This window comes from Loxodonta africana, chromosome 11 (assembly GCF_030014295.1).
Source record: "Loxodonta africana isolate mLoxAfr1 chromosome 11, mLoxAfr1.hap2, whole genome shotgun sequence".
Taxonomy (NCBI): Eukaryota; Metazoa; Chordata; class Mammalia; order Proboscidea; family Elephantidae; genus Loxodonta; species Loxodonta africana.
In genome coordinates, this window is record NC_087352.1 from 28,006,247 (window position 1) to 28,150,425 (window position 144,179).

At 42.4% G+C, this 144,179-nt stretch overlaps 2 protein-coding genes, 1 long non-coding RNA gene and 1 pseudogene across 8 annotated transcripts; 2 read left to right on the plus strand and 2 right to left on the minus strand.

The window, feature by feature from the left end:
- Nucleotides 1–31,616: 31,616 nt before the first annotated feature.
- ZNF606 (zinc finger protein 606) lies at nucleotides 31,617–52,649 on the minus strand. 5 transcript variants are annotated; one of them, XM_064294315.1, is made up of 7 exons: nucleotides 52,524–52,636; nucleotides 51,155–51,243; nucleotides 50,270–50,419; nucleotides 49,788–49,876; nucleotides 39,009–39,135; nucleotides 38,635–38,730; nucleotides 31,617–35,974 (listed from the first exon to the last, which is right to left on the minus strand). In XM_064294315.1, the coding sequence occupies exons 2-7, from the start codon at nucleotides 51,183–51,185 to the stop codon at nucleotides 33,987–33,989; spliced, it is 2,481 nt and encodes an 826-aa protein (XP_064150385.1). In that variant the 5' UTR covers nucleotides 51,186–51,243; nucleotides 52,524–52,636; the 3' UTR covers nucleotides 31,617–33,986. The 5 variants fall into 5 exon arrangements, with proteins under 5 accessions (XP_064150385.1, XP_064150384.1, XP_064150388.1 ...); XM_064294314.1 differs by having other exon boundaries at nucleotides 31,618–35,974; nucleotides 52,537–52,649; XM_064294316.1 differs by lacking the exons at nucleotides 31,617–35,974; nucleotides 38,635–38,730; nucleotides 39,009–39,135 and adding exons at nucleotides 43,774–48,668; nucleotides 49,294–49,344 and having other exon boundaries at nucleotides 52,537–52,649.
- Nucleotides 51,748–54,599, plus strand: LOC135232693 (uncharacterized; annotated as a pseudogene).
- Nucleotides 54,600–64,536: 9,937 nt separating this feature from the next.
- Nucleotides 64,537–74,092, minus strand: LOC111749582 (uncharacterized). Of its 2 annotated transcripts, none has more exons than XR_010323425.1 (5): nucleotides 73,886–74,092; nucleotides 73,558–73,628; nucleotides 71,975–72,069; nucleotides 67,343–68,086; nucleotides 64,537–66,554 (listed from the first exon to the last, which is right to left on the minus strand). It is a non-coding gene; the product is annotated as an uncharacterized LOC111749582 (long non-coding RNA). The 2 variants fall into 2 exon arrangements; XR_010323426.1 differs by having other exon boundaries at nucleotides 74,028–74,064.
- Nucleotides 74,093–123,254: 49,162 nt separating this feature from the next.
- On the plus strand, nucleotides 123,255–138,100 carry LOC100671066 (extracellular calcium-sensing receptor-like). The gene is given in 7 exon segments (XM_064293202.1): nucleotides 123,255–123,523; nucleotides 125,327–125,484; nucleotides 125,487–125,610; nucleotides 128,786–129,611; nucleotides 133,101–133,343; nucleotides 134,676–134,799; nucleotides 137,184–138,100. Coding segments are annotated over 7 exon segments (2,661 nt in total).
- The last annotated feature ends 6,079 nt before the right edge of the window (nucleotides 138,101–144,179 follow it).

Genomic DNA, 144,179 nt, shown 5'->3' on the forward strand with positions numbered 1-144,179 from the left:
AAATATCATCTGAAAACAGGAGAAAGTAAAAGTCCAGGCATAGATTGCAAGGTGGTCATTTCTAAATCCACAAGTCAAACTTGAGAACTAAGGGCTGATGCTCAGTCAGGAAAAGAAGATGTTCCCAAAAGATCCATAAACCAGGGGTGAAATGCAGATGCTGAGGATTGCTTATCCTAGCCCACGGAGAACAGATTCCTGAATTCTCCAACATCACATCTCTAATACATCCAGGAATTTGCACTCTTACTGAGAGAATTCTACAACTACATTCCTGAATGTAATCCATCTATGATATGGCAAATAGGTCCCACCAAGTGGCCATGAGGAGAGTCCATAATTTAGGTGCAGTGTGAAAGATGGAGAAGGGTATACAGACTTGTCCCAGCAATGACCAGCGTAATGACTGATTCAGGCAAAATCATTCCTGAGCAAATCATGGATTCCTAATTTTGACTTTTACTGTTTATTTTCCGTTGTAAAGAAAATACAACAGAGACTTAATCATTGGAGATTTTAGTTTTGTAGATGAGAAAATAGTAATGCAACTAAAACTCAATATGGAGCTATATATAACCAAATAGTATACATTATGTTATACATAGTAAGTGCTAACAATTTTCTCAGACAGGAGAGATCCAAGAGGGCTAGAACACTGAGGAAAGGGATGTGAGTAAGCAAACTTTAAAACTGGGGTGGCCAGCGTGATTAAAATGACAGATCTCAAACCGAAATTAAAACTCCATTTTGAATTAAGCTGAAATCTTCACTTCTACTGTTTTGAAGAGACAATGTAGCTTCTTGTGGAAGTTTAGCTGCTAGTAGAACAGAAAAGAGAAAAGGTTAAGATTTTAGCTTATACAAAGAATTCTTTGTTAAAAGATGTCTGTTAAGAATGTTTCCACAGCTTGGTCTGAAAAGAATGCCTCGTTGAAACACGTTCCCAGAGGTTAAGAAATAGAATTGAGAAGTAAAGATGAGGCCTGCTATTGTTTTTTAACTCTGTAACCAATATGTAGCCTTATAGTCCCTAATTTTTTACTATGGCTCCCTCAAATTTGAGCATTTTAAATTAGGTTTCATCCTAAATCACTCATCTAGACTATGGCTCCATTTCTGCTGGCTCCTTGTAAATCTATAACTAAGGTACACTTTAAGATAAGAGGAAGAAACCAACCTGCAGCTATGACAGAACATTGACTCAATTATTACTGACAGAATGCTTGTTAAACAAATCGTAGGATGTTAATAGGCTTACTGATATTAAGAACATGCTTAAGATTATAGTTTGACAAACCCTTTGTAACTTTTTGACATGTTACTCCTTCCCCGACTACTGCCTGCCTGTGAGCACACAGGCCTTTGTTTGCTTCAGTTGATAAATTCTCTCTCTTTCTTCTTACAAGGGGGAACACTGAAGCATCCTGGCTGGATGCTGGTATGTCTTCCATCTCAAGGAATGTTTTATACTTCAATAAAACTCCTTGTTTCTATTTTTTAACAGTAAAAGTCTGGTGTTTCACCATGCAGAGGATAAAGAATCAAAATGGGCTTTAAAGAACTGGCGAGACCTTAAAAATGAAGAAGAGGAAGATGATAATGATAACAACAACAAATGAAGTTTATTGAGCACTTACTCTATGAACCTACTCTTTAAAATCTTAAAAAGCAAAGATGTCACTTTGATGACTAAGGTACCCCTGACCCAAACCATTGTCTTTTCAATTGCCACATATACATGTGAAAGCTGGACAATGAAAAAGGAAGACAGAAGAAGAATTTACGTATTTGAATTGTGGTGTTGGTGAAGAATATTGAACATGGACTTCCAGAAGAATAAACAAATTTGTCTTGGAAGAAGTGCAGTCAGAATGCTCCTTAAAAGCGTGGATAGCAAGACTCAGGAGAGACCAATTCCTGGAGAAAGACATCAAGCTTGGTAAAATAAAGGGTCAGAGAAAAAGAGCAAGATCCTCAATGAGATGGGTTGACACAGTGGCTGCAGCAATGTGCTTAAACATAGCAACAATTGTGAGAATGGCACAGGCCTGGGCAACATTTTGTTCTGTTGTACATAGGGTCACTGTGGGGTGGAACCAACTCAGCTACACCTAACAACAAAATGACAGTGATAAGCCCTACTCTAAAAGTTTTAAAAGTATTAATTCACATAACTTAAAAATTCATACCACCAAGAAAGTAGTGCTGGGAGCTGAGCGTGTCCTTTAGACCTGAGGTTCCTGTGCTGGGATACTCCTAGACCAAGGGAAGACTGATGACAAAGACCTTCCTCCAGAGCCGACGGAGAGAGAAAGCTTTCCCCTGAGCTGGCACCCTGAATTCGGACTTCTGGCCTACTGGACTGTAAGAGAATGAACTTCTTTTTGTTAAAGCCATCCATTTGTGGTACTTCTCTCAGTTTGTCGTACTGTGTGGGCTTGTGTGTTGCTGTGATGCTGGAAGCTATGCCACCGGTATTCAGATACCAGTAGGGTCACCCATGGAGGACAGGTTTCAGCTGAGCTTCCAGACTAAGACAGACTAGGAAGAAGGAATCAGCAGTCTACTTCTGAAAAGCATTAGCCAGTGAAAAACTCATGAATAGCAGCAGAACATTGTCTGATATAGTGCTGGAAGGTGAGCCCCCTAGGTTGGAAGGCACTCAAAAGATGACTGGGGAAGAGCTGCCTCCTCAAAATAGAGTCAGTCTTAATGACGTGGATGGAGTAAAGCTTTCAGGACCTTCATATGCTGATGTGGCATGACTCAAAATGAGAAGAAAGAGCTGCAAACACCCATTAATAATCAGAACCTGGAATGTAGGAAGTATGAACCTAGGAAAATTGGAAATCATCAAAAATGAAATGGAATGCAAAAACATTGATATCCTAGCTATTAGTGAGCTGAAAGGGACTGGTATTGGCCATTTTGAATCAGACAATCACATGGTCTACTATGCTGGCAATGACAACTCGAAGAGGAATGGTGTTGCATTCATAGTCAAAAAGAGCGTATCAAGATCTATCCTGAAGTATAACGCTGTCAGTGATAGGATAATATCCATACCCCTACAAGGAAGACCAGTTAATACAACTATTATTCAAATTTACGCACCAACCACTAGGGCCAAAGGTGAAGAAATAGAAGATTTTTATCAGCTGCTGCAGTCTGAAATTGATCGAACATGCAATCAAGGTGCATTGATAATTACTGGCGATTGGAATGCAAAAATTGAAAACAAAGAAGAAGGACCAGTAGTTGGAAAATATGGCCTTGGTGATAGAAACAATGCTGGAGATCGAATGATAGAATTTTGCAAGACCAACGACTTCTTCATTGCAAATACCTTCTTTCACCAACATAGACGGCTGCTATACACATGGACCTCGCCAGATGGAACACACAGAAATCAAATTGACTACATCTGTGGAAAGAGATGATGGAAAAGCTCAATATCATCAGTCAGAACAAAGCCGGGGCCAACTGTGGAACTGACCATCAATTGCTTATATGCAAGTTCAAGCTGAAACTGAAGAAAATCAGAGCAAGTCCACGAGAGCCAAAATATGACCTTGAGTATATCCCACCTGGATTTAGAGACCATCTGAAGAATAGGTTTGATGCATTGAACACTAGTGACCGAAGACCAGATGAGTTGTGGAATGACATCAAGGACATCATCCATGAAGAAAGCAAGAGGTCACTGAAAAGACAGAAAAGAAAGAAAAGACCAAGATGGATGTCAGAGGAGACTCTGAAACTTCCTCTTGAACATCGATCAGCTAAAGCAAAAGGAAGAATTGATGAAGTAAAAGAACTGAACAGAAGATTTCAAAGGGCCTCTCAAGAAGACAAAGTAAAGTATAATGACATCTGCAAAGAGCTGGAGATGGAAAACCAAACGGGAAGAACACTCTCGGCGTTTCTCAAGCTGAAAGAACAGAACAAAAAATTCAGGCCTCGAGTTGCAATAGTGAAGGATTTCATGGGGAAAATATTAAATGACCCAGGAAGCATCAAAAGAAGATGGAAGGAATACACAGAGTCATTATACCAAAAAGAATTAGTTGATATTCAACCATTTCAAGAGGTGGCATATGATCCGGAACCAATGGTACTGAAGGAAGAAGTCCGAGCTGCTCTGAAGGCATTGGCGAAAAACAAGGCTCCAGGAATTGATGGAATATCAATTGAGATGTTTCAACAAACAGATGCAGCGCTGGAGGTTCTCACTCGTCTCTGCCAAGATATATGGAAGACAGCTTCCTGCCAACTGATTGGAAGAGATCCATATTTATGCCTATTCCCAAGACAGATGATCCAACCGAATGTGGAAATTATAGAACAATATCATTAATATCACACACAAGCAAAATTTTGCTGAAGATCATTCAGAAACAGCTGCAGCAATATATCGACAGGGAACTGCCAGAAATTCAGGCCGATTTCAGAAGAGGACGTGGAACCAGGGATATCATTGCTGATGTCAGATGGATCCTGGCTGAAAGCAGAGAATACCAGAAGGATGTTTACCTGGGTTTTATTGACTATGCAAAGGCATTCAACTGTGTGGATCATAACAAACCATGGATAACACTGCGAAGAATGGGAATTCCAGGACACTTAATTGTGCTCATGAGGAACCTTTACATAGATCAAGAGGCAGTTGTTTGGACAGAACAAGGGAATACTGACTGGTTTAACGTCAGGAAAGGTGTGCGTCAGGGTTGTATTCTTTCACCATACCTATTTAATCTGTATACTGAACAAATAATCCGAGAAGCTGGACTATATGAAGAAGAATGGGGCATCAGGATTGGAGGAAGACTCATTAACAGCCTGTGTTATGCAGATGACACAACCTTGCTTGCTGAAAGTGAAAAGGACTTGAAGCACTTACTAATGAAGATCAAAGACCACAGCCTTCAGTATGGATTGCACCTCAACATAAAGAAAACAAAAATGCTCACAACTGGACCAATGAGCAACATCATGATAAACGGAGAAAAGATTGAAGTTGTCAAGGATTTCATTTTACTTGGATCCACAATCAACAGCCATGCAAGCAGCAGTCAAGAAATCAAAAGATACGTTGCATTGGGTAAATCTGCTGCAAAGGACCTCTTCAAAGTGTTGAAGAGCAAAGATGTCACCCTGAAGACTAAGGTGTGCACCGACCCAAGCAATGGTATTTTCAATCACATCATATGCATGTGAAAGCTGGACAATGAATAAGGAAGACCAAAGAAGAGTTGACGCCTTTGAATTGTGGTGCTGGCGAAGAATATTTAATATACCATGGACTGCCAAAAGAACAAACAAATCTGTCTATGATGAAGTACGGCCAGAATGCTCCTTAGAGGCAAGGATGGTGAGACTGCATCTTACATGCTTTGGACATGTTGTCAGGAAGGATCAATCCCTGGAGAAGAACATCATGCTTGGCAGAGTACAGGGTCAGCAGAAAAGAGGAAGACCCTCATCAAGGTGGTTTGACACAGTGGCTGCAACAATGAGCTCAAGCATAACAACGATTTTAAGGATGGCACAGGACTGGGCAGTGTTTCGTTCTGTTGTGCATGGGGTCGCTAAGAGTCAGAACTGACTCGACGGCACCTAACAACAACAACAACAAAGTTAAACAACAGCTGTCTATATACCCTCTTGTCACTTATCAACTTGGTTAGGATCCAAAGAGCAGTTTGTTGTGTGAAATCAGTGTTATGAAAAATGGAGGGTGACCACATCAGATCACAAAACAGAGGATGACTGCATCATTACGTAACTGCCAAATTACATCATCACATGGCTGCCAAACTATGAGAATCATGGTCCAGTGTTACTCTCACCTCATACCTCGGTGTCTGTTACTGCCAGACATATGTCGTTAATGTGCAAAATACCTGGATAGCAGATTTTTTACTGTTATTATAAATGCTAAACGTCAGATAATGAGATAGTAAGTGAGGAGGAGGCGTATTTGCTTTTCATTGCCCCCTACATTTTCTCGTTTCTGTTTTGAATGATTTTCCTCAGCCTGAAGAACTACCTTTAGTATTTCTTTTTGTGCAAGTCCACTGACACAAATTTCCTCATTTTTTGTTCAGCTGAATATCTTTATTTCATCTTTATTTTTGAAGAACAAGCAAAACATTCAGTTTCTCATAAATTGATCCTAATGCTACATCCCACAACTGGAAAATTTTATTTTCACCTTGTAAGAATTATAGCATAGTGCTGCACTACTGTCTACTGTTGTAATCAGGGTGTCAGAATGTTACGGCTTCACAAGAAAAGGAATATGAAGTGATACAAAAAAGGAGAATTCGGTTTTTTAAATAGCCTGTTCCTGTAATTTAACATTTCTGTGAAATATCTATAACATACAATTTCTATAAATCACACATTTTTATAAATTATTCTCTCAAGTGGAAATGAATTCAGAGTCCTTTTTTTTAAAAAAAAAAAAACCTGAAAATAAAGCATCAGTTCCCCAGTTTTACTTGAAGTAACTGTGATTTTGTTCTTTATGTTTACTGGCATGTTGAGAAACAGGTGTTGCTGTGGAGGAAGGTTGCCTGAGTCTCTAGTTGGGTTTATGGCATGGCTACAAACTGGTTAGAACCACTTCAGTCATTTATGGCTGACAAAGGGAAACCAGAAGAGACCTGAAATTTTACTGTTTGGGTAATCCAGAACCATAACCGGATCGGGAAAAATTACGGGTTGAAGCCTTCCAGTGGGAGACTCGGACGAGCCGTAGTGAGCCCTTTCAGAGTCTGATGCAAGAGACTGGATTATTGCCAGGACTGTGGACTTATTGTTGTTAGGTGCCATCAAGCTTATTCCGACTCATAGTCCCAACCTTTCTTTTCAGACATAATAGGTCTGGAGTGAAGTCCTTGAGTGGTTCAAATGATTCATGACCATGGGCTGCTAACTGACAGGTTGGAGGTTCCAGTCCACCAGAGGCCATTGAAAATCTATCATTGAAAACCCTGTGGAGCCACAACTTGAAGAATGTAATCAATGTCACTTAATTGTATATGTAGAAATTGTTGAATTGTTGCGTTCTGCCGTGTCTATCGGTAGTCCCTTACTTAGGACATATTCCAGTTACTAAAACCACACTTAAAACTGTCTTTTTTTTTTTGTACATCTTGTCATTAACAATATGCACAATGTTAAAAAATATATCTGCAAGCCTATACGTAGTGTTTCCAACTCTCAAAGACAAATAAAGATTGGATTTATAAAGGTACTGATAATAAGACAATAATAATGAAAACTGAAAAGTGAGGTGTTCGATTTTTGTCAGAACCAACTTATGTCAGAGTTGTTGGAACAGAACCTATTGTAAGTTGCGGACTACCTATTATTCTCAACAACAACAACAACAAAAATAAAATAAAATATTTTAAAAAGAAGAAGAAAGAAAGCCCTATGGAACACCGTTCTACTCAGACAAATGTAAAGATGAATACAAATAGAAAATAAGAGGTTTTAATTCTCCTTGTTGAAAATAAAGGAAGAGTCTCTCTTCCTCCCCTGTTCTTTCAGAATTCACTTTAGATAACATGCATTGTAAAATCTTTCTCTGTCTCTTTGAAAAGTATACAAATCTAACGTGTTAACTCAAGGACCTGGCAGCCACCTCTTTAAAGAGTAACTTCAGGTCATCCTCCTCCACCTCCCAGTTTCCTGGAAAGAGATAAGCATAACCTCATGTAGCCCAAATTGCAAATCTACCTCTGGCTATAAAGATCCTAGAAAATTAACAATTTTATCTTGAACATGTGAATGTAATGGGTTGTATTCATTTAGCTCTTTAATGGGTCAGATACCCATCCTTCTGTCTCTACAATCTCTAGCTGATTGCTTGTGATACTTCCTGGTTTCATGCCTACTTAATCATAAAACCTTTCTTTCTCTTCTATTTGTGTGAAGAAGGTTTCTGGGCTGGGAGTAGTTTTTTGTTTTCTTTTAAGTTTTCTTCTGCTTGAAATACATACTTTTTTGGTGGTGTGTATTAAATATATAGGTAACAAAACATTTGTTACTTCTACAATCTTCACATGTACTGTTCAGTGAAACTGATTACATTCATCATGTTGTTCAACCATTGCCATTAAGCATTCCCAAGATTTTGGTTTTAATCCTATTACACACTGTCATGTTGAATTGTGTCCCCCCAAAATATGTGTCAATTTGGTTAGGCCGTGATTCCAAGTATTGTGTGGTTGTTCTCCACTTGTAATCTGATGTAATTATCCTGTGTGTTGTAAATCTTAACCTCTGTGATTTTAATGAGGGCGATGTTAATGAGGCAGCATTAGAGGCAATTACGTTAATGAGGCAGGACATAATCTACAGGATTAGGTTGTATCTTGAGTCAACCTCTTTTGAGATATAAAAGAGAAGCAAGCAGAGAGGAGAGGGACCTCCTACCACCAAAAAAGAAGAGCCAGGAGCAGAGTGTGTCCTTTGGACCTGGAGTCCCTGTGCTGAGAAGCTCCTAGACCATGGGAAGATTGATGACAAGGACTTTCCCCCAGAGCCAACACAGACAGAATGCTTTCTCCTGGAGCTGGTGCCCTGAATTCAGACGTCTAGCCTCCTAGATTGTGAGAGAATAAATTTCTGTTTTGTTTAAGTCATCCACTTGTGGTATTTCTGTAATAGCAGCACTAGGTAACTAAGGGATCCCTAGTGGTATAGTGGTTAAGAGCCTTGGCTGCTAACCAAAAGGTTGACAGTTCAAATCCACCAGCCACCCCTTGGAAGCCCTATGGGGCGGTTCTACTCTGTCCTATAGGGTTGCTATGAGTTGGAATGAACTCGACAGCAATGGGTTTGGGTTTTTTGTTTAGATAACTAAGACACACACACACACACACACACAGGGTCTCTGTGAGTTGTAATCAACTCTATGGCAACTGGTTCAGGTCTGGAGTAGGGACCCGAGAATTTGCATTTCTAACATGTCCATGTCAGGACTCCACTTTTAGAACCATTGCTGTAGAACGAAGGTCAGCAAACTTTTTCTCTAGAGGGTCAAAGAATTGTTCAAACAAAAAATCATATTAAACCAATAATAGAAATTGATTGAAGTTTATTAGATATACAATTTGCAAATCGGGGTAACATTTCTACTAGAGTGTCAGCAATGTTCGGAAGGTGAGAAAAACTTTCAAAATTCTTATACCAAATCTTTCCAGCATTGCCGTGGAAAAAAGGGTGGGAACAAAACTGATAAATTTGTGATCAGCAAGAATTTTCATACAACATTGTCTTGAAGAACAATTAAAATAATTGCTGATTTACTGTAAACATAGCTCCCAGTCCAACCTTTGCAATCTATTTCCAGAAAATGACTGAATTCTTCAAAAGCACACAGTGCCCAAAGCTAAACAGTCTTTTAGGAAAGAGTTTTTTCAAGGCTCAAGTTTCAAAAAGATACCTAAGGACAATGGCCTGTGTGGGTTACTCCAACGTCCATGAAAGCCAAAAATCTGGATTCCAGGAGAATTAAGATGATTTTGTCAGAGTAAATATCTTAGATTTGTGGACCATACTTAGCTCTGCTGTTGTAGCAGGAAAGCAGCCACAGACAATAAGTAAACAAAAGGCCGTGGCTGTGTGCCAATAAAATTGTTTACGGACACAGAAATTTGAATTGTATTTAATTTTTACATGTCATGAAATACTCTTCTCCTTTAGATCTTTTTCAACCACGTACAAATGCAAACATTTCTAACGTGCAGACTTTACAACCTGTAGGCCAGGTTTGGCCCATGGGTTGTAGTTTGCTGCCCCCTGCTGGATAGAGTGAAATAAAAAAAGAAAAATGCAAATAAACGTGCAATTAAAATGACCAAAAAAAAAAAAAATTTTTTTTTTTAAAGGTTAAGCGCTTGGCTGCTAACTGAAAGGTTGGCGGTCCAAATCCACCCAGTGGATTCACGAGAGAAAAACCTGGTGATGTACTCTCTTAAAAATTACAGCCCAGAAAACCCTATGGAGCAGTTCTTCTCTGTCACATAGGGTCGCTCTAAGTCAAAATTGACTCAACAGCACCTAACAACAACAAATTTTGCCTGGTTGGCAAATCCATAGAAAGAGAAAGCAAGTTGATGAGTAGTTGCCAGTGGCTGAGTGGGGAAGGGGATGGGAAGTGACAGTTTAATAGGCACAGAGTTTCCTTCTGGGGTGATGAAAACATTCTGGTACTGGAGAGTGATTGGTGACGGTTGTCCAAAGATGTGAATGTAATCAATGTTACTGAATTTTACAGGTAGAAATTGTATTGAGATGGCATATGTATTGTCATGTATATTTTCACAATAAAGTTAAAAAAAAAAACAAAAACAGGAACTAGTGTTCATTACTGGCAATTCAGCAAAAAAAAAGTGTAGAGGACTGTGGTAACAGTTTGATGTTCTTGAATTAAGTAAGTAACATTGGATTACCCGATGTTGTATTGTTGTTGTTGGGTGCTGTTGAGTCAGTTCCAATTCATAGCAACCCCATGTGACAGAAGAGAACTGCTGCATAGGGTTTCCTGGGCTGTAATCTTTACAGCCTGACACAAGCATGGTATTTTCAGTTGCTTCATATGCATGGACAATGAATAAAGAGGACAGAAGAAGAATTGATGCATTTTAATTATGTTATTGGCAAAGACAGCAACAACCTAAAGGAGAACCCAAGAGTTGGAGTAGGTCTGAAAGGGTAGTGAAGTGCTCATTTTTGTGGTCCGTGAGGTTTGTGGGGTGGGCCAAGAGATTGTTTGCAGTTAGTGGAATACTAAGGTCTAGGGCTCTGGGGTAGACATCCCAACTTGTCAGCACTATCTAGAAGGGTTGTTGTTATTGTTGTTTTTGGCAGATGAGTTGGCTTTGACTCATGGTGACCTTGTGTATAACAGAAGGAAACATTGCCCTGTCCTGTGCCATCTTCACAATTTTTGGTATGTTTGAGTCCATCATTCCAGCCACTGTGTCAATCTATCTCATGGATGTTTTCTCTTACCCTGTACTTTACCACTGTTGCTGTCGTACGCTGTCAAGTTGCTTCTGACTCACAATGACTCCATGTGACACAGTAGAACTGCCCCACAGGGTTTCCTAGGCTATAATCTTTGCAGAAACAGATCACCAGGTCTTTCTCCCAAGGAGCTGCTCAGTGGGCCTAAACCACCAACCTTTGGGTTAGCAACCGAGCACTTAATTGTTGTGCCATTAGGGCTCCTTTACTTTACCACTAGAAAGCTTAATTAGCCCCAAATAATTCAGAGAGACAGTGTGTGGAGGGAGAAGAGCTATGTATTAGTGTTAGCTACTAGGGGACTAGGAGCATTCGTGGTGCAGTGGTTAAGCACTTGGCTGCTAATTAAAAGGTCAGTGGTTCAAACCCACCCAGCGATTCCACAGGAGAGAAAACCTGGCGATCTGCTCCCATGAAGATTATAACCTAGGAACCCCTATGGGACAGTTTTACTCTGTTGCATGGGGTTACCATGAGTCAGAATTGACTCCATGGCACCTAACAACTAGGGGACTAAGGGAGAAGAAACAGGACAGACAGGAACCATGGCGGGGAGACTGAGGACAGGAACAGTGTGAATGGGGCTGAAAGAAGAGGTTTGAGTGATATTTAGAAGTTAGAATCCCTGGAACCAGGTGGGTGATCAGGGCAAGAAAAGAACAAAGGGGCCACCTGACCATGACCCCAAGGGGTAGGCTCTGTGTTCTCAAGAGAAGACATGATGGGGAGGACAGAGAACACTTATCCCCTGGGGTACAGACTGCAGGTTGCTTCCTTAGGAAACACATCACTGACATCCAGAAACTAGACACCCACACTTCTCACCTGGCTGATGAGCTGGCCCTCTTCCACCCTGCCTGTCCCAGCACCAAGGTCTGATCTTCTCAGACATGGGCCCAGGGAGACTCTGAAACCTTGGGCAGCCTTCCAGAATGTTGCCCCTACCCGCCCCTTAGTGATATCCCCTGGGAGATATAGGGGTGCAGTTTCAAGGTAATAAGCCCCACTTTCTCTGTAGTCTTCTTTGGAGCACCTATATCACCTTCAGTAAATACTGAGCACCTACTGTGTTCTGTGGGGGCAGTGGTGGTTCAGTGGTAGAATTCTCACCTTCCACGTGGGAGACCTAGGTTCGATTTCTAGCCAGTGCGGCTCATACGCAGCCACCACCCATTCGTCAGTGGAGGCTTGCATGTTGCTATGGTGCTGAACAGGTTTCAGCTGAGCTTCCAGACTAAGACAGACTAGAAAGACAGGCCTGGCAATCTACTACCGAAAATCAGCCAATAAAAACTCTATGCCCTCAAAACTATTGCCCTGAGATAATCTTTAAACTTTAAACCAAAAATATTCCTGACGTCTTCTCAAAACCAAACAACAGTAAAGAATGTCTGCCTTGAGCATTATGCCCTTTTAAGATCTATCTATATGGGATCAAATTGACAACAGTAACTCAAAAGATTAGATAAGAAATATAGGGGGTAGTGAGTTTATGTTAATGGGGGAGGAACAACTCAGAGAACCAGGGTAAAAATCTTGGCACAACTCGAACAATGTAATCGGTCACTGAATCATACTTGTAGAAATGGTTGAGTTGGTGGAGCCCTGGCAGCACAGTGGTTAAGTGCTCAGCTGCTAACTGAAATGCTGGCAGTTACAACCCACCAGCTGCTCTGGGAGAGAGTCTGCTTCCATAAAGATTACAGCCTTGGAAATCCTGTGGGGCAGTTCTAGGGCTGACTCAGTGGCAATGGGTTTTTGGTTGTGCATATTCTCAACAAAATAAGTAAAATTAAAAAAAAAATTCTGTGGATCAGAGTGGTCCCATCCCCAACAAATCATGGGGTTGGTGCAGGACCGGGCAGCATTTGATTCTGCTGTGCATGGTGGACAGATTTCAGCAGAGCTCCCAGACTAAAACAGATTAGGAAGAGAGGCCTGGCAATCTACTTCCAAAACCTGCCAACGAAAATCCTGTGGATCACAATGGTCCAATCCTATTGTGCATGGAGTTGTCACACATCAGCGGGCTGACTCGAAGGCAGCTAACAACAATACTTTTTAAAGCATTTACTTACTGTATGACAGATACTCTTCTAAGTGCCTTTGCATATAGTAACTCATACAGCCCTATGAGAGAGGAAAAACAAGGCAGTCCTGTTGAGTTCCAGCTCTCCCAGGTTTCACTGTAATATCCTCCATTTTACTCCACAGAAAACTGAGGTCTAGAAAGAAGAAATTATTTGTCCAAGTTCACAGAGTCAGGAGGCAGAGGAGCTGAGGTTTGAGCCCACACCATTCTGATTTCATGTCTTGGTCCATTCCCCTAACCATTGGCCAGTCCCTTAAACCTATGATTCACTGCTCTCTCAACTGTTTGATGGCGGACAGGAGACTCCAGTGGATCCCCCATCCAGGAGGAGTGTGAGCTTAACCATAGTGCTTAACCATTTGCATTACCCAAGGACTCCTAGAACTACCGTGTATGTTGTTGTAGTTGTTATGTGTCATCGAGTCATTTTCAACACATAGTGACCCCATGTGACAAGAGTAGAATTGCCCCATAGCATTTCCTAGGCTGTAATCTTTACAGAAGCAGATTGCCAGGTCTTTCTCTCACGAAGCCACTGAGTGAATTCGAGCCACCAACCTTTAGGTTGGCAGCCAAGTGCTTAATCTTTGCACCACTAGAGCTCCTCAGAACTACGGTAACCAATATAACTCAGCAATTCCATTTCTAGGTATATATCCTGCTTTAGTTATCTAGTGCTGCCATAACAGAAATACCACAAGTGGATGGCTTTTACAGAGAGAAATTTATTTTCTCACAGTCTAATAGGTTACAAGTCCAAATTCAGGGTGTCACCTCTAGGGGATGGCCCTCTCTCTGTGTCAGCTCTGGAGGAAGGTCCTTGTCATCAGTCTTCCCATGGTCAGGGAGCTTCTCAGGCGCAGGGACCCCAGGTCCAAAGGATACACTCTGCTCCTGGGACTGCTTTCTTGGTGGTATGATGTCCCCAACTCTCTGCTTGCTTCCCTGGCCTTTTATCTCTTGAGGGATAAAAGGTGGTGCAGGCCATACCCCAGGGAAACTCTCTTTACATTAGGTCAAGGAGGTGACCTGAGGAAGGGCGGTGTTACAATCCCACCCTAATCCTTTTAACATAAAATTACAATTACAAAATGGAGGACAGCCACTCAATACTGGGAATCATGGCCTAACAAAGTTGATACACACATTTGGCGGGGTGGGGCGGGGGGGAGACAAAATTCAATCCATGAAATACCCAAAAGCATCAAAAGCAGTGACTCAGACAGACACATGTTCACCAATGTTCATTACACACTTTACACAATAGCCAAAAGGTGGAAATAACCCAAGTGTTCAGGATGAACGGATAAACACAATGTGGTCTATCCATACAATGGAATACTATTCAGCCATAAAGAGAAATGAAGTCCTGATACATGCTACCACATGGGTGAACCTTGAAAACATCATGCACAATGAAATAAGTCAGGCAAAAAAGAACAAATATTGTATAACCCCACTTATATGAAATATCTAGAATAGGTAAATCCATCAAGACAAAAGAAGATTGGTGGTTACGAGGGGCTGCTGGAAGGGGAAAAATTATTATAGAATCCAGTTAAAATTGGTGAGTTGTGTTTTATCTGAATTGTTCCTCAAATGAAGTTTGTTTTTTGGGTGCTTATCGCTACATAGTGGGATTATGGGTGACTTGCATAGTCTCCAATATTCTTTATTCTTTTTCTGTATTTTCCAAATTTGTTATATATATTTATAGTAATACGATAAATACAGTAAATAATTATATTTATTATAAAATATAATTAAGTTAATCTACTATATATAATAATATTATATATAAAACTATTGCAGTAGAGTCGATTCTATCTCATGGCGACCCCATGTGACAAAGTAGAACTGCTCCAGAGAGTTTCCTAGGCTGTAAACTACAGGGGAAGACTGCCAGGTCTTTCTCCTGTGGAGCTGCTGGGTAGGTTCAAACTCCCAATCTTTCAGTTATCAGCTGAGCACTTAACCACTAGGCATACCAATTCAAAAACCCATTGTTGTAGAGTCAATTCTGACTCATAGTGACCATACAGGACAGAGTAAAACTGCACCATAGGGTTTCCAAGGCTGTAATCTTTACAGAAGCAGACTGCCAAATCTTTCTCCCTCAAAGCGGCTAGGCGGGTTCAAGCCACCAACCTTTTTGTTAGCAGCAGAGCACATAACCATTGAGCCGTTAGGACTCATCACTACACCACCAGGGCTCCTTATTATATATACGTAATATAATATTTTAATAATATAACAGTATAATACATAGTAATATTACATATCATATTATATATGATATTTCATGATTATTTCATATATTGAAGTAATTAATATATTGCATATATTATTACATTATATATATTATGTAATATTATATGTATAAACACAATTTTCATGATCAGAAACTGGCAGTAAAACTGTTTATAAAATAAGCACTGAAGAAACCAGCCACCCTCAAGCAGGGACTTGACAAATCTTGTTTTGCAATTGCTCCAAGTTAACTTTCCGATTCCAATTTAGCATCTCACCTGGCAGAAACTGAGCCACGCGCTCTGGGGCTCATTAAACCCCCTAACTGCCCTCTCCAGGACTCTGAAAGCAGATGGTATCCTTACTTTCATCTCTCCTAGCGCCTGTGTAATTAGGATCAATTATTCCACCGTCTAGGGCAGGCCAGAAAAACAGCTTCTTCTCCGGGGAAAAGATACCAGAGAGAAAAATTACATCAGGTGACAGGTGAGAGATGTTTGGGGATACACAAATTTTGAAAACGTCAGAGGGAATTAAAACTTTGAAATGGCAAGAGGGGAGTTAGATCAGGGCTGTAATGAGGCAGCCGCCACCTGTGAACGTTGGGTTGTTTTTGTCTGATTAAGCAATGGCAGGAGTTGCTGAAGTGATTCTTCTTCTTAGTGATACTGGGAAACCTCTCCCCCAGCCCCAGGCTGCCATTTTACCCCCTGTCAAATTCATCATTTTCCTTATCTCCTCCCCACCTCATGTTCTCATCTCTCTTGTCCACAGGAAGGGTCAATATTTACAATCTTCGAGTTATACATTAGATACAACTGTGAACTTTTTCACTCTTGTAAATATTCATTAAGAAGCTCTTTCTCAAAATGAGTCTAAAGGGACACACCAGTCCAGGGACCAAGGACTAGAAGCCAGGAGGGGACCAGAAAGCTGGTAATAGTGAACCCAAGGTCAATAAGGGAGTGTTGACATGTCGTGGGGTTGGTAACCAATGTCACAAAACAATATGTACTAATTGTTTAATAAGAATCTAGTTTGTTCTATAAATCTTTATCTAAAGTACAATAATAAAAGTAAAATAAAGCTCCTTCTCAATTAGATAGAAACCTTAGGGGGCACTGAGTTTATGTTAAAGGGACAACTCAGAAAAAGGAGATGAGAATGGTTGCACAACTTGAAGAATGTAATCAACGTTACTGAATTGTACATGTAGAACTTGTTGAATGGGTTATGTTTTGCTGTGTATATTCTCAACAACAACAAAATAATTTTTTTTTTTCCTTAAAAAAGCCCTATGGATCAATGGAACAACCAGAACGGAAATAATTGAGAATGTTCACACATTGTGAAGAATGAAACCAATGTCACTGAAAAATTTGTGCAGAAGTTGCTGAAAGGGAACTTAAACTGCTGTGTAAACCTTCACTGAAAACACAATATTACTAAAGAAAAAAAAGCTATTTCTTAGCATAGCACTCTTATTAGAATTATCTGTATGAGTTTAAACTGATGACAGTCTAATGGACAGATGAGAACTTTTAAGGGGCAAAGAGCGTAAAGAAATGGTGATGAAACAGTAAGGGTGGGGATAGAATGGTGACGCAATGAGAAGTAAGTGACCAACGTTATTGAACTGTTCGTGTAGAAATTGTGAATGGATGTACGTTTGGTTGTGTATGTTGCTAACAAAAAATAAAATATATTTTTTAAAAAGCTCTTTCTAAGGCCTCTTAGATCATTTTTGTGCTTTGGGATTTTTTGCTTTTGTTCGATTATTTCAAAAGAATATTCTTAATACTTACTAATGATTGGATTTGTGTAGAGAACCCACCAGGAGGGACGATTCCTAGCCCCTTGTAGGTTGTGCATAGTAGGCGTGCCCATGGGTCGGGGCCCCACTCGACAGCAGCTCACAACAACTGTGAGTCAAGCATGTGCCAAGTGCTTTTAATACATTAACTAGGTGACTCTCTACCATGACTATTGGAAGTAGGCACTCTTATCACGTTATATATGAGGATACTGAGGTGCAGAGTGGGTAGGTAATTGCACAAGGTCACCCAGCAAGTGAGGTGCGCTGGTAGTCTCTAAACCAGGAGATCAACCCTGGAGCCCATGCTCTTAACCACTACTCTACACTGCCTCACACAATAAGGCATGGGGGATGTGATGCGTTTAGTCTCCTGGCTGTTTCTGCAGCCACAACCAGCTACATATATATATATATATATATATATATACATACACATATATATACACACACACACATCAAAACAAAACCTGCTACCATCGAGTCAATTCTAACTCATAGGTGACCCTATAGGATGGAATAGAACTGCCCCATAGGGTTTTCTAAGTTGTAACGTTTACGGGAACAGATCACTATGTCTTTCTCCCTCAGAGAGGCTGGGTATGTTCGAATCGCTGGCCTTTCGTTTAACGGCCAAGTGCTTAACTGTTGCACCACCAGAGCTCCATATATAAAAATATATATATATAGTTGTTAGTTGACATTGAGTTGATTCCAAACCCATAGAGTTTTAAAGCCTGTGACCTTTCAGAAACAGATCGCCAGGTCTGCCTTCTGCACCTCTGAGTGGATTCGAAGCACCAAACTTTTGGCCAGTAGTCGAGCACTTAACTGATTACACCACAAAGAGACACTTCTGTGTATGTATATATACACATACATACACAGAAGTGTCCTTTTGTGGTGCTATGGGTCGGAGTCCACTCGAGGACAGTGTTTTGTTTTATGTATATATATATATATACGTATATATATATGGAAACCCTGGTGGCATAGTGGTTAAGAGCTACAGCTGCTATCCAAAAGGCTGGCAGTTGAAATCTACCAGGCGCTCCTTGGAAACTCTGTGGGGCAGTTCTACTCTGTCCTGTAGGGTCGCTATGAGTTGGAATCGATTTGACGGCAGTGGGTTTATATATATATATATATATGGTTGCTGTTGTTGCTAGTTGCAGGTGAGTGGATGCCAACTCAAGACAACCCTGTAGGACAGGGTAGAACTGCCCCATGGGATTTCCTAGGCTGTAATCTTTACACGAAAGGAGCCCTGTTGGCACAGTGGTTAAACCACTCAACTGCTAATGGGACAGGTTAGTAGTTTGAACCCAGTTCAATAGCAATGGGTTGGGTCATTGGTATTTGTCTTAGGCTGGGTATACATATATGTATGTTGTTCAAACCACCAATTACAAAGATTACAGCCTTGGAAACTCCATGGGGCAGTTCTACCCTGTCCTATAGGGTTGCTATGAGTTGCAATTGACTTGACAGATATGGGATTTTGGTTTGCAGGCTATAAAATAGGATCCCCTGGTAAACCACGGTGGCATAGTGGTTAAGAGCTATGGCTGCTAACCATAAAGGTCACCAGTTCGAATCCACCAGGCTGTCCTTGAAAACCCTATGGGGCAGTTCTACTCTGTCCTATAGGGTTGCTATGAGTCAGAATTGACTTGATGGCAATGGGTTTGGGTTTGGCTTTTTGGGTGGTGCTAAAGGACCCCTAGCGGTGCAATGGTTAAGCTTTCGGCTGTTAACTAAAGTTGGCAGTTCAAACCCAAGAAGGATGTGGCATATACTCCCATAAAGATTACAGCCTTGGAAACCCTATGAGGCAGTTCTACTCTGTCCTATAGGGTCGCTATGAGTTGAAATCGACTTGACAGCAATGGGTTTGGTTTTGGGGGTTGTACTAGGTGTAGATTTGTTTAATCTTTAAGAGCTCTGCCAATCTGAGTTCTTTCACCTTTAATCCTATGAAGTTTATCTTTACTATTTCTTCAAATATTTTCTCCTCTTATTTTTATTTTCTCTTCTTTTTCTTTTTTTTAACTTTTATTGAGCTTCAAGTGAACGTTTACAAATCAAGTCAGACTGTCACATATAAGTTTATATACACCTTACTCTGTACTCCCACTTGCTCTCCCCCTAATGAGTCAGCCCTTCCAGTCTCTCCTTTCGTGACAATTTTGCCAGCTTCCAACTCTCTCTATCTTCCCATTCCCCCTCCAGACAGGAGATGCCAACAGTCTCAAGTGTCCACCTGATATAATTAGCTCACTCTTCATCAGCATCTCTCTCCTACCCACTGTCCAGTCCCTTTCATGTCTGATGAGTTGTCTTCGGGAATGGTTTCTGTCCTGTGCCAACAAAAGGTTTGGGGACCATGACCACCGGATTCCTCTAGTCACAGCCAGACCATTAAGTATGGTCTTTTTATGCGAATTTGGGGTCTGCATCCCACTGATCTCCTGCTCCCTCAGGGGTTCTCCCTTCTTTTTTGAGGGAATTCTATTATTTGATGTTTGCTCTTATGTATTTATGCTTTCTCTGCTTCCTTCTGGGGGAGTTCTCCAACATTCTCTTCCAACCCTCTAATTTGTTCTTCTATGTTCGTTGTACCGTATGCCCCGTCTTTGTTCTAGCTACATGTTTTTCTTAATATTTCAACTTGCGTTCATTTTTGTGATTTTTTTTTTTTACTGAATCTTGCTAATTTTTTTCTTATATTTATTATGTTTATTTACATTTCTTTGACTAAGATTCCAATACTGTTTCATAAGGTCTCTGTAAGCCAGTTTTAGTATTCTTTTATTTGGTTTTCTTTTTGAACTAGTTGTCTCTGTTGAAGAGAAAAAAATTAATAACAGACACTTTTCTTTGATTTTAAGGCTTTTCTTACCCATGAAACCAAATGTTAACCGTAAAACAAACAAAAATCCTGACCAAAAATTAATCCTGCCAGCGGTCTTTTTCACTCAAAGTTTCTAATCTTTTCTTTCCTGTTGGAAGCCAAGCTGGCTAAAATTATGTTTGAAAAAATATCATGGCTGCGGGTGGTTGGAGGGCTGGAGACCACCTTGTGACAGGATATCAATTGATCTCAGTTAAAGGGGGAGGGCAAGATCAATCAATCATGCTAAGATTAGCCAATGGTTAGTCTTCTGTTCTTCTCCTCTTCTCTTTATGAGCCTCACTGTAACCAGCCTACTTTGAGCCATTTGCATTTTTTTTTTTTTTTGGAATCAGAATGATCTGCCTATATGCATATAGAATAACTGCTCAGAATAAACCTTAGGTTTCAATTTCTTTGAGTTTTGATTATTTTTAACATCTCCTAACACATGGAGTCATTATGAGCTGGAATTGACTCTAGGGCAACAGGTTTGCTTTGAGTTTGGTTGTATTTGACCTGTGAGCTCATATTTCTTAGGACAGAAGTTGTCAACATAGGATGATTTTGCCCCCAGGGGACATTTGGCAATATCTGGAGAAAGGGATTGTTGTTAGTTGAGTTGATTACGACTCCTGCTGACCCCATGTACAACAGAGTGGAACACTGCCCAGTCCTGCATCTTTGAGCCCATGGTTGCAGCCACTGTGTCAATCCATCTTGTTGAGAATTTTCCGCTTTTTTCGATGACCCTCTACTTTCCCAAGCATGATGTCTTTCTCCAGGGACTGGTCCTTCCTGATAACATGTCCAAAGTATTTGAGACAAAGTCTTACCATTCTCACTTCTAAGGATCATTCCGGCTGTACTTCTTCCAAGACAGACCTGTTCGTTCTTCTGGCAGTCTACAATATATTCAATATTCTTCACCAACACTATAATTCAAACGCATCAAAGGACAGAGGAAGTCTTTGCTCCTGGCATCTAGTAGGTAGAGTTCAGGGATGCTGCTAAACACTATACAATGCACAGGATGGTCCCACAACAAAGAATTGTCCAGCCCCAAACGACGATAGTGCCAAAGTGGAGAAACCCTAGATAACGGGTATTAACTGTAGTTGATAAACCTGGCAAAGTGTACTGAGCTAAAAACTAATCTGTTTTAGCTCCTGTCTTAGTTGTCTAATGCTGCTATAATAGGAATACTACAAGTGGATGGCTTTAACAAACAGAAAGTTATTCTCTCACAGTCTAGGAGGCTAGAAGCCCGAATTCAGGGCACCAGCTCCAGGGGAAGCTTTTTCTCTCTGTCAGCTCTGGGGAAAGGTCCTTGTTGTCAATCTTCCCCTGGTCTAGGAGCTTCTCAGCCCAGGGACTCCAGATCCAAAGGACATGCTCCACTCTGGGCTCTTCTTTCTTGGAGGTGTGAGATCCCTCTCCTCTCTGCTCACTTCTTTTATAACTCAAAAGAGATTGGCTCAAGGTACAACCTAATCCTGTAGTTTGTGTCCTGCCTCATTAACATAACTGCCTCTAGTCCTGCCTCATTAACATAACTGCCTCTAATCCTGCCTCACTAACATAGTAGAGGTTAGGATTTATAACACATAGGATAAATATATCAGATCACAAAATGGAGGACAACCACACAAGTTGATACACATTTTGGGGGGACACGATTGTTGTAGGGGAAAAAAAGTCACAAAGTTTAGTAAAGCAAAAAGAAAGTTTTATTTGGCATATATTCAAAAGGACAGAAGTGGGAAGCAGACAAGCATGCTGCCAGAGCTAATGCCTGCCCAAATCCAAGGGAGGTTACGGAATCATCAGTATATATCAGCACCACAAAAATGGGTGAAAGCTTCACCTTTTCACAGATTGGCTGGAAACTGTGGTCCTATACTTTGAATTTCCTTTCTTAACAATCATTGGTATGGGTTTCAGTAACCTGACAGGAGGGTCTTCATTTGTCCAACAAATTTTCTATTCACTAAATGTTAATAGAAAAAGATAGGGGTGAAAAGTCTTTTGTGTCCTGTTTGATTGGCTTTATATGAGAAGTTCTCTAAAAATATTTTTTCTTCCCTAAAAGATAATTTCTAAGATTTTCCCATCTATTGTCTTTATCTCAGGGCCCAGTCGATGTGTCCTTATGAGTCTTTGTGGGTCCAGCTTCACCTGGGCCGTGTTTTCTTTGCTCCAGGACAGGCAATAATAATTCCAATATTATTTTCTGAATCACAATTCAATCCATAACAGCTTCAGTGCCCTCAGAAGAAGGGAGGAGCTAACTCCACCTTTACCAAAGACCTTGCATAGGGTTACTCGCTGTACAACTGTGCCTCCTTGTGCAAATGTGTCATACAGCTTTTAGTAAATAAATTTTGTACACTGACTTGAAATGCAAATTTGTCACTTTTTCAAGTGTATTTACAAGTTTTCTAAAGGCATTTTTTAAATTATTTTTGCCAATAATCTGAAAGCATTATATGAAAGGAGTTATTTTTAAAGGCATTTTTAATCTTTTCCAAAAGAAGAATCTGCTCAGGCGTATTTGGTTAGCAGCAGGGCACTTAGCCACTGAGCGACCAGTGCTCCTCCCGAGTGTATAAAGCCCATTGCCATCTAGTTGACTTCAACTCATAGCGACCCCACAGGACAGAGTAGAACTACCCCATAGGGTTCTCAAGGATGTCATTTTTATGGAAGCAGACTGCCACATCTTCCTCTATCAGGGCAGCTGGTGGGTTTGAACCACTGACTTTTTGGTTAGCATCTGAGTGCTTAACCACTGCACCAGCAGGGCTCCTTCCCAGGTGTATACCCATTGAAACCCGTTGCCATCAAGTCGATTCCAACTCATAGCAGCCCTACAGGACAGAGTAGAACTGCCCCATAGAGTTTCCAAGGAACACCTGGTGGATTCGAACTGCCAACCTTTTGGTTAGCAGTCATAGCACTTAATCACTCAGGTGTATAGGGAGTTTTAATCTTTTATCTGATTGATCAAAGAAAATTTGCAAACCATTTTTTAAAAAATTTTTATTCTGCTTTAAGTGAAAGTTTACAAACCAAGTTAGTCTCTCACACAAAAATTTATAGACATCTTGCTATGTACTCCTAATTGCTCTTCCCCTAATGAGACAACACGCTCCTTCCCTCCACTCTCTCTTTTCATGTCCATTCCGCCAGCTTCTGACCCCCTCTGCCCTCTCATCTCCCCTCCAGATAGGAGATGCCAACATAGTCTCATTTGTCTACCTGACCCAAGAAGCTCATTCTTCACCAGCATCATTTTCTATCCCATTGTCCAGTCCAATCCGTCTGAAGAGTTGGCTTTGAGAATGGTTCCTGCCTTGGGCTAACAAAAGGTCTGGGGGCCATGACCATCGGGGTCCTTCTACTCTCAGTCGGAGTCTGCATCCCACTGCTCTCCTGCTCCCTCAGGGGTTCTCTGTTGTGTTCCCTGTCAGGGCAGTCATTGGTTGTAGCTGGGCACTTTCTAGTTCTTCTGGTCTCAGGCTGGTGTAGTCTCTGGTTTATGTGGTCCTTTCTGTCTCTTGGGCTCATAATTACCTTGTGTCTTTGGTGTTCTTCATTCTCCTTTGCTCCAGATGGGTTGAGACCAATTGATGCATCTTAGATGGCCTCTTGCTAGTGTTTAAGACCCCAGATGCCACTCTCCAAAGTGGAATGCAGAATGTTTTCTTAATAGATTTTATTTTGCCAATTGACTTAGAAGTCCCCTGAAACCATGGTCCACAAACCTCGACCCCTGCTACGCTGGCCTTCGAAGCATTCAGTTTATTCAGGAAACTTCTTTGCTTTTGGTTTAGTCCAGTTGTGCTGATCTCTCCTGTACTGTGTGTTGTCTTTCCCTTCACCTAAAGTAGTTCTTATCTACTATCTAATTAGTGAATGCCCCTCTCCCTCCCTCCCCCCTCTCATAACCATCAAAGAATATTTTCTTCTCTGTTTAAACTATTTCTTGAGTTCTTATAATAGCGGTCTTATATTTGTCCTTTTGCAACTGACTAATTTCACTCAGCATAATGCCTTCCAGATTCATCCATGTTATGAATTGTTTAAAAGATTCATCACTGTTATTTAGTGATGCATAGTATTCCATTGTGTGACTATACTGTAATTTATTTATCCATTCATCTGTTGATGGGCACCTTGGTTGCTTCCATCTTTTTGGCTATTGTAAACAGTGCTGCAATGAGCATGCATGTTCATATATCTGTTTGTGTAAAGGCTCTTGTTTCTCTAGGGTATATGCCAAGGAGTGGGACTGCTGGATCATATGGTAGTTCTATTTCTAGCTTTTTAAGAAAGCACCAAATCGATTTCTAAAGTGGTTGTACCATTTTACATTCCCACCAGCAGTGTATAAGTGTTCCAATCTCTCCACAACCTCTCCAACATTTATTATTTTGTGATTTTTGGATTAATGCCAGTCTTGTTGGAGTGAGATGGAATCTCATTGTACTTTTGTTTTGCATTTCTCTAATGGCTAATGATTGTGAGCATTTCCTCATGTACCTGTTAGCTACCTGAATGTCTTCTTTAGTGAAGTGTCTGTTCATATCTTTTGCCCATTTTTTAGTTAGGTTATTTGTCTTTTGTAGTTGAGTTTTTGCAGTATCATGTAGATTTTAGAGATTAGGCACTGATCAGAAATGTCATAGCTAAAAAGTTTTTCCCAGTCTGTAGGTAATCTTTTTACTCTTTTGGTAAAGTCTTTGGATGAGCATAGGTGTCTGATTTTTAGGAGCTCCCAGTTATCTAGTTTTTCTTCTGGGTTGTTAGTAATGTTTTGTATACTGTTTATGCTGTGTATTAGGGCTCCTAACGTTGTTCCTATTTTTTCTTCCATGATCTTTATCGTATATTTAGGTCTTTGGTCCATTTTGAGTTAGTTTTTGTGCATGGTGTGAGGTATGGGTCTTGTTTCATTTTTTTGCAGATGGATATCCAGTTATGCCAGCACCATTTGTTAAAAAGACTGTCTTTTCCCCCATTTAACTGACCTCGGGCCTTTGTCAAGTATCAGCCGCTCATATGTGGATGGATTTGTCTGGATTCTCAGTTCTCTTCCTTTGGTCTATGTATCTGTTGTTGTACCAGTACTAGGCTGTTTTGACTACTGTGGTGTTATAATCAGGTAGAGCAAGGCCTCCCACTTTGTTCTTCTTTTTCAGTAATGCTTTACTTATCCGGGGCCTCTTTCCCTTCCATATGAATTTGTTGATCTGTTTCTCCATCTCTTTAAAAAATGCCACTGGAATTTATCAATATTGCATTGTATCTATAGATCGTTTTTGGTAGAATAGACATTTTTACAATGTTAAGTCTTCCTATCCACGAGCAAGGTATGCTTTTTCCACTTATGCAGGTCTTTTTTGGTTTCTTGCTGAAGTGTTTTGTAATTTTCTTTGTATAAGTCTTTTACATCTCCTGTAAGATTTATTCCTAACTATTTTATCTTCTTGGGGGCTACTGTTTGATTTGGTGATTTCCTCTTTGATGTTCGTTTTGTTGGTGTAGAAGAATCCAACTGATTTTTGTATGTTTATCTTGTATCCTGATCGTCTGCTGAACTCTTCTATTAGTTTCAGTAGTTTTCTGGAGGATTTCTTCGGGTTTTCTGTGTATAAGATCATGTCATCTGCAAATAGAGATACTTTGACTTCTTTCTTGCCAATCTGGATGCCTTTTGTTTCTTTATCTAGCCTAATTGCTTTGGGTAAGACCTACAGCACAATATTGAATAAGAGTGGTGATAAAGGGCATCCTTGTCTGGTTCCTGATCTCAAGGGGAATGCTTTCAGACTCTCTCCATTTAGCATGATGTTGGCTGTTGGCTCTGTATAAATGCCCTTTATTATGTTAAGGAGTTTTCTTGTATTCCTATTTTGCTGAGAGTTTTTATCATGAATGAGTGTTGAACTTTGTCAAATGCCTTTTCTGCATCGATCGATAAAATCATGTTGTTCTTGTTTTTTGTTTTATTTATATGATGGATTACATTGTTTTTCTAATGTTGAACCAACCCTGCATAAAACCATCCCTGCGTACCTGGTATGAATCCCACTTGGTCATGGTGAATTATTTTTTTATATGTTGTTGAATTCTATTGGCTAGAATTTTGTTGAGGATTTTTGCATCCAAGTTCATGAGGGATATAGGTCTGTAATTTTCTTTATTTGTGATGTCTTTACTGGTTTTGGTATCAGGGATATGGTGGCTTCATAGAATGAGTTTGGGAGTATTCCATCCTTTTCTATGCTCTGAAATACCTTTAGTAGTAGTGGTGTTAACTCTTCTCTGAAAGTTTGGTAGAACTCTGCAGTGAAGCCATCTGGGCCAGGGCTTTTTTTTTTTGTTGGGAGTTTTTTGATTACCTTTTCAATCTCTTCTTTTGTTATGGGTCTATTTAGTTGTTCTACCTCTGTTTGTGTTAGTTTAGGTAGGTAGTGTGTTTCTAGGAATTCATCCATTTCTTCTAGGTTTTCAAATTTGTTAGAGTACAATTTTTCATAGTAAGCCGATATGATTCTTTTTATTTCAGATGGGTCTGTTGTAATATCACCCGTTTCATTTCTTATTTGGGTTATTTGCTTCCTCTCCAGCTTTTTGTCAGTTTGGCCAATGGTTTATCAATTTTGTTAATTTTTTCAAAGAACCAGCTTTTGGTCTTGTTAATTCTTTCAATTGTTTTTCTGTACTCTATTTAATTCTGCTCTAATTTTTATTATTTGCTTTCTTCTGGTGCTGAGGGTTTCTTCTGTTGCTCTCTTTCTATTTGTTCAAGTTGTAGGGCTAATTCTTTGATTTTGGCCCTTTCTTCTTTTTGGATGTGTGCATTTATTGATATAATTTGACCCCTGAGCACTGCTTTCACTGTGTCCCAAAGGTTCTGATAGGAAGTGTTTTCATTCTCAAAGGATTCTATGAATTTCTTTATTCCATCCCTAACGTCTTCTATAACCCAGTCATTTTTGAGCAGGGTATTGTTCAGTTTCCAAGTGTTTGATTTCTTTTCCCTGCTTTTCCTGTTGTTGATTTCTACTTTTATGGTCTTATGTTCAGAGAAGATGCTTTGTAATATTTCAGTGTTTTGGATTCTGCTAAGGCTTGCTTTATGACCTAATATGTGGTCTATTACTAGAGAATGTTCCATGTGCACTAGAAAAGAAAGTGTACTTGGTTGCTGTTGGGTGGAGTGTTCTGAATATGTCTATAAGGTCAAGTTGGCTGATTGTGGCATTTAGATCTTCTGTGTCTTTATTAAGCTTCTTTCTGGATGTCCTGTCCTTCACAGAAAGTGGTGTGTTGAAGTCTCCTACTATTATTGTGGAACTATCTATCTCACTTTTCAATGCTGTTAGAGTTTGTTTTATTTATCTTACAGCCCTGTCATTGGGTGCATAAATATTTAATATGGTTATATCCTCCTGGTATATTATCCCTTTAGCCATTATATGGTGTCCTTCCTTATCCTTTGTGGTGGATTTAATTTTAAACTCTATTTTGTCAGAAATTACTATTGCCACTCCTGCTTTTTTCTGATTGTTGTTTGCTTGATATATTTTTTTTCCATCCTTTGAGTTTTAGTTTGTGTCTCTAAGTCTAAGGTGTGTCTCATGTAGGCAGCATATAGATGGATCATGTTTTTTAATCCATTCTGCCACTCTCTCTTTATTGGTGCATTTAGTCCATTTACATTCAGCATAATTATGGATAGGTATGTATTTTAGTGCTGTCATTCTGATGTCTTTTTTTGTGTTGTTGACAGTTTCTTTTTCCTAGTTAATTTTTTGTGCTAAGTAGTTATGTATTGTCTTTTCCTCATATTTGTTTTGTTGATTTTGTTTCTGCTGAATCTCTATTTTTTTCTCGTATTTTATTTTGATGTGTAGGATAGTTTGTCTCCTTTGTGGTTACCTTAATATTTATCCCTATTTTTTCTAAATTTAAACCTAACTTTTCTTTCTTTACATTGCCTTGTCTTCCTCTCCATGTGAAAGAACTATGACTACATTTCTTAGTCCCTCTTTATTTTTTTAATGTTGTCCTCTTTTACATAGTAACATTGCTGTTTCCCTGTTTTGAGTGTTTTTTTAATCTTGATTTATTTTTGTGATTTCCCTGTCTGGGTTGAAATCTGATTGCTCTGTCCAGTGTTCTAGTCTTGGGTTGATACCTAATACTATTGATTTTCTAACCAAAGAACTCCCTTTAGTATTTCTTGTAGTTTTGGTTTGGTTTTTACAAATTCCCTAAACTTCTGTTTATCTGGAAATGTCCTAATTTCAGCTTCATATCTGAGAGACAGTTTTGCTGGATATATGAGTCTTCGCTGGCAATTTTTTTCCTTCAATGCTTTATATAAATCATCCCATTGCATTCTTGCCTGCATGGTTTCTGCTGAGTAGTCCGGGCTTATTCTTATTGGCTCTCTTTTGTAAGTGACTTCTTTTATTCCTAGCTGCTCTTAAAATTCTCTCTTTATCTTTGGTTTTGGCAAGTTTGATTATAATATGTCTTGGTGACTTTCTTTTAAAATCTACTTCATGTGGAGTTCAATAAGCATCTTGGATAGATATCTTCTCATCTTTCACAATATCAGGGAGGTTTTCTGCCAAAAAATCTTCAACAATTCTCTCTGTATTCTCCCTGTTCTGGTACTCCAATCACTTGTAGGTTATTTCTCTTGATAGAGTCCCACATGATTCTTACGGTTTCTTCATTTTTTTAAATTCTTTTATCTGATTTTTCTTCAACTATATTGGTGCCAAGTGTTTTATCTTCAAGTTCACCAATTCTGCCTTCCACTTGCTCAGTTCTCCCCCTCTGACTTGCAATTGAGTTGTTTAATTCTGTGATTTTATTGTTAATCTTCTGAATTTGATTGCTTTCTCTACGGATTCTTGCAGCTTATTAAATTTTTCACTATGTTCTTGAATAACCTTCTTAATTTCTTCAGCTACTTTATCTGTGTGTTCCTTGGCTTGTTCTGCGTATTTCCTGATCTGCTTCGTAGCTTTGTTCCTGATGTCTTGAAGAGTTCTGTATATTAATCTTTTGAATTCTGCATCCAGTAATTCCAGGAAGGCACCTTTATCCAGAAGATTCATTGTTTCTTTGTTTTTAAGAGCTTTTTGAGGCAATCATGGTCTGTTTCTTTATGTAACTTGATATTGACTATTGTCTCTGAGCTATCTATGTTATTGTATTAGTTTATTTTATGTTTGCTTACTGTATCATAGCTTCTTGCTTTGTTTTGATATGCCCAAATGGGTTGCTTGAGTGAGCTAGTTTGATCATTTTCACCTTTGGAGCTTTGAGGTCCTGTCACCAGATGGCTAGAGCTGCTATCTGGTATATCAGTCTAGGAGTCCATTCACTTTTCTTGTATGAATTCAGCTCAGGTGTCCAGGTAGCTGATCATCAAGTGTGTGGTACATGCTTTGTCCTACAGTCTTAGAGGGCAGGGGTGATTGGTGTAGGTACCAGTATCTGGTTGCAGCAGGGGGTCACATTCTGAACAAGGTAGGGGGCTGAGAATCATCCCTCAAGTGTCTCTGAGGAAAACACATCACTCTTCCCTAGAGCATATAGGTGGATGTGTACTGCAGACAGACCATGGGCACACACTGTTTTTGGTTGTAAGGACTGGCAGGTACCAGTTATCCTTGGACCCCTGTCACAGGTGTCTGAGTGGCCTGAGTGGAGATACCAGTCCTTAGGCCCCTGATCCGGGTAGGTGAGGACCCTGTTGAATAGGCAAAGCGGTGTCAAACATCCACCTCTCCACTGTACAGCTGAAACAGCTGTAGTCTGCCAACAAGGGCCTATTCTCCTGAAATAGGCCCACACATGTCCATGCAGTGGGGAAAGGTATTCAAAGTCCACGGACCGTTTATGCCTGGACAGGAGCCACTTCTGTCCTTAGCTCCCCAAGTTAGTGGAGCTGGCAAATTATCTTTTTCCCCAATTCTGAATTTATTCCTTCTCCAAGGTCTGGGGGATGGCTCCAGGTGCTCAACAGGGCCTATCTCAGGCCCAGGGAAATCAACAGCCACTGAAGTCAGCTTGCGGGTGGGAGACACGGTAAAATATACAAGTACTTAGCTTTTGCTGAGAGCGCCATTCTTCTCTGGTTCCAGAGGTGTGAGTAGGCTGTGTGGCTGGCTGCTTCTCCCTGCAGAAACTGTGGCCAAATGCTACTATCAGCCACCTGCAGCCACTCCCGGGAATGGTGCCTGAGGGATCCCAGCGATTCAGGTCCGGCAACTCCTCTCCACTTCTGAACTGTCTCTCACCCTGCTGCTCAGTCCATTTTCTAACTTTGCCTTTGATGTTCAGGGCTCCTAGGTTGTCATAAGTATAATTGTTTCACTTGTTTTTTCTGGTCTTTGTAGTAACAGCATTTGCAGGAAGCGTCTGGCTATTCCATCTCGGCCCCACCTCCTTACAGACCATTTTTATCTTTCATTATTACAATCATTTATGTCTCCCTTTTTTATGACTAACTACACTGTTTACTTTTTACATGCTACTATTCACAGTTTCTTTTTTTAATTCAAAGTTCATATTTTGTTCCTTGAATGTTTTGAACATTTTTTTGGCTTGCACTGTAAAACTGAAATCTTAAGCTGATCTTAGCAGACTTACCTCTGTAGTGTAAGGAAGTGTAAGAAGGCATTTCTTAAAAATTAGTTTGCATACTCAAGCCAAGCATACTGTAAGTAATATGCCATGTGTTGAATGTTTTCCCATTTGTATGCATAAAGATTCCCGGTATTTTTTAAATGTCATTGTGTTGCAATAATTTAACTTTTTTGATTTAGTTAATAAAATATTTCTTCTTTTAAGAAGCAGTCTTCAATACCCACTGAAAATCCTGTCAAATGTACCAACAGGTAAGTTTTGTGCAGATATATACCTTATAAGTTCTGATTTATCACTCATTAATCTAACTGTGCTGTGTTCTAAGTTAATCATCAGTGAGAAAAGTTATTACTTGTGCAATTATTTAAAACTGTCTTTAGAAGGGAAAGAAACTATAAACGTAAGCTAATGTAGTTGCCAAGTGAGAATTCATTAATTTACCTCCTGTGCAATGATTAATGCTGCGAAGTTTGTGGTCATATTATTTTCACAAAATAAAAATTAGTACATCTTCCCTGTGGAACCGTGGTCCCTGGATAGCCTAACATGGAGTCCCACATACAGGAGATCCTTCACGAGGGAATGCATACATGAATGAATGAATGAACAAACAAGCTTAGTTCTGTAAACTGTTGTCCTCTCGCGATGGACCAAACTTGGATGTTCACACCTCACAATTCACCTGTTTCTGTTCTGTATTTGCACCTGTCCCCAAGTTGCAGCTGTGATGAAACCACCACCTTTTGAGTCAGAGCATCAGCATCCTCAGAGCTGGTTTTTGTGTCTGAATTTCACCACCCTTCCCTACCCTCCACACACCCCCTCTGCTATTTCTAATACCAGTGGGTTATGCATTCTCTAACAGCTAGAATACAGTCAACTTATGTTGAGTGAACTAATTCCCACATGTATGAAAACAAAGATGTTCTGAGTTAGAATGATTTTTAACTAGAATGGTTATAGCATGACCTATTTACATACTATGTTATTTGTGGACAACCTCCTCTCTGCTCACTACTTGGGGCATTCTCAAGCCACGGCAGTGGTGAGACAAGGAAGACTCACTGAGGCAGCAGGGAGATAAGTTTCTAATAGCAAAAGCAATGAAATCATCTTAGAAACGCCTACGCACAACAAACACTGCACGGTCCTGCAACATGCCCATGATGGGGCTCAGGTTGTTGTGATGCACTAGGTTTTCATTGATTTTTCGGAAGTAGATTGCCAGACCTTTCTTCTTAGCTCATCCTAGTCTGTAAGTGCTAGTGAAACCTGTTCTGCATCATAGCAACACACAAGTCACCACTGACAGACAAGCCGTGACTGTGCGTGAGGTGTACTGGCTGGAATTGAACCTGGTCTCCTTCATCTAAGGCAAAGATTCTACCACTGACCCACCACTGACCCTCAAAAATCAGATGAACATTATGTACTCTGGAATTATAATACCCTGGAAGTCTATGCAGGAAGGATCCTTGGCCTTTAGTTATAGCCCTATTTTAAAAAATATTTGTGAACTGAAAATATGCCACCCAAGCCCTGTGGCCCATCTGGCCCCTATGAGCACTGAGACTTTCTCACTCCAGGTGGTGAACTAGTTAGTTCCCTTCCCTTCTGAATTCTATCAGACAACCTCTCACCTGAAGATGATAAAGGAAAAAAAAAAAAAAAAAAAACACTGCATTCAACGGAGATCTTAATGGTTCCCCGTACTCAGTGTTTGTGTGAAAAGACAAACAAAAAAACCCTTGCATTCTACTCCACAAGGCGCATTCTAAAGCCAAAAAGGGGCATTCCTAAGGTCCAAACCTCCAGTGAGTCCACCAGTCCCTCCTCCCCCATAATCCTCAAGGTTGTGGGTGATAAAATTTTAGGAAGCCCAGGTCCCAGAAAATGCAGTGATTCTGAATGTCCAATTCAGTGTTCTTCAAATTCCAGAGGGAGCTTACTCTCATATTACCACAAATCCTTTGAGATGCAGGAACCAGGTAACTTTATTTCCCCTTGCTTAGGGTTTTATTGATTTTTATTATCAAATCTCTACTACAGAAACACTGAACAAAAGGAAAAAAAAAATCACTGGAGAGGCAACGTAACAGTGATTAAGAACATGAACTCTGGAGCCAAACTGAATCCCAGCTCTACTGCTTATTACCTGTGTCCTTGGGTGGGTTCTTTAACATCTCTACTTCTATCTCCCCACTTGTAAAATTGGGATAATAATAGTAACTATCTCATAGGATTAAGGGGAGTGAATAAGTTAATATTTGTGAAGCATTTAAAACAATGCCTGGCACGGGTTAAGTGCTATATATGTTTGTACAACTGAAACAAAAACATAACTGGGTTAATTTCTCATTGGGCCTTTCCAGTCCTTATCCACATATACTTTTTAGATTTGCTATAGCAGATACGTATATACAACTGTGTTCTTTTCATTTCTTCACATGATGTACTTTTCATAACTGTAATTTATAGTGAAATTACAAACTAATCACCCAACAAGGTAGGTATGAACAAACAATGGACACTGACACTCCAGGTTATTACCACTTTTTGTTCCAACAACACAAAATAGTCTCTTATACTTCCAGGCAATAACCATTAGTAATCTCATTTACTAAGCTTTTCTAAGGAGGTTAATCTTGATCAACAGTAAACACCCCATTCAACTTTTTTTCATAAACTCAAATTTAGTATTCCATATTCTGTGCCTTTTATTCTATGCCTTAAAGGGAACCAAGACCATCCCCTTATAATAGCAAAATCTGTTATTTCTATAATTATGCACAAATTGTTATTGTAAAGCTTTCCATCCAGTCCTCCAGTTTGATGCAAAACAGTGTATTTCCAGTTGAAACACTTTTCCTAAGATTTTTCCCATAACATTGCACATTGATCCAGAAATAGGTGAGGTCTTTCTCAAAAATGCCTCATTTCCTACTGTCATATTCCTCAAGTATGGACTTCTGGTGGACAATACGGCAAGTTTTCTTCACTCTAATTTATTAATTGCTTAATAAAGATGAAAACTGCTGAAAGCTTTCACTTATTCTTTTCATTCACAGGGTTTCTTCTAAGATTATTTTCTGCTAGCTAATAAAGGGAGAACTCTTACCAAATTCTTACTGAAAAAAATTTCCCTCTGACTATACATGCACATTTTTTCCCTCAATGTGTTATCAAAGGTAGAATAAAAGAAAAATCTCCCATCAATTCAATTCACAGAGTTTCTCTTCACTGTGATTTCTCTGGTGTTGAATTAGGGCTGAGTGACCATTAAAGGCTTTCCCACATTCATTGCATATAAAGCGTTTCTCTCCACTATGCATTCTCTGATGGATAATAAGGGATGAATTCTTACAGAAAGCTTTCTCACAATGATTACATTTGTACGGTTTTTCTCCAGTATGGTTTCTCAGATGTACAATAAGTGAAGAACTCTCATTGAATGCTTTCCCACATTCATTACACCTGTACGGTTTTTCTCCAGTATGAGTTCTCCGGTGTGCAATAAGGTGAGAGCTACAATTAAAGGACCTTTCACATTGATTACATTTATAGGGTTTCTCGCCAGTGTGAATTCTCCGATGAGCAACAAGGTGACAGCTCTGGCTGAAGGATTTCCCACATTTATTGCATTCATAGGGCTTCTCTCCAGTATGCGTCCTTTGATGCCTAACAAGGTGAGCCATCTGACTGCAGCATTTTCCACATTTATTACATTCATAAGGCTTAATTCCAGAATGAATGATCTCATGTTTTGTGAGGGCTGAGCGTTCTCTGAATGCTTTTCCACATTCCTGGCAGTTATAGGGTTTCTCTCCTGTATGAGTTCTCTGATGGGCAATAAGATGGGAACTCCAGCTGAAGGATTTTCCACATTCAGTACATTTATATGGTTTTGCTCCAGAATGAGTTCTTTCATGTTTACTAAGGGCAGAATAATCTCTAAAAGCTTTTTCACATTCATCACATTTAAAGGGCTTCTCTCCAGTATGCATTCTCATATGGGCAATAAGATGGGAGCTCCAGCTGAAAGACTTCCCACATTCAGTACATTCAAAAGGCTTCTCTCCAGTATGAGTTCTCTGATGTCCAATAAGGTGAGAGTTCCAGTTGAAAGATTTGCCACATTCATTACATACATAAGGTTTCTCTCCTGTATGAATTCTCTTATGGACAATAAGATGAGAATTCCAGCTAAAGGCTTTTCCACATTTATTACATTCATACGGTTTTATTCCAGTGTGAGTTCGTTCATGTTTAGTAAGGGCTGAACGATTCCTGAAAACTTTTCCACATTTATCACATTCATAGGGTTTCTCTCCAGTATGAGTTTTCTTATGTTGGATAAGGTAAGAGCTCCAGATGAAAGATGTCCCACATTCATTATACTCATAGGGTTTATCTGCAGTGTAAGTGCTTGTATGTTGAGTAAGGAATGTATCGTACCCAAAGACTTTCTCCCACTCATTGTATTTATATGCTTTCTCTACAGTATCAATTTTTTGATGTTCCATGATAGATGAGAAGTAAAAGATATTCTCATACTCTTTATAATCATATTGGTTTTCTCCAATGTGGAATCTTGGATGTTCATTAAATGATGGGCTCTGATTAAAGATTTGATGACATTCCTTATATTCATAGAGTTTCTCTCCAGTATGAATTCTCTTATGATCACCAAAATGTATTATTTGATTGAAAGATTTAACAGCATCAGTACATTTGAAGAGATTATCTCCAGTTTGTATTCTTGCAGGGTGGACAGGCTGAATGGATTGGTAGAAGGCTTTTCCATAATCATTATTTTCACAAGTAATCTTATCTGCATACATTATGGATGAATTATATCTCCAACTTTCAGCACGAGTATCAGGTTTATAGATATGTTCTATTTGAGAAACTCTCTGAGATGGAACAATGTTTAAGCTCTGGCTACAGTCTGACTCAAGTTCACAGAATTCAGAGCCTCTTTGTGACAGTACCTGCTTTTGCATGAAGACCATTTGCCTCATAGCTCTACTCTGGTTTACGTGGTACATTTCTAATTGATCTTCGCATCCCAAGACTTCTACCCTGGAGAAACAAGGATCACCCCATATGTATCTTTCCAACTTCATGCCATGGGATTGTTCTTCCTCAAAAATGCTTTGTGTTGGGATCAAAGCTTTCCTTTCAATACTTCTTATCCATTCTGAAATAATAAACAAGAATAGTAATTTTTAAAAGCTATGAGAACACAGAGAAATAAATTCTAAGAAAAGAGTAGGAATGGTGAGATTTACTGTCCACAATATCAAAGGGGCAAGTCTGAATTTGTTTTCAAATACAAACTTGTAACCCAAGAAAAGATCATAAAAGGGAAGAGGAGAGTACTGAATAGGGAACAAAAGTAGCTAACCAGAATACATAGTGTGTAATAAAATAATAAAACCCGTCTAGGTTTTATTAGTTTTTATTATGCACTTGAATAGGAGGTCAGAATAACGGTGTTCAGGAGGTAACTCAGCTTGCTTGATCTGCTCAAACACTGTATATTTCCAAGCAGGCCTATTTCAGGACTTTTACTTGGTCATCTCCTAGGAACTGAGGTCTTGGAATGTTCTAAGAGATAAAAGTATTATGCACGCTCAAGAATTTGAAGCACATTGTACTAATTTCACCTGACAGTCCACATAAACAATGTCGTTTATGGTGAACACTTGACTTACTTCTGATAGTCTGGAGCTTCAGTGACTGAAGCGGTCACATAGGCATTGTGTACCTTCCTGACTGACTTCCAGGCTCAGGTGAGCTTCCCTGGTAGATGACACTATACATCTATTGTGACAACTCATTGCTAGAGGAATTAAGTGTTTCCTATGTGACGCCGCTGGGAGAGGACTCTTGGAAATGTGCATCTGGTTTCCTCTGAAACTACTCCATGTGCTTTTTCCCATTGCTAATGTTGCTTTCTAGCCTTTCATTGTAATAAACTGTAACTATGACTATAGCAACTTTTGAGTCTTCGTGAGTTCTTCTAAGAAATCACCAAACCTCGGGGTGGTCTTGGGGACTCCTGATACAAAGGTAACACTGAATGCTATTAAGGTAAAAAAGGTCCCTGGTGGTGCAAATGGTTAAATACTCAGCTACTAGCCAGAAGGTGAGCAGTTTAAACCAACCCAGAGGGACCTCAGAAGACAGGCCTGGCAATCTGCTTCTGAAAGGACACAGCTTTAAAAACCCTATGGAGCACAGTTCTACTCTGTACACACTTCAGGCTGCCGTGACTTGGAACTGACTTGATGGTAACTAACAACGAGGTAAAAAAAAATTAAAAAATAACAGGTTTAACAAAAGGTAGGTGAACACACAGGCCCTTGGCAACCTGTGTTTAAATTATTAAATAGGATCCTAGTTCATTTCTATGTAATAATATCCCTACTACCCCCATAGTTTGACATCACATTCGCCTACCAAAAAAAAGGAAGGGATGGCATAAAGAGAAAGCATCACCAAGCCAGGCTTCAAACAAGGGTATTATCTACGTAAGTATGTGATTCCATAGACTCCAATCAATGATGGAAAATTCATCAGCCCAAAAGACAAATACCATCATATTTTAAATACCGCCCCCCCCCCAAAGTTACAGCTCTTCTAACCACTACAAAAAAAAAATCTTAAGACAATGACACAGAGATAGACTTGAAAGAGAGCATATTGTGATGAAACAGACACAAGAGTGATAGTCTGGTAATCAGTATTTAAATAATGTCTCTGCTACTATCATTACTGGACTTTTCTGATGATAAAATGAAATAATGAATCTAGTGAAACGCCTGTCAAATGGCAGACTTTCAATATCCGCAAGCTACTATCATCACTGTTGAAGTATCAGTGTTCCAATGACTGAAGCAGTCTGTATTCATTTCCTATTGCTGCTATAACAAATTCCTACAAACTCTGTGGCTTAAAACAATACAAATTTATTATCTTTCAGTTCTGAAGTCAGAAGTCCAAAACTGCCTTCACTGGGCTAAGTGAAGGGCCATCAACAGGGCCACGCCCCCTTTCGAGGCTCCAGGGGAGAATCTGTTTCCTTGCCTTTTTCAGCGTCTTTTGGCCGCCTGCTTCCCTTCCTTTATCTTCAAAAAGCATCACTCCTATCTCTGTTTCTGTTGTCCCATCTCTTCTTTGTGTCTCTAACCCTCCTACCTCGCTCTTTATAAGTACCCTGGATAACCCAGGATACTCTCCCCATTGCAAGATCTTAATCACATTTAAAAAGTCCCCTTTCCCAAAAAGGTGCTGTATTCACAGCTTCTGGGGATTAGGATGCAGACATCTTTGAGGGGCGTACACAAACAGGGGAAAATAGAGGTCATGTGAAAATCACCAAGGAACTGAGAAATGCTGAGGCTACAGAAGCTGAAAGAAACAAGGATCTTTCCCTAGAGCCAACACAGTCTTTCCCTATAGTCGGTGCCCTGAATTCAGACTTCCAGCCTCCTGAACTGTGAGAAAATAAATTTCTGCCCTTTAAAGCCACCCAGTGTTGTATTTCTGTTACAGCGGCACTAGGAGACTAAGATAGTCATCTTAGAGAAAGAGACAGCAGAGAATATGAGAGGCATCAGGAAAGCAGATGGTGAGGGGAAGAACTACAGCCTAGGGGAAAGGTACCTTATCAATGAGGTGGGGTGTCTTTGCTCTGAATCAACAAGAAGTCAATACAGGAAGGGAGAGGGATGCAAAGGGAATTTTGAATGTATCTGAGACAGATAATTCCTCACACCCTTGTCCTGTTTCTGAAATAAAGAGGGCTTGGTGCAAAGTTCCTTGGTTACACTTGAGGCCACAGCCTGCTCTCACCTGAACAAGTGCTTTGAGGAAATCCTCTCTCCACAGTCCATGGCTCTTCTCCTTGCTCCAACAGGGAGATAACCTCAGGCTTGGTGATTTCATTCCCTACACATACAGGAAAAACACAGGACTTGTGTTATGTGGCTTTAGGACAGCCAAAGGAAGCTTCCTTTGCCTACTCCTCTACTGCGACTTTTCACTTTGGCAGAAGCAGCACAGTCTGTCCCACGTCGTGCTTCAAAAGCATTAGGAATTTCACTCCTGAATCCCAGTGCCCAAGACCATTTCAGCCCTCCAGAGGCCCCTGCGGGCTTTTAACCATGGAGGAGCTGAAAGCATTGCAGTAGGAACAGCCTCCTTTACATGGGCAGCACCTGCCTTACCCACAGAGAGCAGATGCCCGAAGGTCTCCAGCATCACATCGCGGTACAGGGTCCTCTGAACAGGGTCCAGCTGCCCCCACTCCTCTTGGGAGAAGTCCACAGCCACATCCTTGAAGGTCACTGGTTCCTAAAAGGACATACATGTTCCTCCTCAACCTGGGACCACCCCCTCCAGTGTTTACTAGGTTGGAGTGAGGCTTACAGGAGAGAAGAGAGAGCAGACCAGCTGTAGAGAGACTGCACTGGCTATGCTCAAGGTTCTGACCAATACAGGTCAGGTTTCATTAGGAGCCACCCAAGACCCCATGTTTGGGATCCATGCACTCCCACTGCTGTTGACTTCATTCCGGCTCATAGTGTAGAACGGCCCCATAGGGTTTCCAAGGCTGTAATCTTCATGGGAGCAGACTGCCACATCTTTCTCCCATGGAGTAGTTGGTGATTTGAACCCCCAACCTTTCCATTAGCAGCCGAGCACTTAGCCACTGCACCACGAGGGCTCCCTTAGGGAATTAGGAACCTAAAACAACCACTTTGAAGATGAGCAGGTCTCTCTGAAGACTCCTGCCCAAGTCATATAACAGCTGGTATAGACGGAACTCTCACGGGGCAACACCCCTTCCTTTGCTGGAAACCCAGACACTTAGTAAAGTAGAGCAATCTCTGGGTGGCACAAACAGTTAAGCACTCAATTACAAGCTGAATGGTTGGTGGTTCAAACCCATCCAAAGGTACTGCAGAAGAAAGGCCTGGTGATATGCTTCTGAAAGGTCACAGCCTTGAAAACTCTATGGAGCAGTTCTGCTCTGCAACTCGTGGATCTGCCCTGAGATGGAATTGACTGCATGGCAACAACAATAACAAAGCCTTGGCCCTTGGTAAAAACAGGTGTACAGGCCTGAAGCTATGAGCCCCAGTTGTTAGCCAGAGACTCTAGGGCTGGAGTCTTTGCTGTTCAACATATGGATCTAGAGTCTGGAAGGATAATTTGAATTCTGATGGGCTGTCTTCCTAGCCAGAGAGGGAAAGATTCCATTCCAAGAGCTGGAGCCGAGGGTGAGATGGGACCACACAGAACAGCCTGGGTCCAAGACAATCAGTTACAGTTGTTCTCAGAAGTACTTGAGTTCTAACAGCCCAAAGAGAAGCTGTTAGGAAGAACCAGGAACAGTCCACTAGGGTACTAGAAGGGAAGTTGAATTACAGCGTAAGTATGACTTTTGTAATGAATGTGCCCCTCACTGGAGCTGCGGTGTCGCAGTGGTTAATAACTCGGCTGCTAACCAAAAGGTCGGAAGTTCGAATCCACCAGATGCTCCTTAGAAACCTTATCAGACAGTTCTACTCTGTCCCATAGAGTTGCTATGAGTCAGAATCAACTCCATAGTAACAGGGTTTTCTGGGTACCCCTTACCATCCTGATAAGCAGTCAGCATGAGCCTCAGCTACCTTGGCATTCTGGGGTGGGGAGGGGCGAGTGCTTTTCCTCGTGGTGGGGGTGAGCTGTGACACAAACCCTGCAGCTCACTTGTAAGCAAATATAGCCTGTCTGGCACATCCCAGTCCTCCCTTCAGTCTGGAAACTGCTTTCTAGTCCATCTTAGTGTCACTGCAGAATCAATACGCTGAATGTTGCACCTGCAAAGTGCATGGTTTCCACTGCTCTGCTGTGCAGGCCCTCTCTCCCTCCCCTCCCAGCCTACCCTACCACTTCTACCTGCACAAGGTCTCTCTCATGGGCTCCTTTTCTGTCCCTGCTGGTCCTGGCTTGTAAATTGAGCTCATCATCTGATCTGGGTAAACACATAGCCCACACTGCTGGGTCTTCAAGGAGCACTGGTACTCTGTCACATGGGGTCACTATGAGTTGGAAATGACTCGGTGGCACACAATAGCTGGATCTTCAATGTATCAGGTTTTACTCCATAGTCCAAACTGTTCCCCTTCCACCTTTACAGGGAGATAGGGATAAAAGGCTCCACTGATCCCTTAACGCAGAATCAACTCTGCTGATACCCAACAAGATTAGCCTCCTGGAGCCCAGAGAAAGATGAGCCATTCTCTTGTCCAAGGCTAAACCTCCCATCTCTGTATCCCACCTCTTCAGAAAGCACATGGGATCAGAAGTCATCTCTCTCCTGTATCTTCCCATCCCCTTTTTGAACAGCCTATACAAATGTCTGTTTCTTCTACCCACATCAGCAGTCCAGACACTCCGGACAGATAGTCAAGCTCCTTCAAGGTGGTGTCCACCCTCACTCTCTCCCCTTCCTCGTCTTTCAGCCTTCACCCAGCTACAGTCCCTTCTCCACCCTCATTACCCCCGTGTTTCTGTTTCTTGACATTTGAAAATTTTTCTTTTTATTCATCATTTTTTGCTGATCTATACTGAAGCATTCTGGGGCAATGAGCATGCATTAATTATGACTCTTACATTCTCCAGGTTCTCACCAAGATCGCTGATGACATGTGACTACTAAGCCCAAGGTCAATACCCATCTTCCCTTTCTTCGACCTCCTGCAGCATTTAAAACTACTGACCACACCTCCCCTCTGTGAAACCCTCCCCAGCATTGAACTCATCACTGCCAGTGTCTTGGTCTGCCTCTTACAGAACTGCCCTCACCTCAAATTTCTTGATGGCTGCTGCTTCTTCATGTTTTGGTAAACTTTTAATTTCAGTGTAACATAAGGGCAGACAAGTATACAAAGCGTAAGTGTGCACACGGCTTGATGTATTTCACAGATACGGAATCAGGTGGGAGGTCGTGTTTACTTGCCAGGCGCTTCTGGCCCTGTGTTCCTTTCATGCTACCTAACCTCATCCTGGGGAATGGCATCTACTTAGACAGCTTCAAAGTTCACCTAACCCTAACAAGGCCCAAACCCACACCCTGGCTTTTCTGTCAAGCTGGTGAACAGAGCCACAAATTCACTTCCCACTGTTCATAAGACACGAATGGAATAACCATGTTGTTGTTGCTGCTCGGTGCTGTTGAGTCGACTCCAATTCATGATGACCCCATTTGACAGAATATAACTGCTCCATACAGTTGCCATGGCTGTGACATTTTGGAAGCAGTCTTCCAGGCCTATCTTCCAAGGTGCCTCTGGGTGGGTTCAAACCGCTAACCTCTCAACTAGTAGTCAGCGCTTAACCATTTGCTCCACCCAGATACTCCTGGGATATCCATTTTCACATTTAAAAAGGAACAGATGGAAGAATCATATCTAATAGATACCAAAAAACTCAAACACCCACAGCCATCAAGTTGATTTGGACTCATAGCGACCCTACAGAACAGAGCAGAACTGTCCCATAGGGTTTCTACGGCTTTAAGTCTTTACAGAAACAGATTGCCATATTTTTCTCCCATAAAGCAACTGGTGGTTGGAATCGCCGACCTTTCAGTTCGCAGCCAAGCGCTTTAACCACTTCACCACCAAGGCTCCTCTCTAATAGATGCAGGAGGAACGAAATCCTTAGAGAATGATTCTGCGACCCTTAATAGACTAATGGACATTGGCAGTCAATGGCTGCTAAACCACAGGCGAAAAGCAGGGAACTTCGTAACGGAGGAGTCAGGCTAACAAGACCTACACCCACTAACCCATCTGATGATCTAAAAACAGGACAACCAGGCAACATGTGCCTCCTGATGCAAGGCAGTCCAAAGGACCCAGTACCACCTATGACATGCTCTTGCCGAAACACTGAACCTGACTCTAATCAGTGCCCACCCCCTCAGGTTACAGGAGATGAGGGGAACGGAGGAACTTATTCAATGACCTCACAACAGTAAAATGAGGCAGACGCACAAGACATATGGCTTAGTTTCTTCAGCATATGAAGCACATGCAACATGTAGGCCTTGTATGGATCCTGATTTGGACAAGCCAACTGAAAAAAGACATTTTGGGGACAATCAGGCAAAATTCAACATGGACTGTGTATTATATGATATTAAGAAATTACTGTTAATTTTGTTGAGTGTGATAAAGGTATTGTGGGTATGTTTTTCAAAACACTTAAGCCTCTTAGATATATACACTTAAGTACAGGTGAAATGATATGACATCTACGATCTGCTTTAAAATATTCTACTTTAAACAAAAAAGGTTGCAAAGGGATAGATGAAAAGGCAGAAAGGTGAAAGATGGAGGTTGTTGAAGCTGGTGAATGTGGGGGTTGTGGGAGGCTGAAGAGTGGACCCTCAAAGATGTCCATCCTAATCCCTGAAACCTGTGAACTCAGTGCCATCAAGTTGATTCCAATTCATAGCGACCCTATAAGACAGAGTGGAACTGCCCCATAGGGTTTCCAAGGCTGTCATCTTTATGGAGGCAGACTGCCACATCTTTCTCCCTCAGAGCAGCTAGTCAGTTCGAACCACCGTTTTGGTTACCAGCCAAGCACTTAAACACTCTGCCACCACGGCTCCTGTGAAACCCGTGACTGTCACCTGATGTTACAAAGGACTTTATAGATGCCATTAACGATCTTCAGATGCGGAGATTTTCCTGGATTGTCCAGGTGGACCCAATGTCATCACACTGCCACCATCAACTGCTGTCTCGTTGACCCTGACTCATAGTGACCCCATGTGTGTCAGCGTAGAACTTGGCTCCATAGTCACTGGCTGATTTTTCAGAAGTAGACTGCCAGGGCTTTCTTCTGAGGTACCTCTAAGTAGACTCAAACCTCCAACCTTTTGTTTACCAGCCAAGTGTTTTCACCATCCAGGAACTTCTGTGAAACGACATGCATTCTTGTAAGTGAAGACAGGGAGGCAGGAGCGCCAGAATCAGAGAGGGAGCTTTGACAACAGAAACAGAGGTTGGAGTGATGCACTTTGCAGGTGGAAGAAGGGGCTGGGGAATACAGGTGGCCTCTGGAAGCTGAGAAAGTCAAGGAAGTGGATTCTCCCCTTGAACCTCCAGCAGGATCACATCCCCACTCACCCATTTTAGACTTCTGGCCTCCAGAACGTTAAGAGAACAAATTCATGCTGTTTTAAGCCACTCCATTTGTGATAACTTGTTACAGTGACAACAGGAAACTAATATGGGGTTCATGTTCTACTTTTGTGTTTGTAGGGGAGACAGGCATTTAGAAAGACCAAACTCAGTGGCCAAGACACTGAATCCAGGTAGCAGCTGAATCCAACTTTCAAAGAGCTGTAATTCTTGTTCTTCGAATCTCAGACTGGAGAAGGGGTTTCAGGATAAAATGGGCAGGATGCTACCAGAGCAGCTCTCTGAGAGAACATGGAAGAGCTCTCAGAATACACGGATTGGATAAAAGACACAGCAGTCAGTTCAGGAGGGTCACCATCTAACAGAAGGCCCCAAAAAGAGCTCCATGGTGGTTAAGGATACACCTGCCAGACCTCAACCCACCACCACCAACAAATACAAAAGACATAGACTATGAAGAGCTAGAAGGCACAAGAGTCAATTCAAGAGGCACACTGTCTAACAGAAACCAAACCCACTGTCCTTGAGTCAATTCTGACTTACAGTAACCCTGTAATAGAAGGCCCCAGAAAAAGAATGTAAAGGAAAAGGACAGGAAGAAACGATTTTTAAAAAGACTTAACTCAAGAAGTAGTGCAAACACAGAAGAAAATATTCTTTCATGGTTACGGGGTGGGGGAGGGAGGGAGAGGGGTATTCACTAATTAGACAGTAGACAAAAACTATTTTAGGTGAAGGGAAAGACAACACACAATACAGGAGAGGTCAGCAAAACTGGAGTAAACCAAAAGCAAAGAAGTTTCCTGAATAAACCAAACGTTTCAAAGGCCATAGTAGTGGGGGCCTGGGGACCATGGTTTCAGGGGACATCTGTGTCATCGTTCTGCATCCCACTTTGGTGAGTGGCATCTGGGGTCTTAAATGCTAGCAAGCGGCCATCTAAATGCATCAATTGGTCTCAGCCCACCTGGAACAAAGGAGAATGAAGAACACCAAAGATACAAGGTAATTATGAGCCCAAGAGACAGAAAAGACCACATAAATCAGAGACTATATGAGCCTGAGACTGAAAGAACTAGATGGTACCTGGCTACAACCCATGACTGTCCTGACACGGAACACAATAGAGAATCCCTGGTGGAGCTGGAGAGCAGTGGGATGCAGACCTCAAATTCTAGTAAAAAGACCAGACTTAATGGTCTGACTGAGACTAGAAGGACTCCAGAGGTCATGGTCCCCAGACCTTCTGTTAGTCCAAAACTGGGGACCATCCCCAAAGCCAACTCTTCAGACAGAGATTGGACTGGACTATAAGATAAAAAATGATACTAGTGAGGAGTGAGCTTCTTGACTCAAGTAGACATTTGAGACTCTGTGGGTAGCTCCTGTCTGGAGGGGAGATGAGAAGGCAATGGAGGACAGAAGCTGGCTGAATGGACACAGGGAATACAGGGTGGAGAAGAGTGTGCTATCTCATGAAGGGAAGAGCAACTAGGAGTACACAGCAAGGTGTAATAAATTTTTGTATGAGACGCTGACTTGATTGGTAAACTTTCACTTAAAACACAATAAAAATTAGAAAAAAAAAAATAAAGACTTCTTTTAAAAAACTCAAAAAATACCAGTCATTAACAAAGATGGACACACGTGACAGAAACTTACTGAGAAACAATTTGACCAATAAAAGACACCACAAAGTTAAGACAAGCCCTGGGCCGGGAGAAGGTAATTTACTGATGGCAAAAAATCCAGACCCAGGATGCATGTGAATGCACAGACATCTATGGAATGAGAGAGACACTTGGTGTTGGGGGAGGGGAGACAGAGAAATAGATGGCCAATAAACATATGAAAAAATGTTCACTTCACCAGCAATCAGAAAGATGTGAATTAAAATAATAAGGCAATTCAACTCTTTAGTCTTGATATAAGCGAAAACTAAAAGGCATGATGCCCAGGGTCAGCAAGGATGCAGGGAGATGAGAACTCTCCGAACAGGGCGAGAGCCAGCTTTGCCCCTTCAGGGGGCCAGAGGGCAGCATTAGCAATGTTGAAAACACATGCCCTAAGATCCAGCAAAACTCTATTTCTAGGGGTATGCCTATATAAACTCTTATACATGTGCACAAAGTGATACACACACAACTGTTCATGAAACTTCAGCTAGAATAGCAAAAAAATTAGGGTGGGGGAGGGGATAACAAGCTCATCCATAGAAACTATGAATACAAGAGTTACACTTCTCAGATGGATACTACCTGGCAGTGCAAAGGGAATGAACTTGACCTATATCGGTCACCACAGATGGATCTCAAAGTTGACCCTGAATGAACAAAGAAAGCTGTAGAAAAGCTACATGTAGAACAAGTTGTTTTTTAGAAAATAGAATACTGTATATCTAAATTATACCTATAATTTATTATGTACAGAAGAGTATAAAAATGGATTAGCCGTGTCACCAAATCTACCAGAGCAGCTGTTCTGGGGTGGCAAGAGAATATGAGTGGGGACTATTTTAAAAATGAAAACAAAGCAAAATATATGATAAAAAATTAACTGTTAATTCCAAGGGATTGGGACAGTGTTTGACCATTTTTTTGTACTTTTGAAATTTGTCAAAATAAAAATTTAACAAAAAGAAACATTTCTAGCATTGAAAAAATCATAGAGGTCTTAGAGATGACAAGAGGGACACTATGAATGCTCTCAACCTAGAATTGCAAAGGAAAATGCAAAGCCAAAAGGCTGGGAAACAAAACGGCAGGAAGATGTGGGGGAGACGGACATTTACTCTAACAGCCATACAGAGAAGAGGGGCTCTCTGTGGCAGCGTGGACAGTAATGCAGGTTTCAGTATGTAATTTGGTTTTAGGGTGACCAGTGGCAGGCCACTGCTGGCGGGGGATGCTCTTCCACCCCTCAGGCAGCTCTCATTAGCAGAACTCCCACTTTCCAATATCATCTGCTACAACGAATTGCAGATGTTCTTATGCACATTCTTGAACGTACGACTTTGCACAGACGTGGAAGCGTCATCTAGGGCTCTGAGAGTACTTGATGGAATCTGCTAACACGTCAGTGCAGGTTTACACCATGTGAAAGGTGAGAGAGGAAGGCAGGTCTCCTAGAAAGGCTCCCATGGGATCTTGTCCCCTTATTCCTGCCAATCCTCCAGGGCTGACCCCTTCATGGAACCTGGGTTTCCCTTTTAACAGGGGCTAGGGGCAGTTCAGATGGCCTTTAAGGTAGTATTTGTTGTTTGTTAATATTTCCATGCAAGCCGTTTGCAGAGCAGAAGGAAAACATAACTAGACTGTACACACCCGAGCACTACCAGGGATGAGTGCATAGTACTCCATACTGGTATGTTAGAGAGGGGTCAAGATATTTGGGGAGGCTAGCTGGGGTTTTTAGATGGGCGGGGAACACATTATTTTCCCTATTCCCCAAAATAATCGATCTAGGCTCCCACTAGCTGAAAAACCATCCGACATGTTTTAAAGAACAGACAAGATTCAGATAGTGATGGATAAACAGCATTTGACGTTTCACCAGGCAATTATTTTGGTAAATGTTTAACTTGGAGGAAACAAGAAAGAGACTCCGGGCTTTCATTTGTGTTACTGAAGGCCTAATTCAAAACTCACATGATTCAAGTCTGGGTTTATCACAGGGAAAAATCCAAAGTGAGTGTAAGGAGGGGGCCAGGAGCAGGTTCTCAGAAATCACAACTCTTCAGACAATGGAAGGTATTGTTACTTTAATTCTTTTTATTTTCTCAGCATTTATGTTCTCAGGAGTTAGTAGGGGGTATTCATAGCATTTGATTACTGCTAACTTCTGTTCCCAACTGACTGACTCAGGGGACCATCTTTCAGCCTAGCCTAGCTTCCCTGAAGATTGTTAGAGGATCTAAAAATGATCGTACAGTTTAAAAGTAGGAAACGTTACAGCACGAAGTTCTGATGCCAGACAACCACCACCCTTATCATGTTCTGGCCCTTGTGCTTGCTGGGGACAACAGCTCTGCCACAAGGTGATGGCATACTGACACTGCATGACACCTGTGAGCTTTAAAACGGTGGGTTTTTTTTTTTTTAATCTTGGAGGGGAGGCATAAAGTTAGGAAGAGACTTGATTACTATTTTTATATCACAGTACTTCACATTTGGATGATTCATTATTTTAACATACCAGTAAAACATCTAAAATAGTAATGAAAGGATTTTTCTTCATCACTCAGAGCTGGGTAATTACTTAGTAGAGTATATGTAAATTTGATGAAGGTAAATTTGATGAATTAAGTAGATTCAGTAGATTCTAAGTAGATTTCTCTCACTTAGAAATACGGAGGTAACCCTAAGAAACTGAAAACAAAGTTAAAAGTGGCTGTCTCTCCGCCATAAAAAGAAATGAAGTGTTGATACATGTTACAACGTAGATGACCCTTGAAAACATTATGCTAAGTGAAGGAAGCCAGACACAAAGAACCACATATTATGGGATTCCTCTCATATGAAGTGTCACAAGAGGCAAATCCAGAGAGACAAAGGGTAGATTAGTGGTTACCAGGGGCTGGGGGAGAGAGAATGGGAGATGACTGCTTAATGGGCATGAGGTTTCTTTTCTTTCAGGGATGATGAAAATGTTCTGGAAAATGGTCATGTTGATGGTTGCATGACTCTGTGAATACACAAAAAACCACTGAATCGTGTATTTTAAATGGATGAATTTTTTTTAAATATGTGAATTATATCTCAACAAAGCTATTATAAGAAAAAAAAATTTTTTAAAGTGGTTCTCTCTGGCGAGGAAGCCTGGGGAGGAGGAGAGCTACTCTCCCCGCCCCCATTATGACTTCCTCATACCTCTCAGGTCTTCCTCCCTTCCCATGCCCCCAAGGCCCTGGGCAGCCTGAAGCCTGAAACATAGACCTGCTTCCCACAGCCCTCTTCTCCCCACAACCCCCTGCCAGAGGGAGCTTTCCAACTACTTTCTGGACCCTGGGCACCAGTCACCACCAGGATGGAGCCGAGCTCCGGAGCAGGCCGGGCTCTTCCTGGCCTTTGTAACCTAACTCTGAGTTCAGTCTTTGTTGGGCACTGGTCATGCGGTGCACACCCTGCCCCTCTAAATACACTCCATGGTGCTACAGAAGACCAGGACCTCAGTCACCATGCCATGCCCACCTGCTGGCACTCCCCTTCAGCTCCTGGCTCAATGCTTTGTCTCCCGCCACCCTTCCCATCCACAGTGACATGGCCCCACCTGCTCTTTGCCTCTGCTGAACTCCACAGATTCTACCTACCTCCCTAGGCACCACAGGTCCAGGACTCAGGCCTCCCTTATGGGTCTCCGGCTATGTCACACAAGGCCACAGAGTTGAGTGAGCAAGCCAGGAAAGGGGCCTGGGAGCTGTTCAGCACAAGGGCTCCAACCTGTCCCTGCCCCTCCCAGCACGGAGCTCACAGCACAGGCTCAGCCCAGATCAGGAACTGAACACAGGAGTGAAGACGGGAGGAGGCTGCCCCTCATTCCCAGAAACAACCCCAAGGCACAGCATGGGTGCAGGACCGTGACGGGCCTGGCTGATAGAGATATTTCAGGTCCTGGGAAATAATTACAGGAATTCCATGCTACAGATAGATTCTGATAAACTTTTGGCTGACTTCCTCGCTGCCCCAAGTTTAGTTCTTATAAACAGAGGAATCACATTGACTGGGATGGCTGGGGAACCTGAACACTCACCCTTTGGGAACGGGAAGGAAGGCCCTTCACAAAAAATCAAAAGCCCTGTCTCACCTGGACCTGGTATGTTGGGAGCCAGCCAGTCCTCCTCTCCTCCTCGGGGGTCCCCTCCACAGGCCAGGCAGGGTCCCTCGGATACAGAGCTGAGGGAAAAGAGAGAAGTCATAGGGGCAGCTATTCCTGCTGGAAAGGCACCCATGAGCCCTTCTTCCTGGGGCGGAGGAGGGGGCACCCATAGAAGGACAGCTGTCTTTCTCCCTTGGGCAAGGGAAAAGCCCACTTTCCTGTACTGTGGTTGAAGGGAAGGGGGCTCAGAGAAGATAAGGAGTTTATCTAAGCACCTGAGCCATTCACCATCCCGCTACAGTGTGAGAAGTAGGCCTGGGACTGTTTGCAGTCTTTCCATTCATTCTTGTGCATCCTGTCCTGGAAATGTCCCCTGCACTTTATCCTCCAGCAAAGCTTCTCAATCGCCCCTGTTCCAATTCTGCTCTGAGACAGATCTCAACCAGACTCCTTTGCCCTGAAGTCCTCACCCGGCTCCCTGACTCTGGCCTCTGGCTGCAGCAGGTCACTGCTGGTAGAGGCCACACCACGGCAGGCAATGGGGATGCAGGATGTGGACTCGGCCCAGGAGGCCCACGGGCTGATGGCTGCCATTCCCCAGGACTGGTCCATAAGGGCACCTGCACAAGACGATCAGGTTAGGACAAGGTAAGACACCATAACAGCAAACCTAGTAACTAAAGGCAAGGAAATAGAAAATTGGTATGACAAAGTCCCATAAACAGAGCCGAGGGCACATTAAATACATCCAATATAATAAAACTGGATTTATACCAGAAACACACAGCTGGGTCACATAGCAATATAATATAGCCACAGGGCAATGAAGAACAGAAACTTTCAATAGCTGAAGAGATATCTGATAAATGATAACATTCACTTAATTTTTTAAAAATGTAAGTAGTAAGAGAAGGGCACTTTCTTACTGTCTTTAACAAATCAATACCCAAAACTTCACTGTAACTGTTTTTGAGTTAGACAATGCTATAAAACTGAAATTTAAAAAAAGGTAAGAAACACGACAGTGGCGGAGAAAACATTTTGATTACACGTTCTAGTTGTCTTCCAAGAAACTACACAAAGTAATGGATAATATCTTAAGAGCTGGCAAAACTTCTCAGGAGACAACTACAAAATATACAGAAATTTTATGCTTTCTTTTACATCAATTTTCACCTTTCACCAGCAACCAAGTTTTTCGATCTCCCTCAGTTCCAACACTGCAACAAGACAGAAAGACCCTCTTCTTCCCCCAAAGCCCTCCATCCATCCTCAGCTCTGACCCTTAGCCGAAGCAGAGCACCGCTGGCAGAGGCCAACCTCAGGGTCCTAGAACACACAAGATGTGGACTCACCCCAGGAGGCCCATGGGTTGATGGCCGCCATCCACACGACTGGTTAACAAAGCGCTTGCCCAAGAGAATGGGATTCAGGTGATACCAACCTAATGACAAAAAGGAAAAATTAATAAAGTTGTCTTTTCTTACAGATGACTCAGTCAGGACAAAGAAGGGACCCCAACCACAGAAGCAACAAAACACACCTAGAGAACATTATAAGAAAATATAATTTATACATCAAAGACATAACAGATTTCCTAGAGGGAATGAAGGGTAACTTGAATGAGGTAAAAAAGAGCAAAATCTTGCAAGAGAGGATAGAAATTTGTCAACTGCTCTCAAGTTGATTTATAGGCTTAAGAGACAGCCGTCATGGCACTTTTTAGTTGATTTGACAAAAATCATTGTAAATCCACCTGTACCCCTCATATAATGCTGGTAGAAATATAAAATAGTCATGGAGGAAAAGATTGACAGTTCCTCAAAAAGTTAAACATAGAGTACCATATGACCTAGCAATTTCAATTCTGTGTATTTGTGTGTGTGTGCACGTGCATAGAGAAACCTGTGACAGCCAGGGTGTGATGGGCGTGTACGTGTACGTGTGTGTGTGTGTGTGTGTGTGTGTGTGTGTGTGTAGAAACCTGTGAGAGCCAGGTCTCAAAAGTTGGGTGTGATGGGCATGCGTGTGCGCGTGCATATGTATAGAAACCTGTGAGAGCCAGGTCTCAGAAGTTTTCCACCTCTGACAGGGTGCAGTCCTACCACTATTCTGTTGCTCACTTTAGTGGAAAACATTTGAGTTTTCTTTCTCTGACAGGTTTGCACCTTACACAGGTTCTGGCTTTTACAGGTTTTATTGTATATATCCAAGAGAAATGCAACCATATGTTCAAACAAAAACTTATACATGAACGTTCATGGCAACATTATTCATAATAGCCGAAAAGTGGAAACAAACTAAACGTCCACCAGCTGATGAATACACAAAACGGGGTATTATCTACACAATGGAATATTATTCAGACACAAAAAGGAATGAAGTACTGATGCTGAACACACTGTGCTAAGTGAAAGAAACCAGACACAAAAGATCATATATTGTGTGAGTCTGTTTATGTGGAACATCTGGACTAGGCAAATCTATCATAGAGACAGAAAGCAGATTAGTGATTGCCAGGGGCTGGGGGCAGGGGGAAATAGGGAGTGACTACTTATTGAGTACCCGGTTTCTTCTTTTTGGAGTGATAAAAACGTTCTGCATTAGATAGCAATGATGGTTACACAAACATACTAAAACCTCTAAACTGTACACGCTACAATGGTTAAAATGGTGAATTTTATGTTACATGAATGTTATCTTTAGAAAAAAAAAAAAATCTACCTGCAAAACCTACCAGGTCCAAGCCTGTCTTCTTCTGCAAGCCGAAAATTCACCTCTCACTGGAAGCTATGGAAGCCACAGCGCGACACAAAACGCAGAGTCCGAAGAGTCAGAAAGCCGGGCGCACTGAGCCCCAGAGGTCGGGGGTTTGCACCAAAGCCCAGAGAAGGCGAACAGTATTATTCTGCACAGTTGCTTGCAGCCTGACAAAATCGTCCGGTCACTGCTTGGTTAACGTCACCAGCGGCTGTTCCCATCCCACGTTTGACGTCCGTCAGCACTTTATGTTAACGGGCTCGGATGAGAAACGCCTGCCCGGAACAAAAGGTAGTTATGCTCGTTAACTGTCTGAAAGGCGTCCTCATCACCTGCTTATTGGGCGCTCGGCCATTTATTTTTCCCGGGAACCCCTGGCCTCCCGCCCCAGGTTTCCTCCGCCATCCCGACAGACCTGATGCTCATAATAGCAAAGGGCCGACCCTACCTGGTTCGCAGGGGACCTGTCCCTCTGCAGGGTCCCTTCTCCGGGGCCGTTTGGATTTTGTCCCGCGCCGAGGTCCGACCCAGTGTGCTCGGGTCCCCAGCGCGCGGGCTGGGGAACAAAGGCGCTAGGGGCCGATGGCCCTGAACAAACGCCAGGCCCGGTGTGCGCGGCTCACCGGGGTCCGCCCTGCCGGGCGAGGCTGCGAGTCCGGGGAAGGGGCGCGGGCAGGTGGCGGGACGATCTGAGGGCCGAAGGGGGCCGAGGGACACGGGAGGGCGCTGGCGAGGAAGGGGCAGGCGCAAGGGGTGTGCGACCTGCCCTTGCGGGGCGCCAGCCCGGATCGCAGGCGCCTGCCTCTATCCGCCCGCTCTCGCAAGCCTCCAAACCTTCAGTGGCGGCGGCTGCCCCTCCGCCGCAGCAGCGGCCTCACCCCGGCCCCGGACAATGGCGACCGCTCCCCCGGCATCGACCAGGACGCGCCGCGGGAGCTGCTGGAAGTTGTAGTTCCGGGCGGCGGCGCGCGCGGGCTCACTTCCTGTCTCAGACGGAAGCGCCCCCAAGGAAGGCGCTCCTGACGCGGGGTGATCTCCGTCCCCCTACCCGCAACCGCCATTTCCCGGTCCACGACATTGGGGACCGGCCATAGCCGCTCCTCTCCGAGGCCGCGGCAAGGCGGGCGGTACCGTCGGGCCCCCGGCCAACCCTTCCCCACCACCGCTACCTAGGCTGATCCCAGAACCAAACCCAAACCCATTGCCTTGGAGTCAATTTCCACTCATAGCGACTCTAATGAACAGAGTAGAAACGCCCGTAGGATTTCAGGAGGGGCTGGTGGATTCTAACTGCCCACCTTTTGGTTATCAGCTGAACTCTTAACCACTGGGCCTGGGTAAGCTGTGGCATCGCGAACCTCAGTTTGCCTTTCTATACAATGGTAGATCATGGTAGCTGCGATTAGCAGTAGGCGCTTCCTGAGGTCGGTGCTCTGTGTCTGTCTCAGAGCTGAGCGCTCTCGAGGTATCATTTCAGTTCATATTTATGGCACAAATGGTTAGGCGCTCAGCTGCTAGGAAAGGTTGGTGGTGCGAACCCACTCAGCAGCTCCTTAGGAGAAAGACCTGGCGATCTGCTCTTTTAAAGATTAAAAAACCCTTTGCTATCAAGTCGATTCCAACTCATAGCGACCCTATAGAACAGAGCAGAACTGTCCCATAAGGCTTCTAAGGAGCTGCTGGTGGATTCGAACTAACCTTTTGTTTAGCAGCCAAGCTCTTAAAAGAGTAGAGCCTAGAGAACCCTATGGGGCAGGTCTACTGTCACATGGGGTCACTGTGAGTCAGAATCCACTTGATAGCACCTAACAAGATTGTAAGAAATTATTATTATATTATTATAATAATAATATAATTTATATTATTTTTTACAGACAAGAGACCTAATGCTTAGCTTCCCTGGTATATGAAGCTCCACTGCTAATAATATCAGGTATTGTTCCCAAATCTCTTACCAGATAGCAAAGCTTAATAGGCACAGAAATTATCGACTCCCACCCCCTCTGTGATTTCCTTAAGTCAGTATTTATCAAGCTGTAATGGGGAATCAGGGAAGGCGAACAAAGCCTCTGCCTTGGCGGCTGCCACTCAAAACCACTATTCAAGAGCACTGGCAGGTGGAATGAAAAGGTGCCTCACCCAGCACAGAGCTCACTGCCCCCCCCCCGCCCCCAACCCACACACAGCCTCCTGGTCCCTGAAGGGTCCCTGGCAACAGAGGCTCATTAATATCCCTTGGAGGCCCTGTCTGAGCCACCTTCCAGCCTGTGGTGGGGGTGCCCTTTGTCTAGAGCTCCCCTGGTCCCCCAGCCCCTTCCCCTTTGCTCCTCCTCACTGTCCTTCCTGCCCATTCATTTGCCTACCTTCGTTTCATCTATTTGTAGGGTCTGATCAGGGCTGGGTATCTTCCAAAGGCTGGGGGCTCTGGGCAGAGATCAACTTTTCATGCACCACCTCACATCTTCACATTTATCAAATGCCTTCCGTGAGCCAGCTTGAGGCAACTAAGGCAGGTCAGACCTGTTCGTTTTGGGTAAAGATCCAGTGTATGGAGAAGACAGACAAGTGAAGAGAGATACAGAAAAGTGGCCCAGGCTGGCACTGGGTGCTTCCGTGGAGCACAGAAAACCAAAGGATCGGCTATGTTTGGCAGGGGAGAGGTGGCCCAGAAAAGGCACTGACTGATGGAAGACACTCAGGCCAAGTTGTGGAAGAAGGGTGGGTGCCTGATAGGTGGAAGAGATTGTTGAGGCAAAGGGAGCAGCATGTTAGGAGAAAAATAAGTCACTTAAATTCACTGGAGTGGAGAGTTTCAGAGATTTACAAGAGTATGACAGGAAAAATAAGGGGTGGGAGGAGTGGGATGCACCTTTTATGCTGGAAATTACAAAGAACAGTTGGAGGGTTTTAAGAAAGGAAGTCATAAGATTATGTATGAGTTTGTATAGATTCACCTGGCGGCAGATGTAGAGAAGGGACTGTAGGAGGTGAGAATGAAGGCAGTGAAGCAATTTAGAAGCCTAGATGCAAGTGGTCAGTAGATGGAGAGATTTCCACTAGAGATGGAGGGTTGATTCAAGATCAAAGCCTCAGGTCTGGGCTTGTGTAGGTGGTGGTGGCCCACACTGTGGGCAGGCAGAGAGGAGGAGCAGTTTCAGAGGGAGGCTGAAGAGTTCAGTTGGGGCAGGCTGAATTTGAGGAAGAGGCCAAGGTAGGAGGTGCAAAGTGCTAGGAGGGGCCACTGGTAGCAGGGAGGTGGACTTGGGCAGAGAAGGGACACTGGGGAGGGAAGTGATCTATGGATGGTACCCCCACAGTACCCATCTTTCAGGATTGAGCAGAGAAAGATGCTGGTAAAGGAGCAGTGGCAGGGGTTAGAGGAAAGTATCCCTACTTCCACTCCTGTCCTCTAAAGCCCATCCTCCAGCCAGCAGCCAGGTGACCATTTAGAATCCCAGATCAGGTCCCAGCCTCACATTCTGCACTGGCTTCCCATTGTAGTTAGATTGAAATCCAATCTCTTGGCCCTTGGCTTAAGAAACTGCACAGCTGGCCTCTGTTCCCCCCAGCCAACCTGCCAAGATTTTCTCCTGTCACTCTATGCTTACTCCAGGGATCTAGCCATTCGATCATTCAGCAAACATTTATAGAGCATCCACTGTCGCAGTCGACTCGACAGCAGTGGGTTTGGTTTTTTGGTTTAACTGTGTGGACTGACACAGTGGCTGCAGCTATGGGCTCAAGCATGACAACGATTGTAAGGATGGCGCAGGACCAGGCAGTGTTTTGTTCTGTTGTACATGGAGTCGCTATGAGTCGGAACTGACTCGACAGCACCTAACAACAGCTGTGTGCCAGACCGTGCTCCAGATGTTGGGATACTAAAGTGAACAAAACAGACACTTTTGTACTTACGGAGGGAGACAGACAATAAACATAATGAGTTAAAGAGTAGTTGAATGCTTTGTAAAAAAGAAAAGGCAGAGCAGAGTCGGGGGAGGGTGGTTGCATGCAGGGATGGGGAGTTGCAGTGTTACACTGAGTAGTTGTTGGGGGCCACGTTAAGGAAATGGCATATGGGCAAAGACTGGAAGGAATTGAGGGATGGAGCAATAGAGATACCACAGGGAAGAGCCTTCCAGGGAGAGCGAGGAGCTAAAACAGAGGCACTGGCGGTAGGGCCTGCCTAGTGGGTTGGGGGAACACTGTGGTAGTCAGAGAGGCAATGAGGGGCCAGATCACAAAGGTGAGGGCTATGAGTGAAATGGGGAGCCCTGGCAGGGTTCTCAGAGCAGTGAGGGGCTCTGGCCCCATCCAAGGATCACGCTGGCCTCTATAGAGGATAGACTAAGGGGGCAAGGAAAGGAGCAGAGTGACTTATAAGGAGACCAATCCAGTAACCAAGGTGCTAAGCAGTGGTCAGATTGTGTTAATATTTTAAAAGTGGGCAGTGGGTTCAAGAATTTGGATCATGGAGTGCAGTCCAGCCATAATACCCAGAAGGAGACGGGCCACATTTTGTTCATCCAGTCATCTGTGGATGAGCATTTCAGTTGCTTCTAGTTTTGGAAATCAGTCAGAATCAACTCGACAGCACGTAACAGCAACAACAACACAAAGAATGGTACACTAATGTTTGTAAAAACAGTGCCGTCGAGTCAATTCTGACTCGTAGTGACACTACAGGACAGAGTAGAACTCCAAGGAATGACTGGTGGATTCAAACTGCCAACCTTTTGGTTAGCAGCTGAGCTCTTAATCACTGCGCCACCAGGGCCCCACCATTCTTTGTAGGGACATATATTGCCTTTTCTCTTGGGTAAATGCCTGAGTGGAATGGCCGGATCATATGGCAGGTATATGTCTAATATTTTAATAAACTGCTAGATTATTCTCCAAATTAGTTGTACCATTTTACATTCCCACCAGAAATGTATGAAAAGTTCCAGTTCCTCCACATCCTTGCCAGCACTTGGTATGGTCAGTCTTTTAAAGTTTTGTCATTGTAATTGCAATAGATGTGTATCAGTATGTCATTGTAGTTTAACTTACATTTTCCTAATCAGTCGGTCAGTTTGTTGTACTTCAGGGGCTTGTGTGTTGCTGTAATGTCCTCAGGGTCACCCATGAGGACAGGTTTTAGCTGAGATTCCAGACTAAGACAGACTAGGAAGAAGGACCCAGCAGTCTACTTCTGAAAAGCATCAGCCAGTGAAAACCTTATGAATAGCAGCAGAACACTGATATAGTGCAGCAAGCAGAACAATGTCTGATATAGTGCAGGAAGATGAGCCTTTCACGTTGGAAAGCACTCAAAATACAACTAAGAAAGAGCTGCTTCCTCAAAGTACAGTTGACTTTAATGACGTGGAAGGAGTCAAGCTTTCGGGACCTTCGTTTGCTGATGTGGCACAACTCAAAATGAGAAGAAACAGCTGCAAACATCCATTAATAATTAGAACATGGAAAGCAGGAAGTATGAATCTAGGAAAACTGGAAATAGTCAAAAATGAAATGGAATGTGTAAACATTGATATCCTAGGCATTAGTGAGCTGAAATGGACTGGTATTGGCCATTTTGAATCAGACAGTCATATAGTCTGCTATGCTGGGAATGAGAAAGAGGAATGGCATTGCATTCATCGCCAAAAAAGAACATTTCAACATCTATCCTGAAGTACAATGCTGTCAGTGATAGGATAATATGCATATGACTACAAGGAAGACCAGTTAATACGACTATTATTCAAATTTATGCACCAACCACTAAGGCCAAAGATGAAAAAACTGAAGATTTTTACTGACTTCTGCAGTCTGAAATTGACCAAACATGCAATCAGGATGCATAGATAACTAGTGGTGACTGGAATGCGAAAGTTGGAAACAAAGGATTGGTAGTTGGAAAATACAGCCTTGGTGACAGAAACAATGCTGGAGATCACATGATAGAATTTTACAAGACAAACAACTTCTTCATTGCAAATACCTTTTTTCACCAACATAAAAAGGTGGCTATGAAGTTGTCAAGGATTTCATTTTACTTCAATCCACAGTCAACACCCATGGAAGTAGTAATCAAGAAATCAAAAGACTCAAAGATTCGGCAAATCTGCTGCAAAAGACCTCTTGAAATCAAAGATGTCACCTTGCAAATTAAGGTCAGCCAGACCCAAGCCATGGTGTTTTCGATCACCTCCTATGCATGTGAAAGCTGGACAATGAATAAGGAAGACCAAAGAAGAATTGACGCCTTTGAAATGTGGTGTTGGAGAAGAATATTGAATATACTACGGACTGCCAAAAGAAGGAATAAATCTATCTTGGAGGAAGTACAGCCAGAATGCTCCTTAGAAGCAAGGATGGCGAGACTATGTCTCACATACTTTGGACATGTTATTGGAAGGGATCAGTCCCTGGAGAAGGACATCATGCTTGATAGAAGGTTGGTGAGACAGAGGAAGACCCTCAAAGAAGATAGATTGACACAGTGGCTGCAACAATGAGCTAAAGCATAACAATGACTGTGAGGATGGCGCAGGACCGGGCAGTGTTTTGTTCTGTTGTACACAGGGTCGCTATAGTTGGAGCTGACTTGACGGCCCTTAAGGACAACAACAATCACAAATGATGTTGGATATATTTTCATGTGCTCATCTGCCATTTGTATTATGTTCTTTGGTAAAGTGTCTTTTCAAGCATTTAGCCAATGTTTTTAAATTTAAGTTGTGTTCTTATTGTTGAGTCTTGAGGGTATATATGGATGTGTGTGTGTGTGTATGTGTGTGTATATATATATATTCTGGACATGAGTCCTTTATGAGACATATGCTTTGCAAATATTTTCTCCCAGTCTGTGGCTATCTTTTCATTCCCTTAGCAGTGTCTTTGGAAGAAAAGAAGTTTTTAATTTTGATGAGGTCCAATTTATAAATTTGTTCTTTTACATATTATGTTTTTGGTGTTGTATCTCAGATATCTTTGCTTAACCTAAGGCCACAATGATTTTCCTGTCTTTTTTTTTCTTTTGAAGTTGTATAGTTTTAGATTTTGCATTTAGATCTAAGATCTAGTTTTAGTTAATTTTTGTATATGGTATGAGGTAAAGGTTGTATCCTTTCACCATACTTACTCAATCTGTATACTGAGCAAATATCTTAGTCATCTAGTGCTGCTATAACAGAAATACCACAAGTGGATGGCTTTAACAAAGAGAAGTTTATTCTCTCACAGTCCAGTAGGTTAGGAGTCCAAATTCAGGGCACCAGCTCCGAAGGAAAGCTTTCTCTCTCTGTCAGCTCTGGAGGAAGGTCCTTGTCATCAGTCTCCCCTTGGTCTGGGAGCATCTCAGCACAGGAACCTCAGGTCCAAAGGACATCCTCTGCTACCGGCACCACTTTCTTGGTGGTTGCCCACGTCTCTCTGCTTGCTTCTTTCTTTTATATCTCAAAAGGGATTGGCTTAAGACATTATCTAATCTTGTAGATCTCAACAATGTAACTGCCACTAATCCACCTTATTACATCACAGTGATAGGATTTACAACACATAGGGAAATCACATCAGAAGATAAATGTTAAACATACAAGGGAATCATGACCTAGCCAAGTTGACAGATATTTTTGGGGGACACAATTCAATCCATGACAGCATGAAAAGCTGGACTATATGAAGAAGAAAGGGCATCAGGACTGGAGGAAGACTCATCAATAACCTGCGTTATGCAGATGCCACAACCTTGCTCGCTGAAAGCAAAGAGCACTTGAAGCATTTACTGATGAGGATTAAAGACTACAGCCATCAGTATGGATTGCGCGTTAACACATGAAGTTGGTAATCTGTTTCTCCCTCTCATTAAAAACTGTCTTTGGAATTTGGATCGGAATTGCATTCTATCTATAGATCTCATTGGGTAGAATGGACATTTTTTACAATGTTGAGTCTTCCTATCCACGAGCAAGGTATGTTTTTCTCCTCATGTAGGTCTTTTTTTGTATCTTATGGTAATGTCCTGTAGTTTTCTTTGCATAGGTCTTTTACATCTCTGGAAAGATTTATGCCTAAGTATTTCATCTTCTTGGGGGCTACTGTAAATGGTATTGATTTGATGATTTCCTCTTCGATGTTCTTTTTGTTGGTGTAGAGGAATCCAACTGATTTTTGTATGTTTATCTTGTATCCTGATCATCTGCTGAACTCTACTATTAGTTTCAGTAGTTTTCTTGAGGATTTTTCAGGATTTTCTGTGTATACGATCATGTCATCTGCAAATAGCAATTATCTAGCCTAATTGCTCTGGCTAGGACCTCCAGATACTGATTGGTTTAAAGTCAGGAAAGGTGTGCGTCAGGGTTGTATTCTTTCACCATACCTATTCAATCTGTATGCTGAGCAAATAATCCAAGAAGCTGGACTATGTGAACAAGAACGGGGCATCAGGATTGGAGGAAGACTCATTAACAACCTGCTTGACACAATCTTGCTTGCTGAAAGTGAAGTGGCCTTGAAGCACTTAGTAATGATGATCAAAGACCACAGCCTTCATTATGGATTGCACCTCAACATAAAGAAAACAAAAATGCTCACAACTGGACCAATGAGCAACATCATGATAAACAGAGAAAAGATTGAAGTTGTCAAGGATTTCATTTTACTTGGATCCACAATCAACAGCCACGGAAGCAGCAGTCAAGAAATCAAAAGATGCACTGCACTGGGTAAATCTGCTGCAAAGGACCTCTTTAAGGTGTTGAAGAGCAAAGATGTCACCTTGAAGACTAAGGTGCGCCTGACCCAAGCCACGGTATTTTCAATCACATCGTATGCATGTGAAAGCTGGACAATGAATAAGGAAGACCAAAGAATTGACGCCTTTGAATTGTGGTGTTGGCGAAGAATATTGAATACACCATGGACTGCCAAAAGAACAAACAAATCTGTCTTAGAAGTACAGCCAGAATGTTTCTTAGAGGCAAGGATGGCGAGACTGCGTCTTACATACTTTGGACATGTTGTCAGGAGGGATCAGTCCCTGGAGAAGGACATCATGCTTGGCAGAGTACAGGGTCAGCAGAGAAGATGAAGACCCTCAGTGAGGTGGATTGACACAGTGGCTGCAACAATGAGCTCAAGCATAACAACAATTGTAAGGATGGCTCAGGACCGGACAGTGTTTCGTTCTGTTGTGCGTAGGGTCGCTATGAGTCGGAACCGACTCGACGGCACCTAAGAACAACAACAACAGGACCTCCAGCACAACCCTGAATAAGAGTGGTGATAAAGGGCATCCTTGTCTGGTTTCCGTTCTCAAGGGGAAAGCTTTCATACTCTCTCCATTTAGGATGATGTTGGCTGTTGGCTTTGTATAAATGCCCTTTATCATGTTGAGGAATTTTCCTTCTATTCCTATTTTGCTGGGAGTTTTTATCATGAATGGGTGTTGAACTTTCTCAAATGCCTTTTCTGCATCAATTGATAAGATCATGTGGTTCTTGTCTTTTATTTATATGATGCATTACATTAATTGTTTTTCTAATTTTGAACCATCCCTGCATACCTGTTATGAATCCCACTTCGTCATGATAAAATTTTTTTTTTTTTTGATACGTTGTTGAATTCTACTGGCTAGCATTTTGTGAGGATTTTTGCATCTACGTTCATGAGGGATATAGGTCTATAAATTTCTTTTTTTGTGGTGTCTTTACCTGGTTTTGGTATCAGGGATATGGTGGCTTCATAGAATGAGTTTGGGAGTATGCCATCCTTTTCTATGTTCTGAAATACCTTTAGTAGTAGTGGTGTTAACTCATCTCTGAAAGTTTGGTAGAACTCTGCAGTGAAGCCACCCAGGCCAGGGCTTTTTTTTTGTTGTTGGAAGTTTTCTAATTACCTTTTCAATCTCTTCTTTTGTTATGGTTTAGTTGTTCTACCTCTGTTTGTGTTAGTTTAGGTAGGTAGTGTGTTTCTAGGAATTCATCCATTTCTTCTAGGTTTTCAAATTTGTTAGAGTATAATTTTCATAGTAACCTGATATGATTCTTTTAATTTTCAGTTGGGTCTGTTGGGATATCACCCATCTCATTTCTTATTCAGGTTATTTGCTTCCTCTTCTGTTTTTCTTTTGTCAGTTTGGCCAATGGTTTGTCAATTTTGTTAATTTTTTCAAAGAACCAGCTTTTGGTCTTGTTAACTCAATTGTTTTTCTGTACTCTATTTCATTTAATTCTGCTCTAATTTTTATTATTTGCTTTCTTCTGGTGCTGAGGGTTTCTTTTGTTGCTATTTGTTCAAGTTGTAAGGCTAATTCTTTGATTTTGGCCCTTTCTTCTTTTTGTTATGTGTGCATTTATTGATATAAATTGACCTCTGAGCACTGCTTTCACTATGTCCCAAAGGTTCTGATGGGAAGTGTTTTCATTCTCATTGGATTCTATGAATTTCTTTATTCCATCCTTAATGTCTTCTATAATCCAGTCTTTTTTGAGCAGGGTATTGTTCAGTTCCCAAATGTTTGATTTCTTTTCCCTGCTTTTTCTGTTATTGATTTTTACTTTTATGGCCTTATGTTCAGAGAAGATGCTTTGTAATATTTCGATGTTTTGGATTCTGCTAAGACTTGCTTTATGACCTAATATGTGGTCTATTCTAGAGAATGTTCCATGTGCACTGGAAAAGAAAGTATACTTGGCTGTTGCTGGGTGGAGTGTTCTGTATATGTCTATGAGGTCAGGTTGGTTGATTGTGGCATTTAGACCTTTCGTGTCTTTATTGAGCTTCTTTCTGGATGTTCTGTCCTTCACTGAAAGTGGTATGTTTAAGTCTCCTAGTATTGTGGAGCTATCTCACTTTTGAATGCTGTGAAGAGTTTCCACCTCAATATAAAGAAAACAAAATCCTCAAAACTGGTCCAATAAGTAACATCATGATAAATGGAGAAAAGATTGAAATTGTTAAGGATTTCATTTTACTTGAATCCACAGTCAACACCCACGGCAGCAGCAGTCAGGAAATCAAATGACACATTGCATTGGACAAATCTGCTGCAAAAGACCTCTTTAAAGTATTGAGAAGCAAAAATGTCATTTGGAGTACTAAGATGTGCCTGACCCAAACCCTAATGTTTTCAGTTGCCTCATATGCATGCAAAAGCTGGACAATGAATAAGGAAGACTGAAGAAGAATTGACACTTTTGAATTGTGGTGTTGGCAAAGAATATTGAATATACCATGGACTGCCAAAAGAACAAACAAATTTGTCTTGGAAGAAGTACAGCCAGAAAGCTCCTTAGAAGCAAGGATGGCGAGACTGTGTCTCACATGCTTTGGATACATTATCAGGAGAGATTAGTCCCTGGAGAAGGACATCATGCTTGGTAGAGGGTCAGTGAAAAAGAGAAAGCCCTTCAGTGAGATGGATTGACACAGTGCCTGCAACAATGGGCTCAAAGATAACAATTGTGAGGATGGCGCAGGACCGGGCAGTGTTTTGTTCTGTTGTACATAGGGTCACTATGGGTCTGAACTGACTCGACGGCACCTAATAACAAAGATCAGAGTTCATTTTTTTTGCATATGGGCATCCAGTGGTTTCAGCACTATTTGGTGAAAAGGCCATCCTTTCTGTACTGCACTGCCTTTTGTGCCTATCGAAAATGAGTTATCCAGTGAATTGTACATATAGAATTTTCTGAAATTGTGTATCCATTGCTGTGTATATTTTCACCAAAAAAATTAAGTAAAATTTTTTTAAAAGTCAGTTACCCATATACATATGAGTTTATTTCTAGACTTTATATTCTGTTCTATTGATGTATCTGTCTGTATTTATGCCAACACCACGCTGTTTTGATTACTGTTGTCGTTCATTGCCATTGAGACAGCTCTAACTCATGGTGACCTTATGTGTAACACAATGAAATGATGCCCGGTCCTGTGCTATCCTCATGATTGTTGGTGTCGTAGTTATCTACTGCTGCTATAATAGAAATACCACAAGTGGATGGCTTTAACAAAGAGAAAGTTATTCTCTCATAGCCTAGGAGGCTCGAAGTCCAAATTCAAGGTTCCGGCTCCAGAGAATGCTTTCTGTTTCTGTCAGCTCTGGGGAAAGGTCCTGGTCATCAATCTTCCCCTGGCTGAGGAGCTTCTCAGTGCAGGGACCCCACGTCCAAGGGACGCACTATTCTCCTAGCTCTTGTTTCTTGCTGGTATGAGGTTCCCCTGTCTCTCTGCTTGCTTCTGTCTTTTATATCAAAAGAGATTGGCTTAAGACACAATCGAATCTTGTAGATTGAGTCCTGTCTCACTAACATAACTGCCACTATTCTCAACCCATCAACATCATATAGGATTTACAACACATAGGAAAATCACATCAGATGACAAAATGGTGAACAATCACACAATACTAGGAATCATGGCCTAGCCAAATTGATACACATATTTTTGGGGGACACGATTCAATCCATGACAATTGGTGTGTTTGAGTCCCTTAGTGTGCTGTGTCAATCCATCTCATTGACAGTTTCCATAGTTCTCGCTGCCCCTCTACCAATGTTTGCAGAGATCCTGAGGTGGGAACAACTTCAAAGCGTTCAAGAAACTAGAACAGGGCCAGTGTAAGCAGACAGAAGTGAGCACCTTGAACAATGTTGTGAACGGAGCTTGGAGAGGCGGGGGGCGGGGGGAGGACAGACGCACAGGTCTTATGGGCCACAGTGAAAAGTTATTCTAGAACAGTGGTGAGTCTTCGAAGGGCCCTAAGATTCAGGAGAGAAACATGATCTTATTTGTGTTTTTAAAAGTTCACTGTGGCTCCTGTGGGTATAGAGGATTATAGAGGCAAAGGGTGGGCATGGAGAGACCAGTAAGAGACTACTGCGGTGGCCCTGGAGAAAAAATGTCAGCTTGGTTCTGGAGGGAGAAGGCAGTGGAGGTAAGGATAATTGAGCTGATGGAAGATGTGTTTGTAGTTAGAATTCCCAGGACATGTGGATAGACTGAATGTGAGTGGTGATCGTGTGCCACTGTATCCAGGTGGATATTTATGAAAGTCTTGTGAAGGGATTGAGGATCAGCATCTCCCTGGAATGGAAATTTTATTCAGGAAGTTGGGAAAACTGAGTAGTGGATCTGAGGAGCTCTTTAAAGGCAATTTTTTGTTTTGTTTTGAATTCACATCAGCTGAATCCTGGTCTTGAATATGTATTGACAGGGGCCTTTCTCACCCAGGTTTTCCAGTCTTTTTAACACAGAAATGTACAAACCTTTTAATATTATATGCTCTACGATTATTTCCCTTTCATTTCCAATGTTGCAAATTGTGTTGTTTTTCTTGATCACACTGGTTTGCAATCTATCCAGTTTTTCTGTCACCTTTTACAGTATTTCTTGCTTTTCAATGTATTACATACTTCCTCCTACTTTTAAGGAGCCCTGGTGGTGCAGTAGTTAAATGCTCGGCTGCTAACTGAAGGGTCTACTGTTTGAATCCACTAGAGCCACTCCATGGGAGAAAGATGTGGCAGTCTACTCCTATAAAGATTAAAGCCTTGGAAACCCTATGGGGCAGTTCTACTCTGTCCTATAGGGTTGCTATGAGTTGGAATCGACTCAACAGCAATGGGTTTCCTTCTATTTTATTAGGAATAACTTATAACTTCTTGCGTTGACTGCTAAATTTATTTCTATTTGTTATTGTTTCTTTGCTACTTCAAGGCACACCAACACACTTCCCCCTGACAGTTCAGACATTCGATCAACTTCTTTTTGTTTTTTATTTATTATAAAATTAAGCAATTTTAAAAGAAATATTAAAAAAGAAAGTCACAATATATCTAAGATGCTTACCTGTGTTCATTTCTGTGCTTCCTTGAAGCCCTTGTCCAAATGCACATGTACGGTAACACAGATGCAACAGTTTCTGTACATTTCACTGCACATTATATGCATTTTCCATGTTTTTACACATTGTTCCTAATTAGGGTTTATAGTGACTTCCTGAAACAAATTAGAAGAGGCTTAATTTTCCAGTAATGGTGCCAACAACTAAGTAAATAATGGCACTCCAGCTTTTTCGAATAGTACATTCAGTTGTTTAATCAAATGTCATTGGCCTGTTATAACTTCTTAGCACCAGCCCTTCTCACACTGCTTGACTGACTAGTATTACCAAAGGAAGTTGATCATCACACACTGAAAACTTTCCTAGGAATCAAATGCCACCCAGACTCAGCCCTTCTCAGGGAATAGGTCAAATGAAAATGAAATGTGTAGGTTTCTTGCTTTGGTATGAGTTCTCTGATGCCCAATAAAGTTAGAACCTTGATTGAAAGCTTCCCACTCTGATGACATTTATATGGTTTTTCTCCAGTGTGAGTTCTTTTATTCTGAGTGAAGGATAAGTGAAAACTAAAAGTTTTCCTATATTCATTACATTTATAGGGTTTCTCACCAGTATGGATTCTCCTGTGAACTGCAAGGTGAGAGCTGTGGCTGAAGGCTTTTCCACATTGGTTGCATCTGTAAGGTTTCTCTCCAGTGTGTGCCCTTTCATGTTGCATATACCATGAGCGATCACTAAAGGCTTTCCCACATTCATTAGTTGTAGGGTTTTTCACCAGTATGTGTTCTCTTACGCATGTTAAGGTTAGACCTTCCACTGAAGGATTTTCCACATGATCACCATTTATAGGGTTTCTCTCCAGTATGAGTTCTCTGATGTACATTAACATGAGAATTTAGACTGAAGGATTTCCCACATTTATTACATTCATAAGGTTTCTCACCTGTGTGAGTTCTCTGGTGCAAAATGAGGTGATGGCTCTACCAGAAAGATTTCCCACATTCATTACATTCATAGGCTTTCTTTCTACTGTGATTTCTCAGATGGTGAGAAAGAGGTGAAACCTTCTTAAAGGCTTTGCCACATTCATTACATTCATAGGCTTTCTCTCCAATATGAGTCTCATGACCTGAGAGACCTGTGAGCTATGGTGAAAAAAATTCTCACTTACTTTACATTCACAGAATTTCTCTCTTATATTAACTGACTCATGTGTAGAAATGTGTACACTCTGGTTGGTATATTCACCCTGATTATACAGTATTTCCAAGGCCTTTCCACATACGTTGCCTTTAAAAGGTTTCTTTCCTACCTTGATTTCCTGATGGTTTTTTAAAACAAAGTTATGCTGCAAGCTTTGAATCCCTGAGTCAAGTTCCTGAAATGTTCTTCTCTAGGAAATCTCTGTGAAGGAATAAAGTCTGAGCTAAGCTGCATTTTCCCACTTCAGGGTATTCATAGTCCCTGTCCTGGGTAACTGCTTGCCCTTGTTCATATTTCACTGGCCCTATACAGCCCTCATGTGTCCTCTGCTTCTCTGACTTAGACTCAGATGCCCAGTTATTTCCTATGGTAGAATGCCAAGAATCTCCCCTTGTGGGTCTTGTGTTCATGCCGCTGGGTAATTCCTCATTAGAAATGGGGTCTGTTGACAGTGAATCTTGGCTTTTAGTTCTGTTCTTCCACCCTGGAAGGAAATGAAGATAGGTTTGGGTGCTTGCAAAAAGAAACTCATAGAGCGAGAATGATGAGATATAAGCAATAGGTGCATATTTTTAAATATCAACTAAGGGAAAAAATGCAGATGTAAAGAGAGAACAGAAGCCAAAAATGGCACACAGAATGCAAGGAGCCCACAAGAAGACTGATCAACAGTGTGATCAGCTGAACAGGCAGACAGGCACAATCATGGGAAAGAGCATGTGGTAGGTGGACACTCCCAAAATTAAATAGTTAGGACAGCCACCCTTCTTTCATGCTTAGATGTCTCAGACAGAATTGTCTCCCTGATTAACATGTATACTTCCTAAAGCTGACACCAAATTCATCTTCCCAACATATCAGTTTCATGATGCCAAGAGGTTTGGTTGTGGCCCCCTAGACCCTCACAGTCAGAGTCAAACCACCACAGCTACCCCCTGTCATTTTTTCTTCTGGATTTATTTAGTCCCTGCTGTACATGGCCATTACTACCATGAATATACTGTCCCTCCTCTGTTTAAGGACCTTCCTTTGATCCCCAGGTTTCAGGGGTCAGCCAGACTGACCCTTCCCGTTCTCATCACTGAGGTCTCAACTCTCAGGTTACCTCCTCTGAGAGACCCTCCTTGACCTTCCAGCCACATCAAATTCCTCCTCACATCCCATCTCACTGTCTGTAGCACATGTTACTATTTAACACCATTTTGTTCATTTTTTTCCTTCTTTATTGTCCTCCCCTCCCACAACACACACACACACACACACACACTGGCTATGAAATCCACGGGGATGAGGCATCAGTCCTGTTCATACTGCATCCCCCAGTGCTGAGCACAGTGCCTGGTGTACTGTGAGATCTCAGGACATATCAGTAGGGTAGGCAAATGGGGTATTTGATTTTGCTTCCCAGCAGCTTGACTCCATTGGGTGGGAGGGCCATGATTCTGCCCCCTCCTGGGCCTACTGCTGTGGGGTTGACTACGAGAAAGAGCTCACAGGGAGAAGGACTTCACATCAGATGGTCAAGGACCTGTCCCTTTCTGTTGGACTTGGGGTGGGGGTCATTAAGGAATCAGATTAATAAATTCAGAAAAACAGCAAATCAGCCTGACTTTGTGGGCAGAGGAGCAGAACTGTGAGGGGAGGTAGAAAGAGTTGGGGGTTCCCCAGGAGCACAGTCTTTGAGCCGTGTGGGACAGGGTCTATCCCAGCCTGCCCTGCAGAATCTGCACTGGTTATCCTGGCAACAGCTTTGCTTTGTGACATCACATACAGTAAGCAGCATACAGAGGGGAGTACCTATGTTCAAGGTGGATCCTCAGGGTCAGGAGTGTGGGTACTGGGGAGGAGTATAGATGGGCTCTTTGCCTAAGACAGGAATAAGGGTTCAAAGGGGTAGGGGAAGAATTAGAGTACTGTATAAAAGGCTAACTATGAACCTGTCTGCTGGGAACCTGAACAAAGATATCACGTCAGAAATCACTAAGTTTGGCCATGTTCTCCAACCTTGGCTTATCCCAAGAATTATCCAGAGATTTCTTTAAAATACAGATCCTTGGGCCTTAGCCCAAACCAAATCAAACCAAACCCACTGCCAGCAAGTCAATTCCAACTCATAATGACCCTACAGGACAGAACAGAACTGCCCCATAGGGTTTCCAAGGCTGTAACTCTTTACAGAAGCAGACTGTCACATCTTCCTCCCATGGAGCAGTTGGTGAGTTCAAACCACTGCGCCGCCAGGGCTCCTTTGGACCCCAGCCCAGATCACCTAGAATGGGTGGGCCCAGAAACCTGGATTGTCAATAAGCAACCCTGGGATTCTTATGATCTTGGAGCAGATGTCTGGTTTTCGCTGTGGTTTCACTACTCGGGTCTGACATGGTTTACACAACATGGGGAAAGAAGCCGGCTGGCCTGGGGACCATTAAAAGTTCACCTTGGGCAGGGACCAAGTAAGTCTGCCAGGGATCAGAACTACTTCTCTAATGGTGCTATCATCATCACAACTACAAGTCCTTAAGACTCCCCAGGGGCCAGTGCTGATGTTTTCAATTCTCAATGCCTTCTAAATATACGGCAAAAAATCTCAGGCTCTGTGTCTTTAACACCTCTGTCACTTGCCAATTTCTCTTCTGAACAGAGATCTCAGCCTCAGACTCAGGACCTCTGACTGGCCTGCATGTCTAGCATGTTTCTTACTGAATTTATTGTTAAGGTGTCCTCTTATTTCTGACAAGCCTTGTCACAAGTGAGCCTGGTTTTTCCATTTGGGAGAGAGGCATAAAAGTATTTCTTCAAAAAAACGTATTAAAAAAACAGAATGATTAAAAGAATATTAAGAGTACGACAGATGGTGAAGGTCGACGTGGAAGACCCGCAGGCTGGGAAACGTTGGTCCAGACATCTGTTTATCCATGATAATTCACTTGTTCCCAAGCAGTATGGATAATCATGGCCAAAACTGCCCTTCTGCTCCTGCTGGGGTGCAAAGTCCTTCCTATAAGATTGGGCAATTCTGGTCTCATCTGAAGGCCCCCAAGGAGGTTGGTCTCACCCTGCACAGGTAGACAAGGTGTGCTCAAATGCACAGAGCATCACTGAGAGAATCTGCGCCTCAGTACTCCCATTGTAACCAGGAGCGATAATAGCACCTGACCACAGAGTGCTGGTGAAGATAAGACAGACTTCAAGGGCTGGCAAACTCCAAGACATGAGCCACACCTGCAAGCACCGGAAACTCTTCCTCCCTCCCAGAGGTGCAACTAGTGGCTGTCCCCTGAGAATAAGAGATTTCTCTTTACACAACAAAACTTCAATCCTTTTCCTCCCTGTGGAACATAAGAGGATGCTCTGGGGTGAACCAAAGTCGAGAATGATCTCAAACTCTGGTCGTAAGAGGTTCCTCAGATCCACTACTCAATTTTCCCAACTTTCCGAATAAAATTTCCATTCCAGGGAGAAGGGCCCAGAAATCTACAGAGTTTCTCCTTGAGTTCTTAGCTGATCCTAAACTGTAAATGCACAAGGAAAGGCTCAGTAAGACCTGGCAAGGAACAGGTGTGAGGGGGCTGAGCAGAGATTTCAAAAGTTGCTCAGTGCTGGGTGGTAGTGAAGTCTCTGAGCTAGCCAGGGCAGAGACTCCAGTGAACAACCTGGGCATTTAGCTGAGACCTCTAGAAAGCTACACTTTAGGAGGAAGGACCATGCCCTAAGAGTAAGGGCTAGATCTAAGAACTGAAGGCAAAACCAAATAAACATAACTTAGTAACTTGAAAACAAAGTATCAGAATTGGGGTGATTTGTAGTAAACTGCCTGCCAGAACAAAACTTAACACTCTTTGGGAGAAGATAACAGCCCATAATCTCTACAATGTATCATTTGCAAGTCCACCAAATAACCTAGAATTCTTACCTAAACTGTCCTTCCAAAATGAAACCAAAGGTCCCTGGGTGCACAAACAGTTTGCATTCAACTACTAACATAAACGTTAGTGGTTCAAACCCAAACAGCAGCACTGCAGAAGAAAGAGGCCTGGCGATCTGCTTCTGGAAAGATTACAGCCAAGAAAACCCCATGGAGCAGTTCTACTCTGAAACACATGGGGTGTCCTAAGCCACAAATCAACAATAAAAACAAAATCAACAACCAAAATGAAGATGAAATAAGACATTATTAGGCAAACAAACTCTGGCAATTCCGTCACCAACATGCCTACTCTAAAAGAAACAATAAAGGGAGTTCTGCAGGCAAAAGGAAAATGATCCTGTATGGATTTATGGACATGCCAGAGGGAATGATGAGCACAGGAGAGGATAAATATGAAGGAACATACAAATGATTACTGACTGTAAGACCTTGCTACTATCTCACCTGGGCAGAGGTCTTGAGGAGTCCTGTGTCCAACATCCATGGCTCTGCTCCAAGTTCCAGTTGGGCAACAACATATGTCTTGAGAATCCAAGGGCCTGCCCAAGGAGACCTAGGCTGTAAGGGTTTGGGTGGGGAGAAACCTATCCAAGGGTCAGTGATACCCACCCGAGGTCTTCATGGACCTGAAAGAATGACTAGGTGAGGCTTCAGAACCCCATTTTTCAGTCCTCAATTAAAACCACCTGCTGAGGCAGACATACTCTGGCCCTAAGCTGCAGCAAGGTACACTCGCTCTGCTGAGACCACAGAAACATGAAAGTTGGCATGGGGAACAGCGTCACCCACAGAAACCAGGTGCCTGCAGGTCTCCAGCATTACATTGTGGTACAAGGTCCTCTGGGTGGGGCCCAAAAGCTTCCACTCCTCCTGGCTGAAGTCTACTGACACGTCCTTGAAAATTACCTGCCCCTGAAATGTCACCCATGTGTCTGGAGAGCTCCCAGGGGATGGGGTGAGGGGGCTTCAGAATGTGGAATAGGGCACATGTCTACAGGGGCTGCCCTAAGAGAGTTCTAAATTATGAGGAATATAGGTTTACTAAGGGCCCCTGGGGTCTGTACCTACCATGTCATACGGGAGCCTCCATAACCACTGAATTGTTTAACTGTTGCCATTGAGTCAATTCCGACTCATAGTGACCTTATAGGACAGAATAAAACTGCCCCATAGGGTTTACAAGGCTGTAATCTTTACGGAAGCAGACTGCCACATCTTTCCCCCATGGAGCAGCTGGTGGGTTCAAATCACGACCTTTCATTTACAAGCCATGCACTTAACCACTGTGCTACCAGGGCTCCTTCTGAAATGTTTACCCTCTAATAGTCTGACCCATTTCTTGATAAACTAATGATTCTTCTACAGGCCTAAAATGTACACTTTCCTTTAGGACATTATTCCTTTCTGTCCTAAAAACCCTCAGATATAAAACCATGATAATTCCTGTTGACAACTGCTGAAGGTTTCCTCCACCTGGACACTGTAATGAGTAAGCAATTTACCTAATGGAAAGTGACCTAATTCTCACAACAGCCTTAGAAGAAGGGTCCTACTTATTATGCCCCTTTATTTTTATTTTTTTTCTTCAAATTAGCTTGAGATCAGCAAAATTTTGGTTTTGGAGTCATGGAAATGCTGGCTTCATAAAAACGAATTGAGGTATGTTCTCTATTTCAGACAAATTATTCCAGATGATAGAAAGACCAAACTGTTTGTTCCTTAAATGTGTGATATCTGAAGCCATCTGGGGCTGGATTTTTCTTGCTGGGAAGTTTTGTGACGAAATCTTCCATGGTTATAGGACTTTGTTGATACGTTTAAGGACTACAGGACTATTTAGGTTTTCTACCTCTTCTGTTTCCCTCCTTGTCCAGAATGAAGGGTTGAGTGGAAGTTAAGAGAAAGGACAGGGATGTTGGACCAGGGGAGTACAAGTTGGGAGAGTTACTCCAGGCGTTGGGGGAAGTGATGTGAGCCCATCATACCCATGAATGATCTAATAGGAGGGAGGAGAAGCAGCCACTCACCAGGGACCAGGCTACCAGGAACCCCGCAGCCATCACTTCTTCTGACTCGGAAGTTTTTGCTTAAGTCAGAGCTAGGAGAGGCAGAGGAGAAAAGCGTGAGAAACCAGGCCCAGGCCGCAGCCGCCCACCGTAACACACACACAGGTACCATGGCAGAGCCTGGCCGGGGTCCACTAGTGTCCCAGCCGTACAACCTCCAGAACCCCATAGTTCCTTAACTCTCATCTTCCCGTGGGTGCGGCCGCACTGGTCCAGACCCTTCCCCGCCTAGGCGCCTCTTCTCCGCCAGCTCCCCTGGCAGGAATTCTCCCGGGAGAACTTGCCAGACCTGTCCGATTTGGACGCGCCAGGCACTCCTCCCGGCTCCGCTGCAGGAAGGGTTCAGGACAGACTGACCGAGTCCACTCCTCGAGAGACCCGCAGCGAAAGCCGGGACAGGTGGGGCTCGTGCAAAATCAACTGAGTCCTACCTCAGCTGGCGGAGCCCGCAAAGGGCACTGATTAGCCTCATCAGATCTGTGGAAGGAGAAGCAGAACTACCACTCCCAGAAGTCCCAGCGGCGCGGCCTCCCGACTAATGTGAGCGCGCTATCGGTCGCTCCGACGCGTCAGAACGCAGCGGCAGCAGGAATTCTGGGAGTTGTAGTCCTCGGCCCAAACACTAGCCCGGTTCAAGCGTCTGAGTGCTCAGAAGTTCCGTACTACGCAAGGCTGGGCCCTGCGGGTGACCAACCAATGGGACTGCACGACTGAGCCCTTGACGAGTTGTAGTCCAAACTCCCGAGCCAGGCCTAGTCCTCAGTGGGAGGGGTTTATCGTACTATAATTCCTTGGAAAAGGGGCAAGACCCTCAACAGAGGCATTCATACAGTGGCTGCAGCGATGGGCTCAAGCGCAGCAACGATTGTGATGGCGAAAGACCAGGCAGTGCTTCATTCTGTTGTACACAGGGTGGCTATGAAGTGAAACCTATTGACAGCACCTAAGAACAACAACAACCTAGACAAATTGTCAGTTTGTTGTACTGTGGTGGCTTCCGTGTTGCTGTGACACTAGAACCTATGCCACTGGTATTTCAATTACCAGTTGTGCCACCCATAGTGTACAGGTTTCAGCGATTAACATTGTGAAGAATGGGAATTCCAGAACACTTAATTGTGTTTGTGGGGAACCTGTACATCAATTAAGAGGTAGTTGTTGAAACAGAACAAAGGGATACTGTGTGGTTTAAAATCGGAAAAGGTGCATTTCAGGGTTGTATCCTTTCACCATACTAATTCAATCTGTAGGCTGGGCAAAAAATCCAAGAAAAACGATAATTAAGATTGGAGGAAGACAGTAACAACGTGCAACATGCAGATGATACAACCTTGCTTGCCAAAAATGAAGAGGGCATGAAGCATTTACTGATGAAAAGCAAAGACTGCAGCCTTCAGTATGGATTACACTTCAACATAAGGAAAATGAAAATCCTTACCAGTGGACCAATAAACAACATCATGATATATGGTGAAGAAATTGAAGTTGTCAAGGATTTTATTCTTCTCGGATTAACAGTATTGCTCATGGAAGCAGCAGTCAAGAAATCCAAGGACATATATATAGCATTGGGAAAATCCATTGCAAAAGACTTCTTTAAAGTGATAACAAGCAAAGATGTGACTTTGATGACTAAGGTGCACCTGACCCAACCCATGGTATTTTTGATTGCTTCATATGCATGCGAAACCTGGACAATGAAAAGGAAGGCTGAAGAAGAATTGATACATTCCAATTGTGTTGGCAAACAATACTGAATATATCATGAACTGTCAGAAGAATGAACAAATTTGTTTTGGAGGAAGTATAGCCCAAATACTCTTTAGAAGCAAGGATGGTGAGACTTCATCTCGCTTACTTTGGACATGTTACCAGGAAGGACCAATCCCTGGAGAAGGAAATCATGCATGGAAAAGTAGAGGGTCAGCAAAAAAGAGGAAGACCCTCAACGAGATGGATTGACACTGGTTGCAGCAATGGGCTGAACATAGTTTCTTAGGTACCTAGTGCTGCTGTAACAGAAATACCACAAGTGGATGGCGTTAACAAAGAGAGATTTATTCTCTCACACTCTTTAAGAGGCCAGAAGTCCAAATTCAGGGTGCCAGCTCCAGGGGAAGGCTTTCTTTCTCTATTAGTTCTGGGGGAAGATCATTATCATCAATCTTCCCCTAGTCTAGGAGCTTTTCAGAGCAGGACCCCAGGTCTAAGGGACATGCTCCACTTCTAGCTCCTCTTTCTTGGTGGTATGAAGTCCCTATCATTTCTGCTCGATTCTCTTTTAGATCTGAAAAGAGACTGACTCAAGATACAACCTAATCCTGTAAATTGAGTCCTGCCTCATTAAGATAACCACCAGTAATTTTGCCTCATAGTTAGGATTTACAACACATAGGATAATCACATCAGATCACAAAATGGTGAACAACCACACAATACTGGGAATCATGGCCTAACCAAGTTGACATACTTTTTGGGGAGAAACAATTCAATCCGTAACAAAGCAACAATTCTGAGTATGGCACAGGACCAGGCAATGTTTTGTTCTATTACACATGGGGCCATTATGAGTCAGAGCCAACTCAACCGCACCTAACAACAACAACCTTGACAAATACACCATCCTAGGGACAAAATTTCATTTCATTTTTTATGACTTCAATTTTCCTAGATTCTTGCTTTGTACATTCCACATTCCAATTATTAATGGATGTTCGCAGCTGTTTCTCCTCATTTTGAGTCATGCCACATCAGCAAATATAGGTCCTGAAAGCTTTACTCCATCCACGTCATTAAGGTCAACTCTACTTTGAGGAGGCAGCTCTTCCCCAGTTGCCTTTTGAGTGCCTTCCAACCTGAGGGCATCATCTTCCTGCACTATATCAAACAATGTTCTGCTGCTATTCATAAGGTTTTCACCAGATAAATCTTTTCAGAAGTAGACTGCCGGGTCCTTCTTCCTAGTCTGGAAGCTCAGCTGAAACCTGTCTGCCATGGGTGACACTGCTGGTATTTGAATATCAGCGGCATAGCTTCCAGCATCACAGCAACACGCAAGCCCCCCACGGTACAACAAACTGATAGAGACGTGAAATGGAATACATAAACGTTGATACCCTAGGCATTAGTGAGCTGAAATGGACTGGTATTGGCCATTTTGAATTCAATAATCATATGGTCTACTATGCTGGGAACGATAACGTGAAGAGGAATGGCATCATTAAAAAAAAATTCAAAATCTACCCTGAAATACAACACTGTCAGTGATAGGATAATATCCATATGCCTACAAAGAACACTGGTTAATGGAACTATTGTTCAAATTTACCCACCAACCACTAAGGTTAAAGATGAAACTGAAGTTTTTTATATATATAATTTTTATTGTGCTTTAAGTGAAAGTTTACAAATCAAGTCAGTCTCTCACACAAAAACCCATATACACCTTGCTACACACTCCCAATTACTCTCTTCCTAAGGAGACAGCCCGCTTGCTCCCTCCACTCTCTCTATTCGTGTCCATTTCGCCAGCTTCTAACCCCCTCCACCCTCTTATCTCCCCTCCAGGCAGGAGATGCCAACATAGTCTCGAGTGTCCAACTGATCCAAGAAGCTCACTCCTCACCAGCATCCCTCTCCAACCCATTGTCCAGTCCAATCTATGTCTGAAGATTTGGCCTCAGGAATGATTCCTGTCCTGGGGCAACAGAAGGTCTGGGAGCCATGACCACCGGGGTCCTTCTAGTCTCAGTCAGACCATTAAGCCTGGTCTTAAGGGAATTTGGGGTCTGCATCCTACTGCTTTCCTGCTCCCTCAGGGGTTCTCTGTTGTGTTCCCTGTCGGGGCAGTCATCAGTTGTAGCCAGGCACCATCTAGTTCTTCTGGTCTCAGGATGATGTAGTCTCTGGTTCATGTGGCCCTTTCTGTCTCTTGGGCTCGTAATTGCTTTGTGTCCTTGGTGTTCTTCATTCTCCTTTGATCCAGGTGGGTTGAGACCAATTGATGCATCTTAGATGGCTGCTTGCTAGCATTTAAGACCCCAGACGCCACTCTTCAAAGTGGGAAGCAGAATGTTTTCTTAATAGATTTTATTATGCCAATTGACTTAGAAGTCCCCTGAAACCATGGTCCACAAACCTCGACCCCTGCTACGCTGGCCTTCGAAGCATTCAGTTTATTCAGGAAACTCCTTTGCTTTTGGCTTAGTCCAATTGTGCTGACCTCCCCTGTATTGCGTGCTGTCTTTCCCTTCACCTAAAGTAGTTCCTATCTACTATCTAATTAGCGAGTGCCCCTCTCCCACCTTCCCTCCTTCCCCCCTCTTGTAAGCACAAAAGAATGTTTTCTTCTCAGTTTGAACTATTTCTCAAGTTCTTATAATAGTGGTCTTACACAATATTTGTCCTTTTGCAACTGACTAAGTTCAATCAGCATAATGCCTTCCAGGTTCCTCCATGTTATGAAATGTTTCACAGATTCGTCACTGTTCTTTGTCAATGCGTAGTATTCCATCATGTGACTATACCATAATTTATTTATCCATTCATACGTTGATGGGCACCTTGGTTGCTTCCATCTTTTTGCTATTGTAAACAGTGCTGCAGTAAACATGGGTGTGTATATATCTGTTCGTGTAAAGGCTGTTATTTCTCTAGGATATATTCCAAGGAGTGGGATTGCTGGATCCTATGGTGGTTCTATTTCTAGCTTTTTAGCTCCAAATCGATTTCCAAAGTGGTTGTACCATTTTACATTCCCACCAGCAGTGTATAAGTGTTCCAATCTCTCCACAGCCTCTCCAACATTTATTATTTTGTGTTTTTTGGATTAATGCCAGCCTTTTTTTGTTGGGGTGAGATGAAATCTCATTGTAGTTTTTATCTGCATTTCTCTAATGGCTAATGATAATGAACATTTCCTCATATATCTGTTAGCTACCTGAATGTCTTCTTTAGTGAAGTGTCTACTCATATCTTTTGCCCATTTTTTAATTGGGTTATTTGTCTTTTTGTAGTTGAGTTTTTGCAGTATCATGTAGATTTTAGAGATCAGGCGCTGATTAGAAATGTCATAGCTAAAAACTTTTTCCCAGTCTGTAGGTAATCTTTTTACTCTTTTGGTGAAGTCTTTGGATGAGCATAGGTGTTTCATTTTTAGGAGCTCCCAGTTATCTAGTTTTTCTTCTACATTTTTATAATGTTTTTTTATACTCTTTATGCCATGTATTAGAGCTCCTAATGTTGTCCCTATTTTTTCTTCCATGATCTTTATCGTTTTAGATTTTATATTTAGGTCTTTGATCCATTTTGAGTTAGTTTTTGTGCATGGAGTGAGGTATGGGTCTTGCTTCATTTTTTTTTTACAGATGGATATCCAGTTATACCAGCACCATTTGTTAAAAAGACTGTCTTTTCCCCATTTAACTGTTTTGGGGCCTTTGTCAAATATCAACTGCTCACATGTGGATGGATTTATGTCTGGATTCTCAATTTTGTTCCATTGGTCCATGTATCTGTTGTTTTACCAGTACCAGGCTGTTTTGACTACTGTGGTTGTATAATAGGTTCTAAAACCAGGTAAAGTAATGCCTCCCACTTTGTTCTTTTTCAGTAATGCCTTATTTATCTGGGGCCTCTTTCCCTTCCATATGAAGTAGATGATTTGTTTCTCCATCTCATTAAAGATTGTCGTTGGGATTTGGATCAGAATTGCATTAAATGTATAGACCGCTTTTGGTAGAATAGACATTTTTATAATGTTAAGTCTTCCTATCCATGAGCAAGGTATGTTTTTCCACTTATGTAAGTCTCTTTTGGTTTCTTGCAGAAGTATACTGTAGTTTTCTTTGTATAAGTCTCTTACATCTATGGTAAGATTTATTCCTAAGCATTTTATCTTCTTGGGGGCTACTGTAACTGGCATTGATTTGGTGATTTCCTCTTCCATGTTCTTTTTGTTGGTGTAGAGGAATCCAACTGATTTTTGTATGTTTATCTTGTATCCTGATACTCTGCTGAACTCTTCTATTAGTTTCTGCAGTTTTCTGGAGGATTCCTTAGGGTTTTCTGTGTATAAGATCATGTCATCTGCAAATAGAGATACTTTGACTTCTTCCTTGCCAATCTGGATCCCCTTTATTTCTTTATCTAGCCTAATTGCTCTGGCTAGGACTTCCAGCAGTGTTGAATAAGAGTGGTGATAAAGGGCATCCTTGTCTGGTTCCCAATCTCGATGGGAATGCTTTCAGGCTCTCTCCATTTAGGTGATGTTGGCTGTGGCTTTGTATAAATGCCCTTTATTTTTTTTATTATGTTGAGGAATTTTCCTTGTATTCCTATTTTGTTGAGAGTTTTTATCATGAATGAGTGTTGAACTTAGTCAAATGCCTTTTCTGCATCAATTGATAAAAACATGTGATTCTTGTCTTTTGTTTTATTTATGTGGTGGATTACATTAATTGTTTTTCTAATGTTGAACCATCCTTGCATACCTGGTGTGAATCCCACTTGGTCATGGTGAATTATTTTTTTGATATGTTGTTAAATTCTATTGGCTAGAATTTTGTTGAGGATTTTTGCATCTACATTAATGAGGGATACAGGTCTATAATTTTCTTTTCTTGTGGTGTCTTTACCTGGTTTTGGTATCAGGGATATGGTGGCTTCATAGAATGAGTTTGAGAGTATTCCATCCTTTTCTATGCTCTGAAATACCTTTAGTAGTAGTGGTGTTAACTCTTCTCTGAAAGATTGGTAGAACTCTGCAGTGAAGCCATCCGGACCAGGGCTTTTTTTGGTTGGGAGTTTTTTGATTACCTTTTCAATCTCTTCTTTTGTTATGGGTCTGTTTAGTTGTTCTACCCATGTTTGTGTTAGTTTAGGTAGGTAGTGTGTTTCTAGGAATTCATCCATTTCTTCTAGGTTTTCAAATTTGTTTGAGTAGAGTTTTTCATAGTAATCTGATATGATTCTTTTAATTTCAGTTGTGTCTGTTGTAATATTGCCCCTCTCCTTTCTTATTCGGGTTATTTGCTTCCTCTCCTGTTTTTCTTTTGTCAGTTTGGCCAGTGGTTTATCAATTTTGTTGACTTTTTCAAAAAACCAGCTTTTGGTCTTGTTAATTCTTTCAATCGTTTTTCTGTTTTGTATTTCATTTAGTTTGGCTCTAATTTTTATTATTTGTCTTCTTCTGGTGCCTGTGCACTTCTTTTGTTGCTCTCTTTTATTTGTTCAAGTTGTAGGGATAATTCTTTGATTTTGGCCCTTTCTTCTTTTTGGATGTGTGCATTTATCGGTATAAATTGGCCTCTGAGCGCCACTTTTGCAGTGTCCCAAAGGTTCTGATAGGAAGTGTTTTCATTCTCATTGGATTCTATGAATTTCTTTATTCCATCCTTAATGTCTTCTATAATCCAGTCTTTTTTGAGCAGGGTATTGTTCAGTTTCCAAGTGTTTGAGTTCTTTTCCCTGCTTTTCCTGTTATTGATTTCCACTTTTATGGCCTTATGGTCAGAGAAGATGCTTTGTAATATTTCAATGTTTTGGATTCTGCTAAGGCTTGCTTTATGACCTAATATGTGGTCTATTCTAGAGAATGTTCCATGTGCACTAGAAAAGAAAGTATAGTTGGTTGCTGCCGTGTGGAGTGTTCTGTATATGTCTATGAGGTCAAGTTGGTTGATTGTGGCATTTAGATCTTCCGTGTCTTTATTGAGCTTCTTTCTGGATGTCCTGTCCTTCACTGAAAGGGGTGTGTTGAAGTCTGCTGCTATTATTGTGGAGCTGTCTATCTCACTTTTCAATGCTGATAGAGTTTGTTTTATGTATCTTGCAGCCCTGTCATTGGGTGCATAAGTATTTAATACGGTTATATCTTCTTGGTGTATTGTCCCTTTAATCATTATATAGTGTCCTTCCTTATCCTTTCTGATGGATTTAACTTTAAAGTCTATTTTGTCAGAAATTAATATTTCCACTCCTGCTCTTTTTTGATTGTTGTTTGCTTGATATATTTTTTTCCATCCTTTGAGTTTTTAGTTTGTTTGTGTCTCTAAGTCTAAGGTGTGTCTCTTGTACGCAGCATATAGACGGATCTTGTTTTTTAATCCATTCTGCAACTCTCTGTCTCTTTATTGGTGCATTTAGTCCATTTACATTGAGGGTAATCATGGATAGGTATAAATTTAGTGCTATCATTTTGATGTCTTTTTTTCTGTGTCGAAAGTTTCTTTTTCTCACTTGATTTTATGTGCTGAGTAGATTTTGTTTATATATTGTCCTTTCCTCATATTTGTTTTTGTTGATTTTGTTTCTGCTGAGTCTGTATTTTTCCCTTGTATTTTATTTTGATGAGTAGGATAGTTTGTCTCCTTTGTGGTTACCTTATTATTTACCCCTATTTTTCTAAATTTATAACTAACTTTTATTTCTTTGTATCGCTGTATCTTTCTCTCCATATGGAAGGTGTATGATTACATTTCTTAATTATTTTAATGTTGTCTTCTTTTATATAATAACATTGCTCTTTTACCCTGTTTTGAGTTTTTTTTTAATATATATAATCTTGCTTTATTTTTTTGGACTTCCCTGTCTGGGTTGACTTCTGGTTGCTCTGCCCAGTGTTCTAATCTTGGGTTGATACCTGATATTATTGATTTTCTAACCAAAGAACTCCCTTTAGTATTTCTTGTAGTTTTGGTTTGGTTTACGAATTCCCTAAACTTGTGTTTACCTGGAAATGTCTTAATTCCACCTTCACATTTAAGAGACAGTTTTGTTGGATATATGATTCTTGGTAGGCAATTTTTTAAATATGTCATCCCACTGCCTTCCTGCCTGCATGGTTTCTGCTGAGTAGTCCAAGCTTATTCTTATTGGCTCTCCTTTGTAGATGACTTTTCGTTTATCCCTCGCTGCTCTTATAATTCTCTCTTTATCTTTGGTTTTGGCAAATTTGATTATAATATGTCTTGGTGACTTTCTTTTCAGATCTACCTTATATGGAGTTCGATGAGCATCTTGGACAGATATCTTCTCATCTTTCACAATATCAGGGAAGTAGTCTGCCAACAAATCTTCAACAATTTTCTCTGTATTTTCTGTTATCCCTCCCTGTTCTGGTACCCCAAACACTCGTAGGTTATTTCTCCTGATAGAGTCCCACATGATTCTTAAGATTTCTTCATTTTTTTTATTCTTTTTTCAGATTTTTCTTCAAATATATTAGTGCCAAGTGATTTATCTTCGAGTTCAGAAATTCTAGCTTCTACTTGCTCAATTCTGCTCCTCTGACTTTCTATTGAGTTGTCTAATTCTGTAATTTTACTGATAATCTTCTGAATTTCTGATTGCTGTCTGTCTATGGATTTTTCCAGCTTATTAAACTTTCCATTATGTTCCTGAATAATCTTTCTAATTTCTTCAGTTGCTTTATCTGTGTGTTCCTTGGCTTGTTCTGCGTATTGCCTCATTTCCTTCCTGATGTCTTGAAGGGTTCCTGTATATTAAACTTTTGTATTCTGCATCTGGTAATTCCAGGAATGCACTTTCATCTAGAAGATCCCTGGATTCTTTGTTTTGAGAGCATTTTGAGGTGATCATGGTCTGTTTCTTTATGTGACTTGATATTGACTGTTGTCTCCAAGCCATCTATAAGTTATTGTGTTTGTTTATGCTTGCTTACTGGGTCATAGCTGCTTGCTTTGTTTTCTTTTGGTATAACCCTAGGGGTTGCTTGAGTGAGCTAGCTTGATTATTTTCACCTTTGGAGCTCTGGTGTCCTGTCTCCAGCTGGCTAGAGCTGTTATCAGGTATATCAGTCCAGGAGTCCATTCAGTTTTCTTGTATGAATTCAGCTCAGGTTTCCAGGTAGCTGATCATAAAGTGTGTGGTACAGGCTCTGTCCTACAGCCTTAGAGGGTCAGGGGTGATTGGTGTATATACTGGTATCTGATTGCAGCAGGGGGTCATGCTCTGAACAAGGCAGGGGGCTGAGAACCAATCCCCAAGTGTTTCTGAGGAAAACGTGTCTCTGTTCCCTAGAGCATGCTAGTGGGTGGGTTCTGCAGAGGGACCATGGGCACCCAAAATTTTTGGTTGTAAGTACTAGGAGGTACCAGTTATTTTTGGATCCCTGTTGCAGGTGGCTGGGTGGCCTGAGTGGAGCTACCAGTCCCTAGGTCCCTGATGTGGGTAGGTGAGGACCTTGTTTAATAGGCAAAGCAAAGTCAAACGTCAAACACCCACCTCTCCACTGCACAGCCGAAATGGTTGGAGTCTGCCAACAAGGGCCTATTCTCCTGAAATAGCCCCACACAGGTCCATGCAGAAGGGAAAGGTGCTCAAGCTCCACGGACAGTTTATGCCTGGACAGGAGCCGCTTCTGTCCTGAGCTCCCCCGGTTAATAGAGTTAGCAAATCATCTTTTCCCCTCACTTGCAAATTTGTTCCTTCCCCAAGGCCGGGAGGATGGCTCTAGGTGCTCACCAGGGTCTATCTCAGGCCCAGGGATTCAGCCACTGAAGCTGGCTTGCGGGGGGCGGGGAGGGGAGTGCGGTAAAATATACGCAAGTACTTAGGTTTTGCCAAGAGTCCCGTTCTCCTCAGGTTCCAGAGGTGTGAGTAGGCTGTGTGGCTGGCTGCTTCTTCCTGAGGAAACTGCAGCCGAAAGCTAGTACCAGCCCGTGGCTGTGCCGGGGAATGGTGTCTGAGGGCTCCCCGCGATTCAGGTCCAGTAACTCCTCTCACTTCTGAATGGCCTCTTCCTCCCCCATCCCTCAGTTCATTGTCTAAGCTTGCCTTTGATGCTCAGGGCTCCCAGCTTGTCACAAATATACTCATTTCACTTGTTTTTTCGGGTCTTTGGTGTAAAGAGGGCTCGCCAGAAGTGTCTGTCTATTCCACCATCTTGGCTCCACCTCGAAACTGAAGATTTTTACCAACTTTTGCAGTATACAAAAATTGATTGAACATGCAATCAAGATGCATTGATAATTACTGGAGATTGGAAAAAGGATTGGTAGTTGGAAAATACAGACTTGGTCATAGAAATGATGCTAGAGATTGCCTGATTGAATTTTGCAAGACCAATGACTTCTGCATTGCAAATACCTTTTTTCACCAACATAAATGGCGACTATACACATGGACCTCCCCAGATGGAATACACAGGAATCAAATTGACTACATCTGTGGAAAGAGACGATGGAAAAGCTGAATATCATCAGTGAGAACAAGACCGGGGCCAACTGCGGAACAGACTATGAATTGCTCATGTGCAACTTCAGGTTGAAACTGAAGAAAATTAGAACAAGTCGATAAGAGCCAAAGTACGACCTTGAGTATATCCCACCTGAACTTAGAGACCATCTCAAGAATGGATTTGACATATTGAACACTAATGACTGAAAACCAGATGAGTGGTGGAACGACATCGAGGACTTCATACATGAAGAACACAAGAGGTTGTTAAAAAGACAGGAAAGAAAGGAAAGACCAAAATGGATGTCAGAAGAGACTCTGAAACTTGCGCTTGAACATTGAGTAGCTAAAGTGAAAGAAAGAAATGATGAAGTAAAAGAGGTGAACAGAAGATTTCAAAGGGCAGCTTGAGAAGACAAAGTAAAGTATTATAATGACATGTACAAAGAGCTGGAGATAGAAAATCAAAAGGGAAGAACACACTCTGCTTTTCTCAAGCTGAAAGAACTGAAGAAAAAATTCAAGCCTCTAGTTGCATCATTGAAGGATTCTGTGGAAAAAATATTGAACGACTCAAGAAGCATCAAAAGAAGATGGAAGGAGTACAGAGAGTCTTTATACCAAAAAGAAATGGGTGATGTTCAACCATTTCAGGAGGTACCACATGACCAGGAACCAATAGCACTGAGGCAAGAGGTCCAAGATGCACTGAAGGCATTGGTGAAAAACAAGGCTCCAGGAATTGACAGAATACCAATTCAGATGTTTCAACAAATGGATGCAACACTGGAAGTACTCACTCATCTATGCCAAGAAACTTGGAAGACAGCCACTTGGCCAACCAACTGGAAGAGATCCATATTTATGCCTATTCCCCAGAAAGGTGGTCCCACCAAACGCAGAAATTAAAGAACAAGATCATTAATATTGCACGCAAGTAAAATTTGACTGAAGATCATTCAAAAGTGTCCGCAGCAGTATATTGACAGGGAACTGCCAGAAATTCAAGCCAGATTCAGAAGAGGATGTAGATCCAGGGATATCATTGCTGATGTCAGATGGATCCTGGCTGAAAGAGAATACCTGAAAGACGTTTACCTATGTTTTATTGACAATGCAAAGGCATTTGATTGTGTGGATTGTAACAAATTATAGATAACATTTCAAAGAATAGGAATTCCAGAACATTTAATTGTGCTCATGAGGAACCTGTACATAGATCAAGAGACAGTCATTCCAACAGAACAAAGGGCTACTGCTTGGTTTAATGTCAGGAAAGGTGTACATCCGGGTTGCATCTTTTCACCATACCTATTCAATCTGTATGTTGAGCAAATAATCTGAGAAGCTGGCCTATATGAAGAAGAACGGGGCATCAGGATTGGAGGAAGGCTCATTAACAATCTGCTTTATGCAGATGACACAACCTTCCTTGCTGAAAGTGAAGAGGACTTGAGGCACTTACCGAGGAAGATCAAAGACCACAGGCTTCAGTATGGATTACTCCCCAACATAAAGAAAACAAAAACCCTCACAAGTGGATAAATAACCAACATTCTGATAAACAGGGAAAAGATGAGATACCACCACACCCCTGCAGAATGGGCTGAAAAGAAAAACCCTGACAACCCCAGAGTGGATGAGGATGGGGACTCTGGAAGGCTGGATAATGGCCCCCAAAGATGTCCGTGCCCTTATCTCCAAAACCTATGAATATGTTATGGTACATGGCAAAAGGGACTTTGCAGATGGAATTAAGGTTGCTATTTTTTTTTAATCAGTTAACCTTAAAATAGAGAAATACTCTGGATTATCTAAATGGGCCCAGTGAAATCACCTGAGCCGTTAAAAGTGAAAGGAGTGAAAACAACTGCAATGTCTATTAATGGATGAATGGATAGGTAAAATGTGGTATATACACACAGTGGAATATTATGCAGCTATAAAGAAGATGAAGCCCTGATGTATGCCACAACATGGATGAACCTTGAAAACATTGTGCTGAGTGAAACAAATCAATCACAAAAGGACAAATATTGTATAACCTCACTTACATGAAATAAGCAAATATATAGAAACCAAAGATTATTACTGGTTATCAGGGGTAGGTGGGAGGGGGAAAGGGGAAGTTTTTGCTTGGAGGTCATTGAATTTATGTTAATGGTGGTAGAATATTTTGGAAAAGGACAGGCATAATGGTGGCAAACAAGAAAAATGTCATCAATGTCATTAAATCGCAAATGCGGAAATTGTGCTGGCGAATGTTTTGGTGTGTATATTTTCACCAAAATTAAAATTAATAAATGAAAAACAGGAATTTGCCTAAACACAATTCTGAGAATGACTTCCATGCCAGCCATCTTCTGCTCTATACCTGAACCCCTGAGGCTGCAGTGACTTCCTGGATTGGGATTTTGAAGTGCTGGGAGTGCCTCAATGGCCTCTGGGATTCAGCCTTCAGGATCCCTGTCTGGTTTTCGAACTACCCCTCAGGACAGGGTCTGCAGCTGAAACAGCAGCGGGGAGCATCCTGTTGGGGGGTCTGGCTGAATCCTGGAGTGCAACTTATGCTGCAGACAGAGCTGGGGACCTGAGGACAGAGGAGCAGAGGGGTCACCAGTGACCAGGCTGAAACATGGCCCCATCCTGACCCAGAGTGGTGGTGCCAGTGACACCAGAGAAGAAAGATTGGAGACTGACCCACAAAAGTATAGATGAGGTAAACCCTCAGGAGTGCACCACCTGACTCACCTCAGCCCCTCTGCATACAGTGAGCATGGGAAAGTTTAGTAACAGTGTCAAACATCATCTATTCTGTCTTTCTGAGACTCCTATTTTTACATTGTGGCTTGTAGGGGTCACTCCCTCACACCCCCATTGTAAATCCTCCCATCTGTGCAGGACTTGCAAAGGAATCATTCTGACTTCCCATCTCCAGGCAATAGTGATGGGAAGGCAGCCTGGTGGTTAGAATGCCTTTGAGAGAAATGTGGGAGACTGGCCTTCCCCTACCCAGACGGGGGACCAGTGTACCTGTGGTGAAATGAGTTCCTTTATGTGGCTTTTGTCTTGGTGCTTTAAAAAAAACAAAAAAACAACTTGGGAGATTGGTTCCCCCTAAACTCTGAGGAGTTGTTACCTTTGCCCTACTTCTTTGGAGAAACTACTTAGGGGGCCTCCCAGGTTTCTTTCTACCCCCAAAGCATTGTTAATTTTGCCCAGGAAGAAGTGGATGTCTGTAGATCCATCCACGTATGAGCAGCTGATATTTGACAAAGGACCAGTGTCAATTAATTGGGGAAAAGAAAGCCTTTTTAACAAATGGTGCTGGCATAACTGGATATTCATTTGCAAAAAAATGAAACAGGACCTATACCTTACACCATGCACAAAAACTAACTCCAAGTGGATCAAAGACCTAAACATAAAGACTAAAACGATAAAGATCATGAAAGAAAAAATTGGGAAAACCCCAGGAGCCCTAATACAAGGCATAAACAGAATACAAAACATTACCAAAAATGATGAAGAGAAACCCGATAACTGGGAGCTCCTAAAAATCAAACACCTATGCTCATCTAAAGACTTCACCAAAAGAGTAAAAAGACCACCTACAGACTGGGAAAGAATTTTCAGCTATGACATCTCAGACCAGCGCCTGATCTCTAAAATCTACATGATTCTGTCAAAACTCAACCACAAAAAGACAAACAACCCAATCAAGAAGTGGGCAAAGGATATGAACACACATTTCACTAAAGAAGATATTCAGGCAGCCAAAAGATACATGAGAAAATGCTCTCGATCATTAGCCATTAGAGAAATGCAAATTAAAACTACGATGAGATTCCATCTCACACCAGCAAGGCTGGCATTAATCCAAAAAACACAAAATAATAAATGTTGGAGAGGCTGCGGAGAGATTGGAACTCTTATACACTGCTGGTGGGAATGTAAAATGGTACAACCACTTTGGAAATCTATCTGGCATTATCTTAAACAGTTAAAAATAGATCTACCATACAACCTAGAAATTCCACTCCTGGGAATATACCCTAGAGATACAAGAGCCTTCATACAAACAGATATATGCACACCCATGTTTATTGCAGCTCTGTTTACAATAGCAAAAAGTTGGAAGCAACCAAGATGTCCATCAACGGATGAATGGGTAAATAAAATGTGGTATATTCACACAATGGAATACTACGCATCGATAAAGAACAGTGACGAATCTGTGAAACATTTCATAACATGGAGGAACCTGGAAGGCATTATGCTGAGCGAAATTAGTCAGAGGCAAAAGGACAAATATTGTATAAGACCACTATTATAAGATCTTGAGTAATAGTAAACCTGAGAAGAACACATACTTTTGTGGTTACGAGCGGGGGAGGGAGGGAGGGTGGGAGAGGGTTTTTTATTGATTAATCAGTAGCTAAGAACTGCTTTAGGTGAAGGGAAAGACAACACTCAATACATGGAAGGTCAGCTCAATTGGACTGGACCAAAAGCAAAGAAGTTTCCGGGATAAACTGAATGCTTCAAAGGTCAGCGGAGCAAGGGCGGGGGTCTGGGGAACATGGTTTGAGGGGACTTCTAAGTCAATTGGCAAAATAATTCTATTATGAAATCATTCTGCATCTCACTTTGAAATGTGGCATCTGGGATCTTAAATGCTAACAAGCGGCCATCTAAGATGCATCAATTGGTCTCAACCCACCTGGAGCAAAGGAAAATGAAGAACACCAAGGCCACACGACAACTAAGAGTCCAAGAGACAGAAAGGGCCACATGAACCAGAGACCTACATCATCCTGGGACCAGAAGAACTAGTTGGTGCCCGGCCACAATAGATGACTGCCCTGACAGGGAGCACAGCAGAGGACCCCTGAGGGAGCAGGAGATCAGTGGGATACAGACCCCAAATTCTCATAAAAACACCAAACTTAATGGTCTGACTGAGACTAGAGGAATCCCGGAAGCCATGGTCCCCAGACCTTCTGTTGGCAGAGGACAGGAACCATCCCCGAAGACAACTCATCAGACATGAAAGGGACTGGTCAGCGGGTGAGAGAGAGACGCTGATGAAGAGTGAGCTAATTATATCAGGTGGACATTTGAGATTGTGTTGGCAACTCTTGTCTGGAGGGGGGATGGGAGGATAGAGAGAGAGAGAAGCCGGCAAAATTGTCACAAAAGGAGAGACTGAAAGGGCTGACTCAAGAAGGGGAGAGCAAGTGGGAGTAGGGAGTGAGATATGTAAACATATTTGTGACAGACTGATTGGATTTGTAAACGTTCACTTGAAGCTTAATAAACGTTAATAAAAAAAAAAGATAAGGTGATGGGAAAGACAACACACAATACAGGCGAGGTCAGCACAACTGGACTAAACCAAAAGCAAAGAAGTTTCCTGAGTAAACTTAACAGTTCTAAGGCCAGTGTAGCTAGGGTGGGGGTTTGGGGATCATGGTCTCAGGGGGCATCTAAGTCAATTGGCATAATAAAATCTATTAAAAAAAACATTCTGCATCCCACTTTGGAGAGTAGCGTCTGGGGTCTTAAATACTAGCAAGCAGCCATCTGAGATGCATCAATCGGTCTCAACTGACCTGGAGCAAAGGAGAATGAAGAACACTAAAGACACAAGGTAATTATGAGCCCAAGAGACAGAAAGGGCCACTTAAACCAGAGACTACATCAGCCTGAGAGCAGAAGAACTAGATGGTGCCCGGCTACAACCGATGACTGCCCTGACAGGGAACACAACAGAGAACCCCCTGAGGGAGCAGGAGAGCAGTGGGATGCAGACCCCAAATTCTCGTAAAAAGGCCAGACTTAATGGTCTGACTGACACTAGAGGGACCCCAGTGGTCATGGTCCCCAGATCTTCTGTTAGCCCAAGACAGGAACCATTCCCAAAGCCAACCCTTCAGACAGGGATTGGACTGGACAATGGGATAGAAAATGACACCAGTGAAGAATGAGCTTCTTGGATCAAGTTGACACATGAGACTATGTTGGCCTCTCCTGTCTGGAGGGTAGATGAGAGGGCAGAGGGGGTCAGAAGCTGGCTGAATGGACACCAAAAGAGAGAGTGGAGGGAAGAAGTGTGCTGTCTCATTAAGGGGAGAGCAATTAGGTGTATACAGATTTTTGTAAGAGAGACTGACTTGATTTGAAAACTTTCACTTAAAGCACAATAAAAATTGAAAAAAAAAAAAAAAAAGAAGTGGATGTCTGCTACCAGAAAATGTTACTCTTGTATAAAACTTGAGTTGATTGATGCCTCATAGACTTCTGACTCTCCCAAAATGATTTGCTGGGCCACAGTCTTGCAAGTGATTGGCTGATTTACTGTACAAATAAAGACTTGAAAATCCACCCAACAGGATTGAGTGACTTGTGGTCCACTGAAGGGATTGGTCATTTTGTGGTCCTGCTGGAAGTGCCATACCTTGTAATTGACAAGGTGTTTGCTTATATAAACCCAGCAGAGGTTTTTAGAGAATAGAAGAAGCAAGGAGGGAACTCAAGACTGTGAAAAGCCTGGAGCAGAGTGGTTCCTGAGAGGGGAACTTTCTAAAAAGAGTTGTAATACAGGTAAAGGGCTATAACTCTGAAGATGGCAAGGAGCCCAGAAGGGGCCCGGCAGCAGAAAACTGGTGACAAGAGATCCAGAAAGGGGCCCATTGGAAGCACTGGTGGTGACGGCAGAAAGCTGAGCAAGTTGCTATGCTGGCTATAAGCTGGGCCAGTTAGCAGCAGAGAGGCGGATGGCAGGGAGGCTGAAGGTAGAGAAGCCTGCACAGCTGAGAGGCCATATGTGTGGTTAAGAGGAGAGCTTCTTGCATGGCCAAAAGGGGGTCTGCTACCATAGCCAAGAAGGACCTGCTAGCACAGCTGAGAGGGGACATGCTAGCAGAGGAGAGTCCTGCAAGTGGCAGAGAACAGCTGAGAGACCTGTCTTGGTCAAGCACTGTGCTGCACTGAAGAAGGGAGGAATGTACTCTCCAGTTTGGGGGAGGCTTACAGATATTGCCTACGTGCTTCCTGATCCTGATTTTGAGTTGTTTCTGCTACTTCCAAGTTGACCCTGATTCCAAGTTCTAGCCTATTACTCCCCTAATAAATAACATAACTGTTACTATGGTCTGTGAGTTCTGTGTGGCCATTGTAATGAATTGTTGAACCCAACAGAGAGTAAGAGTGCCTTGAGGGGGATGGTGTCAGAAATGGTAAAGAATATGGACAGTGGACTTATGTCTGCCTCCACCTCGCAGGAACCAGCTTTATGTTAATCTTGATTCTTATCTGTCAAGAATTTAGATGATTCCTCAGTTGGTCTCAACTCACCTGGAGCAAAAGAGAATGAAGAACACCAAAGACACAAGGTAATTAAGAGCCCAAGAGACAGAAAGGGCCACATAAATCAGAGACTACATCATCCTGAGACCAGAAGAACTAGATGGTGCCCGGCTGTAACCTATGACTGCCGTGACAGGGAACATAACAGAGAACCCCTGAGGGATCAGGAGAACAGTGGGCTGCAGACCTCAAATTCTCATTAAAAGGCCAGGCTTAATGGTCTGACTGAGACTAGAAGGACCTCGGAGGTCAAGGTCCCCAGACCTTCTCTTAGCCCAAGACTGGAACCATTCCAAAGCCAACTCTTCAGACAGGGATTGGACTGGACTATGGGATAGGAAATGATACTGGTGAGGAGTGGGCTTCTTGGCTCAAATAGACACATGAGATTGTGTGGGCAGCTCACATCTAGAGGGGAGATGGGAAAGCAGAGGGGGTCAGAAGCTGGCTGAATGGACATGAAAATAGAGGGTGGAGAGAAGGAGTGTGCTATCTCATTGGGGGAAGAGCAACTAGGAGTATATAGCAAGGTGTATATAAACTTTTGTGTGAGAGATTGACTTGATTTGTAAACTTTCACTTAAAGCACAATAAAAGTTAAAAAAAAAAAGAATTTAGATGATTCCTTACGTGGAAATATACTACCCTCCTAGCTCAAGCCAATTGAAAGGGATTTGAAGAGAATTCTCTGACAGATTGGCCTGTGTTCCCTGGATTTGAAAAGTCCAGAGACAGGAGCCTGACTTTAAAGGCCAGCACTGGCTGGAGGAAGCTCAGAGAACACAGGACAGCAAGGGTGTAGTGTAGAGGCCTGGACCTCCACCAGTGGTCCTCAGAGGGCCTGGATGGGGGTTCCTGTGGGCCAGGATGGACACCTGGACAAACATGTCCCAAGAGTGCAACTACATTTGTTAATAAACGAAATGAAAATGCTTATCCTGCCCCCCAACCAGGTGCTCTATGGGAACACATTGGGTGAAATGTATTGCTGTCTTCCCAGGTAAGTCGTTCACCTCTTCATTGAGCAGGTCATTGAATATGAACATGAAGAGGAATGCTCTAAGGGAATCTCCCAGTGCAGACTCTACTTCAATTTCTGTGGCTCTGATAGCTTCAATTCTCATAGTGAGTAAATGATTTTTCCCTCATGAGGGAAGGGTCTAGATGCTCAACAGTATGGCTGAGTTAAGATTGGCTCAATTCAGAACCTAATCCGTTTCATGAGTTCAATACAGACTTAGACCACTGACCTATGAGTTCCCCTCCAATTGATATCCCAGGACTGGGATCATCATGTACCCAGGCTACTGACCTGGGGCTACTCCTTCATCCAGTGGATGGCCACTCTGTCCACTGAAGAGGGTCACTGGTCAATGGTGCCAATGTGGACAAAGCAGAATAAGTCCTCGGGGTTTTTCTGTTCCTGCAAAATGTCAAATTTTATAACTATATCACCATTGGCATCAAAAACTCTCTCTCTTCCATCATGGGTTATTGAAATGCACCTTCGTGAGGTGATGCAGAAGCTGGGAGAGGGAAGGGTGATGTCATAGATCAACTATGGCCAACCCTGGAGTCTGACCAAAATAGCCTATGGCTCAGGAGGCACAGGGCCAAAGCAAATGAATACTTTCAGTAGCTCATGAAAAAGTTTTTAACTTCTTTTAAAATCAAAAGAATAAAGTGATAATGAATATACAATAATGAATCCAGCCTGGATTATATTCATTTTATACAAAGGAAGTAGTAAAATAGAATTTTAATTATTTTTTTGATGGTGGAATCTTCTCTTTCCTGCCTCTGGGATGGCTCATTTCTAACCCAGTGGGATGGCAAAACTGACCAGTCCCTTTGATGGGCCACAATTACCCTATCACACAGTCCCATCCAATCACTGGGTGGGAGTTACAAGATCATGCCTAGAAAAGCCACACACAAAAGTGATCTATCACACTGTACCACCTTTACTCTTGATCAAAAAAAATGTATGAGTATATATATAGAGAGAGCACATGGGGGCACAGTTAGGTAGACTTCCTAGACATATCCAAACAACTTGTGGAATTGATTTACTGGGTTAAAAAGCTGAGGACCATAGTCTCGTGTTAATTTAGTAAATCGGCATAACATAGTTCATAAAGTTAATGTTTCTACTCTAGTTTGGTGAGTAGTGCCTGCGATCTTAAAAGTTTCCGAGCAGCCATCCAAGTTACAACAATTGGTCCCTACTCGTCTGGAGTAAAAGAGAATAAAGGCTCAAAGAAGAAACTACAGGACTAATAGCCCCCACAAACCACTGCTGCTTCTTACCTGAGACCAGAAGAACTGAATGGTGCCTGGCTACCACTACCCACCATTCTGCCAGGAACACAATAGAAGGTTCAGGTTAGAATGGGAAAAAAAATGTAGAATAAAACTCAAATTAATTAAAAAAAAAAAAAAAGACTTACTGGACTGATAAAGACCAAAGGAACCTTAGGATTATCACCCTAAGATAGCCTTTTAACCTGGAACCGAAACCACTCCAGACGCCACCTCTCAGTCAAACAATACAATGACTTATTAAATAAACAATATCATCCATAAGAAATGTGTTCCTTAGACAATTAACTATATGAGACCAGTCAACATTTACCCAAAAGCAAAGACGAGAAGACAAGGAGGGGAAGGGAAGCTAGGTCAGTGGAAACAGAACAAACAGAATGGAAATAATGAGAATGCTGACACATTGTGAAAACTGTAACCAATGCCACAGAACAAATTGTATAAAAATTGTTAAATGAAAACCTAATTCACTGTGTAAACTTTCATCTAAAAAACAAAACATTTTTTTTTAAAAAAGAAAGCTAACAGCTCTAAAGATATACTGTTGTTGTTAGGTGCCATCAAGTCAGTTCTGACTCAGCGACCCTATGTACAACAGAACAAAACACTGCCCAGTCCTGTGCCATTCTCACATTCATAGCTATGTTTGAGCCCATTGTTGCAGCCACTGTATCAGTCCATATCCTTGAGGGTCTTCCTCTTTTTCACTCACCCTCTACTTACCAAACACACTGTCCCTCTCCAGGGACAGGTCCCTCCTGATAATATGTCCAAAGTACTTGAGGGGAAGTCTCGTCATCCTCTCTTTTAAGGCATATTCTTGCTGTACTTCTTCCAAGACAGATTCGTTCATTCTTCTGGCAGACCATGGTATATTCAATATTCTTCACCAACACCATAATTCAAAGACATCAGCTCATCTTCTGTCTTCCTTTTTCATTGCCCAGCTTTCTCATGCATATGAAGTAACTGAAAAGACTATGACTGAGATCAGGTGCACCTTAGTCCTCAAAGTGATATCTTTTCAGACTTTAGATGCTTTAAAGAGATCTTTTGCAGCACATTTGCCCAATGCAATACATAATTTGATTCCTTGACTGTTGCTTCCATGGGTGTTGATTGCGGGTCCAAGTAAAATGAAATCCTTAACAACTTCAATGTTTTCACCATTTATCATGATGTTGCTTATTGGATCAGTTGTGAGGGTTTTTGTTTTCTTTATGTTGACGTGTAATCCATACTGAAGGCTGTGGTCTTTGATCTTCATCAGTAAGTACTTCAAGTCCTCTTCACTTTCAGCAATCAAGGTTGTATTATCTGTGTATCACAGGTTGTTCATGAATTTTCCTCCAATCCTGAGGCCACGTTCTTCTTATAGGATGTGAAGTATATTTCATATAGTGTGGTTTTTCATATCTTCATATAGTCCAGTTTCTCAGATCATTTGCTCAGCATACAGATTGAATAAGTATAGTGAAAAGATACAACCCTGGCCCACACATTTTCCTGGTTTTAAACCGCACAGTTTAGACCGTGGAACTACTACCTCAAGTTACACATGAGCACAGTTACACGTTCTGGAATTCCCATTCTTCTCAAAGCTATCCATAATTTGTTATGATCCACACAGTCTAATGCCTTTGCAGAGTCAATAAAACACAGGTAAACATCTTTCTGGTATCTCTGCTTTCAGCCATAATCCATTTGACATCAGATGGATGGATCAAATGGACCTAATCCATTTGATATTCCTCGTTCTGCATCCTCTTCTGAATCCAGCTTGAATTTCTGGCAGCTCCCTGTCTATGTACTGCTGAAACTTTTTGAATTATCTTTTAAAGATATACTCATTGCTAATTTAGTGCTAATGGTGAAGGAAAAAAGAATCTAAAATAAAAATATCCAGTTTTGTAAACAAGTTCTGTTGGATCTTAAGTCTTCTTTCCCTCTGTGTTATTAATTAGGCCATTTGTAAGTCTCCCAAAACTTTATCTAGAATGGTTCATAGAAAAACCATACAAAAATTATGTGGGTGGTTGGCCTCACCCCTTTGGGAGCACGGGAGAATGAAGAAAACTAAAGATACAAGGGAAAGATTAGTCCAAAGGACTAACGGACCACATCTACCATGGCTCCCACCAGACATAGCCCAGTCCAACTAGATGGTGCCCGCCTACCACCACTGACTGCTCTGACAGGGATCACAATAGAGGGTACTGGACAGAGGTGGAGAAAAATGTAGAACAAAATTCTAACTCAAAAGAAAAAGACCAGACTTACTAGCCTTACAGAGACTGGAGAAACCCTGAGAGTATGGCCCATACTTTTAGCTCAGTAAAGAAGTCACTCCCGAGGTTCATCCTTGAGCGAAATACTAGACCAGCGCATAAAATAAAATGAGACTAAAGGGGCACAACAGCCCAGGGGCAAGGCCTAGAAGGCAGGAGGGGACAGGAAAGCTGGTAATAGGGAACCCAAGGTCAAGAACGGAAAGTGTTGACCTGTTGTGGGCTGTTAACCAATGTCATAAAACAATATGTATACTAACTATTTTAGTGAGAAACTAGTTTGTTCTGTAAACCGTCATCTGAAGCACAATAAAAAAAAATTATGTGTGTGATGTGTGACGATGTTTATTGCAATGTTACTTGTAACATTGGAAAAACCAGAAAGGAGAGCACTGTTAGACCAATTTATGGCAATAATATGATGATGGTGGTGGTGGTGATGATGATGATGGTGATTATGGTTATGGTCATAATGGCGATGATGGTGATGATGAGGGTTGTGGTGGTAGTGATGATGGTGATGATGATGATGGTGGTGATTATGATGATGATTTTAACTGGCAATTAAAACATTCTACAGCTCCTCATGACAAAGGTTTATCCATTTCAAAATGTCAGTAGTGCCAAGGTTGAGAAACCCTGATCTAATGTAAAACTTCCAATTGTAAGTAATGCCCTTTGCAGACAACCCAGTCATCTCCAAGGACCCCATTTGCTACCTTTGGGGTGGACAGACATGTTGTCCCCAGATAAAAACAGGGGCAGCAGGGACAGGGGAGCTGACAATTAACAAGTATCATGAGTGCTCCCTTGGTGGCTAACCCTACTGGAGTTCATTCCTCCAGTGCAGATGACAACCTCTGGAATGTTCATCTCTGGTTTGAATTGCCACCACTTTACATCTTATTCTTCTGTTAATAACAGCTTTATTGAGATATACTTCACATACCATAAAATCTGCCCTTTTAAAGTGTACAATTCTTAGTATATCCAGAGATTCATGTAAATATTATGGTTATCTACTTCCAGAATATTTTCATCAACCCCCAAAAGAAACCCCATATCCATTCTCCCCTCTAGCAGACCCTGGCAACAACTAATACTTTCTGTCTCTATGGATTTACTTATTCTGCCCATTTCATATAAATGGAATCCTTTTGTGGCCTTTTGTGACTGACTTCTTTCACTTAGCACAATGCTTCCAAGCTTCATCTATGTTACAGCATGTATCAGTATCTCATTCCTTTTACAGCTGAATAATATTCCATCTTATGACTATACCACAATTTGTTTACCCATTCATCCATTGATAGGCATTTGAGTTGTTTCCACTTTTTGGTTATTATGAATAATGCTGTTATGAACATTCATGTACATGTTTTTATGTTAGCATACGCTTTCATTTCTCTTGGGTGTATGCCTAGGAGTAGAAATGCTGAGTCATGTAGTAAACTCTATGTTTATAAGCTTTTGAGTAGCCACCAAACTGTTTTGCACAGTGGCTGCACCATTTTACATTCCCACCAGCAGTTTATGAGTGTTTTTGGCCAATATTTGTTAATATCTGACTTTCTTATAGCCAACCTAGTGGGTACAAGATAGTCTGTCTTTGTGGCTTTTGCTTACACTTCCATGATGTCTAATGATGTTGAGCATGGCAGTCACATCTCTTGGGGTTGTGAGCCCCAATCTTGCTGCCTCTATCTGGCCAGCACAGCACAACCCCTTGCCGTGCCTGGAACTGCCCTCCCTGACAAATGCCTGGACCAGGCCTCAAGCCTCCTTCTGGAGCTGAACATGCCTTGTCTCTGCCTGAAGCCTTCCACTCAGTGAAAACAGTGTCCCTGGGGTGGGAGACTGCGGCCCAGGGCCACCGGAACATTTCTCACCCCTAAACACTGTTAGTCGTGGCAGCAGTGGGTCAGGAAACTCCTTACCTCTTATCCCCTCGTGGGGCCCCTCTCTAAACACCTTGACCAGGTGACTTGAGCACAGCTGCTTCTAGGCTTGAAGAGTCTCTGAGGACAGCCAGAGGACACACTTACCTCCTCCCTGAAGGCTACAGATAAGGCCTCAGAGCTGTTAGCCAGGCCAGGCACCAAGCAAAGGGACCAAAATGGCAGGAGATGAAACTTTTAATGGCCCTGGGATTTAGTGGCTGCCCAGTCCTGGCCCCAGCTCCCCTGTTCTCCCCAAGCTCTGGATGCCTGGGACTCCTCTGAGGCTGAGTAGTGTCCAGATGTGTGCTTGGACCCAGGCTCAGGAGTGAAGGGTGAATTTCCAGATAAAAACCCTGTTCTCTTGTGGCGTGGAGGAACATGGGGGGCTAGAGTTGCCACCAGCTGCTCAGCTACCTTCTCAGGCATGTGGCTGTGCTACCTGCTTCCTGCCGTCATGGGGTCCCTCTCTGGAGCCACGCTTTCTGGGCAAATAAGCTGGTGGTCGGCAGGGAAAAGGCCCCGTTTTGAACACGCTGGGGAGGTGGTCGCTGGGGGCAGCTTCGCCATCTTCTACTTTGATGAAGTCACCCTGTTCAAGTTTACTTCTCCACCAGCTGCCTTGACATCTTTAAAGTAAATGGCTGCTGGGGTAGTTGGTTGGGAGTCTCCAAAGGCTACGAGCATTTTCAGAGGTGTTTCCCTAAAACCTCACACAGTTGCTGATTCTCAGAATTCCAGTTGGATGGTCAGGGTTTGTTCTGTTTGTCTGAATGCTCATTTGTCCATCTCTATCTACATTACCGTGCCTCCTGATCTTTATTTTCTTGCTTGCACTTTTCTCTGTCTAAATATTGGTTAATTAACTGTCACCAGTGCTGTCCCCACCCTGTAGATCCAGAATGCTTATCTCTTTTATTCACTGCCAGACCCTCAGTGCCTAGAACAGCATCAGGCACACAGTAGTCTCCAATAAATATTCGTTGAGAAAACAAATCTTTTCATGAACTGATTAGGCCCTGGGTTCCCTTCTGCCCATCACCTGTTTGCTCTCAGCTACCCTTTTCTCTACTGGCTTTCCTGATAGTCTTTGCAGACAGGGGCACTGACACTGTCTTTTCTGGAGATTATGAATAATGCTGGTATGAACATTCATATGTAAGTTTCTGTGTGGACGTATGTCTTCATTCCTTTTGGGATATACCTAGGAGTTACTGACAACATGCTGTTCTCTTCTGTCAAAAAAAAGAAAATCTGAGCAATGTTATAATTTGAATTTTTATTTCATTCATACATCCATGGATGGGCAACAGCTTCTCTGTCACTAGGAAAAGCATTGCCCCAACAAAGATAATAGAAAATGAAAAACAAAACAAAACAAAAAATGAGAACAAAGCTTTTTTTCCCTTTTATACTTTGAAGTTCTCATTCTATAGAGTCAGGCAAAAGGCAGGATATACAAAGCAGTTAAAATTTAATTTCATAACATGGAGAAATCTGGAAGGCATTATGCTGAGTGAAATTAGTCAGTTGCAAAAGGACAAATATTGTATGAGCCACTATTATAAGAAATCTAGATAAAGTTTAAAAGCAGATGAAAATAATCTTTGATGGTTACGATGGTGGTGAGCAAGGGAGAGGGATATTCACTAACTAGATAGTAGACAAATTTTTTTTTAGGTGAAGGGAAGGGTAACACATAACACAGGAATAGTCAGTACAACTGGACTAAACCAAAAGCAGTTTCCTGAATACAACCAAAATCTTCAAAGGCCAGAGTAGCACGGACGGGGTCTAAGGACCATGGTTTCAGGGGACATCTAGGTCAACTGGCATAACAAAATGTATTTTAAAAAGCTCTGCATTCCACTTTGGTGAGAGGCGTCTATGGTTTTAAATGCTAGCAAGCGACCATCTAAGATGCATCACTTGGAGCAAAGGAGAATGAAAAACACCAAAGATACAAGGTAAATATGAGCCAAGAGGCAGAAAGGGCCACATAAACCAGAGACTACATCAGCCTGAGCCCAGAAGAACTAGATGGTGCCCGGCTGCCACCTATCACTGCCTTGACAGAGAACACAACAGAGAATCCCTGATGGAGCAGGAGAACAGTGGGATGCAGATCTTAAATTCTCGTAAAAAGACCAGGCTTAATTGTCTGACTGAGACCAGAGGGACCCTGACGGTCATAGTCCTGAGCCCCTTTGATAACCTAAGATTGGGACCATTCCCGAAACCAACTCTACAGACAGGGATTGGCCTGGACTATAAGATAGACAATGATGCTGGTCAGGAGTGAACTTCGTGGCTCAAGTAGACACATGAGACTATGTGGGCAACTCCTGCCTGGTGGCGAGATGAGGAGGAAGAGGGGGACAGGAGCTGGTTGAATGGACACAGGGAATACAGGGTGGAGAGGAGGAATGTGCAGTCTCACTAAGAGGAGAGCAGCTAGGAGTGCATGGTGGGGTGGGTATGGCTTTTTATATGAGAGACTGACTTGATTTGTAAACTTTCACCTAAAGCACAATAATTAAAAAAAAAAAACTTAAGTTTACCAGAAGAAGAGATCCAATTTAGGACGTTGGAGCACAGACACAGATCGCGCTGTGTGTCAGGAGAAATGTTCTGAGTCTATCAAGAAGGGTAGAAGAGACAGGGTTACCGTGTATGAGGCGCCTTTGTGAATATGTCCAAGCCCTTGTTGTTGTTCGGTGCCATCCTGTCAATTCCGACTCATGTCGACCCAATGGGACAGAATAAAACTGCTCCATTGGGTTTTCTAGGCATTAATCTTTACGGAGCAGATACCAGGCTTTTCTCCTGCTGAGTGTCATTGTGGATTTTGTCAACCTTTTGATTAGCAGTCAAGTGCTTAACCATTGGACTACCAGGGATCATTTTTCCAAGTCCTAGTTCCAGTGACTCTGTCACCCTCTAAACCAGTAGTAAATGCTGAACAAAGACTTCTCTTTCCCTCAGGCTTAACGTCTGGAGTTACCAGGTGGCCCAGGGTTTGGTCTTTGCCATCAAGGAGATCAACAGGAGCTCCCACCTGCAGCCCAAACTCCTGCTGGGCTTCTCCATCTGGGACTCTGGAGACTGGGTGTCAGAAGGTCTCCATGAGTCCATGGGATTCCTCACAGGCCAGGAGGAACCCATTGTCAACTATGTGTGTCAGGTCAGCCCTCCCCAAGCTGCCCTAGTTGGAGACACATGGTCTGCCCTGTCCATCCCCCGGCTAAGTTGCTGAGGCTCTACGAATTCCCCCAGGTGAGTCTCCTTTGCCAAAGCTTTTTCCCCTCACTAACGAGAATGATGGTAATGCCACCAGTGATGGTGATATTGAGACCCTGATTCCACAGGGCCAGGTTCCCTGGTAATACTTTGCATGCCTGACAATATTCTCACTCCTTGCCATGCCTTGTGGTGAGGGAACTACAATTTCCATTGTGCCAATGAGGAAATAAGTTTAGATAAAATGAATAGTGGGTTCAAGTTCACCTAGCCAGGAGGGACTGGAGCCAGGATTTCAACCCAGGCAGTCAGGCTCAAGGACAACTAGCCTTACTCCATTCCGCTGATGTTTCCTGAAGTTCAGGCCTTTGGAGTAGTTGCCATGATGGTTGTCTGTCCAAGTACTACCTTTTCTCCTTGTGTTCCTCATGTTTTTAAGAGCTTTATTGATGAGCTATAGATCACTTGCCATATAATTCACCCTGTGAAACTATAGAGCTCAGTGGTTTTTAGTGTATTCACGAAGTTGTGCAACTAGCACTACAATTTAATTCAGAGCTTCCAGTACAATCTAATTCCAGTATTTTCATGATCCCTAAAAGAACTCTGTGCTCATTCGCTCTCATGTCCCAGTCTTCCTCTCCCACCTAACCCCTGGCAAAGCACTAATCTACTTTCAGTTTCTACAGATTTGCTTATTTTGAACATTTCATGTCAATGGAATCATACAATAAGTGGCTTTAGTGTCTGGCTCCTTTCTCTTGGCATAATATTTTTAAGCTTCATCCATGTTATAGCATGTGTCAGTATGTCATTCCTTTTTATTGCCAAATAATATTCAATTGTATGGATATACTGCATTTTATGTATGCATTCATGCCCTGATGGACAATTGGGTTGATTCCATGTTTGTATTATTATGAATAATGCTGCCATGAACATTCATGTGCAAGTTTTTGTTTGCATACATGCTCTCATTTATCTTGGTTATGTCCCTAGGAGTAGAATTGTTGGGTCACATAGTAACTCTGTTTTACCTTTCGAGGAACTGCCAGGAGTTTCAAAGCAACTGCACCAATTTACATTCCCACCAGCACATATATATGAGTCCCAGTGCATGAGAATGAGCCCTGGTGATGCAGTGGTTAAAGTGCTCATCTACTAACCAAAAGATCAGGGGTTCAAATCCACCAGCCACCCAGCAGAAGAAAAATGTGGCAGTCTGCTTCCGTAAAGATTTACTTCCTTAGAAACCCTGTGGGGCAGTTGGACTCCATTCTACAGGGTCGCTATGAGTCGGAATCCACTCCTCAGCAATGGGTTTGGAATGCATGAGAGTTTCAGTTTAAATTCATCACTTTTTAAACTTAAAGGTGTATTTTTACAAAGTAAGAATTGTGTCTGGGTAGAAAATGGGCCACTGATTATCTAAAATTAGCTCATCAGATTCTTACAAGAATCCTACAAAGTAGGTGTTTGATCCTCTCTATCTTGGGAGATGGGTTGGTTTGGGGATTCACCAGCCTGTGACATCCACAAGACCAAGTGAGGCCACCTGGTCATCTTGATGTAAGTTCCATAACAGTCAGAGCGTCATTTTCAAAAATTCAAAAATATAATCTTACATAAAGATGGAATGCACAAGTGACAAAGATTTATCAAACTCATTAGTGAGGGAACAGCAAGATGGTGAAGCCCGTAGAAGCTTAGGTATTTTTTAATGTTACCAAGATGATTCCATTGTGTCTCGCTAATCAAAGTGTGAACCAAAAGCCAGCAGCATCGGTGTCATCTGGGAGTTTATTAGAAATGCAGACTCTGAGACTCCAGCACAGCCTCACGAATCAGTATCAACAATTTTAAAAAGCCCCAGGGGTTCCATGCGCACATTAACATTGGAAAAATTTGGTGGTGGTGGTGGTGTTAGTTGCAGCTCAGTTGACTCCAACTCATGGTAACCCCATGTGTGTGGAGTAGAACTGCTCCATAGGGTTTTCAAGATGGTAATCTTTCTAAAGCAGATCATGAGACCTTTACTTCTGAGGAGCCTCTAGGTCACTCTGAACCACCAAACTTTGGGTTAGTAAACCCGTTGGTGTCAAGTAGATTCCGACTCATAGTGACTATATAGGACCGAGTAGAACAGCCCCGTCCGTAGGGTTTCTAAGGAGTGGCTGGTAGATTCGAACTGCTGACCTTTTGCACCACCAGGGTTCCACCACTGGCATAGAGGTTAAGAATTTCAACATGTATTTTTGGGGAACACAATTCAATCCATAACAGTGACCAATCATCCCTGTTGCCCAGGACTGAGGGTGTTCTTAGGATTCAGTACTTTCAGTGCTAAAGCAAGGGAAGTCCCAAAGTAGGATGAGTTGTGCCCTAGCTCTATTCCTGCTATCTTCCTATTCTCATTAAACCTAACAATCACCCCATGACTCCGCTTCCACTCCAGGGTCCATCCTCATACTCACCTCTTATCCTCATTGCCTGGGCCCCTTCCTGCCCAGGTCAGCTACACTTTGACTCTGGCCAGCCTCAGCAACAAGACTCAGTTCCCATCCTTCATGTGGATGATGTCCAGTGACCTCACACATTCCCACATGGTGGCCCAGCTGTTGCTCCACTTTGGATGGTCCTGGGTGGGCATTCTGGCCCAGGATGATGACTATGGCCAGCAGGGCAGTGCTCTAGTGACCCAGGAGCTGGTTCAGGCCCATGTATGTATTGAACTCAACCTCCAAGTCCCCTCCCAGGAGTCCCTGGGGAAGACCCGTGCCATGGTTCACAGGTTGGAAGTCTGCACTGTGAAGGTCATTCTGGTCTTCCTGAGCAACTCAAATTTCCACCTTGTTCTGTAAAGGGCTACTAGGTAGCAGGGTCTTAGGGTAGGTGTGGGTCAGCCAGAACACACTGCACAGTGTGCTGGCCCTGGCTATTGGCCCTGGCTATCCCAGGCGTCCACCAGTCCTGTAAGGCTCCTCCAGCCTTATGCCGCTGCACCACAGCCAGGTTCCTGGATTCCTGGAATTCCTTGCTTGCCTGCACCCTGCCTGGAACCCAGAAGATGTGTTCACCGAGAGGTTCTGGGAGGTCATGTTTGGATTCACATGGCCCAGCAGGATTCCAGGGCCAGCAGAGAACATCACGGCTGAAGGAGTGGTCCAGTTCCCAAACATGTTCCCACACAGTACTTGATTGAGGGGCAGGACAAGTGTTTTCATTTTGTTTCTTAGCAAATGTAGTTGCAGTCTTGGAAAATGTTTGTCCAGGTTTCCATCCTGGCCCACAGGAACCCCCTCCCTGGCCCTCAGGCCCCTCCACAGCAACTTCACTGTCCTGTGTTCTCAGAGGCACCTGTAGTTCGTGTTGGCTTTTAGAGTCCAACTCCTGTCTCTGAATCCCTCAAATCCAGGGCACACAGACCAAACTTTCAGAGAAGTCTCTTAAAGTCCCCTTCAAATAGCTTTCACTGGGGAGGGCACCCTGCTCTCCTCTGCGGGTATGGGAAGCCCATCCTCCCACACTTCTCCCAAAGGCATTCTTGTTGACAGGCTCCCTCCCCATCACTACTGCCTGGAGGTGGAAGGTGGAATGAGGGAGGCAGAAAGATCCCTTTGCAAGTCCTGCAGAGTTGGGAGGGTTTACAATGGGAGTGTGAAAGTAGAAACTCCAGCAGGTCTTAATGTAGGAACCTCAGAGAAACAGGGCAAGTGCTATTTGACACTGTGTTACTAAGCTTTCCCACACCCAATGAGGGGCTGAGGGAAGCCAGGGAGACGGGAACCAGGCTTATCTCATTTATACTCCTGTGGAAGTAGCCCTGCTGGTGCAATGGTTAAATGCTCGACTGCTATCCACAAGTTTTGCAGTTCAAATCCACCCAGAAGCTCCGTAAAGATTACAGCCAAGGAAACACTGTCGGGCAGTTCTATTCTGTCACGTAAGGTCCCTGTGAGTTGGAATTGACTTGAGGACACACAAACACAACAGCAACATATTTTTGTGGATCAACCTCCATTCTTCCCTCTCTGATATTACTGAGATTGTCCCCCAAAAGGGCCTGGTCTTCCTGTGTGTGGAAGCACCCTGGCACCACTGCTCTGGATTGGGACAGGGCTCGGTTCTAGTCAGTCAGTGCTGATCCCTTTGTTTCAGTCCTCAGGTTCCCAGATCAGTCTGCAGCGAGAGTTGTATTTCAGGCTTCAAGCAGATCCCCCAACAGGGCCCCCCCTCCCCGAAGGGGCAGTTCACAAAACAAACAGGTGAGTTCTTCTTGGAGGCTGAATTCCAGAGGCTATCAAGGCACTCCCAACACCTCTAAATTCCAATACAAGGAGTCACTGTGGCCTCAGGGGTTCCAGAGTGGGAGCTTCCACAGTGCAGTAGAGGGCTGGCAAGGAAATCGTTTTTAGAATTGTGTTTAGGCAAATTAATTTTGTTTCTTTAATTTTGGAAAAAATAATCAAACCAAACATTTACCAGCACAACTTCCACGTTTTGCACTAAAAATTGCTTATAGTAAACATACTAATATATTTTTTAAATTTTCTTATGGTGGTGAAAATATATACAGCAAAACATACATCAATTCAATAACTTCTACATCTATAATTCAGTGACACTGATTACACTATTCAAGTTGTGCAACCATTCTCACTAAACTTTTTCAAAACACTCTACCACCATTAAAATGCACTCAATGCCTCCTAAGCAAAACCTCCCTCTTTTCCTACTCTCCCACAACTGGTAATCACAAATAATTTTTGGTTTCTGAATAGCCACTCCACAGGACAAAAGACCTGGAAATCTGCTTTGGTAAAGATTTCAGCCTACAACACCCTATGAGGCAGTACTACTCTATCATATAGGGTGCTATGAGTTCAAGCAGACTTGCCAGCACACAACAACAACAACATATATTTGCTTATTTCATGTAAGTGAGATCATACAGGATTTGTCCTTTTCCAGTTACTTACTTTGCTCAGCATGATGTTTTCAAGGTTCAACCATATTATAGTATGTATCAGTACTTCATTTATTTTTATGACCAAATGATATTCCATTCTATGGCTATACTATTTCTTCATCTTTGGCCCTAGTGGTTGGTGCGTAAATTTGAATAATAGTCTTATTAACTGATCTTCATTGTAGGCATATGGATATTGCCCAATCACTGACAGCGTGGTACTTCAGGATAGGTCTTGAAACGTTCTTTTTGACGATGAATGCAATACCATTTCTCTTCAAGTTGTCATTCCCAGCATAATAGACTATATGATGGTCCTATTCAAAATGGCCAATACCAGTCCATTTCAGCTCACTAATGCCTAGGATATCAATGTTTATGTGTTCCATTTCGATTTTTACAATTTCCACTTTTCCTAGATTCATACTTCATACATTCCAGGTTCTGATAATTAATGCATGTTTACAGCTGTTTCTTCTCATTTTGAGTTGAGTGTTCGACTGTGTGGATCAAAACGAATTATGGATAACATTGCGAAGAATGGGAATTCCAGGATACTTAATTGTGCTCATGAGGAACCCTTACAGAGATTAAGAGGCAGTTGTTCAGACAGAACAAGGGGATACTGATTGGTTTAAAGTCAAAGGTGTGCGTCAGGGTTGCATTCTTTCACCATACCTATTCAATCTGTATACTGAGCAAATAATACGAGACACTGGACTACATGAAGAACAACGGGGCATCAGGATTGGAAGGAGACACATAACAACCTGCGTTATGCAGATGACACAACCTTGCATGCTGAAAGTGAAGAGGACTTGAAGCATTTACTGCTGAAGATCAAAGACCACAGCCTTCATTATGGATTGCACCTCAACATAAAGAAAACAAAAACCCTCACAACTGGACCAATGAGCCACATCTTGATAAACGGAGAAAAGATTGAAGTTGTTAAGGATTTCATTTTACTTGGATTCACGATCAACAGCCATGGAAGCAGCAGTCAGGAAATCAAAAGACACATCGCATTGGGTAAATCTTCTGCAAAGGACCTCTTCAAAGTGTTGAAGAGCAAAGATGTCACCTTGAAGACTAAGGTGCGCCTAACTCAAGCCATGGTATTTTCAACTGCATCACATGTATGTGAAAGCTGGACAATGAATAAGGAAGACCGAAGAAGAATTGACACCTTTGAATTGTGGTGTTGGCAAAGAATGTTGAATATATCATGGACTGCCAAAAAAACGAACAAATGTGTCTTGGGAGAAGTACAGCCAGAATGCTCCTTAGAAGCAAGGATGGCGAGAGACTGCATCTTACATACTTTGGACATGTTATCAGAGGGGATCAGTCCCTGGAGAAGGACATCATGCTTGGCAGAGTACAGGGTCAGCGGAAAAGAGGAAGACCCTCAATGAGGTGGATTGACACAGTGGCTGCAACAATGAGCTCAAGCATAACAACAGTTGTAAGGATGGCTCAGGACCGGGCAGTGTTTCGTTCTGTTGTGCGTAAGGTCACTATGAGTCAGAACCAACTACGGCATCTAACAACAACAACAAATGGCTATACTATATTTTGTTTACTCATTCATCAGTGAATGAACATCACTTTCCATTTTTTTAATGTCTTGAACTATAATACTACGAACATATGTACAAGTTTTCACGTGGGCATAGGTTAGAATTTCTCTTCAGTATATACCTAAAAGTTCAATTTCTGGGCCGTATGGTGACTCTAGGTTTAATTTTTGAAAAAATGCCATATTGTCTTCCAAAGTAGCTGCACCATTTCACATTTCACCAGCCCTGGATGTGGTTTACAATTTTTACACACTGTCACCAAAAGCTTGTTATTACGTGGTTCTGGTTTTGTTTTCTAGCCTGATAGGTCTTTTTGAAACTTTAATTGTGAAAATTGTCAACAATATCTAAAAAGAGTCCTTGACCATCCAAATGACTGCTAATGGGTATAGGGCTTCTTTCTGGAAACACCTAGCAATGGTGGTTGTACAACTCTATGATTACACTAAGATTTGCACACTTTTAAAAGGGTGAATTTTATGGAATGTTCAATATATCTCAACAAAGCTACTATTAAAAAAAGAAGAAGTAAAGAGAAGACAAATCGAATTAGAATGAAAAATTCCAGAGCTTATCATGTAGGAGAAAACATCTACCCTTGAGGAATGAGCTCCAGTAAGACTGGCCACCAACGGGACATCCATAAGGCTTGCTAATTCTCTGCTCACCTGTCCTGATGCCCCTGTTAGTATCTGGAGACAACATATCTCTCCACCCCAGAGGTAGTAAATGGGGCCCACAGAGATGATTGGTTTGAGCATTACTTGCAGAGGGCATTACTTACAAATGGGAAGTTTAACATTGGATCAGGGTTTTTCAACATCAGCAATATTGATATTTTTGGACTGGATAAATCTTGTCATGAGGAGCTGTAGAATGTTTAGCAACATTTCTGTCCTCTACCCACTGGATGCCAGTAGCACACCATTCCCCCAATTGTGACAACCAGTGATGTCTCCAGACACGGTCAAGTGTCCCTTGGAGAGTAAAATTATCTTCAGCTGAGAACCTGCATTAGAAAATTCACTTATCTGGCTTCTCCCCCAGCTCAGAAGATTTGGTCCTTCTGGGCTTGCGCTTGCTCAGAAAGACATGGGCTAGGACTGAGTTGTAGTTGCCACTGAGTGCAATGTGCTGTTTGGCTCACCACAGTCCCCACCACACCCTGTTGTCTTCCAATCCCCAGCCCCGGGCCTGGCAGCTTTCATACTGCTCTTAAAGTAAGGGAACTTTTTTTTTTTTAACATGATTCTCTATTAGTACAGAAAAACCCAGCAGCAGAGTAGTGTAAGAACAATATGAGAAACAAAAACCTTTGTGGAAATTCAACCTGAGTTTCTACGGCTGATACCGTTCCTTGCTACAGGATGATTTATGAACCATCCTGGAACCTTGGAGACCTGGGTCTTCCCGGTGGTGTTATTTTTTCCTGGAAAGCCCTTATGGCACGATAACTGTCCAGAAGGCATCAGAGATTATCCCGGTGAACTCTTTGACCTGACTGCTGCCTACGGCACATCGGTTCAGTCCACCCTCACTCACAATCAAAAGTTAACATCTCTAAAGATTAGTTGTTGTTGTTGTGTGCCATCAAGTCAGTTCCAACTCATAGTGACCCTATGTACAACAAGAGAAAGCACTGTCAAGTCCTCACTATAGTTGCTATGTCTGAGCCATTTGTAGCAGCCACTATGTCAGTCCATCTCCTTGAAGGTCTCTTTTTCACTGACCCTCTGTTTTATCAGGCATGATGTCCTTCTTCAGGGACTGGTCCCTCCTGACAAAATGTCCAAACTATGTGAGAAAATGACTCACCATCTTCGCTTCTAAGGTGCATTCTTGCTTTACATCTTCCAAGAAAGATTTGTTCATTTATCCAGCAAACCGTGGTATATTCAATATCCTTCACCAATACCATAATTCGAAGACATCGATTATTCTTTCGTTTTCCTTATTCATGCAAACGAGGCGATTGAAAACTACATAGCTTGAGTCAAGCATACCTTAGTCCTCAGATTGACAGCTTTGTTTTTTAACATTTTAAAAAAGTCTTTTGGAGCAATTTGCCCAATGCAATACATCCTTTGATTTCTTGACTGTCACTTCCACGGGCATCGGTTGTGGATCCAAGTAAAAAGAAATCTTTGATAATTTCAATATTTTCTGCATTTGTCTTGATGTTGCTTATTGATCCTATTGTGAGGACTTTTATTTTCATTATATTGAGGTATAATCCATACTGAAGGCTGTGGTCTTTGATCTTCATCAGTAAGGGCTTCAAGTCCTCTTCACTTTCAGCAAGCAAGGTTGTGTCATCTGCATATCGCAGGTTGTTAATGCATCTTCCTCCAGTTCTGATGCAGTATTCTTCTTTATATATGGCAGTTTCTCAGATTATTTGCTCAGCATACAAATAGAATAACCCCACAAATAGAATAGTTATGGTGAAAAGATACAACCTTGACACACACATTTTCTGAATTTAAACTGTGCAGTATTCCCTTGTTCTGTTCGAATGACTTCCTATTGGTCTATGTACAGGTTCCACACGAGCATAATTAAGAGTTCTGAAATTCCAATTCTTCTAAATGTTATCCATAATTTGTTATGATCCACACAGTTAAAAGCCTTTGCATAGTCAATAAAACACAGGTAAACATCTTTCCCCCACGTGTCTGTCAGTTTATCGTACTGTGGGGGCTTGTGTGTTGTTGTGATGCTAGAAGCTATGCCACTGGTATTCAGATATCAGCAGCATCACCCAGGGAGGACAGGTTTCAGCTGACCTTCCAGACTAAGAAAGACTAGGAAGAAGAACCCTGCAGTCTACTGAAGAGTATTAGCCAGTGAAAACCTTGTGAATAGCAGCGGAACATTGACTGTTATAGTGCTGGAAGATGAGCCCCCCAGGTTGGAAGGCACTCAAAAGATGACTGGGGAAGAGCTGCCTCCTCAAAGTAGAGTCGACCTTAATGATGTGGGTAGAGTAAAGCTTTCGGGACCTTCATTTGCTGATGTGGCACGACTCAAAATGAGAAGAAACAGCTGCAAACATCCATTAATGATCAGAACCTGGAATGTACAAGGTATGAATCTAGGATAATTAGAAATCCTCAAAAATGAAATGGAATGCATAAACATCGATATCCTAGGCATTAGTGAGCTGAAATGCACTGGTATTGGCCATTTTGAATTGGACAATCATATAGTCTACTATGCTGGGAATGACATCTTGAAGAGGAATGCTGTTGCATTCATCATCAAAAAGAACATTTCAAGATCTGTCCTGAAGTACAATGCTGTCAGTGATAGGATAATATCCATACACCTACAAGGAAGACCAATTAATACGACTATTATTCAAATTTACACACCAACCACTAGGGCCAAAGATGAAGAAATAGAAGATTTTTATCAGCTGCTGCAGTCTGAAATTCATTGAACATGCAATCAATGTGCGTTGATAATTACCGGTGATTGGAATGTGAAAGTTGGAAACAAAGAAGAAGGATCAGTAGTTGGAAAATATGACCTTGGTGATAGAAACAATCCTGGAGATTGAATGGTAGAATTTTGCAAGACCAGCGACTTCTTCCTTGCAAATACCTTCTTTCACCAACATAAACAGCGACTATACACATGGACCTCGCCAGATGCAACACACAGAAATCAAATTGACTACATCTGTGGAAAGAGATGATGGAAAAGCTCAATATCATCAGCCAGAACAAGGCCAGAGGCCGACTCTAGAACAGACCATCAATTGCAAGTTCAAGCCGAAACTGAAGAAAGTCAGAGCAAGCCCACGAAAGCCAAAATATGACCTTGAGTATATCCCACCTGAATTTAGAGACCATCTGAAGAAAAGATTTGACGCATTGAACACTGGTGACCGAAGACTGGAGGAGTTGTGGAATGACATCAAGGACATCATAAATGAAGAAAGCAAGAGGTCACTGAAAAGACAGGAAAGAAAGAAAAGACCAAGATAGATGTCAGAGGAGACTCTGAAACTTGCTCTGGAACATCTAGCAGCTAAAGCAAAAGGAAGAATTGATGAAGTAAAAGAACTGAACAGAAGATTTCAAAGGGCCTCTCGAGAAGACTAAAGTATTATAATGACATGTGGAAAGAGCTGGAGATGGAAAACCAAAAGAGAAGAACATGCTCGGCTTTTCTCAAGCTGAAAGAACTGAAGAAAAAATTCAAGCCTCGAGTTGCAATAGTGAAGGATTCTATGGGGAAAAATTTTAAATGACCCAGGAAGCATCCAAAGAAGATGGAAGGAATACACAGAGTCATTATACCAAAAAGAATTGGTCTATGTTCAACCATTTCAAGAGGTGGCATATGATCAGGAACCGATGGTGCTGAAGGAAGAAGTCCAAGCTGCTCTGAATGCACTGGTGAAAAACAAGCCTCAAGGAATTGATGGAATATCAATTGAAATGTTTCAACAAACAGATGCAGCACTGGAAGTACTCACTCATCTATGCCAAGAAATATGGAATACAGCTTCCTGGCCAAATGACTGGAAGAGATCCATATTTATGCCTATTCCCAAGAAAGGTGATCCAACCAAATGTGGAAATTATAGAACAATATCATTAATACCACACGCAAGCAAAACTTTGCTGATGATCAATCAAAAACAGCTGCAGCAGTATATTGACAGGGAACTGCCAGAAATTCAGGGTGGTTTCAGAAGAGGACGTGGAACCAGAGATATCATTGCTGATGTCAGACGGGTCCTGGGTCAAAGCAGAGAATACCAGAAGGATGTTTACCTGTGTTTTATTGACTATCAAAGGCATTCGATTGTGTGGATGGATCATAACAAATTATGGATAACACTGCGAAGAATGGGAATTCCAGTACACTTAATTGTGCTCATGAGGAACCTTTACATAGATCAAGAGGCAGTTGTTTGGACAGAAAAATGGGATACTGATTGGCTTAAAATCAGGAAAGGTGTGTGTCAGGGTTGTACTCTTTTACCATACCTATTCAATCTGTATGCTGAGCAAATAATACAAGAAGCTGGACTATATGAAGAACAGGGCATCAGGATTGTAGGAAGACTCATTAACAACCTGCGTTATACAGAAGACACAACCTTGCTTGCTGGAAGTGAAGAGGACTGGAAACACTACTGAAGATCAAAGACCACAGCCTTCAGTATGGATTGCACCTCAACATAAAGAAAACAAAAATCCTCACAACTGGACCAATGAGCAACATCATAATAAACGGAGAAAAGATTGAAGTTGTCAAGGATTTCATTTTACTTGGATCCACAATCAACAGCCATGGAAGCAGTAGTCAAGAAATCAAAAGATGCATTGCATTGGGTAAATCTGCTGCAAAGGACCTCTTCAAAGTGTTGAAGAGCAAAGATGTCACCTTGAAGACTAAGGTGCACCTGACCCAAGACATGGTATTTTCAATCGCATCATATGCATGTGAAAGCTGTACAATGAATAAGGAAGACCGAAGAAGAACTGATGCCTTTGAATTGTGGTGTTGGTGAAGAATATTGAATATACCATGGACTGCCAAAGGAACAAACAAATCCGTCTTAGAAGAAGTGCAACCAGAATGCTCCTTAGAAGCAAGAATGGTGAGACTGCATCTTACATACCTTGGACATGTTGTCAGGATGGATCAGTCCCTGGAGAAGGACATCATGCTTGGCAGAGTACAGGGTCAGTGGAAAAGAGGAAGACCCTCAACAAGGTGGATTGACACAGTGGCTGCAACAATGAGCTCAAGCATAACAACGATTGTAAGGACGGCACAAGACCGGGCACTGTTTCGTTCTGTGGTGCATAGGGTCACAATGAGTTGGAACTGACTCCATGGCACCTAACAAGAACAGGAGTGGGAGGGAAGGAGAAATAGGGAGTTTCTGCTTTAGGCGGTATTGAATGTATGTTAATGGTGGTGGAATAATTTGGGAAAGGTTAGTGAGAATGGTTGTACAACTTGAAGAATGTAATCAGTGTCACTGAATGACATATTTAGAAATTGTCGGAGTGGTGTATGTTTTGGCACCACTGGGTTAGAACCTGCTCAGACAGACGTGGTCTGGGACTGATTCATAGTTCCCCCTTAGTGGACTGTGCTATTTGGCTCACCACATCCTGTTGCTTTCAATGAGACCAAGTTCCTCACTTTCAGCATGCTGCTCTTCTGCGGCTCCTGGATGGCCTTCCTGCTCCTGTACCACAGTGGGGCCTGGGCCTGATAGCCCTCAAACTGCTCTGAATCAAGCAACTTCTTAAAGCGAAGAATTTTTTTTTTTTTTACCTGATTCTCTACTGAGACAGAAAAGCCCAACAACAGAGAAGTCTAATAAAAATGGGAGAAATGAAAATCTTTGTGAAAATTTGTTCTTCGAGTTTCTCTGGAGGATCCAACTCCTCACTACAGGATGATTTATGAACAACACTGAAAACTTGAAGACCTGGGTCTTCCTGGTGGTGTCATTTCTTCCTGGAAAGCCGTTTTGGGGTGATAACTGTCCAGAGGGCATCAGAGGCTATTTACCCTGGTGAGTTCCTTGCCCTGACGGCTGCCTTCAGTGCCTGATTCAGCCCATGAGGAAGAAGAGAATTCTGGATCCCACTATGCCACTTTCACTGTCAATTAAAAAGACAACATCTCTAAGGATATACCATTGCTAATTTCAGGTGAAGGAAAAAAATTCTTGCTATAAAAGTCCCTAGTTAAGTTTTTAGACAAGTTCTTTTGAATCTTGAGGGGTTTTTTTGGTTCGTGTTTGTTTTATTTTCCTCAGTGTTGTTAATTAGGCCATTTTTAAGTCTCTCAAGACCTTTATCTAGAGGGGTTCATGGAAAAAACAAATGTAAAATATGTGTGTTGTGTCTGAAGATGTTTATCGCAACGTTTATAATGGCAAAAACTTGAAAATGAGTGCACTGTTGGAGCAACTACTGCAATGATGTGATGCTCATGGCGATGCTGGTGGTGGTGATGAAGATGGTGGTGGGTATTATTATGATAAGATGGTTGTGATGATAATTGTGGTGCTGCTCATGGTTGTGATGATGGTGATGATGATGATGGTGATGATTATGATTCTGATCATGATGGTAATGATGATGGTGGTGGTGGTACTCGTAATGAAGATGATATTAGCCTACAGTCATGGAGGGATGATTATGCGACCAATGTCACTCTAAAAACCTTTTAAAGGTTAATTTACTTTGTCTGTCATTAAGGATCTCACTGCAGAATTAGTTGGCACAGTCCTGGTTTCTCACAGTGTTGTGCATTGATCACTAATATCTAATTCCTGAACGTTTTCATCACCCCAAAAAGAAACCCTGTACCCATTAGCAGTCACTCTCCTTATTCTCTTCCTCCCAGCCCCTTGAAACTGCACAGTTCTTCTTTTTCTGATTTCTTTTTAAAATTGAGGTTTTGAGTAAGACTTCACTCAGGGCAAAGATGTCTACTGCTTACAGGAAGATTAGAGCTCTCTGTCTAGTGCAGGGCTGGCTCCTGTGTATCCAGAATTCAAGTGGTCTGTGCCGGCCTCTTTCATGATGACTCTAGAGATGAACTATATGAACAGTCTCTCAAGGACAATTCCCTGGCTGAGTCACAGTTATGAACAAACAAATGGGTCTTTGCTACCCCAGAAGGCCAGGCCAATTTCAGCTACTAAAACCAAGACCAAGGTATCAGGGGACCTGTATCATTACAAGTGCCCAATTTACAAGAAGGAGACTAGCACAGCTTTAGCACCCTCATTTTAGTTTCCCACATGTGGCCTTTGCACACAGTGGGTGCTCATATGTGCCACTCCAGGAACAAGTAAGCCATAGAAAATGAGACCCATGGCAGAGCCCCAGTACCCAACTAAGGTAGACTCTCTGTGCCACTCCTGAGACTTCCTATTTCCTTACCTAGTTTTATTTTCTTTAAGCATTTATACTTCCTGTAAGGAACCAATTGATCTGTTTACTTGTATTTTCCCACTAGACTGTGGGCTCCCAAGGGTCAAAATCACATCAGTCCTGCTGGTGTAGCCCCCACTCTCAGTGCCTGGTACACAAAAGCGCTCAATAAACAGCTGTCCAGTGGATGAATGGCACTCAATCCCAGGCCCTGGAAGTGGGGTACTCATCTTTTTGCTTACCTTCCCCCACACTGTCACACCCTCCCACCTCCCCATCTCAGCACTGGCAGCTCAAGACACCCTAAAGCTCAGTCCCAGGGAACTGGCACTTCCTTGACACATTATTTCACCTCAATCTCCATTTAAGTTAAACAATAAATAATATTTTAGTACAAGTATCTCCCAAATCTGCTACTGGGATACACTTATACTAAAATATACTATAGTACTTCGTTTGGTATTAGTATTCAGTACGAGTGTCCCAAACATGCTATTGGGACATACGCATACAAAAATATACTATTACTATTTAGTATTACTGTTTTTTTTTTAATGCAGTATAAGTAGTATAAGTATGTCCCAGATATACTATTGGATATATTAGAGATATATGAAATAATTCTTTTATTAAATATGCTTATATAAAAAGTATTAAAAATACACTAAATATGGGACACATACTAAAAAAGTTTGTTGTTTATCTGAAATTCAAATTTAACTGGGAGTCTGTACTTTTATTTGAAAATCTGGCAATCTTATTCTGGGACATATTTATACTAAGGGACATGCTTATACTAAAAATGACTTATGGTAAATGTGCTAGTACTTTAGAACTTTTTTTTTCTATTGTGGTGAAAACATATAGAACAAAACATCCACCAATTCAATAAGTTCTACATCTATAATTCAGTGACACTGACCGCATTCTTCAAGTTGAGCAACCATTCTCACTAACTTCTTCCAAACCACTCCACCACCATTAACATACACTCAATGCCTCCTAAGCCAAAACGCCCTCATTCCCCCTCTCTCCCACACCTGGTAATCACAAATAAGTTTTTGTTTCTGTATAGCCAGCCGCTCTGCAGGACAAAAGACCTGGCGATCTGCTCCAACTAAAGATTTCAGCCTAGAAAATCATATGGGGCAATATGTGTATAAGGTATTGTGTGGACATAGGTTTCCATTTCTCTTGAGTATTTTTTTTTTTTTTAATATACCTAAAAGTGAAATTGCTGGCCCATATGGTAACTCTAAATAAAAACAAACAAACAAAACCCATTGCTGATGATTTGATTGTGACTCCTAACTCTAGATTTAACTTTTGAGAAACTGCCAGACTGTTTTCAAAGTTGTTGCACCATTTTACATTCCACCAGCCCTGGATGAGGGTTACCACTTTTACAGGTCATCACCGAAACTTATTATCTGTTGTTTTTGTCTTCACTAAGCCTTGATAAGTCTTTTTCAAACTTTTTTAACTGTGAAATTTTTCAGCAATATATAAAAAGAGTCAGTGACCATCCATGTGACTGCTAATGGGTATAGGGTTTCTTTCTGTAACTGCCTACTAACGATAGTTGCACAGCCCTATGAATATACTAAGAATTTTGCACTTTAAAAGGGTGAATTTTTTTATATAGTTTTTATTGTGCTTTAAGTGAAAGTTTACAAATCAGGTCAGTCTCTCACATAAAAACGAATATACACTTTGCTACATATTCCCAGTTACTCTCTGCCCAATGAAACAGCTCAGTCCCTCCTTCCACTCTCTCTTTTCGTGTCTATTTTGCCAACTTCTAACTCCCTCTACCCTCCCATCTTCCCTCCAGGCAGGAGATGCCAACATAGTCTCAAGTGTCCACCTGATCCAAGTAGCTCACTCCTCACCAGCATCCCTCTTCAACCCACTGTCCAGTCCAATCCCTGTCTGATGAGCTGGCTTCAGAAATGGTTCCTGTCCTGGGCCAACAGAAGGTCTGGGGGTCATGACCACCAGGGTCCTTCTAGCCTCAGTCAGACCATTAAGTCTGGTCTAAAAGGGTGAATTTTATGTGTATTAAATATATCTCAGTAAAACTTTCTTTGAAAAAAGAAGACTTAAAACAAAACCAAAAATCCTGCTGCCATCAAATAAATTCCGACTCATAGCAAACCTACAGGACAGAGTAAAACTGCCCTATGCAGTTTTCAAGGAGTGCCTGGTGGATTCAAATTGCTGACCTTTTGCTTAGCAGCCCTAGCACTGAACCACTGTGCCACCAGGGTTTCCATAAGAAGTAAAGAGAAGACAATTGAATTAAAGCAGAACATTCCAGAACTTATCATGTTGGAGAAAACATTTGCAGTCGAAGAATGAGGGGGCTGCCAAGGGGGCACACATGAGGCTGGTTAATTGCCTGCTCACCTGCCCTGATGCCCCTGTTAGTATCTGGAGACCACGTGTCCCTCCACCTCAGATGTAACAAAAGAGGCCCACGGAAATAATTGGTTTGGGCATTACTTATAGAAGGCATTACTTACAAACTGGGAAACTTAACATTAGATCAGCGTTTCTCAACTTTAGCACTATTGACATTTTGGACTAGATAAGTCCTCGACCCAAGGAGCTCTAGAATGTTTAGCAGCATTCCTGGCCCACCACTGCCCCAGTTTTGATAATCAAAGATGTCTCCAGACATGGCCATGTGTCCTTTGGGGAGTAAAACTGTCTTCAGTTGAGAACCTGTATTAGAGAATTTGGATATCTGACTTGTCTCCCAGCTCAGAACATTCAGCACTGGTGAGCTAGAACTTGCTCACACAGACATGGGCTGGGAGTAAGTCATAGTCATGCCTAAGTGGACTGTGCTGTTTGGCTTACCACAGTCCCCACCATGCCCTGTTGCCTCCCAATTACCAGGCCTAGGCCTGGCAGCTTTCACACTGCTCTGAACCAAGCATCTTCTTAAAGTGAAGAAACTTTATTTTTTTTTTAACCTCATTCTCTGTTAGGACAGAAAAGCCCAATACCAGAGTGGTCTAAAAACAATATGAGAAACAAAAATCTTTCTGGAAATTAGATCTCTGAGTTTCTCTGGCTGATAGCACTCCTTACTATAGGATGATTTATGAACCATCCTAGAATGTTGGAGACCTGGGCCTTCCTGGTGAAGACACTTCTTCCTGGAAAGCCCCTTGGTGTGATAACTGTCTAGAAGTCCTCAGAGGTTATCCTGGTGAACTCCTTGACCTGAACGCGGCCTTCAGCGCCTGGGTTCAGCCCACTTTCTCTCTCAATCAAAAGTTAATATCTCTAAAGGTATGTTGTTGTTATTATTGTTGTTGACAGTGGTGCTGTTGTTAGGTGCCATCAAGGAGGTTCTGACTCATAGCTACCTTGTATCTACAACAAAACAAAACACTGTTTGGTTCTGTGCCATCCTCACAATCATCACTACGTTTCAGCCCATTGTTGCGCCACTGTGTCAATCTGTCTAGTTGACATTCTTCCTCTTTTTCACTGACCCTCTACTTAACCAAGCGTGATGTCCTTCTCCAAGGACTGATCCCTCCTGATAACATGCCCAAAGTACTTGAGACAAGGTCTCACTCTCCTTGCTTCTAAGGAGCATGGTGGTTATACATCTTCCAAGACAGATTTGTTCGTTCTTCTGGGAGACCATGGTGTATTCAATATTCTTCACCATAATTCAAAGCCATCAATTCTTCTTCTCTCTTCCTTATTCACTGTCCAGCTTTGCATGTATATAAGGCAATTGAAAACACCATGGCTTGAGTTGGGCACACCTTAGTCCTCCAAGTGACATCATTGCTGTTTAACACTGTAAAGAGTTCATTTGAAGTGTGTTTGCCCAATGCAGCATGTCATTTGATTACTTAACTGCTGCTTCCATGGACATTGATCATGGATCCAAGGAAAATGAAATCCTTGACCAACTTCAGTATTTTCACCCTTTATCATGATATTACTTATTGATCCAGTTCTAAGGATTTTTGTTTTCTTTGTGTTGAGATGTAATCCATACTGAAGGCTGTGGTCTTTGATCTTCATCAGTAAGTGCTTCATGTCCTCTTCACTTTTAGCGAGCAAGGTTTTGTCACCTGCATATTGCAGGTTGTAAATGAGCCTTCCTCCAAACCTTGATGTCCTGTTCTTCTTCACATAGTCCGTTTTCTCAGATTATTTGCTCAGCATACAGATCGAATAAATATGGTGAAAGGATACAACCCTAACACACACCTTTCCTGATTTTAAACCATGCAGTATCCCCTTGTCTGTTCAAATAATTGTCTATTGGTCTATGTACAGGTTCCTCAAGAGCGCAATTAAGTGTTCCAGAATTCCCATTCTTCACAATGTTATTCGTAATTTGTTATGATCCACACAGTCGAATGCTTTTGCATGGTCAATAAAACACAGGTAAACATCTTTCTGGTATTCTCTGCTTTCAGCCAAGATCCATTTGACATCAGCAATGATATCCCTTGTTTCATGACCTCTTCTGAACCTGACTTGAATTTCTGGCAGTTCCTTATCGGTGTACTTCTACAATCATTTTTGAATTATCTTCTAAAGATACACCCTTTGTTAATTTAGGGCTAATGGTGAAGAAAAAAAAATCACTATGACAAAACTATCCAGTTTTATTTGTAAAGCAGTTCTGTTGGTTCTTGTGTCACTTTTCCCTCTGAGTTGTTAATTAGGCCATTTGTGACTTTCCTAAAACCTTTACCTAGAATGATTCACGGAAAAAACATACAAAAAGTATGTGTGTTTAGCGTAAAGATGTTTGTTGGAACTTTACAACCTTGGAAAACTAGAAAGGAGAGCACTGTTGGACCAATTATGGCAATAATATGATGATGATGGTGTGAATGACAGTGGGGGTGGTGGTGGTGATGACGGTGGCGATTATGATTATGATCAGGGCGGTAATGACAATGACGATGGTGGTGACGATGGTGACGGTGATAGTGGTGGTTATGATTCTGATTCTCATGGTAATAATGATGATGGTGGTGGTGGCGATGATGATCTTAACTGGCACATAAGACATTCTATAGTTCCTCATGACAAAGACTTATCCATTTCAAAATGACCGTAGTGCTGAGATTGAGAAACCTTGATCTAGTGTAAAATTTCTCAATTGTAACTAATGCCTTCTGCATACAAACTAATCATCTCCCTGGACCCCATTGCTTCCTCTGGGGTGGACAGACGTGTTGTCCCCAGATACTAACAGAGGCAGCAGAAATAGGCAAGCAGACAATTAGCAAGCCTCATGGGTGCCTCCTTGGTGGCTAGTCCCACTGGAGATCATTCCTCCAGTGCAGATGTCTCCTCCAACATGGTAAGCTCTAGAATGTTCATCTTTAATTCAATTTGCTTCGTCTTTACTTCTTATTTTTCCTTTCATAACAGTGTTATTGAGATAGGCTTCACATACTATAAAATTTGCTCTCTAAAAGTATACAATTCTTAGTATACTCAGAGATTTATGCAAACATGATCATGGTCTACATCTAGAACATTTTCACCACCCCCAGAAACAAACCTCATATCCATTTTCCTCTCCCACAGACACTGGCAATAATTACTTTCTGTTTCTATGGATTTGAGTATTTTGCCCAAAATAGAATCCTTTTGTGGCTTTTTGTGACTGACTTCATTTAGCACAATGTTTTCAAGGTTCATGCATGTTGCAGCATGTATTAGTACCTCATTCGTTTATAGCTAAATAATATTCATTTGACTATACCACAATTTATTTACCCATTCATCCACTGATAGGCATTTGAGTTGTTTCCACTTTTTGGCTATTATGAATAATGCTGCTATGAGTGTTCATATATACTTTTTTGTGTAAACATACATTTTCATTTCCCTTGGGTGTATACCTAGGACTGGAACTCCTGAGGCATGTAGTAACTCGATGTTTAACTTTAGAGTAACCACCAAGCTGTTTTGCACGGTGGTTGCACCATTTTACATTCCCACCAGCAGTTTACGGGGGTTCATGATTCTCCACTTACTGGCCAACATTTGTTAATACCTGACTTTCTTATAGCCATCCTAGTGGGTATGAAGTGGTCTCCCATTGTGCCTTTCATTTACATTTTCAGGATGGCTAATGTTGTTGAGCATGTTTACTTCTTACACAGCTTGTGACAGTCACATGTCTTGGGTTGTGAACCCCAACATTGCTTCCTCTGTGAAACTGCACAGCCCAGCCCTTTCCCAGACCTGGAACTAGCCTTCCTGACAAATAACTGTGCCAACCCTCGAGCCACCTTCTGGAGTTGAAAATGCATTGTCTCTGCTTGGGGCCTTCCATTCAGTGAAAATGGTGTCCCTGGCATGGGAGTTGGCTGTCCATGGACGCCTGCAGCTCTAGGGATATTCTCCATCTCTATACACTGTTAGTCGTGGCAGGAGTGGGTCAGGAAACTCCTTACCACTTATCCCCACACAGGGCCTCTCTCTAAACACCTTGACCAGGAGACTTGAGCACAGCTGCTTCTAGGCTTGAGGAGCCTCTGAGGACCAATCCAACCCCTCCCTGAAGACAACAGATGAGGCCTCAGAGCTGTTAGCTATGGCCTAGGGGCAGGAAAAGGGGTCAAATGGCAAGAGATGAAACCTTTAATGGCCCTGGGATGTAGTGGCTGCTCAGTCCTGGCCCCACCACCCCTGTTCCTCCCAAACTCTGGTTGCCTTGGTTTCCTCTGAGGCTGGGTAGAGTCCAGATGTGTCCATGGCCCCAGGCGCAGGAGTGAAGGGTGAACTCCCAGATAAAAGCCCAGTCTTCTTGAGTCATGGCAAATACGGGGAATGCAGGTGCCACCTGCAGGTGCTACTCAGCCACCTTCTCAGACATGTGGCTGTACTCCCTGCTCCTTGCCGTCATGGAGTCCTTCTCTGGGGTGTCACTTTCTAAGCCAACAAGCTGGGGATCAGCAGGGAAGAGGCTCTGCTTTCAGCAGCCCGGTGATGTGGTGGTTGGTGGCAGCTTCACCATCTTCTACCTTGATGAAGTCTCCCTGCTCAAGTTTACTTCTCCACCAGCTGCCTTGACATCTTTAAAGTAAGTGGCTGCTGGGGTGGTTAGTTGGGAGTCTCTGAAGACTGGGGGCACCTTCAGAGGTCTTTCTCTAAAGCCTCAGACACTTGCTGATTCTCAGAATCCCAACTGGATGGTCAGGGTTTATTCTGTTTGTCAGATTGCTCATCTGTCCATCCCTTGGTCCCTACCTCACCTCATCTCCTGTTCTGTGTTTTCTTGCTCGTATTTGTCTCTGTTTAAACATGGGTTAATTAGTTGTCACCAGTGTTGTCCCCACACTGTAGACCCAGAATGCTCTTCCCTCTTGTTCACTGCCTGTGACAGTACCAGGCACATGGTAGTCTCCAAAAAATGTTTGTTGAGTGAACAAATCTCTTCAAGAACTAGTCAGCCCCAGCATTCCCTTCTGTCCACGGCACCCTTTTCTGTATGGGTTTCCTGATAGTCTTTGCAGTCCTTTCTGATGATTATAAATAACGCTGGTCTGAACATTCACATAAAAGTTTCTATGTGGACATTTGTCTTCATTCCTCTAGATATATACCAAGGAATCACTGACAACATTCTGTTCTCTTCCGTCAAAAAAAAGAAAATCTGTGCTATGTTATAATTTGAAATTCTATTTCATTTATGGATCTACGAATGGGCAGCAACTTCCCTGTAACTAGGAAAATTTCTCCCCCAAAAGACAGGCTAGGATTTTTTCATAACAGAAAATAAGGAGAAATAAAACAGAACAAATCATCTTTATTCCTTTTCTCTTTTTCTTTGAAGTTGAAGCTGGTCATTCATTTTATGATTCTATCAAGTCAGGCAGAGGCAAAATATACACAGCAGTTAAAACTTAAATTTATCAGAAGGAGAGTCAACTTAGAACACTGGAACACCTGCACAGATTAAAGCTGAGTGTCAGTAAAAATGTTTTGTATATGTGACGAAGGGCAGAAGAGACACGATTATTGTCTGTGAGGCGTCATTGTGAATACGTCTAAGCCCTTGTTGTTATGTGCCATCCAGTCGATTCCAACTCATAGCAATTCCATATGACAGAATAAAACTGCCCCATAGGGCTTCCTAGGCTTTGAACTTCACTGGAGCAGATCACCAGGCCTTTCTCCTGTGGAGGCACAGGGTGGGTTCCAACTGTCAATGTTTTGATTAGCAGTCGAGTGCTTAACCATTGGGCAGTCAGGGCTCCTTTGCCAAAGTCGTGTTTCCTGTTGTCTTAGTTATCTCGTGCTGCTATAACAGAAATACCACCAGTGGATGGCTTTACCAAGCAGAAGTTTATTCTCTCACAGTCTGGTAGGCTAGAAGTCTGAATTCCGGATGCCAGCCCCAGGGGAAGGCTTTCTCTCTCTCTGTTGACTCTGGAGGAAGATCCATGTCCTGGTCTAGGAGCTTCTCAGTGCAGGGACCCTGGGTCCAAAGGATACACTCTGCTCCTGGCACTACTTTTTTGGTGGTATGAGGTCCCTGTCTTTCTGTTCACTTCTGTCTTTTATATCTCAAGAGATTGACAAAAGATACAACTTAATCTTGTAGATTGAGTCCTGTCTTATTAGCATAACTGCCTCTGATCCTGCGTCATTAACATCATCATAGAGGCAGGGTTTACAACACATAGGAAAATCACAACAGATGACAAAATGATAGATAATCACACAGTACTGGGAATCATGGCCTGACCAAGTCAACACACATTTTGCGGGGACATAATTCAATCCATAACACCAGCGAATCTGAAAAAGGAAGAAAAGATTTCACATTTATCACCTCCTGCACTAGTAGCAAAAGCTGAACAGGGACGTCTCTTTCCCTCAGCCTTAACATATGGGGCTACCTGGTGATCCAGGGCTTGGTCTTTGCCACTGAGGAGATCAACAGAGACTCCCGCCTGCTGCCCAACCTCACACTGGGCTTCTCCATCTGGAACTCCGGGGACTTGGTGTCTGGAGCCCTCCGCGAGGCCATGGCCTTCCTCACGGCCAGGAGGAACCCATCCCCAACTACATGTGTCAGGCCAGCCCTCCCCGAGTTGCCCTGGTCGGAGACACACGGTCTGCCGTGTCCATCCCCTTGGCCAGGTTGCTGGGGCTCTACAAATTCCCCCAGATGAGTCTCCTTTGCCAAAGCTTTTTCCCCTCACTAACAAGAATGATGGTAATACCACCAGTGGCGGCGATATTGAGACCCTGATTCCACAGGGCCAGGTTCCCTGGTAATACTTTGCATGCCTGACAATATTCTCACTCCTTGCCACGCCTTGTGGTGAGGGGACTACAATTCCCATTGTTCCGATGAAGAAACATGTTTAGAGAAAATGAATGGTGGGTTCAAGCTCACCCAGCCAGGAGGGGCTGGAGCCAGGATTTCAACCCAGGCAGCCGGGCTCAAGGTCAACCAGCCTCAGTGTACCCTGAAGTGTTTCCCAAAGTTCAGATCTTTGGGGCCATTCCCATGATGGTTGTCTCTCCAAGTGCTACCCTTTCTCCTTGCATTCCTATGTTTTTGAGAGCTTTATTGAGATATAGTTCACAGGCCATATAATTCACCCTGTGGAAGTATAGAGCACAATGGTTTTTGGTATATTCACAGAGCTGTGCAACCATCACTACAATCTAATTCAGAACTTCCAGTACAATCTAATTCCACATTTTCCTCACCCCAAAAAGGAACCCTGTGCCCATTAGCTGTCATGCCCCAGTCTTCCTGTCCCTCCCAACTCCCAGCAAACTACTAATCTACTTTCAGTCTATACAGATTTGCCTATTTTGAACATTTTATATCAATGCAGTAATACAATATAGGGCCTTTAGTGTCTGGCATCCTTCACTTGGCATAATGTGTTCAAGGTTCCTCCATGTGGTAACATGTGTCAGTACTTCATTTCTTTTTACCGCCAAATAATATTTCATTGCATGGATATACTACATTTTATGTATACATTCATAGCCTGATTGACACATTCCAAGTTTGGGCTATTATGAATAATGCTACCATGAACATTCATGTGCAAGGTTTTTTTGAACGTGGGCTTTCTTTTCTCTTGGGTATGTGCCTAGGAGTGAAATTGCCAGGTCACATGGTAACTCTATGTTTTACCTTTTGACGGACTGCCAGATGTTTTCAAAAACAGCTGCACCATTTACATTCCCACCAGCATGTATATAAGAGTACCAGTGCATGAGAGTTTCTATTTAAATCCTTTTTATTTAAACCTTAAGTTATATTTTTACAAAGGAATCATTGTGTCTAAGTGGTTAATGGGCCATTGATTATCACTCACCACACATACAAGAAAACCTTAGAATAAGTGCAATGAGCACAAAGCTGGGATGTGAAATTGGAGCTATATCCTTTTTTTCTGGGTCTGAACTCTTGGCTCTTCGTCACAAGGGAAAGCGTAAGAGCTTACACCCCTTGGCTCTTTTCTGCAAGCTGAGCATTACTCTAAGCACGGTACATCCATTAGCTCATCACATTCTTACAAGGATCCTATAAATTAGGTGTGCGATCATTTCCATTTTACTGATGGGTTGTTTTGGGGCTTAACCAGCCCGTGACACACGCAAGAGCAAGTTAGGCCACCTGGGCATCTTGGTGGAGCCTCCATAACTGTCAGAGCATCAATTTCAAAAATTTGAAAATATAATCTCATGCAAGGAGAGAATGCACACATGCCAAAAGTTTCTCAATCTCATTAGTGAGGGAACAATAGGATGGTGAAGTAGGTTAAAACATCAGTATTTTTTAATGTTACCTACATGATTCCCTTGTGTCTCTAGTGGAGTGGGACCTCACTAATCAAAGTGCAGACCAAGGTCCAGAAGTACAGGTGTCACCTGGGAAAAGGTTGGAAACCAAGACTCCGGGGCCACAACAGCCACCTCATGAATCAGCATCAGCACTTTAAAAAGGTCTCAGGGGATCTATGACCACATTAACTTTGAAAGCAATTTGGTGGTGGTGGTAGTTGTGGTTCAGTATTGACTCCAACTCATGGTGACCCCATGTGTGCAGAGTAGAACTGCTCCATAGTGTTTTCAATGCTGTCACCTTTTGAAAGCAGATCTCCAGGCCTTCCTTCTGAGGAGCCTGTAGATGGGTTTGAACCACCAACTTTTGGATTAGTAATTCAGGGCTCCACCATTTGTACCACCCACGGCCTGCAAAGGCTCTTTGGACTATGCAATATAACGAAAAAATAATCAAACCAAACCTGTTGCTGTCTAGTTAATTCCAATTCATGGTGGCCCAATATGTAAAAGAGTAGAACTTCTCCATAGGGTTTTCTTGGCTATAATCCTTACAAAACCAGGTCACCAGACCTTCCTTCTGAGGCACTGCTGGGTGGGTTTGAACTGCCAACCTTTAGGTTAGTAGCCAAGCACAGCTGTTTGCACTACTCAGGGAGCTGGCAATATAACAGCAACTGCTAATGTTTCTTGAGAGATGATCATGTATCAGGCTCTGCTCCAATAGGGTGACTGTCTTAGTCATCTAGTGCTGCTATAACAGAAATATCACAAATCGGTGGCTTTAACAAACACAAATTTATTTTCTCACAGTATAGTAGGCTAGAAGTCCAAATTCAGGGTGCTGGCTCTAGGGGAAGGCTTTCCCTCACTGTCAGCCCCTGAGGAAGATCTTTGTCTCTTCTGAGCTTCTGTTCCTGGGCAGTCTGCATGTGGCTTGGCATCTGTCTTCTCCATCACTACTTTTTACATGCTTGTGTAATCTCTTTTATATCCCAAGAGATCGACTCAAGATACACACTACTCTAATCCTGCCTTATTAACATAACATTACCCATTCTCAAATAAGGTTATAACCACAGGCAAAGAAAACCAAAACCAAACTCATTGCTGTCAAGTCGATTCCACCTGAGAGTAGAACTGCCCTATAGGGTTTCCAAGGAGTGGCTGGTGGATTCAAACTGCCAACCTTTGGTTAGCAGGCAAACTCTTAACCACTGCACCACCGGGGCTCCGCCACAGGCATAGAGATTAGGAATGTCAATACATATTCTGGGGAACACAATTCAATCCATAACAGCGACCAATCATCCCCATTGCCCAGGACTGAGGGTGTTCTTGGGATTCAGTACTCTCAGTGCTAAAACAAGGAAAGTCCCAGGCAAAGTGGGATGAGTTGTCCCCTAGCTCTATTCTTGCTACCTTCCTTCTCTCATTTAAACTGGACAATCAATCCATGATTCAGCTTCCACTCCAGGGTCCATCCTCATACTCACCTCTTATCCTTATTGCCTGGGCCCCTTCCTACCCAGGTCAGCTACTCTTCCACTCTGGCCGGCCTCAGCGACAAGACCCAGTTCCCGTCCTTCATGCGGACAGTGGCCAGTGACCTCACGAGCTCCCACATGGTGGCCCAGCTGGTGCTCCACTTCGGATGGTCCTGGGTGGGCATTCTGGCCCAGGATGATGACTATGGCCAGCAGGGCAGTGCTCTAGTGATCCAGGAGCTGGTTCAGGCCCGTGTATGTATTGAGTTCAACCTTCACGTCCCCTCGCAAGAGTCCTTGGAGAAGACCCATGCCATCATCCACAGAATGAAAGTCTGCACTGCAAAGGCCATTCTGGTCTTCCTGAGTAATAAAAATTTCCAACTTGTTCTGCAGGGGCTGTTGGGAAGTGGGGTTGTGGGCCGGATATGGGTCAGCCAGGACACACTGCACAGCATGCTGGCCCTGGCAGTCCCAGGCATCTCCCAGGTCCTACAGAGCTCCTTCGGCCTTAAGCTGCTGCACCACCGTCAGGTCCCCGGCTTCCTGGAGTTCCTCACTCACCTACACCCTGCCCGGACCCCAGAAGACATATTCACCCAGAGGTTCTGGGAGGTCACCTTTGGATGCACATGGCCCTCCAGGAGCCCAGGGCCAGCAGAGAACAGCACGGGTACAGGAGGGGTCCGATTCTGCTCGGGGAATGAGAGTCTAACAGGCCACGAGTACCCTTTCCAGAATGTGAGTAACTTGCACCTCGCATACCCAGCAGTCTACAGTGTTGCCCACGCTCTGCAGGACCTGATCACCTGTGAGCATGGTGATGGACGATGTGCAGACACTCGACGCTTTCAGCCCTGGCAGGTGAGAGGGAAATGTGTGGATGATTCAGGAAAGAGCAAGGGAGTGGGCGCTCCCTCTGTACCAGACACAGAGGTAGAACACAGATAGGGCTCTTCATCGAAATGCATTATGTTTACGGCTGAGACTTATATTAGAAAGAGCACAGGAGGAGGAAGCCACTCTAACTGTATGACCTCAGACAAGTCACTTCTACTTACAGTTATTTTATTTAGCAAGGACAGGGTGCCCAGTTAAACCTGAATTTCAGATAAATAGCAAATAATTTTTTATATGTCTGCCACAAATTTGAATTTCAGATAAACGGTGAATAATTTTCTAGTGTAACCCACTTCCATCAAGTCAATTCTGACTCATCATAACGTCACAAGGTTTCCTAAGCTATAAATCTCTATGGAAGCCAACTGCCACATCTTTCTCTCATGAAGCCACTGGTGGTTTCAAACCACTGACTTTTGGTTACCAGTCAATCTCTTTAACCACTGCACCACCAGAGCTTCCTAAATTTGGGGTATAAAGCCATTCCAAATTTGAATTTCAAATAAATGTTGTTGTGGTTGTTACGTGTCATCGAGTCACTTCTCACTCATAGAAACCCTGTGTACAGCAGAACGAAATACTGCCCAGCCCTGCATCATCCTCGTAATCTTTGTCATGCTTGAGCCCATTGTTGCAGGCATTGTGTCAATCCATCTTGTTGAGGTTCTTCCTCTTTTTCACAGACCCTCTACTTCGTTGGTTTTAGGTGCGGTTGAGTCAGGTCTGACTCTTAGCGACCCCATAGAACAGAATAGAACTGCCCCAAAAGGTTTCCAAGAAGCAACTGGTGGATTTGAACTGCTAACCTTCTGGTGGGCAGCAAAGCTCTTAACCACTACACCACTAGGGCATAATGTCCTTCTGCAGGTACTAGTCCCTCCTGAACATGTCCAAAGTATGTGAGATGAAGTCTCGCCATCCCTGCTTCTAAGGAGCATTTTGGCTGTACTTTGTCCAAGACAGAATTCTTCCTTCTTCTGGCAGTCCATGGTATATTCAATATTCTTCACCAACACCATCGTTCAAAGGCCTCAGTTCTTCTTTGGTCTTCCTTATTCACTGTCCAGCGTTCACATGCATAGGAGGCCATGGAAAATGCCATAGCTTGAGTCAGGCACACCTTAGTCCTTAAAGTGACATCTTTGCTTTTTAACACTTTAAACAGATCTTTTGCAGTAGATTTGCCCTGTCCAATGCCAATGCGTAGTTTGATTTTTTGACTGCTGTTTCCATGGCCACTGATTCTGCATCCAAGTAAAATAAAATCCTTGACAACTTGAATCTCTTCTCCATTTATCATGATGTTGCTTATTGGTCCAGTTGAGAGGAATTTCATTTTCTTTATGTTGAGGTGTAATCCATACCGAAGGCTGTAGTCTTTAATCCTCATCAGTAAGTGCTTCAATTCCTCTTCACTTTCTGCAAGCAACATTGTGTCATCTACATATCACAGGTTATTAATGAGTCTTCCTCTGATCCTGATGCCCAGTTCTTCTTCATATACTCCTGTTTCTCAGTTTATTTGCTTTGCTCAGCACACAGATCAAATAAGTATCGTGAAAGGATTCAATTCTGATGCACATCTTTCCTTGGTCTGTTCGAATGACCACCTCTTCGTCTGTGAACAAGTTTCACATGAGCATAATTAAGTATTCTGAAATTCCCATTCTTCAGAATGCTATCCTTGATTTGTTATGATCTGCACAGTAGAATCCCTTTGCATAGTCAGTAAAATATAGGTAAACATTTTTCTGGTATTCTCTGCTTTCAACCAGGATTCATCTGACATCAGCAATGATATTCCTCCTTCCACGTTCTCTTCTGAATCCAGGTTGACTTTCTGGCAATTCTTTGTTGATGTACTGCTGCAACCACTTTTGAATGATCTTCAGGAAAAGTTTACTAATGTGTGATGTTAATGATATTGTTCGATAATTTCCATATTCTGTTGGATCACCTTTCTTAGGAATGGGCACAAATATGGATCTCTTCCAGTCAGTTTGCCAGGTAGCTGTCTTTCAAATTTTCAGCATAGACAATAGATGAGTAACACCTCCAGCGTTTCATCCGTTTGTTGAGATGTCTCAGTTGGTATTCCATCAATTCCTGGAGCCTTGTTTTTCACCAGTGCTTTCAGTGCAGCCTGGATTTCTTCCTTCAGTACCATTGGTTCTTGATCACATGCTGCCTCCTGAAATGGTTGAAAGTTGACCAATTCTTTTTGGTACAGTGGCTCTGTGTATCCCGTCCATCTTCTTTTGATGCTTCCTGGGTCATTTAATAATTTCCCCATAGAATTCTTCAATATTGCAACTCAAGGCTTGAATTTTTTCTTCAGTCCTTTCAGCTTGAAAATGCTGAGTGTGTCATTCCCTTTTGGTTTTCCAACTCCAGAACTTTGCACATTTTCTTATAATACTTTGCCTTCTCTAGCTGAACTTTGAAATCTTCTGTTCAGCTCTTTTACTTCATCATTTCTTCCATTCACTTTAGCTACTCCATGTTAAGGAGCAAGTTTCAGAGTCTTTTCTGACATCCATTTTGGTCTTTTCTTTCTTTCCTGTCTTTTTAATGGTCTCTTGCTTTCTTCATTAATGATCTCCTTGATGTCATTCCACAACTCATCTGGTCTTCGGTCATTAGTGTTCAATGCATCAAATTTATTCTTCAGATGGTCTCTGAATTCAGGTGGGATATACTCAGTGTCGTCTTTTGGCTCTCATGGACTCGTTTTGATTTTCTTCAGCTTCAACTTGGACTTGCATTTGAGCAATTGATGATCTCTTCTGCAGTTTTCGCCTTCCCGTGTTTTGACTGATGATATTGAGATTTTCTGTTGTCTCTTTTCCACAGATGTATGTGATTTAATTCCTGTGTATTCCATTTGGCAAGGTCCATGTGTGTAGTCGCCATTTATGCTGTTGAAAAAAGGTATTTGCAATGATGAAGTTGTTGGTCTGGCAAAATTCTATCATTCAATCTCTGGGGTCATTTCTATCACCAAGGCCATATTTTCCAACTACTGATCAGATAAATAGTGAACACTTTTTTTGAATATGTGTCCAAAATTTTAATTTCAAATAAACTACAAATAACTTTTTACTATAAGAATATCCAAAGCATTGCATAGGCTATACGTACACCTGAAAAAAAATTAATTTATTTGACATTCAAATTTAATTGGGCATCACTTTTTCCATTAAAAAATATAAAACGTTCTACTTTACCACTGTCTTGGTACAAAACAGATATAATCCCAGCTAGATTCATTAACATACATTCATATATATTACTTTATTCATTTTTTCTTCTGGTTATAAAAGAAGTTAAAAAAAAAATTTTCATGGGCCCCTGAAACTCTTCATATTCATGGGCCCTGAGCCTCCTGTACCTTAAGCCATTTCGGACAGACCCCAGGGGCGGCCTCAATGACATCATCTTTCCTTTCTCCAGATTCTGCATCACCTCAGGAAGGTGCATTTCAAGACCCCTGATGGGAAAGATATCGTTTTTGATGCCAATGGAGATATAGTTACAGAATTTGACATTCTCCAAGGGCAGAAAACCCCTGAGGACTTATTCCACTTTGTCCACATCGGCACCACTGACCATAGATCCTCTTCAGGGGACAGAGTGACCATCCACTGGACAAAGGAAGAGCCGCAGGTGAGTCACCTGGGTGCATGGGTGACCCCAGTCCTGGGGTATTAGAATCAGAGAGGAACTCAGAGGCCAATGGTCCAAGCCTCTCTTGAACTGATGAAAAGCGTGGGGCTCTGAATTGGGCCACTCGTACCTCAGCCATTCTATTGAGCCTCTAGACCCTTCCCTGAGGGGAGAAAAGGCATTTACTCACTATCAGAAATGAAACTGTCAGGGCCACAGAAATGGAAGTAGAACCTGCATTAGGAGTTTCCACTACAGCATTTTTCTTCACGTTCATGCTCAGGGACCTGTTCAGTGAGGAGGTGACGATTTACCAGGGAGGACAGTATTACACTTCACCAAATGTGTTCCCATACAGCACCTTGTAGGTGGGCAGGACAGGTATTTTCGTTTTATTTATCAACAAATGTAGTTGCAGTCTTGGAACATCTTTGTCCGGCTTTCCCTTCTGGCTCAAATGAACCCTTACCCTGGCCCTATGGCCACCTGAATGGAGGTTCAGGCTCCTCCACAGCAACTGTGCCTTCCTGTGTTCCGGGAGGTACCTATAGTTGGTGTTGGCCTTTAGAGTCTGGCTCCTGTCTCTGGACCCCTCAAATCCAGGGCACACAGACCAAGCTTTCAGGGGATCCTTTTGAAGTCCCTTTCAATTAGATTGAACTGGGGAGGGCACTCTGCTCTCCTCTGCGGGTAGAGGAAACCCAGCCTCCCACACTTCTCTCAAAGGCATTCTCGTCCCCAGGCTCCCTCTCCATGACTGCCTAGAGGTGGGAGGTGGGCTGAGGAAGGCAAAAACATCCCTTTGCAACTCCTGCAAGACAGGAGGGTTTACAACAGGGGTATGAAAGTAGCAACCCTTGCAGGTCTCAATGTAGGAGCCTCAGAGAGACAGGACAAGTACTCTTTGACGCCATGTTACTAAGCTTTCCCACACCCAGTGAGGGGCTGAGGGGAGCCAAGAAGACTGGGGGAGCCAGGCGGTGTCCTCCCAAGGCTTATCTCCTTTATACTTGTGCGGAAGGAGCCCTAGTGACAATATGGTTAAGTGCTCAACTGCTAACCAAAAGTTTGGCTGTTGGAACCAACCCAAGGGCTCCATAAACATTACAACCAGGAAATCCTGTCGGGAAGTTCTACTCTGTCACTTGGGCTTGCCCTAAGTCAGAATTGACTCAATAGCCCGCAACAACAACATACTTCTGTTGGTCATATCCATTCTTTCTTCTCCGATATCACTGAGATTGTTTCCCAAAGAGGCCTTCTCTTCCTGTGTGTGGAAGCAAACTGGCACGACCACTCTGGGTCAGGACGGACTGTGTTCCAGCTTGGTCACTGGTGACGCCTCTGCTTCTCTGTCCTCAGGTCCCCAGCTCTGCCTGCAGCACCAGTTGCACTCCAGGCTTCAGCCAGATCCCCCAACAGGGTGCCCCCAACTGCTGTTTTGAGTGCAGACCCTGCCCCGAGGGGCAATTTGCAAACCAGACAGGTGAGGGCTCCTAGAGTCTGAATCTCAGAGGCCATCAAAGGCACCCCGAGCATCTCAAAATCCCAATCCAGGGGGTCACTGTGGTCTCAGGGTTTCAGGTGTGGGAGCTGCCATAGAGCTGAAGGGGGCTGGCCAGGAAGTCATTCTAAGAATTGTGCTTAGACAAACTTCTGTTTTGTTTTTAAATTTTTGTGAAAATAATCAAGCCAAAACTTTTGCTGGCACAACTTCCACATTTGCAATTTAATGACATTGATTACATTTTTCTTGTTGTCGCACATTATCACTGTCCTTTTCCAAATATTTCCACCACCACTGACATCAGTCCAATGCCTCCAATCAAAAGCTTCCCCTTTACCCCTCCTTCCCACCCCTGGCAACCAGTAATAATCTTTGGTTTCTATGTATTTGCTTTTGTCATGTAAGTGAGACTATACAGTATTTTTTTCGATTGGTTTATTTCACTCAGCATGACGTTTTCAAGGTTCATCCATGTTGTGCCATTCATCAGAACTTCATTTCTCTTTATGGCTGAGTAGTATTCCATTGCCTGAATATGCTACATTTTGTTTATCCGTTCATCCGCTAATGAACATTTCCTTTTTTTCTACCCATCTATGGATTGAATTGTGACTCCCAAAAATATGTGTGTTAATCCTAACCTCTATGCCTATAGTTATAATCCCGTTTGGGAATGGGTTTTCTTTGTTACGTTAATGAGGCGGGATTAGTGTAGGGTGCATCTTGCATCAATCCCTTTTGAGATATAAAAGGTTAAACAAGCAAGTGAGCAAGCAGAGATGGGGCAAGATACAGGCCAAGCCACAGGGAGATCTCCAAACAACCAGGAAACAGAAGCTAAAGAGACAAGAACCTTTTCCCAGAGCCAACAGAGAGAGAAAACCTTCCCCTAGAGCCAGTGCTCTGAATTTGCTTTTCTAGCTTCCTGAACTGTGAGAAAATAAATTTCTGTTTGTTAAAGCCATCCACTTGTGGTATTTCTGTTGTACCAGCACTAGAGAACGAAGATATGCCCATTCCACTTTTAAGGGCTCATGTGATTACTCTGGGCCACGCAGGTTATCCAGGGTATATCCAATTTTAAGTTCTGCTCATTAGCAACCTTAATTCTATCTGCCATATCCCTTTTGCCATGTAACATAACATGTTCACAGGTTCCAGGAACTAGGACACAGACATCTTTGGGAGCCATTATTCAGCATAGCACAGTCCCTATCTTCACCAGTCCTGAAGTTGTTGGGATTTTTCATTTCAGTTCTTTCTGACAGAGGTGTGCTGGCATCTCTTGTAATTCAAAAAAGGAAGGGTGACAGAATTGGTGAGATTTTCTAATAAGAATAGCTACTACTACTATTTGGGAAAATTAGCCATTAAAATGAAAAGCACACAAAGGACAAATATTGCATGATCTCACTTGTATGAAACAAGCAAATACATAGAAAAAAGCAAAGATTATTGTTGGTTACCAAAGGTGAGAGGGAGGATGTGATGGTTAAGATTGTGTGTCAGCTTGGCTGGGCCATGAATCTCAGTGCTTATACGTGATCACTGCCATGATGGGATCTGCTGTGAGTAGCCAATCAGTTGAAAGGGAGTTTCCTTGGGCATATGGCCTGTATCTGAATATATACAGACGCTCTGGGCTTTTTCCTCGCTCTGGATCTTGCAGCTGGCCCCGGTTCATCCGACCTCTGGTTCTTGGGACTTGAGCTAGTAGCTTACCTGCTGAACTTTGGATTCATTGATCTTCACAGCCTATGAGCAAGAGCCCTGCTCTCCAACCTGCCGATCTTGGGTTCACTAGCTCCTGCAGCTACATGAATTAGGAGAAGCCTCTATCCTGATCCACAGACTTGGGATGTTCTAGCTTGTACAACCTCATGGGCTGTTTCCTTGATATAAATCTCTCTCTATGTATATATTTACACACATTACTGGTTTTGCTTCTCTTGAGAACTCGGCTTAAGACAAACGGGAAAGGTACAGTTTTTGATTAGCGGGTATTGAGTTTATGTTAATGATGGTGGGATGATTTGGAAAAAGATAGCACTACTTGAAGAATATAATCAATGTTGCTGAACTGTACAGGTAGAAATCATTGAGGTGGCATATGTCTTGTTATGTACATTTTCACCAAAATGAAATTAAAAAATAATAATAACATAAAATCATGTATACAGGGACACACATATTTCCTCATGCCTCAGGCTCTAGTGTGGCCCATTCAGCTCTGGTAGCTACTAACAACTCATAAATAATACAAATGCAATGTTCATGAGACTGCTGTCACATAGGGCTCCTCCCTCCACGTAGCTGATGGTATTAAGATCACATTATAGAGGTGGGTTCTGTGTCTCCAATAGACATGAAGTGGTGTCTTCTCTGCCCTATGGACCAGTACTCCAGCCATGCCAGAGACCACTGCCTCCCCAGGACTGAGAATTTCCTGGCCTTTGATGAGCCCCTGAGGCTCACGCTGACCTCAGCAGCACTCACACTAGCTACCCTGGCATTGTTGGTCCTGGTGGTATTCCTGAAATACCAGGACACACCTGTCGTCAGGGCCAACAACAGGGCTGTCAGCCTCACGCTCCTGGTCTCTCTTGCTCTTTGTGCCATCTGCCCCTTGCTCTTCCTTGGCCATCCCACCGTTGCCACCTGCCTCCTCCGCCAGACCACTTTTGCCGTCGTGTTCACCGTGGCCGTCTCTTCCGTCCTGGCTAAAACTCTCACTGTGGCCCTGGCCTTCAGGGTCACTAGGCCAGGGGGCAGGGTGTGGGTGTGCCTGGGACCTGGCATTTCCACCTCTGTCATCCTTGTAGCCTCCTTGGTCCAAGTAATTCTCTGTGGGATCTGGCTGGGTACCTCCCCAGCATTCCCGCACAGGGACATGGCCTCTGAGCCCAGCCACGTCATTGTCCGGTGCCATGAGGGCTCCAGAGCCACCTTCTCCTATGTGCTGGGCTACTTGGGCCTCCTGGCTGGGGGCACCTTCTCGGTGGCCTTCTTTGCCAGGGATCTTCCTGATGCCTTCAACGAGACCAAGTTCCTCACCTTCAGCATGCTGCTCTTTTGCAGCATCTGGGTGGCCTTCCTGCCCCTCTAAAACAGTGCCCACGGCAAGGCCACCGTGGCTGTGGAGATTTTCTCCATCCTGGCCTCCACCGCGGGGCTGCTGTGCAGTATCTTCCTGCCCAAGTGCTACATCATCCTGCTGAGGCCTGAGTGGAACACCCCGGCCCACCTGAGGAACAGATGCCAGGCTCGGCAGGACAGGTAGAGTGAAGAGCTCCATGGCAGGTGTCTTCAAGGCCATTGCCACAAGGCCTCAAAGTCAGTTTTGGCTAAAAACATTGGGGCCATAAAGTCTGGGCTGATTGTTTTCCCGTGTATTCAAAGGAACTAAAAGGACAGAACAAGAGAGAAATGAAGCACTTTCAGCAAAAACAATAACGAGTATTGGATCAAGATGGTGGGCACATGAATGGTCATTGGCTTGTTTTATGTATTGTTGAAATTTTTCACAATTAGAAAAGTTTGAAAAATGCTTCTTAGGCTATAATTAAAAAAAAATAAAACCCAGTTAACAGGTTTTTGTGAAAATGTGTATAATTTGGAACCCTAATTCATGGATGATGGGAATGCAAAATAGTGCAGCAACTTTGGAAAACAGCCTGGCAGTTCCTCAGAAATTAAATATAGAATTACCTTGAAAAACCTGGTGCCATCAAATTGATTCCAATGCACAGCAACCTTATAAGACAGAGTAGAACTCTCTATAGGGTTTCCAAGGCTGTAATCTTTACAGAAGCTGACTAGTATCTAATTCCTGAATGTTTTCATCACACCAAAATGAAACCCTACACCCAGTAGCAGTCACTCTCCATTGCCTCCTCCTCCCAGACCCTGGCAACCACATAGTTCTGCTTTTAGCTGGTTTCTTTTTAAAACTGAGGTTTTGAATAAGATTTCACTTGGAACTGCTATTTAAAAAAGATGTCAAGAGGAGACGAATTGAATTAAAGTGGAACGTTACAGAGTTTATCATGTAGGACAAAATGTCTGCACTTGAGGACTCAGCTCTGGTAGGACTGGCTGCCAAGGACTGGCACACATGAGGCTTGCTAGTTGTCTGCTCAAATGTCCTGATGCCCCCATTAATATCTGGAGACAACATGTCCAGTGGTAGTAAATGGGGCCCACAGAAATGATTGGTTTGGGTGTTACTTGCAGAGGGCATTACTTACAAATGGGATTTTTAATATCAGAACAGGATTTCTCAACTCCGAAAGTACTGACATTTTGGACTGGATAAATCATTGTCGTAAGAAGCTGTAGAACTTTAGCAACATTCCTAGCCTCTACCCACTGGATGCCAGTAGCATACCACTCCCCCATTTGTGACAACAAAAGATGTCTCCAGATATGGCCAAGTGTCCCTGGGGGAGTAAAACTGTCTTCAGTTGAGAACCTGCATTAGAGAATTCACATAGTTGGCTTCTTCCCCAGCTCAGAAGATTTGGCCTTTCTGGGCTTGAGCTTGCTCAGAAAGACATGGGCTGGGAGTGACTTGTAGCCACACCTTAGTTGACTGTGATGCTTGATTCACCACAGTCTCCGTCAAGCACCCCATTGCCTCTCAACCCCCAGGCACGGTCCTGGCAGCTTTCACACTGTTCTGAACCAAGCATCTTCTTAAAGTGAAGAGACTTCCTTTTTTTACCTGGTTCTCTATTGTGACAGAAAATCCTGAATCCTTGGAAACCTGGGTCTACCAGGTGGTGTTATTTCTTCCTGGAAAGCCCTTTTGGGTGATAACTATCCAGAAGGCATCAGAGCCTACCCTGGTGGACTCCTTGATCTGACTTCTGCCTTCAGCACCTAGATTCAGCCCACCTTCACTCTTAATCAAAAGCCAACAGCTCTAAAGATATTGCGTTGTTAGGTCCCCTCGAGTCAGTTCCAACTCATGGAGACCCTATATGTACAACAGAAATTAACACTGCCCAGTACTGCACCATCCTCACAATCATTGCTATGTTTGAGCCCATTGTTGCAACCACTGTGTCAATCCATCTTCTAGAGGGTCTTACTCTTTTTCGCTGACCCTATACTTTACCAAGCATGATGTACTTTTCCAGGGACAGCTCCCTGTTGATATCATGTCAAAGTACGTGACACAAAGTCTCTCCATCTTCACTTCTAAGGAGCATTCTGGCTGTATTTCTTCCAAGACAGATTTGTTCTTTCTTCTGGCCATCCATGGTATATTCAATATTCTTAGCCAACACCATAGTTCAAATACATCAATTCTTCTTCGGTCTTCTTCACTGATTGTTTAGCTTTCTAACATGCATATAAGGCAATCGAAAAGACCATGGCTTGGATCAGGCTCACCTTAGTCCTCAAAGTGACATCTTTGCTTTTCAACACTTAAGAGGTCTTTTGAAGCACATTTGCCAATTGCAATATGTCATTTGGTTTCTTGACTGCTGCTTCCATGGGCATTGATCGTGGATCCAAGTAAAATGAAATCCTTGACAACTTCAATATTTTCATCATTTATCATGATGTTGCTTATTTGTCCAGTAGTGAGGGGTTTTGTTGTCTTTATGTTGAGGTGTAATCCATACTGAAGGCTGTGGTCTTTGATCTTAATCAGTGAGTGCTTTATGTCCCCTTTGCTTTAAGCAAGCAAGGTTGTATCATCTGCATATCATAGACTGTTAATGAGTCTTCCTCCAATTCTGATGCCAAGTTCTTTTTCATATAGTCCAGTTTCTCAGGTTATTTGCTCAGCATACAGATTGAATAAGTATGACGAAAGGATACAACACTGACACACACCCTTCCTGGTTTTAAACATGCAGAATCCCCTTGTTCTGTTCAAATGACGGTGTCTTGGTCTATGTACAGGTTCCACATGAGCACAATTAAGTGTTCTGGAATTCCCATTCTTCTCAATATTATCCATAATTTGTTATGATCCAGTCGAATGTCTTCGCATAGCCAATAAAACACAGGTAAACATCTTTCTAATATTCTGTGCTTTCAGCCAAAATCCATCTGATATCAGCAGTGATATCCCTGTTCCATGTCCTCTTCTGAATCCGGCTTGAATTTCTGGCAGTTCTGTCAATGTACTGCTGTAACTACCTGTGAATTATCTTCTAAAGGTATACCCATTGTTAATTTAGGGCTAATGGTAAAGAAAAAAATCAGTACAATAAGTCTCCAGTTTTATTTGTAGACAAGCTCTTTTGGATCTTGGGTCTTTTCTTTCCTTTGTTTTGTTAATTAGGCCATTTGTAAGTCTCCCAAGACCTTTAGCGAGAATGGTTTATGGAAAAAGCATGCAAAAAATTATGTGTGTTGTGAGTGAAGAGTTTATTTCAACGTTATTTATAACATTGAAAAACTGGAAGTGAGAGCACCGTTGGACTAATTAAGGCAATAATATGATGATGTTGATGATGATAGTGGTGGCGGTGGTGGTGGTGATTATGATTCTGATCTTGATGGTAATGATGATTGTCATAGTAAAGGTTGTGTGTCAGCTTGGATGGGCCATGATTCTCAGTGCTTTGGCAGTTATTTAATGATGTAGTTTGTCAGTAACATAAGGATGTGATTTGGCAGGTATGTAATGATTTAGTTATTCTCCATTTTGTGATATAATGTAATCAACAGCCAATCAGCTATAAGTGGAGTTTCCTCATGGGTGTGGCCTGCATCCAATGTTTATGGACATTCTGCCAAACCTCCCTGGGTTTTGCTCACTCTGGATCCTGCATCTCACTCATTAACATCTGACCTCCGGTTCTCAGGACTTGAGCCAGTGGCCTGCTATATTGTCCGCTGATTTTGTCCCCTGATTTTGCACCTTGTGAACCAGAAGCCTGCCATCTTATCTGCCGATCTCAGATTCATCAGCGCCTGCAGCCTATGAGCCAGCAGCCTGTCATCTGTGTTCTCGGGTTCATCAGCCCCTGCACCTATGTGAGTCAGGAGAAGCCTCCAGCCTGATGCCTGATCCAGAGACTAGGAATTTGCCAGCCTCTACAACCACATGAACTATTTCCTTCAGATAAATCTCTCTGTCTGTATCTGTATCTACATATTGGTATATAAAAAAAAAAAAAAATAGATATAGATATATAAAGATATGTAGATATATGTGCTTCACTAATTTTGCTTCTATAGAGAACGAAGCCTAAGACAATTATGGTAGCAGTTATGATTATGATAAAATGATTGTGTTAATGATGGTGGTAGTTATGATTATTGTAAGATGGTTGTGATGATGATGGTAGTGGTGAAGATGGATATAATAATAATGGTGGTGATGATGGTGATTGAAACATACAGTCACAGAGGGATGATTATGTACCTGACATCACTCTAAAAGCTTTGAAGGATTAACTTACTTTGTCATTAAGGGTCTCATCTTGGCACTAATTGGCGATTCTGATTTCTCACAACATGCACTGATCACTACTATCTAATTCCTGAACATTTTCATCACCCCAAATAGAAACCTGTACGTATTAACAGTCACTCTCCATTCCCTCCTCCTCCCAGCCCCTGGCAACCACACAGTTCTGCTTTTGCTGATTTCTTTTTAAAATTGAGGTTTTGAGTAAGATTTCACCTGGGGCAAGATGTCTGCTGCTTACAGGAAGATTGGAACCCTGTGCCTAGTGTAAGGCTGCCTCCTGTGTACCCAGAATCCAGGTGGCCTGTGCCAGCCTCTTTCATGATGAATCTAGAGATGAACTACGTGAACGTTCTCTCAAGGACGAGCCTCTGCCTGGATCACAGTTATGAACAAACAAATGGGCCTTTGCTACCCCAGAAGGCCAGGCTAATTTCAGCTACCAAGAGCAACATACCAGGGTATTCAGATCATTATAAGTGCCCAGCTTACAAGAAGGAGAATAGCATACCTTTAGCACCCTCATTTTAGTTTCCTACCTGTGGACTTTGCACAGTGGGCAATCACATGTGCCACTCTGGAGACCAGTAAGCCATGGAAAATGAGATCCAAGGCACAGCCCTAACCACCCAGCAAAGGTAGCCCTTCTGTGCCACCCCTGAGACTTCCTATTTCCATACCTAGTTTTATTTTCTTTAAGGTATTTATACTTCCAGTAAATGTCCAATTGATATGTTTACTGGTATTTTCTCACTGGACTGTGGGCTCCCAAGGGTAGAAATCATATCAGTCTTGCTGATGTACCCCTCTACTCTCAGTGCCTAGAACTGTGCCTGTACATGTAAGTGCTCAATAAACAGCTGTCCAGTGAATGAATGGCACTCAGTCTCAGGCTCTGGAGTTGGGTACTCATCTTCTTCCTTACCTCCCCCACACACTCACACCCTCCCACTTCCCATCTCAGCACTGGCAGCTCAAGCCATCCTGAGGTTCAGTCCTAGAGCTCTGGCGCTTCTGTGACCCATTATTTCACACCAATCTGAATTTCAGGTAAAAAATAAATAATATTTTAGTACAAGTATCTCCCAAATATGCTATTGGGAGATACCTGTACTAAAATATACTATTAGTACTTAATTTAGTATTCAGTATAAGTATGTCCCAAACATATCATTGGCACATACACATACAAAAATATACTATTAGTATTTAGTACTAGTATGCAGTATAAGCATGTCCCAGATATACTATTGAATATATTTAGAGGTATACAAAATAATACTTACATTAAATATGCTTATGTAAAAAGAATTAAAAATATACTATACATTGGATGAAAACCCTGGTGGTATAGTGGTTATAGAGCTATGGCTGCTAACCAAAAGGTGGGCAGTTCAAATCTACCAAGTGCTCTTTGGAAACCATATGGGGCAGCTCTACTCTGTCTTATAGGGTCACTCTGAGTCGGATCGACTGGACGGCAACGGGTTTGGTTTTTGGTTTGTATATGGATACACATACTAAAAAATATTTCTTGTTTATCTGAAATTAAAATTGAACTGGGAGTCTATACCTTTTATTTGTAAATCTGGCAACCCTATTCTGGGACATACCTATGCTACGAGACATGTGTGCACTAAAAATTACTTACACTAAACACACCAATATATTTTTTGATTTTCTTAGGTGGTGAAAAAATATACAACAAAACATACATCAATTCAATAATTTCTACATCTATCATTCAGTGACACCGATTACATTATTCAAGTTGTGCAACTATTCTCACTAAACATTTCCAAATCACTCTACCACCATTAAAATGCACTCAATGCCTCCTAAGCAAAAACTCCCTCTTTTCCTTCTCTCCCACAACTGGTAATCACAAATAATTTTTGGTTTCTGTATAGCCACTCCACAGGAC

Bases quoted from the DNA above. Each gene is read 5' to 3' on its own strand.
- ZNF606 (XM_064294315.1), bottom strand. From the start codon at position 51,185: ATGGCGGCCATCAACCCATGGGCCTCCTGGG. The intron at 49,877-50,269 runs GTGAGGACTTCA...CTTTTCCCTCAG, and splicing joins GGCCAGAGTCAGGGAGCCGG to CTCTGTATCCGAGGGACCCT. The intron at 35,975-38,634 runs GTGAGAGCAGGC...TTATTATTTCAG, and splicing joins TCCTCAAAGCACTTGTTCAG to AATGGATAAGAAGTATTGAA.